The sequence below is a fragment of the Juglans microcarpa x Juglans regia genome, chromosome 4D (assembly GCF_004785595.1).
Source record: "Juglans microcarpa x Juglans regia isolate MS1-56 chromosome 4D, Jm3101_v1.0, whole genome shotgun sequence".
NCBI lineage: Eukaryota > Viridiplantae > Streptophyta > Magnoliopsida > Fagales > Juglandaceae > Juglans > Juglans microcarpa x Juglans regia.
Genome location: NC_054600.1, coordinates 28,646,855 through 28,784,649, shown reverse-complemented (window position 1 = coordinate 28,784,649; position 137,795 = coordinate 28,646,855). Strand labels below are relative to the sequence as shown.

The following is a 137,795-nucleotide window of genomic DNA, read 5'->3' as shown; positions in this document are numbered from 1 at the left end:
CATCGCCACCCCCCTCCACACACGGCCCTACTGCTACCTCAAAGTGTAAACTTTCCGTCCTGTTCATGACGAGTGCATGTATCTGGAAAAAATGGCCAATATACATCTGCATGCTCACGACAACTCAACGTAGTGTTTGTTTCTGTTTGATACAAAAGAGTATCATTAGGTGCTCTCTTAAGTAATTTCATCCAATCACAAAATTATCATGTTATTGAAACTATTTATTTAAACACTAATTTTTAGTGATAGTGATAAACCAAGTCCACCACAAGTTTCCGAATGAAATTATAATAGGCTATTTAGTTTTTGCCGCTCTTGGGCAATGTTGCTGCATCTATGGTACTAGAAAATAAACAGCGCGGATGGAAGTATTGAAGTCAGTCGCCTTGCTTGCTCTGGAACACAAGGCAGCCTCCTCCTTAGACAACGTTGGATCTTCTTTCGTCCATATGTATCTTTCTTGACTGCGTTGCCGCCCATTATACAGTGGAAACTGTCAGGGTACGAGATAGATGCTTCTGTTATATATAATTATTGGTCTTGACTTTTATTGTCGCATTTGCTCTCTCCTTGCCCTCCTAATTATTACTTACCACCTTCCTGCGCTTTCTCTTCTCTATTTGATCCGATATTTTTTGTTCCTGCTTCTCATTTTAATAATAATAATTTCTCTAATTAAATCAAATTTTTTTAAAGAAAATCATAAAAAAGAAAAGCCTTCTCACGTGACATAAAAAGCTGGGCGACAGATTTGGTCGGCTGGTGTCCAAATCTGTCCAAAAAAATCCGGTGCAAACACCACCAACCTAAGCGCTGACAAATACTTTGACCTATCAATTTCTACTGTATATCAGTAGTCAGTCAGTCAGTCAGGAAAGAATGAATGAATACTTTCAACTTTTTGGGAAAAATGAATATTTAATTTAAAAGGCACTCTCGTCTTTCCATCGATATTTGATTTTATTTTTGAAAAAAAAAAAAAAAAACAAAGTCAATGAACATATTCACGACAATACGTTGGAATAAAAATAATTAAATAATATCCGAACGGTTGAAAAATTCTATTCAACACATATTACAATTTTATTTTTATCTTATTAAATAATATATAATATATTTATTATTATTAAATAATTACATATTTTTTTATTATTTAATAGTAATGAATGTATAATATATTATTTAATATAAATAAAATAAGATGAAAGTGTGATATATAAATATTATTTATAAATTTTTCAATTATCTAATATCAAGATAATAAAATAATAATTTCTGACAAATTCTTATATGTACGTACACACGAGCAACACACAAGAATACCCTTTAGACATATATAAGAAAAACACAGTCAAATTCTCTTTCGTTCAAACTAAAAAGAAAAGAAAAGCGAAAATTACCCAATTGAGCCTCTTCGAGGAAACACAGGGGCACACCTTGCGAATCTTAGCTATTTCGGGGTAGTTTTTTTTCCCCCGTCCTCTTCGATTCCGGACTTTCTTCGAGCTCCGAATCCAATCTTTGTGCATAGTTAGGGTGAGGGTTTCCTTTTTAGACCGTGACGAAAAACCATGTTTCTTCTTCGATGGAACAGGTCCCGTACTTAGGGTTTGGGGTTGTGCTTCGGTTCCGATACGGTTCGTGCTGGCAGAGTTTTGATTCCGGTGGATGGCGGCTGCCAACCCACAGCCCTTGCAGGCGCGTCCTTTAGAGGACCACGTGCGGTGCCCCATACGGATCGAGGACGAGGAGGGGGACTACGAGGATGGTGGTGACGATGCTATGGATGACGTGGAAGATGCTCACATGAATTCTGTGAGCGTTGCGGAGCATGGTGGAGTAAGAGTTGGAGGAGGAGGAGGAGGAGCGGTGGTTATGGCGTCTCGGACCAGTGAGCTTACTCTCTCTTTCGAAGGCGAGGTCTACGTGTTCCCTGCGGTGACGCCTGAAAAGGTAACTTTTTTTTTTCGGTCGAGCAACTCAATGGCTTTTTTTAATCTTGTTTTCATTTTTGTTGGCATAGATGAATAAGACCATTTTTTAAGGTACAATGAATAAGAACAACGTTTTTTCCTTGTAATTCTTCTTGTGCGGTTAGTGGGTTTAGGGAGAATTTTTAATTTTTAATGGGGGAATTAATTTTCGTTCACCTAGTGGTTTTAGGATCGGTACTTCTATTTCTGTTTTTTGAGTTCATTTGGGGTTGTCAAGAATGAAACTTTATAGGAACGCGGTCCCAGCAAAAAAAAAAAGAAAAAAAAAAAAAAAAAAGGGAAAGAAAGAAAAGAAAATGGGGAAATTTCGGGTGTTTAACGATTACTTGTGCTTTTTATTTTTATTTTTTAAACTTTATATGACTTTTTGGTATATTCGCACGTTTCTTTACTAGCAGTTCTAAAAAATATATTCGTTACTGTGCATATTGTTATCGAGTCCATCGCACTCTGTCTTCTGGTCATGGATTCCCGTTTCAACTCAATGGTTTTAGAGTTATTTGTTGGAATGAAGAAAACTCTGTTGTAACTTTCAAATATTTGAAGTGTTAATAGTAGCATTTCAGCATAACAATTTGAAACATACCTTCCCTGAGCTTCCCATTACATTTTTCTGGAAGTTGGGTATTTTTTTCTGTGCATGAATTTATTCATTTCTACTGAATATAGCTGCAGTTTCATTCAAATCTTACTATATGTTCTTTTTTTCATGTTTGCTCCTGTCATTGAAAGTGATGTTATCAACTGTTCAATTTTTTAGTTGACTATTTGAAGACTCTTTGAAGGATGCTTCAGTTTGTTGGATTTTACATAACAGGTACAAGCAGTACTCTTGCTTTTAGGAGGACCAGATGTACCAACCGGTGTGCCCACCTTTGAAGTACCTTTTAATCAAAATGACAGGGTATCACAGAATTTGAAACTAATGAAAGCAATAATCTAGATTTTGCATTTTCTGTGCTAATATTCATGCTTTATCCACCTCTTCATAGGGTGTGGGTGAGACTGCAAAGCGCTCGAATATTTCACGAAGAATAGCATCACTGGTCAGGTTCCGTGAAAAAAGGAAAGAGAGATGTTTTGACAAGAAAATTCGGTACACTGTGCGAAAAGAAGTTGCTCAAAGGTATGATAAATTCATTAAAATATGTTTATTTGTCATTAATTCCTACAATTTTAGTAATTTGGAATTTTCACTGATAATAATGTATTTGGTTTTAAGAATGTTTCTCTAGTATTTAATTATCAAAAATATTTCTCTAGTATTTGAATTTTTTTTTTTTTATAAGTAATCGATAATATTATAAATAGAGATAGGCAAAAACCCAAGTACACAAGATGGATACAGGAGATAAAACCTATCTAGGTCAACGAAAGGGAAGCTAAGAAGTCATGTACATTCAGGCCATTAAAATCTATAGCAATGGTCCATAACATTAAAGTACGGAAAAGTAAAGCTCTAAGTTCCCCGGCGACTGCTCCTTGTTTTCAAAAGTCCGATCATTGCGCTCTTGCCAAATACACCACATGATACAGATCGGAATCATTTTCCACACCTCTTTAATTTGTTGAATGCCTCTCGGGAGTGTCCAACTGGCCAACAGATCAACCACAGTTTCTGGCATCACGAAGGGTAACTCTACTCGACTGAAAACTTCCACCCACAAGGCTCTCGTTATCTCGCAATGTAACAATAGATGATCCACTGTCTCACCTGATCTCTTACACAAGCAACACCAGTCTAGTATAACTAACCGTCGCTTCCTCAGGTTGTCAATGGTCAGAATCTTCCCCCATGCTGCTGTCCATGTAAAGGAAACTGCTTTCGGAGGCGCCTTATTTCTCCAAAGTCTCTTCCATGGGAACTGAATGGTTGTGGTGTGGGAAAGGGACTTATAGAAGGATCTAACAGAGAAGATGCCCTTACCCGTCGGGTTCCACCATAAGCTGTCAGCTTGCTGTCTATTCGGCTTCACAAAATATATGAGGCTGAAAAAGGCTTCAAAAATGTCTACTTCCCAATCTTGTGCCGCTCTACTAAATGTCACGTTCCACTGCACATGATCCCCTGATATAATCATGAGGTCCTCAATGGATGCTTCCTGGTTGCGAGCCACACGGAAAACAGCTGGAAATGCCTCCTTTAGGGCCTCACTCCCACACCAAATGTCCTCCCAAAACTTAATACGGGATCCCCTCCCCAACACCATTTTAGAATGAGTAATAAAGTCCCCCCACCCGCACCTAATGTGTTTCCATATCCCTACTCCACTTGCCCCAATTACCTCTTTTGTGCACCAGCCCCCCCCCCCCTCCCCCCATAAGCTTCCATGTTTATAATCAATCACCAGTTTCCATAGAGCTCCGGTTTCCAAATTATACCGCCATAACCACTTCCCAAGCAAAGCCCGATTTAATGTTCTCAAATTCTTTATGCCCAACCCACCTGACGAGATTGGTCTACACACGTTGTCCCTGCTAACTAAATGAAATTTGAATTCATCCCCTATCCCACTCCATAGGAAATCACGATACAGTTTCTCAGTCTGAGCCGCTACACTGACAGACAATTGAAACAAAGATAGAAAGTACGTAGGTAAGTTAGAAAGGGTACTCTTAATGAGAGTAACCCGGCCACCTTTCGACAAATACAATCTCTTCCATCCTGCCAATTTTTTTCCTATCTTTTCAATAACAGAATCCCAAATGGATGAGGCCCTAGCAACAGCCCCCAAAGGTAATCCCAAATAGGTAATGGGAAGAGAAGCTATCTTACACCCAAGAATGCTAGCTAACTGCCTAGTATTGCTCACATTCCCCACTGGTACTAATTCTGACTTGTCAAAATTAATTTTCAGGCCTGACGCTGCTTCAAAGCATAATAACAGAGCCTTCAATGTCCTCAACTGGTTGTGATCAGCCTCACAAAATAAAAGGGTGTCATCTGCAAATAGTAAGTGAGACAAAATAATAGTACCCCTATTGGGGTCACCAATAGGAAAACCAGCCACCAACCCATGCGTGACCACTGCCGATATCATCCTACTCAATGCCTCCATAACGATAACAAAAAGGAGTGGGGACAGAGGATCTCCTTGTCTGAGACCTCGAGAGCTGCTAAAGAAGCCAGTCGGACAGCCATTTATCAAGACTGAAAATCTGGCCGTAGAGATACACCACCTGATCCAAGTACACCATCTCACCCCAAAGCCACATCTACCCAGCACATACAAGAGGAAATCCCAGTTTACATGGTCATATGCCTTCTTCATATCTAATTTGCACAGAATCCCTGTAGATCCAACCTTCAATCTGCTATCTAGTCCTTCATTAGCAATAAGAACTGAATCCAAGATTTGTCGCCCCTTAACAAAAGCATTTTGTGTTTTCGTGATAATCTTCCCCAGAACCACCCCCAATCTGTTAGCCAGAACCTTTGAAATAATTTTATACACTCCATTCACCAGGCTGATGGGTCGAAAATCCTTAATCTCCACCGCCCCCATCTTCTTAGGGATCAACGCAATAAAAGTGGCATTTATGCTTTTCTCAAACTTCCCAACCAATGAAACTTCCTGAAACACATTCATTAAATCTACTTTCACTACTTCCCAACAAGAGTGGGAAAAGCCCATCGAGAAACCATCTGGACCGGGAGCTTTATCTTTGACCATACGTCTCACTACCTCATACACTTCCCCTGTTGTAATTCATCCACCATGCGTTTCTTACGCTCCCTCAATCTCCAAAGGAGTGTATGTTCCAAAGCTTAAGGTCATTTTCAAAGCTTTCAGTTTACTGGCTAAAATGAAAGAGGGGTTACCATAAAACTGTTGTAATTGGGTCAAATGGTTTCAAAGGATTTATTACTCAATGTTTTACATCTTTCTTACTTTTAGTTGAAACTCAGCATTTGGGTTTCAATCTATTTCGTCTTAAAAGGAAAAAAGAGAAAAGAAAGGAAAAAGACAAGGGAAGGAAATCGCGTTGCATCTTCTTTACTGATTAATAGAAAGTAATAAACTTTAGGTTTTGTTCTTGGGCAAGGCTGAATTTTTAGATGGAAGGAAAGATACATCTCAGTGTTTAGGATGAGCTTTTACTCTATATGCTCACTGCTAGGTTTATCCGAAATTTATGATCTTACATGGGTGATTATTTTGATGGAAAGAAATGCCAGGAAATCAAAACATGTTAAATAATGAACGCATGCAAAAATTGTGTGTTTGTAAGTGAACTCTAGTATTTTACAGAGGCAATCAATTTATTGGATGCTGGATCGTATTTTTCATGCATGTTGCTTTTCGTGTTTTCCAACCACCCCTTGCACTCTTAAATTAAGAAATAAAAAATAGCACACCATGTAAACTTTTACACAATCTGAACCTCTCTCGATGTAGAAATATGTAGCATTGTTTTCTGTATGCCTTGGTATTTGCCACACCATTTGGATCCTTTTGGCTAAATATGGGTGCATGAACATCCAAATGCAAAATATAGGAGAATGTGCAAAATTCTAGGAGTGGAAAAAGTTGGTTTACTTTGCCCTGGTGCATTTGAGATCTGTGATTTCAGATTTTATGGGAAGCTATAGCATTCTTATTCCACATCATTACAACTTTACTGATGTATGATTCTCTCTCTACTATTATTCTGCTAGGATGCACCGTAAGAATGGACAATTTGCATCCTTGAAAGAAAGTCCCACTACTTCAAATTGGGATTCTGCTCAGAGTTGCCTTCAAGATGGTACTCCTACTGCAGAAACTGTGTGAGTACAAAGTCTATTCTGGTTGTTGCGTACTTCCAAGTTTTGTAACCTCTTTGATTCGATAGCAATACTAAATTCTATGTTTTTCTTGTTTGTGGAATTTTCATTTCCAGTTTACGTAGATGTCAACATTGTGGAGTTGGTGAAAATAATACTCCTGCAATGCGTCGTGGGCCAGCTGGACCAAGGACTTTATGTAATGCATGCGGTCTAATGTGGGCAAATAAGGTTTTATTTTGAAGTTGCATTCTTTCGGCATGGAATTGTATGGTTTGGCACTTTGTATGCATATGTTTTGTTTTATTTGCTGTTGGTAGCATGAGTTGATGTCATGTGAAGAATAGTTGGACGTTATTTTCTCATCTTGGCTCTGTGTATGTGTGTCCTTTACTAGCTTTCTCACCTGATGCTATGATAGGTGGTACCTGTGAGAGTTTAAGAGCAGTGGATGGTTATTTTAGGGAGTGTGATATAAACAACTCTCAATCTCTGTACCCTAAAACTACTATGACTCTTTCAAAGTTGTGTGCATTACTGATTCTTAAGAGATTCAGATTTTTTGTTTTTTGGGTATTAATGATAATGTTGGCTTATGCTGATTTTACGCTTTATGGTACTTAGTGCAAGGACTGTTCTATCATCTGTTTGATAGGTTAATTCACATCTGGACAGTACATATTGTATTCAGTTATATGACACGTAGTTGCAATATTTTTCTACTTTTTTTTTTTTTGGTTATTGGTTGACTCTTCTACATGATTTGTTTGGTAATAAATGCTTTATAGTTTGTCATCTATTTTCTGTACTTTCCTACTTGTGCAAAGAGTGCTGTTGTGACCGAGTGTCATAGCATGCCTCAGCTTTAGTAGATAATTAGAACGGATTGAGGAAACGTTGTATTATAGTTATGGACTGGTGCTATATGTTCAAGAAGAGCGGAAAGTCCGTTGACCACCTACTACTACATTGTGAGATTGCCATGACCTTGTGGAATGAAGTCTTTGCTCGATTGGGGTTAGCTTCGGTGATGCCGAAAAGGGTATGTGACCTTCTAGCTTCTTGGAGAGGTATTCGGGGCAATTCTCAAATTGCATCCATATGAAAGATGATACCTATATGTCTATGGTAGTGCATTTGGAGGGAGCAGAATGCAAGAAGTTTTGAAGACCAAGAGCAATCAATGGATGAGCTTAGAAATTTGTTTTTCAATACTTTACTCCATTGGTCGATTGTAATTGATTTCCATGGCATGACATTTCATGAATTCCTTGTATCTCTAAATTAGCACGCCTAGGCGTTGCTCTTGTATATGTCCCGTTTACCTGGGCTTATGCCTACTTTTTTTATCAATAAAAATTTGCTTACTGATAAAAAAAGAAATTAGAACGGATTGTTATTATCTGTGTATGGCTTCAGCTTGAGTTTTGTTGTTGCTATTGTTATGGATGTGTCCTTTAGTGTATTTTATTATTCTCTTAATCAGTCTCTTGAATGTGCAGGGAACATTGAGGGATCTCAGTAAGGGGGGAGGAATGTTTCCACGGACCATATTGAACCTGTACGTACCACTAGAAAGAGCTGCAACACTTTTTCTACAGAATGCATATTTTCTTTGGAAGTCTAGCTCACAATAATATGGTGGATAATTGTTTTCATGATTTTCCTGTTCATTTTGAGCTCGAAATTGGCTACATTTATCATACAATTCCTTTTCCCTTTTTCGTTTTTGGGGAAAACCCAGCAAATGGGGCAGGGAGGGGGGAGTGTGGTTGTAAAATTCGAGGCATATGCACCAAGATAACCTAATATTTCTGATATTGGTCTGCATTTTTTGGATGGTCCTAAATTTTTTATTGCAATTCTTGGAATTGCTGAAAAAAAATATTTGGTCAACGCATCTATCTAGTTGGTACACAATGTTAAATTGTTCCCATTAGTTTTTTTGTGGTCATGTTGTGATTTTTGTGAAGATTGATTTACCCTAGGCTTGTGATGGGACCTGCAGGTAACCCCAGTCGACATCAAGCCATCAATTACAGACACAGACTTATGTGACAACCAGGATGATCATGTATTATATCTTCTCATCTGTTCAAATACCTTGAAAGTGAATCAGGAAAGCTTGTTTCTACCTTCTAAACTAATTTATGGGGCATGCAGGAAACTCCTAAAGACCCTTGCAAAAAGGCAGTAACTGAAGGATCCAATAAGTCTTCTGTCAACCCTGATGAGGAAGTACGTATGTTTTTTATTCTGTTGATAGTGGAATAGAAAGTAGTGAAGTCATTTTGCATTTGCTGTAATTATATATATGGTAATCCATTTCCTATATAAGATTCTTGACTACTTTTTTTTATGGCCTCGATGAAACATTTAATTAATTGCACTAAATTAGTGGACAATAAGTATGATAGAAATTTTTAGGACAAATAACACAGATGTAATTGAATATATTTATCTTGTTAGAATATCAATATTTTTTAGAAATTATTTAGCTTACGACACAACTAACCTCTGGCTTTGACTTCCCTTTCATCTCTTAGAAATTATTTTTTAGACCCTAATATTTATTTGACTTGTTTCCATGGTAATTTTAAATTCTATGCGGTGCAGGATTTGCATGAAACTGCTGCAGATCTTGCAGGTACTCTTCCCATGGGCATTGTCCATTCCTCAGCCACTGATGAGGAGCAGGTACAATAGCCGTAATGCTCTGTATTAGTTAATTACGAAGGGTAGTTTACAAAATGCTAGTAAATTATCTATAAAAATATAGTACTGATTATTTTTTTAGTTTAATCATTACTTTGTAATAATAAGATGTTTGGTTTTTGAGTTAGGTAGGAGTTGGGAATGGAAGGGTTGGGAAGAGAATTGGTTTGGTTCTTCCCAATGGAAGTTGAGCTTTAAAAAAAAATGGAAGTTGGAAACCCTGTACATAAACTATATCAAATGTAAAATGCTATTTCTAAACCCATGTATACGTTTGACTTAATAGTTTGTCACATTTTATAAGGAAGATGAAACGGAACTCACTTCCCATCAATTTGAGTGGCAAGAAATAAAAAGTGGGTCCAGTGGGAAGTTCTTCTCTCCTAGTTTTCACTTCCACCAGGATGTACTTCCATGTAGTTTATGGCACTTATCTTCCTTCTACTTCTCACCACTTCCCTCAAACCAAACACATTTAAAGTGACGCCCTATTTCTTCTGCCCTTTGGTTCCATACTTGTCCAAGTGCCAAAAATTCCGGAGATATTAAAAAGTTAACGAATTTTCTTGGCTATCATTTCTATAGCAGTGTGCATATCTTTGCTACATGCATCATATTAATTTGCTACTGTAGATATAAAATCTCAGATTTTTTTACCTTATTTTTATGGGCCTCCACCATTGTCTTTAATGGGGCTAGTTTTCATGACTTTCTTGTATCCATTTCTAGCTCCTAATCTGTTATTAAGTGTTCTCCTTTGTTTACTTGTGTATTTGGGCTTCGCCTATTCACTTGATTCAATAAAATTTTAGTTTACTTACAAAAAAAAATCTCAGATTTTTTAAACAAAGTCGGGGTTATAATTCTTTCAAAGAAAGAATTTTTCATGTTGAAGTTGTTGTGCTCGCAGGAACCTTTGGTTGAGCTCGGTAATCCTTCAGATAATGATATAGACATACCTGCTAATTTTGATTAGAAGGTACTAGTCTGCTTAACCAATTCAAGTAATAGATTTGGTTGCTTGATATCGACTTCATCTTACTCATGAGCTACCAGTTTGTCTCATTTCGATTTGACTTCTCATGTGCTTCTGCTATGCACAGGTCAAAGTTTATGATCCTTGTAAAGGAGGGGCATTTAGGATTATACGGTTGCTATAATTTACAAACAACCATGATGTGAAGTCCAAGTGCAGTGATCATCTTGTGACTGGAGGAATTGAGCTGCTGCTTTCGACTGACATTAGATTCATGGCAATGGTTGATGTTGATATAAGCGCTGGGATCTTGCTCGTGTACAAGTTGTTAGGAGAGACGTTTGAGTGCTTTTACCTGTATGTGATTTGTTTATAGCGCTGTTCTGATTGCTTTAATAGTAATTACCACTTTTCATTTTTAGTTTTATGTCAAAAGTATCAAGTAAGTATTTGCCTGATCTCGATAAACCTCAGTTCTGTAGTTAATAAGTGGGCTAGCCAAGTAATTTAGAAACATGGTGATTTTCATAAATTGACAGTTAGTTTTAATATTTCCTTTGTGGGAGGTGGATTGGAGTTTGGGAAGCTGAATACGAAATGATAGGAAATTACTTAGCCTCACTTGATAGGGACTGAGCCACTTGTGCTCTTGGGAGGATCAGATCAATAAAAGGATGATTGGCTAAGTTTCAAATCCTCTTGGGTGCAAACAATCTCTAGGGGCTATCGGATTGAGAGATTTTTTTCTTGAATTACCCAATGTGCACTTGCGGATAATTTCTTACTGAGAGACTTTGCACCCCAGGATTAGTAGGGATGCTGTTCTCAGACATCCGGTGCCAAAAAAAAAAAAAAATGAAGGATGATTGGTTGTACATTTGAATGAGCGGAGATAGTTTATCTTCTCTCTTTTTTTCTTGCACAGAGCCCGAGTTGCAAAGGGTTGACAATGAAATTATGATACCAAAAGTAAATCAGAACTGAAGACTGAAGTGATTTTTCAGGAATGAAAAGTAGAGTTTGGAAACACATTTTCCGCGTTGTTTTTCTTTCAAACCGCAGACTGAGGCCAAATCGAGAGATCATAATTTGAAATTCTTTGAAGATAGCTAATTTTTAGGAGTAATTATCAGAAACTTATCTACTAATGCCTTATATCTTGTTAACTAGTTCTAACAATAGGCAAAATGACGCTTTGATGCGGTGTTTTTGTAACGTTATTCGAAGCAGGTTGTGGGTTCTAGCATGCGGAATTGGGTCATTTTGATTTTTGAGAGGTCCAAATATAAGTAATGTCAAAGATAATCAATCTGGTCTAACAGTAATTATTGTAATTTCTATGGTACTCTGGTTTTGTAACTCAATGCTTTGCCATTAGAAATTAGTATTTGGATAAGTGATTTTAATGACGTGGCATTGCGAGATAGAATTGAAGTTCCAATCATACTTTAATTTTTCCAAACTAATATTGCAGAGTAAGTTCTGAATCCAATATACTATGTATTTTAGTAATGTGTGTAGTATATTTTGCTAAATAATAACTACTTCGAATTGGAATTACTAGAGTCAACTTTCCTGCGGTAGGGATCAGAACTGGGCCTGAACAATCCTTTTTCAACCAGCTAAGAGCATTGGCAAAGCCAAGCGCAAAATTTGGCTAGAATCTTAATTTTTAGCTATAGTATTAACTTTTAACTAGGTGAGTCTATATTGGACTAGCTATCTTAAAATCAAAATAATAATATAATATTATATATTTTAATAATATTTGACAAAAAAAAATTTTAGAGATAATTTAAAGAATTAGATCATCAACTTAATTAGCATGTTCCAAAACCTGTGAAAAAAGAGTATTTCATGTTTAAATTTTTTTGAAAAAAAATCTACGTTCTTTTAGTCCAAATTCACTTCATGTTTAATGTTCATACTTTGAATTTATATAAAGGAATTCACAAGATTCCAGCACATTCAAGTCCACATTCACAAGATTTCAAATTCAAGTCCAAATTCACAAGACACAGTCCACACAATCCATAAAGCACTCAGTAAACAAAGACAACTATTACATTCTTACCTGCTTTTAAGAAATACAATCATTGTATTCAAGTATTCAATAAATTTGTATAAAATGCATAGCAAAACAGATTTTCCATACTTAAACCCGGACATGGGGATCGGTTGGTTTCACGAGCGTGCCACACGGTCTAGTGATGAAAATCGCCTCCAACTATGGTATTCTAAAACCCAAAAATTTCCTCATGTGAAAGCAAAGAAATGAGGAAGAGAAATCTGAGTGTGTGCGTGTTTAAAAAATCGGGGATGTGAGACCCTCACAGTGTGCGTGAGTGACAGAGAAAACTTACCACCAGCCGACACTTCCAGTGGAGAGAAGGCGGAGAAGACCTGCTATGTTTCTGAACAAGAGAAGAGAGTTTCAGGAGAAAGAAAGAAACAAGCGAAGAAGAGAATGCAGTTTCGGGAGAAAGAAAGAAAATGGCGAAAAAGAGAAGAAAAGAAGGGAGAAGTTTTGGGAGAATGAAAGAAAATGGCGAAGAAGAAAAGAAATCAAACCTGTTTCGGGAGAAAGAAAGAAAAGAAATATGAAATGGAGGGTTTTGGGATCAATACACAGAAAATCCGAGGGAAAGAGTGAGCGGGAGCAACGAAATGATAAAATAAGAATTTGATCCGTATACAGTACCTCACTAAGTCTGGCGATGAGCTAAGAATTACTGTAGCATAAATCTCAAACTTGGCGAGTTTAGCTAGGCCAATGTAGATATTTTTTCTTACATTTGCTTTTAATTTGGACTTGCATTGGCAAATGGCTAGTCCATTGTCAATGCTCTAATAACACAACTCAAAAACTAGAAAAGCCCAACTGAAGCCCTAGTTCTAAGCCCAAAACTTTCTCTTCTAGTCAGCCCGTCAGGTAGAGCCTGCCTAACTTTCAACTCAATACCAAATAAGCTACTAGGCCCAACTTTCCAACCAAACACTTTTGTTCATCCATCTGAACCCATTACCAGTGGCTACGCTCGTGATACTAGTAGTCCACCCCGTGAACAATACCAGCCTGAACTAGGGCAAATAAAAAAGAGAGAGAATTTTCATCCGTAGAGAGGAGTCGATCCCATAGCTATGAAGAAGTGTTTCCTAAGTGAAGTGATCCATGTGGAACCAAATGTTGACCTCGCAAAGAATGCAACTGCAGAGTCTTCTATGGAAAGCCAAGAAGATCCATCGGAGGTGCCGATCATCCAGCTTGTCAAAATGGAGAATAAAGGAAAGTGGAAATTCATGTTGAGTACCAGGAGAAGCTGTTTCAAGCCATATCAAAAATCGGGGCTCTCAACAGCTGGTAACAAGTCTCATACCCCCATCATGACACTATTTCCTCTTAATCCAACGACTGCAATGGCAGGGTCCAAACTGCCACCCCACTCTCCATGAAGCTTTTGTCCTGGAATTGTAGGGGTTTAGCCCGAACTCGTGCAATTTGATCCCTTAGGGCTAATATTAGACTCTATAATCCTGATGCTATTTTCCTTTCAGAAACTTTAGTTCCTAATGTTGATACTACTACTATTGTGCAAAGGCTAGGCTACTTTCATTTTGTGCATTTCCCTCCCATTACAAAATGGGGAGGTCTTTTGTTTATGTATAGGTCTGGCATGAATGTTAAAATTGTGTATAACTCTAGTAATATTATTACTCTCTTACTCTACTCAGATCCCTCCATATGCCATGGACGCTGCACTTAATCTATTACCCAGCTAGCCATGTAAATAAATTACAGTTCTGGACAGACCTTCAATCAATCACCACCTCATTCTTAGGTCCTATGCTTGCCATTGGGGATTTCAATACTGTATTGAATCAAGCTGAAAAAATAGGTGGTAAAGCTATTGCAAGTTCCTCCAACCCGAAAGGTCTGCATATGTATATGGAAACAAATGGTCTCCTTGATTTAGGTTACTTTGGACCCAAGTTCACTTGGTCAAATAATAGACAAGGGTTAGGAAATATAAGAGAAAGATTGGATACAAGTGTGGTAAACTTAAACTGGAATAATTTCTTTCCTGAGGCGAAGATTATAAACCTTCCAAGATCTACCTCTGACCACTCCCCAATACTCTTAGATATTTATGGTTCCAAAAATGGACCAAAACCTTTCAAATTTAAAGAGTTTTGGACAAGATATCCCTCCAATACTTTGGTTATTGAAAAAGCCTGGCAGACCCAAATTCGAGGCACTGCCTCTTTTATCATAAATCAAAAAGCTCAAAGCCACAAAAGCTGCCCTCAAAATCTGGAATAAAGAAACTTTTGGAAATATTCTAAGGGCCATAAAAGAAGTGACTGCTAATCTCAATTCTATCCAATAAAAAACTTCTGATCTTTTCCTTCTGGAACTAGAGAAAAACCTTAAAGAAAACCTTAATGAGCTGCTAAAGAAAGAAGAATCTCTATGGAGGCAAAACTCTAGGAATACTTGGCTCACCACCACTGATCTCAATTCCAAGTATTTTCACACCTCAATTGTCATTAGGAGAAGGAGAAACTGCATTAAGAGTTTAAAAGTTGGGGGAAATCAATGGCTTTCTGATACATCCATCATCAAAGAAAAATTCATAGATCATTTCAAACATGTTTTCACCTTCACTCATCCTAACATCCCTAAGGAACTAGGTGACCTTTTCCCTACAAAAATAACTGAAATTGATAACTCCATCTTGTGTGCCATACCAACAAACCAGGAAATTCAAGATATTGTAAACAAAACTGCCTCAATTAAAGCCCCTGGTCCTGACGGCTTCACAGGGCTGCTTTATAAATCTTATTGGGACATAATTAACCAAAGCCTTGTAGCAGCCATTAAGATTTTTTTCATTCATGGAAAACTCTTAAAAGAGCAACCACACAAATATTGCTCCTCCCAAAAATTGATTCCCCAAATGTTCATCATTTTCGACCAATTAGTCTTTCTAATGTCTGTTACAAAATCATTGCAAAAACACTTGCTAACAGACTCAAAGCCCTGCTGTCAAGCATCATCTCCCCCTTTCAAACTGCATTTGTACCAGGAAGGTTGATTCAAGAAAATATCATACTGGCCCAGGAGATTTTCCACCACTTGAAAAAAGAAAAAAAAAAGGAAGGACTGGTCTTATGGCAGCAAAAATAGATATGGAAAAAGTCATTGACTTTATGGAGTGGACTTTTCTCTATCAAATCTTCAAAGTTTTAGGTTTTGATCAAATCTAGATTAATTGGATAAAAGAGTGTCTTTCATCAACTTCCTACTCCATTCTATTCAATGGAACTCCTAATGGTTTCATTCAACCATCAAGAGGGATTAGGCAAGGAGATCCCCTCTCACCCTTCCCTTTCATTCTAGGTAGTGAAGTACTCTCAAGACTACTTCAAATGGAGGAAGACCTTGGGAACATTAAAGGTATAAAAATTTGTAGAAGCAGCCCAGAAATTTCACATCTCTTGTTTGCAGATGACCTGATTTTATTTGGATCAGCCACCACACAAACAGCTCAAGCTTTCTCTTCATGTCTTGGAAAGTACTGCAATTGGTCTGGTCAAAAGATCAACCTCAAAAAGTTCTCATTGCATTTTAGTAGCAACACCCTCCCTGCAAAAAAAATTGAGATAAAAGACCTCCTGAATCTCAAAAATTCACCTTCAAAATTTCGATACTTGGATCTTCCTCTTTTTATAGGATTAAGGAAAAAAGAACTATTCTCACGCATCCTAACAAAAATCCATAATAGACTTCAAGGTTGGAAGTCAAAAATTATTTCTCAAGTAGGGAGGACTACTCTCATTAGATCAATTGCTAGCTCCATCCCTTCATATGTTATGTCCACTATTATGATACCAAAAGCAATCTCAAAATCCATAGACTCTAGTTTTAGAAGATTTTGGTGGGGAATAGACTCTCAGAGATCATAATATTTCACACCTAAATCTTGGAACTCTATCTGTAGTCCAAAAACCATGGGAGGTTTAGGACTCAAACAAATGAGTATTTTCAGTAAAGCTCTGCTGTCAAAATTTGCCTGGTCAATCCTAAACAACACAAGTAGTATGTGGAAAACCCTATTGACTAAAAAGTATTTGAGCAGGATGAATTTTATGGAAGCCATTGGAAAACCTACTGATTCATTGTTTTGGAAAAGCTGTCTTCAAACAAAAGATTTTGTCAAATCTGGTTGTTGCTTTAGGTTTAACAATGGTAACTCAATAAAGGTTTTGTCTGACCCTTGGATCCCCACATTAGAAAATTTCATTCCAATACAAAGACCTGATACTGTTTGGAGAGACCAAGATATGACAATGTCTGAACTCACCTTGGAAGAACCAAGAAGATGGAACATCATCCTTTTCCAAGCTCTCTTCACTACAAAAATTGTTCAAGAAATCCTAAAAGTCCCTCTGTCAGATAATAATTTCCATCTTCTCAATGATAATCTTCACTGGGCTTACCACACATCAAGAAAATTCTCAGTCAAATCAACCTACGCTGCACTAAAGAATTCACGAGCCCATCCAATTCAGCACAATCCCACCAACTGGAAAAAACTAAGGAAGCTCACCATTCAAGATAGGCTCAAATTATTCCTTTGGAAAGTTAGTCACAACATTCTCCCCACCAGATCAAATCTACAAGGGGTTATCCAAGTGGACATAGAGCAAGCTCAGTGCCCTCTTTGCAATGAAGAAGAAGAAGAAGAAGAAGAAGAAGAAGACTTGCCCTATCTCTTCTTAAGATGCGCCTTCTCAAGAATCTTGTGGAGAAATTCAAATTGGCCCATCAATGCCTTGTAGCTTGCCCCTCAAACCATTGACAACTAGATTGATATCATTAAGCATGTTTAGCAATCCCTGAGGAAGAAGAACAACAATTTCAATTGTTTGCTGTCTTAGCTATGGATAGTATTTGGTTCCTGAGAAATCAAGTGATCCACAATTCTCCATGTCCATCCCCAATGACATTTGTAGCTACTGTCCTAAGAAGATATGCAGAACATAGAAATGCTTGGACACATAAAAAGAGGCTAGAGGAGGAACTCCACCATCAGACTCCACCGGATTTTCATCAGATTCATTTTGATGTAGCAGTTAGAAAAGAAGGCAATATAATTGCAGCAGTTGGGAGAACATATGCCGGAGATATCATATTTGTCATGATTGATTTGATCCCTCATACTAATTCCAATATAGGCGAAACAGCAGTAGCCTTGATGGGTATAAAGGAAGCAAAACAGAGAGAATGGAGGAAAATTGCAATCAAAGGTGACTCATAACAAGTGGTAAAGCCAGTGACCTCTTCTAATCCAAACACAGAGTGGACTATGCAAGCCATTATCAATGACATCAAGTACAATCTAGAGAGCTTTGACAACTGGTCTATGGAAAAAATTCATCGAACTCGAAACCGATGTACGCACAATGTGGCGCAATGGGCAACTTCTATGCAAACCCTGGGAAATATACCTTTAATCCTAATACCATCAAGCCTTCTGGATTTCCCCTGTGGAAAAGACCCTCATTTGTAATATAATTAGTTATTTGCTGAATATTTGTAATGTGGTGTAAGTTAAGCTTGCTTGCAAAAAAAAAAAACTACTTGTTTGTTTAAGCGATTATCATACACTAAAAAAATTCTAAAATGTTAAAACGTGGAGACATGTCAAGGGAAATAGTCTTCCTCATTGGAAGCCTACATGAAAAAGAGCGAGGTGTTGGACAGAATATACCCCATGCCCATAGCTAGTTTTACGCTATAAGGTAGAGAATCAAACTTCTGCCATACATATATATTCTTACAGAGAGTTGAAAGCTATTTACATTTCACGTAGGAAATTAAATTCTTCCGTAAATATAATTTTCAGAGCATATGGGGACTAAAGAGTCAGAGGCAATATAACCTTATTTCTATTGGCAAATATATATATATATTAATGTATGTACAGAATAACAAAATTCTGGCAACTCAAAATTTCGAGACTATATTCCAATACTCGAGCTACAACAATATACAAAAAGACAACCCTTTTGAGGCAAAGGGATTAGTTTCCTCCCATGAGCCAAAAGGGTTTTTACTTTTTAAGGCCAGAGCTAGCAGGTGAGTTCAACTCAGGTCCTTGTAGTCAAGCACCACTGAAGGTATGCTCCACTCATATACTCATAGCCCCTTTAGGCATATATCGATCTCCTCCATTCGAGGTATCCCCCAGATTGCGTTTTATTCAAAGATGATGCGAGAAAATGAATCTCTCAAGCTCTTCATCGAGAGGGTGCTCACTAAGTAAAGCAGGTTACCACCCTGTTCCTTTACCCCTTAACAAACAAGGGACTGAGGGACCTTCTGATGTGTGCTCCATAAAGGAATATGGAATATCCCGACTGGATAAAAAGAGATAATTCTATTCATGAAAATCCTCGTAAGGGGAGGATCCACTGGAATAATCACTCTCAAACGGAGTGGTCTCCCTTGGTGACGACGGAAGTGATTCTCTCTGTTGGGAGGATGAACCTGATTCAGAAACAAGTCAGTCTGAAAGTTTTCAAGTGAGTTAAAATCATCCAAGTCGGTATGCTGGAAAAAAAGAAGTTCCAATACTTTATCAGTTATCACTTCCAAACAGATACTCAAACTGTTGCTCTGAATACAGATAACCAACCATGTTTGCTTTGGTTGAATTTACTGGGATGCAGAGATCCAGAATCTAAGGAATAATCAAAATATCCCTGACAACTATAACTGAATACTCTGAGAGTAAATGGAATTTCACAAACCTTTTTGTCCCCTTGAGCGGAACTTCTTTGTATGCCGCCTAATAAGCCTCTTAGCTTTTGTTATAGTGAGCTGCCGAGCAAAAGGGGAAAATTCTACATCACTTTCACTCCAATCACCTTGAAAATCATTCTCTGCTTCACCCCTCATAGTCCGCAGCACAAATGCCTTGGCCTTGCGACGCTGAGTATTGAAAAGGCCCCTGATGGAAGTAACAAATCCGTCACCTGCTCCATCACTTGGACGCTTAAGCCAGGAAATTGGATACTGATCAGATTTCCCTGCCTGGCCTCCTTCATTGTCACTGAAATTCAGGTCACTATCAGGAACACCATTTCCGCTAGTGTCCCTTTGACTGTGTGCTTTGTCTTTGAACTTTTTACCCTACAAGATTAATGGAAAGACTCTGACAATTGGTTCCAATGGAAAGAATCAATGTGATTGTAATTTTCCCCCAGAAAGAAAAAGAAAATATATTAGAAACTTTAGCTTTCAAGAGAAATTCCTAAGGTCTTATATAAAGGCATATTAGAGATCTGACGATAAATTAGAAACTTTAGCTTTCCCCCAACAATACTGACAATAAAAACAATAATGTTTTCCTTATGTTCCATAGAGGAAGGTAAAGCTTTCTAAATGTGTCATGACCCAGCTAAAGATGGCAAATACTGGTTGATTAGCAGTGGTTGGGAGAACTTGAATGTTTGTCAATGAAGATTCTTTACCTGCATTCCTGTGACAGACTTCAGGACTCCCCAGATTATATGCTTCTTAACTCGTGAGAACAGTCTCCGCCAAGTTCCAGTGAATTCAACACGGTGAAATGTATCCATCAGCAACTTCAGATCATTCACGACAAACCTTGATCCTTCGTAAGTAACCAACAGCTCAACCTGCACAAAAAGATATACAGCGTTTGGTTACAACAGCCAAATTACTGCAACACAAATGTTTGATTATGACTACACGCAAACTGGACCAACCTGGCTTATCTTGATATTATGAAACTCCATCATTTTTCGAGGTCTGGATCTTTTTTCTTCATGAGACTTTGCTACCTTTTTTTCTTCGTGAGAGGCCCGACCAGATTTGATAGCTTTAGACTCTTTTAACTTATTTTTTGAGGATTCATCAGCTTGGTCAATAGAACCAAGCGGCTCACTTTTTGAGGAAGAGATGCTCTGTAAGACAAGTTCATTAGCAACAGATTCTGCAACATTCTCCTCCCATGTTCTATCAAAAGATGATGTTCTTCTTAGCTCCGGGGTTGAACCACTAGCAGTGTTTGCTTTTGACTTTGAAGCCTGCATGGTGCACACAGGTTTCAAACTCTTTTTAAGACTAACATATAAAACTTATGTGATAGAATGAAAAAGAACAATATCATATTTTCCCCCTATTAGAAGATATAAAGTTACTGGGTATCCTGTCTAAGAGAGGTCTAAAGGAGCGTATAAAAATTACATTTTAAACATTTTCTCAGGACAAATAACATTTTATGTACACATTGTTTTAAGAATCATATGGCCAAATAGACATGGAAACGTACTTGAGCAGAATCAGCATGGACAGAATGTTGATTTGTAACAGAGGCAGCAGCAGTTGTTTTAGAAGTGGTCTCAGACTCTTTTGTTGAATGACTGCTTGACGCTGAAGCTTCATGGATTAATAAGCCTTTCTTTACACGTTTTGAACCAGCAGTCGTTGAAACCTTCCACACTTCCTGCACATCTCAATGTAAACCACCAATTGCCATAGCTTATATAACCAAGTAATCATTCTTTTAAATTGTCTACTAATAATGTATCAACAAATTGCCCCCGACTAACCTGCCGTCGCTGCGAATCTTGTTCTTCTTCAGGGAAGAAATACTCCCACATCATTCTATACATTGTCTCTGTTAAATGGATCTTAAGGGGATATATCTCCACCTACAACAATAATAAATAGCCGGCATTAAACAATAAACACTAACCGCATCCAAATTAATCTGATAGACAAAAGCTGCTCTTTCAACAGAAACTATTCACTAACAGGGGGTGGCTAAAATGAGGTGTGGTTTGGATAGTGAGATGAGATGAGATGGTTTTAGATAAAAGTTGAAAGTTTAATAAAATATTGTTAGAATTTTATTTTTTAATATTATTATTGTTTTGAGATTTGAAAAAGTTGAATTGTTTATTATATTTTGTGTGGAAATTTGAAAAAATTGTAATGATGAGATGTATCCAAACGGGGCCTTAATCTCCAATAACTAAAATCTTCTCACGTTGCAGATACATGATATAATACAGGCATCACTGCTCAAACAATGGCATGTACAGTAGGCTGTCATACCGCATCTATCAATAGCAATCATGAAGCTTTTTTATTCTTGTTTTACAGATCACGTTCAGCTACAGAAACTTGCAATGTCTGTATCATACATATGGCATAATCATTAGAGTTTTTTTCCAAAATATTCCATATTCGACCTCCTCACTCTCCAAGAAGGATTGCTTATAGCACTTGTATTCAAACCGGGAGGCAATGCCAGATAGGTGTGGCATGTTAAGAACAAAGAAGTTTCCAAAGATCACAAGCCTTCACCACATAAAATCTATTGGCTTTCAGGTATTTTTGACAGGAATCTGTTGGGTTATTGTACTACCCTGATTTGAAAATCAGGGATGCTAGAATTTAAGCTCAAATTTACATCAGAAATCGCCAACTTTAATGCAAACAAAATCGATGACAAAGGACAAAAAAAAAAAAGCAATATTTTTTCTTCATATCCTCCCTCTTGTTTGGATTAGGGGTATGGTACAGCTGCGTTGAGTTGAAATATAACATTTGAAATAGATGCAAACACAGATGTTTTAAATTAAATGCTATTTAGCAACTCAAAATAATGTTTAATAACAATCTGCTCAGAAGGAAACCAAGAAAGCTTGTCACCTGGAAAAGTTCAAGTGGAGAGTTTCCTTCCCTTGGAGCTCCCTGCTTTGCATCTACGCGAAGCATGACCTTTCTACAGACAGAAAGTTAGAAGATTGTAAGCAGTTACCTACTCTCTACTACTCGAAAGAATAAAGGGAAGAAAAGCAAACAGATAAAACTTCGGAGCCTAGAATAGCAGTTTCGAGAATATTAGAAAAACAATCTTAGACAGTCTATCCTTCTTAGACTTACAACATTTGAATGATTTCTAGGATATGTTTATGCATACCATAGCATCATCATTTGTTTATTGTCACAACACACTTCAGAACATAAATAATATGGACAAATTGGCAAATACATTGAACCGGTAATGCCAGATTGTACTGTAACAGTAGCATACACGAGATAAATATTGATAAAAACAAGTAACAATGAACAGAAAAACATTATTCCATAGAACTCAAAGTTGTGTACATAACTACAGAGACTGAATTTAGCTTAGAAAGGATTTATGACTTCAATCAAGATCATAAGGTATAATCAATAACCTATATAATTTTCAAAGCAAGGGCTTGGCTCCTGTTAAGCCATGTCATACATTTCTAAATTAAATAACCATGAATTAGGTCATTTAAAATTAAAAGAATGTGAAAGTCAACATCACTAAATATTAGATAATTTGAAATTTTAAGAGTCTAAAACACTTTGTAAGCTTTCTTACATTTCTTCTTCTTTCCTCTATATCAAATTTTTTACAATTAGTAATCAAAGGATGCCACATTTAGAAAACTCCACAATCAATTTACTAAAAAAGCACAAGGAGCGCTACCCAAGTACATTGGGAGTATATACAAGAAAAATGGCTAGCTAAGAGGGGGAAAGAGAATACGAATTTGAAAAATCTACAAGAGGAAAATCTAGTATTGTTGTGGACGGTTGATCATTCATATAAAGATTTGAGTACTTTTAGCTCTAGTAGCATTCTCTCAGTCTTCAAAATTGCAGCTGTTGTATTTGTTCTAAATGTACCATATTAAGCACAACGGAGCCATCGTTTCATTTCTCTCCAACTAAAACGGTTCATTGAGATGAAGTGGGACATGGCAAAATGTTTTATTAGAATGGAATAGCAATCATTTCTCTCCAATTAAAACAGCTCATTGTGATAAAGTGAGACATGGCAAAATGTTTTATTAGAATGGAATAGCAACCACTGGCACTTAGGTTGAAAATTCCACTAAAAATTTAAGAGCAAGATTCGGGCCACGAAAGGATTGGATGCCAAGATTATAACCCATGCAACTGAACCATAAAAACGAAAGCCATTAAAGGGCATGGACACTAAGGTAAAATTTGTTAAGAACTAGAGAGAGAGTCACAATCAAGGGCATAATGCCAGATTTCACATTTTCCAGACAGGAGATCGGCTTCTTTTAACCAGGAATATTTTGACTGTAACACAGACACTACGGTAGAGCAAACACATACAGGAGTTCAAAAGAGCCACAACAAATGTGAATGGAAAGAACGGATATTGAGATTTTCCATGAACTGAATGACTAATAACCTAATAGTACAACCAAATGCAGCAAACAGCAAGGAAAAAGGTTCATACTTTCCCCACTCAGGCGGAGGATTCCATGCAGATAAAAGCATATCAGATTTGGCATTAAGCAAGCAGTTTCTGACAACAAAATTTTTTGTTGTGAACTGAGCAACACCGACATCTTTGTAATCCCGATCAAAGTCATAAATCTGTTCACAGGAAAAATTATAGAATTATATCAGCTGCCAGTCTATGAAAAGCAAATTCTACCAATACCATAAGAATAATACAACCTAGAGCACTCATGAAGGATACTGGCATTTGTTGAATTAATATCCAACAATGTGAAATCATGTCCATCAAAACAAAATATACACCAACATCAAACTCAGGCAAAACATAGATAGCCAAATGAACTGCCTGATATTAGTAATCAAGCCCTCCATTACTCCTGCTCTAATAATCATTGGAACATTTCACATCAACTCCCTCTAAAGCCAAGTTTTATTAACACCCATGAAACCACTAAGATAACCATAGTCGTCCAAATGACACAAGTGAACCAAAACTCGGCTCTTACGTTTCATGGAACGGGTTTGAGTAGACATATTAAATAGGGCTGTAACGAGTTGAGCTCGAGCGAGCATGGGATGTGTGAGCTCAGTTTGTTCACAAGACGAGTGAGCTTGGGCTCAGCTCATCTATAAGCCAGGCCTAAGGTTTAGATCGAACTCGGCTCGTTTACTTGTAAAGTAAACTCACGCTTGGCTCAAAGCTCGGTTTGTTAACGAGCCGAGCTCGAGTTCAGCCGAGTTCGGCTCGAGATTGGAACCATTTTTTTTCCTAAAATAAATAATAAAAAATTAAATACAAATTTACATCATGAAGCCTTCAAGAGTCTATTATGGCTATGGTACATTAAATGACATCGACATCCTAATGGAACAAGTGAATCAAAAAATACTTTACAAAAAAAATTATGGAACTTAGTACATTAAAATTCAAAACAAAAAATGTGGAGTAAACTTAGTAAAGTCCTCAGTCTTCATGAATGGAGCCAAAAATCTTGAACATACTCATCAGCATATAACTCATGAATGGAGCCTCAAGAGTAGAATTGTATTCCTAAACATACTCATCATATAACTCATGCAACACTTGAGAGACATGCTAAATATTCTTGGAAGCTTCCGGCTCTTGACAAATTAAAGGAAAACAACTGGATCAGCACCATCTTGAATCTAGGGTCTACCACCACAACAATTGCCATCAATAGATTACACTCCCCCCGATAATTTTCAAACTTAGCACTCATTTTTCTTACCATTGATTTCAAGTATTCAATCTCATCTCTACTCTTCTTACCCAAGATGTCCTTCATTCTCCATACTTCAGGAAGAAATAAGTTTGTTGTTGGGTAATCACTTCCGGATATAATATTGGTTACTTAATTGAAAATAGCAAGTAGTTGACAAACATTTTCAACTTGCCCCCCCACTCTTCAACCCCATCCAAAACTAATATCTCTATCACTATATTTGGGAAAAAATTCTTTGGGCTAAATTGCAGCATCCAACATTAAATGCGTTGTTCCATCTTGTAGGCACATCTAAAATCAGTTTCTTTTAGGGCAATTGAAACTGCTTTGCAATTTCACTAAATTGTTTTAGCCTACTCTCTGATGCTACCAGATATTTTATACCATCTATCACACAATCAACGATCTCCCTAATCTCCCCAAGTTCATATTGCACAAGTAAATTAGTTATATGCGCACAACAGCATACATGAAACAATTTCCCTCCAACAGACAATGTTTTCTTTAATCTAAAATCATCTTTCAAGATCCTAATGACAACATCATTAGAACTTGCGTTGTCATTAGTAATTGAACTAATTTTATTCTCAATTCCCCAATCTTGGAAACACTTTTCTAAAACATCAGCAATAAGAATGTCAGTATGTGGAGGTGACACATTACAAAAGTTCAACACACGCCTCTGAAGATGCCAATCAGTATCTATAAAATGACATGTCACTACCATATAAGAAAGTTTTTGACAAGTCCACATGTTAGTTGTGATATGAACTTTGTTAACAGGTTTAAGCAAAGCTTTTAACTTTGTCTTTTCAATCTCATAAGTTTTCATGCATTCCTTGTTTGCAGCAACCCGAAACATTTTTTCCCAATAAGGAGTATTTGCACTCATGAACTTATTAAATATCACATGCTCCAATAAAGAAAATGGATATTCATGGTAAAGTATCATATGAGAGGCAAGCTCTCGGACCCTACTACGATCATAGGTAAAGTTTGAGACGGTGAAGCCACCATCTGCCTCCTTAGATTCAACTGCTAAGACTTTCTGTTTTTTCTTAAGACTCCCAAGTATGACAAACAAGTTAGCAAGTACTAGTATAGTTGTAAAACTTGATTGAGATGCTTTAAACAAAGTTTTACACCACTTAAATTGAGGTTGTTTAGCCCATCTCTTTCAATTTCGATAAAATCATTCCCTAGAAAAGAAGTCCTCTCTCTTCTTTCTTTCATTAGCTATCGTTTGCACTTCTGTTGGGCCCTCATTAGAGTCAGTATTAGGGGCTTCAGTATTTGCAGTGTCTCCATCATCATCAGATACAGGCTCTACTACGTTAATCCCAATGGAGTTTTCATTTTCATACTCCTCCACCGGATCAAGTTCATTCATACAATCATCCATTTGCTAAAATAAATATTTTTTAAACACAAAACCAAAAACATAAAATAAACATATAAACATTGACCATATAGGTTATATTAATCAACTAAAATAAAACAACCTTGTCTTGATGCCTCAAGGTGCCTCCATAAGCAAGGGTACTATAAGATGTTAAAAGTCAAACAAATTTGACTCCAACAGTTTTGTTATGCAGTCTTGCCTTGATGGTTCAATGTGCCTCCAGAAGGCAAGGTTGATACAGTTGATACTAATCAACTAAAAGATGTTAAAGTCAAACAATTTTGACTCAAACAGTTTCAGTATACAGCTCTGCCTTGGTGGCTCGATGTGCCTTCAGAAGCAAGGCACCTCAACAACATAAACATAAAATAGATTGGATAAAATTTATAAACCAAAACATGTTAAACACACCACCATTTCATACTTGAAGCAAGAACATAAACATAAAACAGATTGAATAAGATTTCTGAACCAAAACATATTAAACACAACATCATTTCATACTTGAAGCAACAACATAAACATAGAACAGAAAACATAAGGTTTATCAACCAAAACATGTTAACCAAAGCACAATTTCATACTTGAAGCAAGAACATAAACATAGAACAGATTGGATAAGATTTATCAACCAAAACATGTTAAAGAAAGCACCATTTTATACTTTCAGCAAGAACATAAACATTTAACAGAAAGGATAATTTATAATGAACCAAGACATGTTAAATAGAGCACTGTTAAATACTTAAAGCAAGAACCAAATAGGATCAAATTAATCAACCGAAACATGTTAAAGGAAGCATAATTTTTTTTTTTGTAAGTAAGAAAGTTATATTACTCAAAGAATAGGCCTAGCCCAGCATGTAGAATAGTAAGCCCTGACTAAGAGGGCGCCAGAGAGACAAGAAAATCATGAAGGGCCATGCCATTGAAATCAACAGCAATAGCCCAATTACAAAGAGTGCTATAAAATGATGCTTATAGTTCCTCTAGCGATCTCTCCTTGTCTTCAAACGTCCGCGCATTACGTTCCTGCCATAGGCACCACATGATACACATTGGAATCATATTCCAAACCCCTTTAATCTGATGTATACCTCCAATGTTTGGCCAACTGGCTAGCACTGCCACCACTTTCTCCGGCGTGAACCACGCCTACTCTACCCTACTAAGTACCTCATACCATAAAGCCTGTGCAATCTCACAATGCAATAGAAGATGATCTACCGACTCACCCCCACCCCTACACATACAACACCAATCTACTATAATAACCATCTGCTTCCTCAAATTATCAGTCGTGAGTATTTTACCCAAAGATGTTGTCCACACGAAGAAAGCAGCTTTAGGGGGCGCCTTATTCCTCCAAACCCTTCTCCACGGAAATTGAGTGTTGGGCTCTTGGGAAAGAGCTTTATAAAATGAACGAACCGAGAATGCACCTTCTCCAGCGGGTAGCCACCACTAAAGCTAATATTCCATTGAATTTGCCCACCCAACATCTCCATAACCTCCACCACTGAAGCCTCTTTGACATCAGCAATTTGAAATAGAGGAAAGCGATCTTGTAGAGCACTATCGCCACACCATATATCTTTCCAGAATTTAATCCTTGAGCCGTCACCCAACTGAATACGGGTGTGTCGAAGAAAAACCTCCCAGCCTCTTCTGTTTCCACACGCCCACTCCATAAGATCCTCTAACTTCTTTGGTGCTCCAACCCCCCCATGAATCACCATATTTGCACCCAATCACCTCTCTCCACAACGCATCCGGTTCTTTACTACATCTCCACAGGCATTTGCCGAGTAACGCTCTATTGAAGGTCCTCACATTTCTAATACCCAAACCACCGTGAGATATAGGGCGACATACTGTTTCCCACTTAACCAGGTGAAATTTGAACTCCTCCCCCAAACCTCCCCATAAAAAATTGCATTGGAGTGTCTCAATTATGTACGCCACATTTGCAGGTATAGGAAATAGTGAAAGGAAATAGGTTGGTAAGTTTGAGAGTGTACTCTTTATCAGTGTGAGCCTACCACCTTTCGACAAATACATTCTCTTCCAACTTGCTAATCTCTTCTCGATCTTCTCAATCACTGACTCCCATAAAGAGAGTGTCCATGCTCTTGCCCCCAACGGAAGCCCCAAATACGTCAATGGAAGAGAGGCTAGCTTACAACCCAACGTTCTCGCCAGTTGTCGTACATTTGGCACCACACCAATTGGCACCAATTTGGATTTATCAAAATTCACTTTTAACCCGAAAACTGCTTCGAAGCACAACAGCACCGCCTTCAACCTACGCACCTGACTTTGATCTGGCTTGCAAAACACTAGAGTATCATCTGCAAACAATAAGTGAGATATGTTAATGATCCCCCTATCAAGGGTTCCCACCGAGAAACCTTCTACAAAGCCATTATTCGTCAAGGCCGAAATCATCCTGCCTAACCCTTCCATCACAACAACAAACAACAAAGGCGACAACGGGTCGCCTTGTCTCAGACCTCGCGAACTATGGAAAAAACCAACTGGACAGCCATTTATTAATACAGAGAATTTTGCCGTTGATATACACCAACGGATCCATGTTTTCCACCTCTCTCCAAACCCACATCTCCCGAGAAGGTAGAGAAGAAAATCACAATTGACGTGATCGTACGCCTTCTCCATATCTAACTTGCAAATGATCCCTGTTGAGCCTGCCCTCATTTTGCTATCTAAGCATTCATTAGCAATAAGTACCCAATCTAGGATTTGTCTACCTTTTACAAAAGCGTTTTGGGGCTTGGTAATAATCTTCCCCACCACCTCACTTAGCCGGTTTGCTAACACTTTGAAAATGATCTTGTAAACTCCACTCACCAGGCTAATGGGCGGAATTCCTTTACCTCGTTTGCCCCCACCTTCTTTGGGATCAATGCGATGAATGTGGTATTTAGGCTTTTCTCAAATTTACCAACTACGAAGAGTTCTTGAAACATCTTCATAATATCTTCCTTAATAATGTCCCAACAGTCTTGGAAGAAACCCATAGAGAACCCATCCAACCCTAGAGCTTTATCCTTAGCCATTCTCCTCACTACTTCAACAACCTCCTCTTCCTCGAAAGCCCTCTCTAATCGAGACACATCATTCAGACCAATGGAATCAAATGCCAGGCCATCAAGAGACAGCCGCCAACTGACGGGTTCAATTAGGAGTTGCTCATAGAAGCCAACTACATGGTCACAATAACATGTTCTTCTCTGCACTCCACACCTTCAATTCTCAGCATCTTTATGTTGTTGTTTCTCCTGTGGGAATTTGCTAATTCCCACATAAAGAAAGCATAATTATATAGTTAAAGCAAGAACATGAAGCAAGAACCAGATAGGATAATTTATAATCAACCAAAACAAGTTCAAGAAAACATATTTAAATACTTGAAGTTAAACATAGAACAAATTGGATAAGATTAATCAACCAAGATATGTAAAATAAAGCATCTTTAAATACTTAAGGCAAGAACCAAATAGGATTAGATTAATCAACAAAATCATGAACAAGAAAGCATCATTAAATAGTTCAAGCAAGAACATAAAGCATTAAGCAAGAACCAGATAGGATCAGATTAATCAACCAAAACATTTAAAAGAAAATATCTTTAAATACTTGGAGCAAGAACATAAAGCCAGAACCAAATTTCCACACTCCCGACTCCAGTCAACAATATACACAAATAACTCAAGAGAACTCAGAGAAGCAAATGAAAAATTGAAAATCTATAGTATATAAATATAACATAGCACTAGATAGGTGGGGGAATAAGTTAAACTCACAGCATATTGGAAATTTTGCTTCAAACATCGATTTGTAGGCAAGCTCTTCAGAAGGTTTTTTCCACAATTTTCAGATATGATATATAAAGCTCGAAACAGATATTTGTAAACAATAACAAAATCAATATAGGAAAAGAGTTAACAGCTTAACAGGGCATATTCTGCCATTACAAAATAAAAAAATAAATAAAACATAAACTTATCAATCAAAGTGATAGACAATCACAGAAGCATGCACAGACGATTGGTGATGTATGGCAGAACAGTGTCACACCACTGACCACTTAGGAGTTCGGCATACTTTGATGATTAGATCTAGATCAACAATGTAACAATACTACTATTTACAAAATTAGGAGAGAAACAGAATGAATCCTTGAAAATACTCAGATAAGTTGATAACTAGATAAGTGGCTCCAAATTTGCCAAGTTCCCAACCGAATGTTTAGAAACAAGAAAAGTACCTAGGTAATCGGCTCATTGAGGGACAAATCGACGAACCAAAGAACCACAAACCACAGAATCAGGGATTCGATTGGTTGGGAGTCATAAATGCACGCATTTAATGACCGTTTGTCGAGGCCCAATTGCTATCTCAGAGACTGAGATTACAACCACGACTCCCCGAAAATACGGCCACCAGCTGCATCTGCTAGGGTTTCTCGAAGTTGCAGCCGGTATCTCTCTCGGCCCCTCAAGAATCGCTGACTACAAGCCTTCAAGAATTAAGGCTTCAAGCCTTGATTCAACCCTTGATTCCATGCAAATCAAATAGGAGCTAACTAGCGTAAGCATAGGAGGCTAGGGTTTCTCGATAGCTTTGAGAGAAGGTCTGAAGGAGTGAGTCGAAGTGTGAGACAGTGAGACTTGAGAGTGAAACGACGTAAGACTAAGCAGGAGTGTAAGTTTGTAACCCTAGCTTTAGGGTATGGAATCGACGGCTCACAATATAGATTGTTTGATCCAACGGCCTCAGGCCCGTAATATCTCCATAGAACCATAGTAAGTTAAGTAACTACAAAATTAAATGCTATATTAATACTACTATATTCTGTTTAAAAAAATACTGTAGTCTATAAATTATAATACATGTTAATCTTTATATACCATCATTTATAAAACTAGCAAGTAGTGTTGTAAAAAATATATATATATTTATCTATAGTATTTAATTATATAAAATTGTCTAACATTATATTTTATCAAACATTATAATTTAGTACTCATAATATAATATTATAGTTATATTAGTTAATACAATATAATAATACTATTATACTAATACCGTATATTAACTACAAAATGAGTATATTGATACCCTACGGTCTTATATTTGCATAAAATAATAATATTATTTATGCTTGTAGTTATAATGCATCTGTATTATGTAACAATTAATACTAGACTACTACTACTAGTCACTAGACTCACTACACAATAGACACTAGTCTAGTAGTCTACTAGTATGAGCTTATTAATTAATAATAACAGATATTAACACTAAATATGCATATTACTATAGTTTATATAATCTTATCAATACAATATTACTAGAGTCTAGTGATTAATCATATACAAAGTAATAAGATTAATAACTAGTGATAAGTTATTAATAGTACTTTATAGAATGACAGAATCATAAATACGATGTAACTTCATAGAATAAATAATGATAGAATCATAAGTGATAAGTCTTTAATAATGATATTAGATTAATAACAATATTATAAAGTGTTCAATAGTACTTCATAGAATGATAGATTCATAAGTGATAAGTTAATATGTTATGACTATCGTCTATAGCCTATAGCCTGTAAGCATAAAGTTTTATATGACAATTCAATATTTGATAAGAATAAGATAAATATATCAATATGATATATTAATATTATAAATTAAATTTATAGTATATGTACTGGACTATAACTATAAGTCAATATAATTCTATATATGTAATTAATAATACATATATAACTTTTGGCTATTATATATATATATATATATATTGTATTATATATGTATGAATATATTCGAGTCAAACTTCATACGAGTTTGTTCACGAACATTATTCGAGCCGGTCGAGCTTTATACGAGTTTGTATCGTTTAATGGGCGAGCAGCCAAGTAGCTGTCAGAAGAACTACCAAGGGAGCTAACTGGAGACAAGCAAAACCCATCAATTCTTTTCCCACTGAGATTGCTTAATCATGAAAGAGTTATCTGTAAAATTTGATCCTAACAAGCACCATTTTCAACCTTACCATCAAAACAAAACGATGTTATAAGGAATAAAATGTGTTTTACTCACTTCGAAAGTTGAGAGCAGATCTTTATAAGTATCTATATTTTTCCAGAAACTTCGGCCTCGTTTGGGAACCTATCTCTACTCATTTCCTTTCCAAATATCACTCAAACACAAACACTTTTCGATTTCAAATCTTCAACTTTTTCATCTAATCATTACCTATTCATTACAACTTTTCCAAACTTCCAAATAAAACACAAAACACAAAACAAAAAAAAAAAAATCAACTTTTTCAAGTTCCAAAACAAAAAAAATATTAAAAATAATATTCTAACAATACTTTTAACTTTATAATATTTTTATTCAACTTTTTCTTCCTCCTTTCCCAAAACCTAATAAAACATCTTAACTCAAAACCATTTCACTACTATTCACAAACCATTCACTACTATTCACAGATTTCCCATCTCATCTCATTCCCCATCATTAATACCATTTCCACCCACTTATCAATCCCCAAGATAAAATAATTAATGTCTTGGGAAAATAAGAAGAATTCAACTGTTGTGTACACTGAAAGATCATACACACTCACCATATCATTTAGCTCAGCTTCAGCAAAAGATTTACCATCTACAAGCATGCTCCAAACCACTTTGTTAATTTGCAAAGAAATACGCATGGCATAAGAGGGGCCTTTGTTCTTTTCCTTCTCCATCAGTCGTAGCTGAGCAGCTTTCTGCATGGCCATCCTCAATGATGCAGATGCGGCCTTCCTGAGTTTTTGAGCATTTACAAGATCTCTCTTTAGTCCTTGGACCTGAAAAGGTCAAGCTCATACTTTAAAATCTATAACAGACTCAAAAAGAACATTGATATGTGGATGTGTGGATATAAACATACATGAGAATAAACACTACGCACTAGAGGGAGGGGGAGGGAGAGCGCAGGATTACATGAAAATCACAGAAACAAACTTTAGATAACAGCAACAACACAATGCATATTCTGGTGTTTGCAGATATACTATTCCATCTACACACTTGAGAAACAAACCAAGAGATGCTAAATAGAGTTTAGTTTCATAAATAATAAAACGAAAAAGATTCTAATTTAGAACAACAATATGTAGAAGGATAACTAATTTTTTTAGGCCCATAAGTCTTTATATAACCGTTGGAACAAAATTCTGGAGATCCATCACTAAATCCTGGAGAGTTGATAGGTAAAGATCCATTATTTTACCAGCACACAGGTATTAAAAGGTACATTTATCCAAATCTTACACAAGGTGATGGACTCAGCCATGGATGCAAGTTCAAAGTTCAAGTATGTGCCAGAGTAGCAGATTTTCCTGATTTACGAAAATTTCCACCACGTTTAAGTGTGCAGTGATAATCACCATGCTCATATCATGATTTGTGCTAAGAGTAATGAAAAGTCAAGGTAACACATAATGGAACTCTCTAGCTGAATTATAAATCACAAGATTATATGACACAAAGGGGTTGGCAGAATATAGGCAGCACTCAAGTGGAGCAAAATAAATATTTAAGACTGTAATTGGAGATTTGGCCACACATCACATGGTGCTTACCATTTAATCAACAAAACCCGGTACAATTGCTGTGGTTTGTCAATGCAATGAAGATCCAAAATTTGAATATTCTAATTCAGTAACTCGAATATGCAAGGACTTGAAACAAGGAAGATCCCTTTGATATTGGGACTAGAAAATGCATAACACACTTGGCCCTCACCAATAAGGTAAATAATAAACGAAGTAATCTTATATTCCCTTGGAGTTAATGGCTAAGGGGAAAATATTTTAAAACTAGAAAAAGATTTTGTTTCTTATTTTTTTCCAAAATAAAAGAGACAAAAATATGGTTCCCATTGCAAACCAAATTCAAAGGAAAATTTTAGTTTTTCCCAAAAATATAAAATTTCAAAAATGTTAATAATTCAGTTGATAAGAGACCACATGAGGTGTACAGAAACATGTGTACTAGCCATGTTATTTTGCAAGTCTTGATGCACTAGCATTAATTTGAAAAGGAACTATCATTTTCTCGGTGCCAGAAAGTTTATCATTGAATTTGTGAAGAAACAGTACTAGGCATTAAAAACTTTTTAACTGTCATTAAACTACATATCTAGAGGTTTTTCAAAAGGTTTGTTTCTTACTAAGGTGGATCTTCCTCCAGTTATCATCCACAAGTCAGCTTCGTTTTCTGGATATGGGTCACTGGATGTATCACACCTAAGGGACAATTTCCTAACGTCATCAAGAAGTAACTTTTGCTCCCGTTCCCTCTGTTCAAGATTGATTTTGGCGAGTTCCACCTCTTCAACACCATCAGGAACCATCTCATCTGCCTCCTCTTCAACATCTTCATCATCTTCAGCAGGAAACGATAGACTACTTTTTCGAGGCCTGAATCACATACGTTAACCAAATAAACTTGAAGAGTTTAGAAAGTGGAACACACTTGTTTTAAAACCCAAATCACACATTTAATTTTGAGTGTCTGTATAGTAAAACATCCAACTTATAATTATACAAGTTTAAGCACCAGAACCGAGTTTCCAATATACCTTGTAGATTGATTTTTGACATCCACATAAGATAAACCAACCATCTTTGGCTCGCTAACAGCAATCATTGAATAGAAAACATATGCAAGTATTTGATCAAAATTCCAGTTATCAAAGTGTTAGATATCCAATATTGTTAAGCCAACATTTGATGCAAAGTCATGACGGCTTAAAATGATCCCTGGCTAGGATCAGACTAAACTGAACTGAAGCTAATGCTCGGTCTTTACCTCTTGCGATGATCAACCAAATAAGGCAATATGGAATAAAATAAAAGGCCTGAAAGGTTATACAGCTGAAAGGGCATTTCCACAACAATATGCAATACCAACATTATAGATACAGATATTCCCAAAGCATTATGAACGTATAGATTGTTCAGGGAAGGGAGGATAGTTTGCTGGGGGTTCATGCAGAAAATTCCAGATTTTCGGTTAGTTCCTTTTATAAGGCGCTAACCTGTCATTGTGTCTATGATTACCCCTGGAAATGCATTTGGAGAGTTAAGGTGCCTAGTAAGGTGGCATTTTTCTGTTGGTTGGTGTCTCTTGGAAAAATTCTCACCATGGATAACTTAAGAAAGCGTGTAGTAGATTGGTGCTTCATGTGTAAGAAAGATGGTGAATCTGTTAACCATATTTTTCTTCATCGTGAGGAGGCTAAGACATTGTGGAATGAGATTTTTGGTAGGATGGGTATTGCTTGGGTGATGCCTAAGCATGTGGTGGATCTTCTTGCATGTTGGAAATGTTTTGAGGGGAGACAACGTATTGCTGCCATTTGGAAGATGATTCCTTCGTGCTTGATGTGGTGCTTATGGTTAGAGAGGAATGGGAGGTGCTTTGAAGATAGAGAACGCTTGATAGGAGAACTTAGGGAGTTTTTCTTTAATACCTTGAGTTTTTGGGATAAGGCTCTTGAATTGAATAGAGATAATCTTTTTTATTTGCTTTAGTCATTTTCAGTTTCTAGAGTTTATGTAGGTTTTTCCTCTTCTATACTTCCTGTGTACTTGGACTAAGCCTATTCTTAGTAATAAAATCTCTTACTAATTATCAAAAAAAAAATATGAGCATATAGATATTGACTTTAATGGCATGGATTTTCATGACTTCTTAGTTTCTAATGCTCCTACATAAATAGGGCATATTCTGACTTTGTAATTGACAGTTGAATGGGTGAATAATACTTATTTTACTTATAAAAAAAAAAAAAAGATATCGATTCAATGAGCCACCACATGTAATTAAGAATTTCAAATAGGATTAACAGACCTCATGTGATTCAAAAATGAAGACAGATATAAAGGAAGAAGAAAAAAGATAAATAAAAAAAAAAAATCATGCTCTCACTTGGGCAGCCGTGCAAAAAGAAGATTGGTCAACACATCCAGCATAACTTGAAACTGCCGAGATGTCATTGTCGCAGTTATATTATGAGAATTGAAAGTGAGCTCCTTTAAGGGCTTCACCTGCAACAAAAAGATGAAAAACGAGAGTTAAAATAAGCATCTTGTTTGCTATAACTAAGCAACATTCATGTGATAGAACGAAAACATGAAGACCATATTACCTTTAGTTCAGGAGTCCCACCTTTATGCCTTGTGTACCGAAAGTACATATCACAAGGCATAAAAACTCTCTCGAGTAGAGCACCAGTACGCTTTACTTTTGGAGAGCTTCTAAGAATTTTTGGAAGCCACTGCAATCCAGCCCCTGGATCAACATCAGTTGGTGCAACATGAGCTTGCACATGCTCCAACATGACAGAGAACTCCATGCGTTTCCACGTCATTTCAGGTTGACATTCAGGAATCTGTACATTGCCAGTACCAAGTGCTTGCTCAATCACCTCATATCCAACATGGAGGACCGAATGAAACGATCGGGCCAAAACACGACCACTGACAGCAGCAAGAAGAAATCTACCCTGTTTGGGAAAAAACCATGGAGACCCTAAGCATCAGTGCAGTTTGTCTGCCATGCCACTGCAGATGAACAAGTATAAAGCATAGGAGGACAACCACCATCATAAAATGAAAACCCCTCGTAATGAGGTTTCTTTAGATAGACTCAGATTCATACAAGGCATTAGAAATATTCCAAGAAAGATAAGTACTCCAAGAACTGTCTGGGTTGCATAAACAGAAAAGTTTAGCAGCAAAAATTTCTTATAAACATACCTATAAAGGACGATGACAGCTGAAAATATGTCAGAATTTTATGACATCATTTTATAAATAATATTTATCAATATTATTTGCATAACTTGACAACATCAAAAACTTTTGACACTACAAGTCTCCATTGTGCTCTTAATAATAGCATAGAGAGGGTGCAACCATTGCACATAGAAGTATACAAAAGAATACTCTTCGCTATCGGGAAAAAGAAAAATAGCAAATCTTTTCTTTTAATTCTAGGAAGTTAGGGAAACAGAAGCTGCTGTGAGCAATTAACCAAAAATAGAGAGTACTCAATACAAAGGCTCTTAACTCCGATACCATCCTCTCATGATCTTCAAAAGTCTGGGCATTGCACACTTTCCAAATGCACCACATTATGCACAAGGGGACCATTCTCAAACTTTTGAATTTCTATGACTTCTACACAGGATCAACCAACATGACAGCAACTCCACCACTCACAGGAGCATGACCTCTTCATTTACTCAAATGCTAAACATCGCTACCAATAATTCTCTAGCGAACTCACAATGTACCAGAAGATTATCAATGCCCCCATTTTTCTTGCACATTGTACACCAATCTATTGTATCAGCATGCCTCTTTCTCAAATTATTTGTCGTTAAGATCTTTCCTAAGGCGGCCTTAAAAAAGGGCAGAAAAAAAAAGCTACCCTTGAGGGCGGCTTATTTCTGTTTATACATTTCCAAGGAATAAATAAGCCAACTGGAGGGATGAGCACAATGAAAAGGACTTATCTCGAAGATCCATCTTTTAGATGAGACCGAACACATTTGAATTTTGATCACTGTTGCTCCTCCATCTAACGGAATACAACTTGCTATAGAACAAAGGACAGCTCCCAATCATGGGCTGGTCTACTAAAAGCAACATTCCATTGGAGAAAATTATCATACTCCAGCAAATGTTCTGCAACCGAAGTCTCCTTAAAGTAGGATAAACAAACAATTCTTGAAAGATAATCTAAAAGGTTCATCCCTGCACCACACATCATAAAAAACCTAATTTTAGATTTTTCACCCACCTCAATTCTAATAAAACAAGAGAAACCCCCCATCTTTTCCTGATGTTCTTCCACATTGCAACCCCATAAAGCCCACTGACAACACTTGAATACCAACTACCCACATGCTTCCACAAACCCTCTCTCTCGGTATCATGATGCCATAACCATTTTCCCAATAAGGCTTTGTTCAATGAAAACAAATTTCTAATCCCCAAACTGCCTGGTGAAATCGGTGTGCATACCTTGGCCACTTGACTAGGTGGAATTTGAGCTCAACACCAGCCCCCCTCACATGAAATTCCTCTAAAAACTTCTCAAGTTGTTGGGCTATGCCAACGGGAACAGATAAATGGAGACAAGAAATAATTAGGAAGGTTAGAAAGGGTACTCTTGATCCGAGTAAGCCTCCCACCTTTGGATAAGCATAACCACTTCCACCCAAATACGCGACATTCCATCTCTTTTATAACACCATCCCAAAAGAACTTCGCCTTAAACGAGGCTTCCAACAGGATACCCAGATACTTGGTGGGTAGAGATGGCACCCGACACCCAAGGATACATGCCAAACTGCCAACATTGTTTATTTCCTCTATCGGCACAAATTTGTTTTATATCAGTAAATAGCAATTTTATTAAATATAGGCGAAGCCAAGTACACTGGACATATACAAGAACCACACCTATGCATGACTGTCTAAAGATACAAGAAAATCATGTACGTTCATGCCATTAAAGTCAAACTTCCCAAGTTGATTTTCAGCTCAGACATGGCTTCAAAGAAGAAAATAAATTATGCAAGTGATGAAAATGCTCTTGTACATCCTAAATCAATAAGATCCAAAAGATCCTCGCCTAACACAAAGGGCATAACCTCCATCGAGAAAACACACAGAAGTGCTTCCAAACTCAAAATTTCATCTCCAATTGATCCATCGGCATAGTCTGTGCACAGATATGGATCTCTGACCAGCCCAGTTGACATCGTCACTCAAACAAACATTTCAAGATTTGCAAATAAGGTTTACTAAAGGATAATATCACCAACCTAGCTAATATTAAATTTCACCTAAAATAAAAAATTTCAACGTTTAGTTTCATCTCCACTTTCCCAACTCAATTATCCATCACTGGAAATTTTCAAATAATATGAATATCCATGGAAATTAAGTTGAACTTGCTGCACCAGAGAGCATAAATAAATAGGAATGCAAATTTATACATAGCAAAGAAAAGGCCAAGATAAGCAATAGTAAATAATAGTATTTTTCAACCTAAAATGAGAAGATTATTTTGATGCTGAAGTTTTCTTCACAACTTACATTGGCGTCTTCTGAGTGCAGATTGAACTGTGGCTCAATAACATTCACCATGAAATGACGAGTGCCGTCCTCCTCAGGATCAGTAATGTTTACACTTTTCACTGGAAATTATGCAAAAACAAAGTGCCTCTTAGCTGAATATTTTGGCAATAAAAAATCATGCTGATGAGAACTTCAACTAACTGATGGTAAAATATAGCTAGATATGTCTTCAATGCTGCTGACAATCATTTGCACCTTGAGCAAAACTACACAAATTGAATGTCACTATTTCTATCAATGTATTTGCACTGCTAAACTAAACCCTTCAAACCAAAACGTCAAAGGTTGCTTGAGATATACCAGCAGCTGCAGCTGACAAATTCTCCATTTTAAGTGAATGCGAAGGTAATGATGATGATGTTTCTGCGTTTTGAGGAGGGGGAGAACTAGCACCATGGCTGCTAGAAAGGGGCTTAGCCATATCATCTTGATGTGCTTCAGCTCCACCACCTTGCTGGTTTTCCTCAAGTAACTTCCTCTGGGCATACTGCCGAGAAGGAGAAGGCTTTGGAGGTTCAAATGCTTTGGATATACCACCAACCCAGGACCATACGGCATCTCTGTTCTCAATAGTCCACAAAAGCTTAAGGCCATAAACAAAAACACGCTGACAATTATCAGCTATTACGACATTGTACCCATCATCATCACTTGGGTCAGATCGTGTATGCTCATCACTCTCACTCCCATTTTCAAACTCAGATTTCCAATAAGTCATCTCAAGATTTCTTCTTCCAGCCTCTTGCCAGGCTAATAACCTAGCAGGGTCAGCCTTTGGGGCCTGCTTTCTAATTGTGAAATAATCAGATGATAAAAGAAATCCATCATCACGATGCTTCTCGGTGCAACCATTCACATAATTACTTTTCCCACTGGAAACTCTATCCATGGATGCAAATTGGGTACTTTTTCTTGTCATTTGAACTACTTTTGCAATACTAGTGCTATCATCTTTATTCAAAAATGCCTTAGGTGTGTGGAGGTCAAGACCTTGGTAAACGAGATCAAGAGAATCACGCTTGCTTTCAAAAGTGTATTTTTGCTTACCTCGACTATAACATAGTTCATACCTCAGCTTTGACATATTGAATGTCAGTCCTTTGGCTGGATCATCATCATCTAATGGCATATGTTTTATACAGGTAGGAGTAGCATCTATTCGGAGCATAAATTCTGTCATCACTTTGTCCAATGATAAATTCCCAGATCTAGCAGCTCTTGGAATTCCAAAACGGGGCCAGCGAGCAAAGCTACGCAATTTGTGAGGAGGAGCATAATTCATGTTCCAAAATTTTATTATCCATGCTAGATCATGAGCACCGATATTCAATGTTGGAGAAACAATCGAAACATTCTCAAGCTTGTGCGGAGGACCGTAGACAGTTCCGTCTACACCAGCACTATCTTCCAAGGTTGAAGATGGGGATTGCTTCTCAGACGTTTGAAGAAGGGGTCTAAGAGAGAAGTTCCACCGAAGGGACAGAGAAGTTGATCTGAAGGGATCAAAAACTTTTTCCCGAGGCTTGCCTTCAGAGGGAAATGCATGTAGATAATGATTTAGAGGATTGCCAGATTCACATTCCCAGTACATCATAACTTCAAGAGTGAAGGTCGGGGCTTCTAGTAATGGACAAGATATGCCAGTAGGAAGTTTTAAACCACGACGGCTAGCCAAACTCTCCAAACTGCTCACTAAAATCTTAAAATCTTTTGCTGAAACATAAACTTTACCATCTGACTGTTGAATCTCCATTGAACTTGAGATAATTTGAAGTTTATCAAGCTTTTCGTAGGGATCAGTAGTTGCAAGGACATTCCATCTGGTTTCAGAAAACATTAAAGTGATATTCCCATGAATGTAATATCTCATATCATCCCACCACGGTAAGCTCCGTTCCTTTTTTGGTGGCTGAGTTTGTGAAACAGAAGAATCAACATTCCGAACACTAAGATTAGCCCTGCGAAGTGCCACAGCAAAAGCATAGCTCACATCAGCAAAAGCTGGTTCATAGCCCACTCCAAAGGACACTTCCCCTTTCTGAAAATGTATGGGCAAATCTGAGTATGTTTTCACTGGTGGAGTAGTACCACTGGCTGAACGAAGCATGCGCACCTTTCTCCATCTTCCAACAAAGACATCTTGATAAATTTGAGGCTGAAAACATGTTGCCTAATTCAAAGAGGAAACAGTCACAGCCACAGAGCATAACTTGGATGTCAAGATATTTCATGAAAACAAAAAGAACATCAGTGAAACCAGAGATACAAACAAAGAAAATCTGGTGTAGATGCAAGTCAATATTATGTCTTCAGTGGAATGTCACCTTCCTCAAAGCTGCACAAGATTGGGACTCATTTATAGATTTCTACACAGCTTCCTTTAGGGAAGATTTTCACCCTAGACAATCTAAGGATGCGCCGAATCATTGTGATGGACTGGTGTTGTATGTGCAAAAAAAGTGGGGAGTCCGTTGACCACTTATTATTGCATTGTAAAGTGGCCATGAGCTTACAGAATGATATATCTGCTAGAGAGGCATGAAGGATGGTCGATCTGCTAGCAAGTTGGAGAGGCATCCAAGCTAATCCTCACATTGTAGCTATGTGGAAGATGGTTCCGACTTGCCTTTGGTGGTGCATATGGAAGGAGAGAAATGAAAGGAGTTTCAATGATCTCGAATGGACAATGGACGAGCTTAGAATATTTTTCTTCACACTTTATTCCATTGGTTGATTGTAATAGACTTTGATGGCATGAGCATTCATGATTTCCTTGTATCTTTAGACAATGACACATGAGTGTTGCTCTTGTATATGTCCCGTGTACTTGAGCTATGCCTATTCTCATTAAAAAGTATATTATATCTTCAAACCATTATTCTATACTAATTTGATTGAGAACAATCAGGAATGTAGAATCATATTAGTCAAAGAGAAGCAGGGAGTTCATAGAAAGTGAGACTGTTTAAAGGTACACATACTTCGTAGAAGGTCCATGATAGCATGCCCTCCCATATAACAGAACAATCTATCAGTCCATAGGTTGTTCATTCTATAAAGGATACATACAGAAGTAAAACCCTTAAGTTTCAAGATATGATTATCTTTTTGGTGGGCTTCAGTAATAAAAAAGTGCTTATTCGATCTATGAATTTTCACATATCCAGGATGCCAGATTTTCACAACCAAAAAGCATCTACAATGCAAGTATACACTAAAAATGAAACCATAAAAGTAAAGAGAGGCAGCTCTGAACCTCACCTGCTGTGCTAGAACAACATGACCTTCACATTTACCCGAAGTAGCATAGAAAAGAGGAAATGTGTAATCGCGTAGCTGAACAACAAGAGAGCCTGTATGCAAGAGAATTTTTCTCCCATACAGCTTAGAAAATGGTATATTTGTTTCAAGGCAGACAGGATCCAGCTTCTTTAAAACCTCTATCATCCCAGCATCTCCACCATCAATTCTAGTCAAGCTTACATCTAAATCTGTGGCAGAAATGGAAAGAAGCGAAGTTCTGGCAGTGCTAGGCTTAAAACCAGCCTGAAACCCTTCCCTACAGGCACCTGAACCTTCAGACGGTGCTAAACTCTGACATGTCTGATAATATGATCGAAATGACTGTTTATAAATTTCTTCTTCCATTTTGCGAATAGCTGAAGGATCTTGCACATCAACCTCTAATCCATTAGCATCATTTGTTTCAGCTGTTTTAGGACATTGATTGGCTTTGGAAATAAATTCGTCGAGAAATTTTAACCTGACAGCTAACTCACAAGCCTCATTCTTCATCAGCTGATAGTGTTCATCAAGCCAGCCCTGCAATGGCTCTTCCTCGATATCAGCAGTTAGTTTTCGTATGCAAAACTTTACACTACCGAATTTTGTTGCACCAGGCTTTTTAGCTTTTGAGCTTTCTTTCTTTGCGGGAAAAATTAGATTAGTTTTAGCAGCAGTTATAAGCTTCAAACCACGCAACATATCCTCAATGGCATCATCGATGGCACGCAATTGCAACCTGTATGGCATGCAAATATGAACATCAAGGCCTTGTACTACCCAATCCCATGAAGTGGCAACTGGTACGTCTGCATCTATAGAGGCACTGGGAATACGTGAAATTTGCATTCGGCTACTTCTGCATACTCTTGACCCGTTGAAACAAAGCATAAGCCCTTCAAGAAGCACTCCTATACGGGCATTCTCAGAGAAGATAGACTGAACCTGAACCATTGCGTCAACCCCATCTCCAACCTCTGCAGATATACGCAACATTTCTACATCGATAGCAAATATAGATTCCCTTTTCTTGTGCCTATCACCATTTCCTGATACTGAAGTGGCTTCTTTCTTCTGTTCAATGTCCCTGACACCAGGGACGTCTTCCACAGATTCATTGCCATGTCTGTGAAGCTTCTGATTGTGTACCAGCAACTTCAATTGCAAAACAAGTTCAATTAATGATAGGTGTACATCAGGCTCCCACCTGACCATAATATCAGTAGCACTGAAAAGAGAGCATACAGCAATCTCTTTCAGGCCACCAGATCGCCGTACAAATTTGGCATTCTGAATGTCAAACAACGTCACTTTTGTGGCAGGCTTATGTTCCAATAAATACTCCTGATAGGCAGATCGTGCTCTCTCAAGTTCCATCTGTGTGGACTGTTTCTCCTTGTTCACACACAAACTCAAATGGAAAATATCAAGAGAAAAAGAGTACTTCAACTTCTTGTATTCTTCTGATAGTGTGGGCATTACCTTTGCACAGCGTGGTGTGCCATCGGCAGACACACTGATAACAACCTGACCACCCTGTGTTCCATAATTCACACGCTTGGGATCTACAACAACTGTGTTTTCCAAACCCACGTCACCACAGAAGTTTACAGAACAGCGCTCAAGATTAAATTTTAAGAGCCGCGTCCCTTTCCCTGAAGATTTGGAGGAACGCCCCACCCGGTTCTGTGCTGTTCTTTTTCCGGATGCAGAAAGTTTTTTTAAGAGAGTTTGAAAGGATACGGCAGTTAATATAAGTGATTCAACATGCTTAAAAGTTAAACATACACCCATACCAGTTACATCAACAGATAGAACCAATTTAGACCTAGGATCCTCTTCCTCAGATGATTCCATGTCCTTCTTACCCCAATCCAAGTTAACCTTTGCTATGTTCATTAAAGAACCTGAATTTGATTCCACCCCAAAAAGGCTCTCTTTTAAGCATTCTTGATATTCATCTGCCATGTGCAAATTTATTTCACCAAGTTCCATGTGCACTGCAGTTCCCATATTCGATATATTATTTGCAAACACATGTGATGATTGTGAGCAACCCTATTAGGAAGTCAGAAGTTAAAAATACAGTAGATATATAATCAGTATTTCATCGAATAGTGGAAGTTAAAGAGTAAGAAATAGAAAGATATAATGAGTACTATACAATGGGGGAACCTTAGAAATTCCATCCACAAAAGCATAATCATGTCACCTATTATATATATTCCAACATAAAAAGAATTAGGTGTGTGAATCCATGTATGCAGTTGCACAACTTCATATTGAAAGCAAGGATCAGAAAAGTGAATATGAAAATTGTAGAAATATAAAACTTCATTAGGCATAAATCTTCAATAATTTGAGTGCATGTTTGGGATTGCAGTAGGAAATAGAGTTTTTCATGGTAGTGCTTTTAATTGTCGAGCTTTACTATAAAGTTCTATACTTAAAAGCCGTTTACTGTTTGATAAACATGTATCTAAAGTGCTTTTAAAGTTAGTTATGGTAGTTTTTTAAAAATATACAATTATCTGCAGGAGCTTTTCAATAAAAGCTTCAATTTGGTGTTTTTTAAAAAAGTAGACTTTCAGCTATTTTAAGTGATTAAAGCTCTTTTTTAATTTACCAAACATACCATTTTTTCTTTAAAAGAGCTTTTAAGCTGTTAAAAGCACTTTTTAAGCTTCCAAACTCAAACCCAAACAGGACCTAAATTTATAAAAAGTGCTTCCAAACTCTTGTAGATAATGCTACATTTTTAAAAAAACCAACATAGTTACTTTAAAAGCACTTTAAGTGCATTTTTACCAAATAATAAACAACTTCTTAATAGTAAAGCTTTTTAGTAAAACTCTACACGATACTATGAAAAGCTCTATTTCCTACCACAATCCTAAACAGGCACTGAGGTGGTCAAATTTGTAGAAACAAAAACACAACTCTCGAATGAAAGGTGGCACTGCAACTTAAGTCACTATCGTACACCACAGATTGGCCATCAAAACTCTAAACTGCTCACTCAAAGCCCTAATACTAAATAAGTCTATCATTAAGACTGACTGATCAAAAAAAAAAGTCTATCATTAAGACCAACAAATTTAAGACCCCAAAATACACAAGTACCTTTATAGGCAAAAGGGGGGGTGTTGGGAGGAAAGTTTTTTTTTTTTTATAAGTAGGTGTTCGGAGGAAAATGGGGAAGTGAAATAGAATTACCTCCTGTCAGGCGTCCAATGAATCTATATATATATATATATATATATAATTATACTTATCATCCTCACACACCACACACCATACATAATTTTTTATTTTTTATTTTTTTCTCTTACCAAATGTGCAGTGTATGTATGATGATTAGAAGAACTCAACTGGTTTAGGAAGTTAAAAATTAAAAGAAAAAAAGTGTTGTGTGTGGTGCGTGGAGATGATGTGTAGCAGAGCTCATATATATATATATATATACACACACACACACACATATTTTAAAGTCAAATATCCACTGATTTAAGACGCTCAAATAAAATGAATAGGTGATCATTATCATACACCCCCCCCCCCCCCCAAAACCCTAGTTTATATGTTCTCAAAGTCAAACATTGTTTTATGGTACACCAAAATGCCCCACTAGAATAACAGATTTTCATCACGGGCCTCCACATGAACTTTTCACGTTCTTTAACAGTGGTAGACAAATCCAAGTAGTCACCCCCTCACTAAATCCGATGGCCATTAATAATGCAAGGCTTAAAATGTTGTTCCATTTTATGGAAAATGGGGAGAAGTATGTTTATGTCTACAATTCATATAAAGCAGAATTCTCATTGTTCCACTATTATGCTGAAGATTAGCCACTATATTGTCTGATCATGGCATCTTAATCCAGCCATGGTATTGATTTGCAGAACCTTGAATCAAATGCTTCCTTGCTTCAGGAAATTGGACTGGTAAGAATTTTATGAATCTCTGCGTTTATTGCGATGCCATTTTCTTATAAGAAAATCTTCGTGGGCACTAGTTACCAATATTAACAAGGTAGTTTAGTAATGATAGAATCAATTAGATGAATACTACAAAACTCATGTTCCATTCCTCATATGTACTCAATATATTTATTTGTTTGCCTCAATTGGAAAATAGGTCCAAATGATACCCCAAGGACATAACAATCTTACAGCTGATGAGCACTAACACAACACTTTTTCAAAATCAAGGCTTCAAGCATTTCCCCTAACCTAACACCATGTGATAGCAATAAATATAGCACTTACATGATATACTGGCAAACCGTTGACACTATAGAGCACAATGGTCATCTCAGGGGCTGAGACAGTACATGTCCACATGATGGCTTTGGATTCAATTGATTGAGACTTTTCAAGAGCAAGAGTCTCCTCCTGAAGCACCATTTTTTTCTTTTTCGAGTAGTGGAGGCGCAACCACGGCTTTAGTCTACTCGTTATGATGTTGCACTGAGTACCTCCGAGTTTAAAATCAATTTCAGCTCTAATAGGCGAGGTCAGCTGTATAGTAAGAACATTAAAAAAAGATCTAGTAAATAAATGATATTGCGCACTGTCAATGCAAAGTTAAACATATCCGATGCATCTAAAAAGAAAGACACCATAATTATTTGGAAGTAAAATCCAAGTAAAATATAGTCTGTGATGTATAAATGCAATACCACTGATGTCAGCATGCTCTAGTAGTCAATGCATTGATATCTGCATGCTAAAAGCTCAAACGACAATAAACTAAACCTATCGTCTCCACCATTGCAGAGAAAGGTCTCCAATTCCTCTCTAACTAACTGTGATCATGAGAGAGGAGACCAAATAGGATAACTGGATAGATGTATTTAATAAAGGTGATTACCTAGCTGACATGCATCAACAGGAGGACCAAATACATGGACAAAAAGAGTGAGGGTATGTGTAATAAGCAACCCACCAACACCAAGACAGAACTTTCTCAAGAAAAAAAAAAAAAAAAAACCTGCTGTTCATTTTGTTCTCAGGAAGCATTGTCGAGCACCTGTATTGCATCAGATGCCAACATCCATAGTACTGTCCAATAATCCTCTCTAACCTGTCATCCACTCTAGCTGTGACCATGAGAGAGGGGACCAACTAGGATAACTGGATAGCTGTATTTGATAAAGGTGATTACCTAGCGGCTAGCTGACATGCATCAACAGGAGGACCAAATACATGGGCAAAGAGAGTGAGGGTATGTGTACTAATTAACCCACCAACACCAAGACAGAACTTTCTCAAGATAAAAAAACAAACTGCAGTTCATTTTGTTCTCAGGCAGCATTGTCGAGTACCTGTTCCACGTCAGATGCCAACATCCATAGTACTGTCCATTTGCCTAACTCAAGTCAGACTCACTCATTTGCCACTTGTGATAATGAGTAAGCTTTAACTTTTAAGAGTAACAAAAACCGCATTGTTCAAGACAATCGTATAAAGTGATCATCCAAAGAGGGTGAATGTCCTAACAAAAAAATAGTACTACATATATAGTTCACAACTGTTCTGTATTTACCTAAACTTAAAACACACAATGAAAAGGTAGCAGCTAGAAAAAGATAATAAACTACCTACTTACCTGTATTGGCACATACAAAAATGAGACAACATCAACTTTAAGTATCTCCAAAACAGAGGTGCCAGCTTCTCTAAGAAGCTGAAATGTAGTGAAAAATCATTGTCAACAAGAAGTGAAGCTTAACATGATTGTAAAATTCTGGCACAAAAGAACTGTAAGAAGATCGACAGTTAAATCCCTACATGAATCTCGCTGAAATCCATTTGAACATCAAGGCGTGTGCTGTCCCCCACATCTTCACTAAATCGAGATTTGATTATCTTTAACTGAATTCCCATGATGTTATTCTCAACATCAATATCATGCTCATGATGCACAAACCTCACATCCAGTTTTGGCAAGTTGAAGCAAACCTATATGTTAAGAACATGTTTTTTGCTAGTTAAATTTACTCCATTTAGCAAATTTTCCAAGCTTATTTATCATGCATTCCAATCAAATGCAACCAAGACATCTTCTATGTGCCCTGAAATGGCATAAAGCATGTAAACATATTGCTGCTACCACAGTCAACCAGTGTGTGTGTGTGTGTGTGTGTGTATATCTATATGTATATATATATATATATATATATATATATATAGACACGCGCACACTCAATAATATGCTATAAGCAGAGAATTAATCACTGCTAATACAGCATATGTAGTTGGCTTAATAAGCGAACTTACTCCACAAATTAACTAAAATGATAGCATTACTAGCAAAGGAGATGAAGAGGAACTCTGTCAGAGAAAATATCATACAAGGCAGAAGATGGCTCTGCTGGTAGCCAGTGGTGAAGAAAACCCCACATTAACAAAAAAAAATAAAAATAAAAAATGAAACCCAGGTTTTACATAAGCAACCTAAGTTCTCTTCCAATTTGCTACCCGGGTGTAAGAGGTAGTGGCGGATAGTAGAGTGACATACTAACCCAATCAATTGAAGCTGTATGAATAAAATAAAATAAAAAAGGATCAAAGTTACTGAAGAGATATAAACTTTTTTTATGTCACACCTCTTCAAAATTACAGAAGGCATGACTATTAAAAAAACATACCTCTTCTAGAACTTGAAACTTTTTTTTTTTGGCTAAGGAATGAATTTCATTTAAGAAGTGCAGTTTGAACTATTTAATTCAAATGAACTTATATTTTCCAGTCATGAACTTAGACGCATTCAGATTGTTCATAACTCCCTTCTTCCAAAAATTATAACATGAAAAAAAACAACCAATACCATATTTTTCCAAGTTTGCTCTAGGTTCTATTACAGTAGATCTAATGTTCTGTAATGAAGTATTCTTCTAACCAGGCCTTATATATTATTATACATTTTTCAACACAAATGATATTATGACTGGGGGGGTTGGAACTTTGCAGAGTGATTTCAGTAAGGAGTTATAAACATTCACAGCAAGCATACAAGAGAAGGGGCAAGGGTAACTTAAGATTCATTTTTTTCACAGGTTCATCCAACCAATCGGAACTATTGAAACACTCTTTTTTTGGGCAGAATAGCAGGTTCAAACAACTATTTCCAGCACCCCTGCTGGAAATTCATTTCTGAAAATGTTATCCCCTATAGCTATAGTTTACTTGTACAAATACTTTTTTTTATAAGTAGTTTCCTCGTATACAGTAACCAGAAGACGTACAAACACAACTGTTACGTAAATATTTGTAGCAAAATAAGACTGTCAAGGTGGGAAAAAAACATTTATACCCTAGTCAGCTTTTTTTATATACCCTAGTCAACTTATATTGCTTTCTTCCTGAAATGGTTTTATTTTTCAATTGCAACCAAATAAAATTGAAAAAAGATATACAAAGCAAAAGCAAAAGGAACTGGGAAGCATGTAGAAAGCCATCTATAATGACAAACCTTTTCCGGAAACATAGTAGTGTACTTCGAAAGTGCTGCAAGAGTTTGTTTGCCCTGTGGCTTTTTAGCAGCCATAGAATCAACAGTTGAATCTATGACTTTATCAGAATGAGAAGTGTTCGATGATCTCTTGTTTTTTGAAAGAAACTTCTCATTTAGGCTCACAGTGACCTCTCCACTGGTAATATCCAAATTCTTGATAATTACACCAACTTCCCTACATCCAAAGAAACAATTGTAAATCATTTGTTCGTAAACCAGCATTATCAAGATCAAAGTTAAAACATTAACAAGTTAACAAGTGGATACCACCCATTTGACATGGAAAGTCGCAAAAAAACCACTAAAATTTGTAAATTAGCCAACTAATCGTATGTGATGTTGCCCATTAATAGAAAGATTCCACTTTTTGCCAGAAAACGATTTTAAGACTTGCATCTAAAAAAGGCTAAGAAAGGAGCCTATACAGGGAAAATACCTGTCATGACCAAATTCACAAGATAGAGAGAACTCTTCACAGCTAAAAGGGGCAGAAGACTTATCAATCATGGCAAAGGATGACTGGCCTGCAGAAATGCATCCTCCACTGTTAAAAGTGGAAGACTGCTCACAACTAGCCCGTGGTTCACCTATGTAAACGAAAATAGGTAATATACGCAGCTTAACGAACAGATTTGGCTTGGATCCACCATCTTTAGATATATCCACTGTCAATTCCTTAACTTCAATAGTAGCTTTGGGTGTCTGCAGCATCAAAAGAGTTACCATGACCAAAAGAATTTCTTGCCACAAAAAGAAACCAGAGACTATTTTAACGGACAAACAAGAAACCATATTGTAGTAAAGTTGAAGCTTTTCAACCCTAGTTCAGAAATTATCATTGGAACCTTTTTGGGGGCAAATACATTAAATTTCTGCACTACGCCAATGGAAAGGTAAAATAGCCCACCCCCAAAAAGACATGAAAGGTGAAAAAGTAGAAAGGAAAAAAGAATCCCACAATTCCATATCCACTCTACTCATGCCAAGATTGATTGGCATTATGGTGATCCAATGAGTCCAGGATGGCCATAAATATGTTTATAAGACTATCTGTAGGAGCAATTAAAACAATAATGAAACCCAAAGTAAAAAAGACTAGATGAGTCATACAAAAAATATTATGAAATAATAACCAAAAGAAAAACTTCACCCCAAAAAAAAAAAAAATAAGCGCAAATACCTTTACAATGAAATCGGTGACAGATACTGACAAATATCTGGCAATGTTAGCTACAACCATCCACTTTCCCCGGCCTGAGGTGCGGGGTCTTCGAATTTTAGCCTTTTGTGTGCTTTTAGTTGAATGCCTCACCACAACTTCTAAGTCACATATTAACACTTGCAGCTTTGGATCCCGAGAAATAAAACCAGCACCAAGTTTGACCAAGGACTGACGTAGGCTGAGTCTAATTTCACCAACAGATACAGATTCAACAGCACCCTGCCAATAAAAAATCCATAAAGACAGTGATAAAAGTGTCCAGATGTGTTTCTTTTGGGGGTGGGGAGGTTTTGGGAGGAGGGGAGGGGGGGAGAACAATAATAACGTATTAATTACTGAAGGAGTTCCAGTTAGATTTAACAACTTCGCTTGAATTCCAGTTAGATTTAACAACTTCGCTTGAATTCCAGTTAGATTTAACAACTTCGCTTGCAGTCAATGACCAAAGCTTCCATAAAGATTAGCCTGCCAGTCAGTACACTACAAAATTATTCTATGAAACCTAATATCAAATGGAATGGTTGCCTCTCTCCCCCCAATTCGTGGAAATCGGACTGGCTTTATTTTATATGACCACCAAAAATAGGTAAAGCAAGAGAAACCTCCTCATTGGCACCGAGGCCTTGATACAATGAATTGGTAAAAAGAACTCAAAATTGGATTGTTGGGGAGGCGGGGTGTACCCTAGCCAGGATCAAAGATGTATGTTCAAAAATCTAAGTCGCAATACATGAAGCAGACCCTCATTTATTATAAGAGTAACAAATGGCAAGCCCATTAATGAGCACCATCCATGATTCAGGTGATTAAGACCCACATTTTGCATGAATTGACACAGCATAGAAAAAACCATTCAATAAGCTTCATAAAACCCACACCATTCCCAAAGTCAACTTAGTTCACAGTCTCTTGTCAATGAAAATCTATTTTAAAGTGGAAATTTACATATATTTTACAAAGTACTTTTTTAACCATTAAATCAATCTCTTATAGTGAATATAAGTGAACTCTACCTAGTAATGGGCATATGATGCTATGATGAGCTATTGACCTAGCACAATAAGGAGAGAACTAAGACCAACTCACACATAAGAACAAGTAAATGCAGTTACTCAAGTAAAAGAAAACCTTTTCAAACTTCACCACAACATCCCTTAAACATTTCCATCCGCCAATCCGAAATCTGACAGATGCTCCCACAATCCGACTCAAAACCCAAGCCAACAACTTGGAAGCAGATCTGGATAAAAGAAGGAAAAAAAAGTCCAATAAAGAATTGGCAATAAAAATAAAAAACAAAATGGCCAGAAATCCAATTGGCCTATAAGATATAAACAAGAAAATGACAAAATAACGTAATTCACAACAGTAACGGTGACAAAACGCTTAATCTTAGAACATACAATGGCAATAGTGCAAACAAAGTGCACACCAAGAAAGATGATAATGATGGCATACCAGCTAAGAGAGATGAAACATAATATCCCGAATTAAGTATAGGAAGAAAATGACGGTCATAGAATCTCACATTGCCAATGAGAGAAATTGCTTAGGGTTTATAGTGATTTCAGAAAGCTCCAATTCTAATATTGAATAGTTCTTTTGTAGTCCTTTTAGAGATGTTAAGTTATAAACGTCATGTGTGCTAAGTCCCACATCTGCTACTTACTAGATAAAATTCGGCTTTAAAAAGCTTATGGGGAAACTTCGACTTGACTAAGGTTTTTGAAATTAGAGTGTGGATGTGGCAAAGTGAGGTAAAAAAAAATTTAAAAATGGAAACATCTACCCTAACGTGAGGCTGGTAAGTTCTTGGTAAGGAATGGGCACAGGAATAACACCAATAGTATTTGGAGTGTACGAACAGGATTCTAGATGATGTTGCCATTATGATTCTCAAAATAATTTACTCATTTGCAATGGTTGAGGGGTACAGATAGAATTTGCTGCTGGAGCGGCTCATCACGTCCATATTGAGCCTCATCCAATCTCGCCTTTGTCAGTAGTATACGGCCAATCCCTATAAATTTATTAGCGTTGAACACCACGTACAAGGCTACTGAATGGTGTCAACGCACTAAATTCAGATACCATAAACGCTCGGCGACAGTAATAAACCCCCAAAAAAATATTCCTCGACCGTAAGATCAAGCCACCTATTTTTTTTTACCTATCAAACAAAAAAAGATCAAACCACCTAGTCTTGCATCTCAAACCAAATGCGAGCTCAATTTGATCATACAAGTAAAACGTTGCATTAAAAACGAAAAGGCCAATACAAGTGCATCAAACCGCACGATAAAATTGTTCCTACACACTGATCAACCCAAATTTGATACCGAAAAATATAGATTCCAATAACGTATACAAAGTAAAACGTACAAGTTATGCACTTGGCAGCGGAATTCAGGAACTTACATGAAGATTAACCACAATGTGATGGAAACAAGCAAGAACCCGAAGAGGAACTTGACGGGCGAAGCTGCCATTTCCGCCGGAGAATCCGTATGTCTCCCAAAATGCGGTTTCTGATCAAATTATCGTATTCCAAAGAGTGAAATAGAGAGCATTCTGGGCGCGTAATTTCATTTCAGAATGCAGGAGAAAAAACCCTAATAATTGAATCCCAAAGATTTTCTCTAAAATCGGTGGGGCTAAGAAGGCCAATCTGACTGGGTCTTCGACGCGCAGTGATCGGAGTGTGTGTGTTTTAAAGACGAGTGAGATCCGATCCGATAGGTACTCGCTGATGATAGAGAGAGAGAGGGGGGGGGGGGGGGGGAAGTCAAGATCGTGGAATGGAGAGAGAGAGAGCGAGAGAGAAGGGGGATCAATGAAGGTGGGGGGCTCGGATCTGGTGCGGTACAGGATACGGGGTGAGGTCAGTGTTCTATTCCTCAACGTGGGGGGTTCTCGGGGAAACGTGGGTGAGACGTCAATGTTTTGATGGCGAGCGTGTCCTCGAGAATGGCTTTGGTCAACGGTGCGTTTGGACAGCTTTTGTTTGTCTTGTTTCCTTCTCTCATTATCCTGTATTTTCTCTTCAGAAACAGTTAACACGATCTTTGGATGTTTGACGGTCCGGGTGGCCGTTTTGCTACGCGCCGTGGGAGAAACAGTGAAACGTTCAGTTTCGTTATTCGATAGATGACAGACTCGATCCTCTGAGCAATTTATATATTAAGAACTTTTTTTTTTTTTTGATAAAATATATTAAGAACTTAAAAGTGCTGTTTTGATGATATTATTTAATTTAAAAAAAAAACAAATAAAATTAGTTTTTAATCCCTTTTGTAAATTGATAATAAAAAAATAATATTCTTATTTTTTATTTTATGATCTTCAATCACACCAACTTATATATTTCTTATTTGAGATTGATCTATTAATTGATACCATTAAATATAAGATTGTAAAAGTTGGACGAATGGAAATAAAAAAAAAAATTGCTCTATTATCATATATTTTGATCTAAAATAAGTAAGGTGGATTGTTAATGCCAAAAATCGCACAACAGTCTGGAAGGGAAGAAATAGTCATTCCCAACCCCTACGACGATCTAGGCCTCGATCGGTGTGGTCTGGAGTTTCGACATGGTCCGATACGACTATGTGTTCGTCCATGACTGTGAATAAAAAATAAATATTAAGAATGTAAAAAAGAAAGAGACATACAGATCTATATGGTTCGGCATAAAACCTACGTCCACAAGATTTTTTGGGAGGGAATATCCACTATACTAAGTTTATTTACAATCTTTAATCGCTTCTCATTTCTCGTTGTACAATAAAAATGTCGAATATATTTGCTGGAGAATATCTTCTCGCTATAACTTCTTTCGAGAAGTTAAAGAAGTTGAAGCTGAAGTCGAAGTTGAAGAAGTCCAAAAATCTCTTGAAATCGTCTGATTGTTTCCTTTTATCTGTCCCGACTTTTTACATGCCCCTCTTTTCACATGTCCCTATGGAGTGGTGAGAATTGGTCGTCTTTTTTTATGTATCTGACATCCTCTATTCTCTCTACTTTCTCATTTTTTTTCTTCATGTCCATATCTCCTGACACCCTTATTTTCCTTGTCCCCTATTTGTCTCTCATTCATCTCTCTTTCTTTGTCTTCTAGTGATAAGATCTCGCCCCTTGGGCTGAGCTCTTATAGGCTTAGTATATTTTACCCATTCCAATTACCCGCGATTCTTAAGGGCCATTTATTTCAAAAAAGACCTTAAGAATCTTTAAATGAAATATGTAGTTGAAATGATTTGCTGAAGCTCATAGAAAAATAAATTCCAGGAGTGGGTTCCTAGTTATCCATTTCATTTGCGTTAAGCGATGAAGATTTCAGGGCATGGAGTTAGGCGGGAAGTGTACTCGATCGCGTAAATAGTGAGTGCAGAGTTCTGTGTGGCAGGAGGTATACTTGACTGCGTAAAATGTGAACGCGGAGCTCTGTGTGGCAAGAGGTATACTCGACCATGTAAATGGTGAGACGAAACTTAGATGTGGCGAGAGATGAACTCAACTGCATAAATGGCGAGCACAGAACTCGGTGTGGCGGGAGGCATACTCGATTGCGTAAATGGCGAGCGCAGAGCTTGATGTGGTAGTAAGTATACTCAACAACGTAAGATGCGCGCGAGGGTGGTCGGGCAATCAAGTGACTTGCCCGCCTACTTGAGCTCCTGGGAGGTCAGGCGATCCCTGACCTTTTCCGCCTATTAACTTGTTATGAAAATAGGGGTAAGGCAGGCAACTGAAAGACTAGACCCGTCTCTTTGGTGTAATGGTGATCGAGCAGTTCGTAAGACTGGACTCGCCTATCGTTGGAGTTTGTATGTGGTAACCCATGCATAGTGGTCAGGAAGCCCGTCGACCTCCGAATCCACCTTAGGTGGCTACTGAACCCGTCGACTCGTTCCTGAAGGTATCTTGCGCAAGACAGTTGTGGAGCTTGGAGACTCATGATGTTAACTCCAAAGGCTCGTTCCCGAAGGAGTCCCGCTAGCAGCGAATATGGCACAAGTGCTTACACCTAGTGTTCGCTGATGGAGACGTCATCTCGTGGTTCTTCTCATCCGCCCTCGTAGACTGAGGGAATGGATGAGGCAACCTCTGGAGACACAGTGCTTGACTATCCTAGTCTTCTCGTCGACCTCGTAGATTGAGGGAAGGCATGAGGTAAGCCCGTGTAGACACAGTACTTAGCTCCCCTAATCTTCTCGATCTCATAGACTAAGGGAATGGATAAGGCAAGCCCGTGTAGACACAGTGCTTGGTTCCCCTGGTATTCTAGTCATTGGGGGTGCGGGAGTCAATGCATACAGTTAGGGTGCATATCTAAGCTACAGAAGCCAAACCTATTATCATAAATAATTTTTAGCCACAAGCGTGAGATTTGCATACCTAAATTGTCTTGTTGGATCGTAGAGAAAGTTTTAAGGCGTTGCAAGCCGCTATGTTTTGGCGATGACAGAGATCCGAGATGCCCACGTGCATGTTAATTCTGAGAATCAATTATGATAGAGACAAACTTGGACGTATGAGCGGTGCAGAGTGGGAATGTGTAGCCGGTGTTTCAAGCTACGAGAATCAATTTTATTAGTAAAAATATAATTCACATATATTTAAAAATAGACAAACTGGTACCTTTCAGTCGTTGCATGCAAATTTTGTTCCACTAAAATTGTCTGTTGATTGCTACTTCTCTTACTCCTTAATATCCTTTTCCTTTTCCATCTTTCTATTTTTTTTTTTTAAGGACTATGTTTAAGGAGATGGCGAGCATCGTGATGCACGAGTCCACTCAATGGGGATACTGTGTTGGGTTGGCCGAGCATGGCCACTGGTATCTGGTGTCAGTTACCCGCTTGCACCTGGCCAAGACGGTGGTTGTCCAAGGTGTGCATGTGACATGCAAGGTGGCCAAGGTGCGTGCATGTGACGAGCAAGTTGACTGGGGTCGTGCAAGTGGCAGCTGAGCAAGTGAGGCCGGTGGAGCACGTTGCATGGGCCATGCAACATACCTTGGAGGTGGCTCACGTCAAGTCAAGCAACTCGGCCCGGTGGTTGGTGCAACATGTTACATGAGGTCCATTATGCTCATGCAGAGGTCGAGATGAGTGCATTGCTAAGAAAAGCTCAGTTGGCCGAGGATTCTGTCCTAGGAGCGGTAGTCCACGACACGAGCTGTGTTTGCCAATGAGTTATGGCGAGGGCGTGGATGAATGGCGGAGATTATTGGACTGGGGCGAGAAGCTAGAGGCCGTGAAGCTGATCAGTGGTTGTGATAGTGTATTGGCCTTGGAGTGGCATGATTGATGAGTCCATGGTCGTGGAGTGGCTAGCAGAGGAGACCATGGCTATGGAAGTTACAGGTTGAGGGGAGACCTCGGCCATGGAGCAGGGCCGAGGAGTGTAGGTCCTCCATTGGATGAAGGGAGACCTTGGTCATGAGCTAACGTAGGAGTCCAGTGCACGTTAAACTGGGTACGTGGCCAATGGGCCATCGAGGTCAGCCGTGGTAGTCGGAACCACCCCTTAGCCAACAGAGGACGCCGGTAGTCCAAGTGGTGATGAACGGCAGAATCAAGAGGCGACCATGGCTCACAGCAGTTTGTCGTGAGCTTGTTGCGTGCATGGGGTGCGTGACCGAGGGCCACTAGTGCCAGTGGAGTTCAAGCGGGGACAAAACATGGTGGACGTCGTCACCCTTGCTATGCCATAATGCGACTGGGCCGAAGTAAGGCTGAAAACCGACGTGGTCGGTGAGGTTTCAGTGCAAAATCGAGTTTGGGAAAGGCTTAGAACCGGTAGCCTCGATCTCAGCATGACTCAATGCAGTTCGTCACTCTGTCGTCGATGTCTCTATGAAGGAGGAGGGGAGCAATAGACTGTGCTATTGGTGGGAAGAATCGAACCTACAAAGAAGAACACTAGAGGGATAAAGAAGAAGTGAGGGTTATTAATTCCAGGATGAAATGGCGCTGTTTCATCTATTTTCTTTTTTATAAAACTCATAACTAAAACGATACCATTTCACTTACTTAAATCGTTTTATATACGTATAGTATAATATATATATATATATATATATAATTGGTCGGTTCAGTAGTTTGGGTTTGGTTAAGATAGAAACTGAACAGGCCCGATTTTCTTATTTTTATACTTTAGGCCAACCGATTCTTTGCCGATTTCGGCCGGTTTCGAATTCTGGCAGCCAATTCATGTCGGCGATGACCGGTCCTGTTAGTTTTTGTATAGCCTTAAGCTGAGGAGATATCGGCCACATGCAGTCTCATGCACGTGGTCATGCAGCGAGGCCCCCATGGTGGGGAGGTGGTTATGGACCATCTCCGATGAGATAGATGGCGCTGGCGGTTTGCACTCAAGTGCAAAGTGCCCACCCGTGTTTTTGTGTACATACTTATTTACTATATATATTGCTACCCTTACTGCTGCCATAAGTTCCTCCACCATCACCAGCACCTTTTGGACCTCTGTCGAGGGTTCCTATGGCAGGAGCATAACGATTGGATATTTGAAGATAAGGAGCGGACAATAGAAGAACTTAGATCTTTATTTTTTAGAACTCTATTTTTGTGGGCCATAATTGTAGACTTTAATGGCCTAGATTTTCATGCCTTTCTTGTTTTCATTATTGCAACTTAGATAGGTCTTATCTGTTGTATATCATCTTGTGTACTTGGGTTATGTCTATCATCATTAATAAAATCGTTTACTTTAAAAAAAAAATTATTTTTCAGATGAGTTTGAGATTTCAACTGGGGATCAGGAATAGGAAGCACGTACGAGATTAGTTAAGCGTAAAGGAATAAGTACCAAAGAGTACAAGAGAATAGTGGAGAGACTTATTCAAAAAATTTGTTCTTTTTCTTTCGAGTAATATTCTTTTTGTTTTTGGAATATTGATGATGTTATTGAGACTTGGGGGTGGTTCTAGTTAACTATATTGGAGTATTTTTTTGAATAAAATGGATTTTATATGTCTTTAGATTTTGGAGCTTATATTTGTACAGTGAGATGTGATTGTGAAGTGAGAGGAAGTAACTCTCCGACATCATCTGGGTGCGGGACATTACATTTACAAGAGTCTGCACGAGATTTATCTATTTAAAATTTGTATAGACCATTTCTTAAAAAAAAAAAAAAAAAAAAAAAAAAACTAGCCCATTTAAACGAAGGCAAACCCACTAGTGGAGTCCAGTAGATAGGGCGGATTGATTGGCTGCCTGCTTTTCCTAATTCAGCCTTCCTAAACTAGGGCTACTTTTGCATCTTGTCACGCAATACGAAGCCCCAGATAACTCACCCTGCGTCAGAAATTGGCTAGACAACCATAGAATCGAAGGCACAATCGGGGAGTCCGACGCAGGCTTGCTGTAATTCACACTTATACTAGTTATTTTTCTTCTTCGAGTTATTCTCCGTTGTTCAAAGTTCAGTTTTTCAATCTAACGGCCACGTTCGGATACGATTTTTCTCCCCGTCGTGGTCATGCTCGGGAAAGGTTACATCGGATGAAATTGGCTAATTACCAGTTGTATATATATATATATTTTTAATGCTCAAACGATTTTTTTTTTTTTTTTTGAAATTTGCTCGATCGTCAAGCTCTTAAAAAATTGTTTTGGCCTAGCCTGGCCTACTTGGAATGATAATATTTTCGTGTTGGCTGTTTAAACTTTGAATTTTCTTTCAATGGGCATCTGGCAGATTGATTGGAGAGCTGGATTTGAAGTATGGCGAGGACTACCAACTCAGGTCACGATGATCTAATTACAAAGTAAGCTTGAATATATATGTGTTGCTGGTTTTCTTGTTCTTTCACATATATTTTATGTACTTTATTGGGAGATTATAATCTGTGAATGCACAATCTGAAGCTTGCATTGGAACTTGGAAGTTGGCACTCAAATTCGTGAATTTGAGATTTTCATTTCCCGCCTTTTCGGTTTTGTTAATCTGATACCACGTTGCCGTTATTTTGTCTTCATTGCAGAGAAGCTCCTCAGTTAACTGCAGTCCTGAAAGAAATGAAGGAAGGGTTAGATTCTGTAAGGAGTAAAGTTGAAGCTTTAACCACTAAGGTAGGATCATTTGCGAGTCCAATTTTAAGTCCGGGATACAATCTTTACAAATACTGAATTATTGTTGAGGTAATATCTTCGCGCACGACTTTGTTTAGTAGCTTAGCCTACATGCCCTCGTCGATGTTGGCTCTGCAGCATAAAGTACGGTTATTACAAGTATTAACAAAATCAGCTTGTTTTAGTTACTGACGAATGCCTCGTTTCATTTTACAAGTAACCAATTGTATCGTATTCATTATCCAATATGACAAGTGATTACTTAACTTTTTTTTTGTCTCACATACTAGGTGAAATCAAATCAGTTTCCAACAGCAGATGGGATTAGCTATCTTGAAGCCAAAAATTTGCTTCTCCTAAACTATTGCCAGTCATTGGTCTATTATCTGCTTCGCAAAGCAAAAGGATTCTCGATTGAGGGCCATCCTGTTGTTCGGAGCCTAGTAGAGACAAGGTTGTTTTTGGAAAAGGTAGGGGATTTGTTTCTATTCTCCTTATCCATCAATAACTTCTGTATTACATAATTCACGTCTTTCTTTTTATGCCAGATTCGACCAATTGACAAAAAGCTCCAGTACCAAGTCCAGAAGCTAACAAGGGTTGCCGCAGGTACAGCAGAAGCTGTAGGTCCGAGGGAAGAGTCGGATGCTCCTCAGAAGGCAGAGGATCTTTTGAAATATCGTCCGAACCCTGACATGCTTGTTCCCAAATCAGATATGACTTCCGAGGTGAGCCAAGATATTAAAGTATCAAGTTCAGCAATTGAGTTTTTCCATCCCTCTTTTAAAAAACTTTATTTACAAAAATGAAACATATTTGAGGTTTTTGTTTTCTAAGTTGCGTTTATAATTTGTAGGAAGCTGGCGGTGTGTATCGACCCCCCAAGTTTGCCCCAACTTCTATGGAAGAAGGTAAGATCTCAAGGCATGAAAGGAACGCCTCGAGAATGGAGAAACAGATCCTACGGCAATCTAGGCAGAGTGATTTCGTGCGTGGGCTGATGAATGACTTGGAGGGGAGACCTGAAGAGGTTAGTTGTGGACCTCTTTTTCAGTGTCACTAGACTTTAAGGACTTAATGTATAATAGCTGGCAATCTATTTTTGTGGCTGGTTGAATACAGGTCAGAGAAATTGTTGGACATGAAAGTAGAGAGCTTGCTAGTCATATGGCAAAAATGGAGAGGCGTGCGCAGGAAGAAGAAGAGCTTTTCACTCGTGCTCCTATGACAAAGATGGAGAAAAAGAAGGAGAAGCATCTAAAGAAATCAAGAAATGGGTATGCAGAACAGAATTAATACTGGTTTTACTGATCTTCATATCTCATTTGTAGACTTGTAAAGTTGGGCTTTTGCCTATTCTTATGATCAATAAAATTTTATTTACCGGTAAAAAAAAAAATTATACTCATTCATAAAAAATAAAAAATAAAAAAAATTATAGACTTGTAAAGTTTCATAGGATATTTGGTGGTTTGTCCTATTTTCTATTTTGCTTGACTGGTTTTCATTTATTTATACCAGGTTGCTTGGACTGACAGACGGTTTCTATGATGAAATCAAAACCTTACCACTAGAGGATGATGGCAGTGAGCAAGTGACAAGCTTTGATAATGGTAGCAATAGAATGCAAAAATTTAAGAAGCACAAGGTATGCCATAGCTAGCTTTTGGAATGGTTATATGGTATTCCCATTCTATAGGGCCAATCATGCCAACTAATGAAGAGCCAACAAGAGACTAGAAGACTAAAGCCTTATACATAGAGTTAAGGCAAAAAATCAATGATGCTGACTCTCTGAGAATGTCATCATACTTTTTTTAATGATATAAATTAGTTTTATTGATGACAAAAATAGGCATAGCCCAAGTACACGAGAGAATCATTTTTTTTATTGGTCACTAGAGATAATCATTTAATAGGTTATCATACTTCAACGGCACTAAAGCCTAAACAAGAAAGAGGGTATCATTTAAATAGGCATACCAACTTTCAAGGGAAATTGTAACTTCATAGATAACTGACACCTGAAGAAAGAGGGTCGATCTTTTAGGAACATAAACTCAAGAAACTCAACTCAATTAATTCCAATTAAATGGGGGTTGGTTATGTATTCTCATCGACTAATTGGGAACAGCCTTATGTCTTCTTTTTCTATATTTATCCTATTTGAAAATTTAGTCTATTGCCTCCATGATTAACATAGCTTTCTTCACTACTGCTACCAATGTAATTTTAAGCGTCCCTTTCTCTCTTTTCACTTCCATGCCTTGGAATCAAGTTACTTTTTATCATTGGTGCATTGATTGGTTTTGTTGTGCCTCCATCTCAAATAACCCTTTTTCATCTTACCCTCAATAGGAGCCATTTCTACCTTTGAATTTACGTCCTCATATTTTTATCTATCCTAATATTCCCAGTTGTGCATGCTAACACTCATTTTGCTAACCTCAGTATGAACATGTTATCTTTTAATCAATTTGACACTATGTAACATTGAGCATGATTGGTCTACGACCCATCCTATGAATTATGGATCCAAGATTTCTTAAATACTCTGCCTCTTTGTTATTCATAGGCTTTCATATACCATTTACTTCAACAATTTGTTATTGCTTTGATTTGTTTCACAACTATTTTGTGCATAAAGCTGTGAAGTAGGTGCTGACTTTTGCTCGTTTGCAGAGGCGGCACTGAGCAACAACAAAATTGGATCTTTGGATCTGCCGAGCAGCTGGGATTTAAAGCCGCATAGCAGTTCTGTACCGTTTAGGTGGTAATTTAATATTTAAATGGATGCGGGTGGGGCAATTTTGTTTACCATGTGATGTAATATTCCTGTCAAGGCAACTACCAAAGAATATTGTAGAGAAAAGAAACCTCCCTAATTTTCCAGATGGGTTTAATTTGTTTGACTTGATCACGTACAGATCACGTGTTGTAATCTGGTCTGTACGTCTAATGTGAGTTTAATGTGATTTAAATTAGTGTTTGACTTGATCACGTACAGTTCAGTATCTAAATCTTTTGACTTATAAAAAATTAAAATGTTCCATTTAAATCTTAGTATTTCTGAAAAGAAAAATGCTACTTTGTCTACTTAACTTATCCTCTCATTTTGATATTTATGTATTTTATTTTTTTATTTAATAGTTAAGTAACTATTAGTGTATTAATTTTTTTTTAGATCATTTAGTGACCGAGCGATCATTTAGAGCGGTACTACTCAGTCGGCACCGGCTTTCTTCTGGAAAATGGGCTGTTAGAGTCCCAGATATTTTATAGGCTGAAGAGACGGAAGCAATGAATAGACTAAAAAATCTTAGCATTGTTCGAATTATTCGTTGCTGGCTAATCGTTCCACGTACTCAAAGAAGAGTTGCTGGCACTGTTTTCCTTTTAGTTTTATTTGGATCATAAGATTAATTTACCGTCATTTCGGAAACTGTCATGTTAATAAGATGGAATTATTTTAGGCTGCATGGGATTTACAAAAGCAGCCCCTAGTACTAAGACAACGAAGACATTCGAAATTCAAACACCTTCTGTAGTAGCAGTCAGAAAAAACCCAAAGCCTTGAAATTACCCTGCAATCAACCCAGGAAAGACCACAACATCGTAGTTCTTTCTGCGGATGGTTGCTTAATTAAAAATTAAAATTTGGGGTGAGTGGCCCACTGAGATTTCTGAACACAGAGATAGTGTGTAGCACGATGCTGTGGAAAATATTGAAACTAAGAATGGCAGGAGCGATATGTATTATGTACAGCAGGATGGATAAAGAAATTGACTCAACAGAGTGCCACTTCGAAGAATCGAGAAGTAAGTCAAACATCTTCAGAGCCCTGTTTGGCACGCTGCGGTATGTTGTAAAGAATTAGACCTGATACCAGAATGGCACTGCCGAAGAGAAAATAGGGGCTCAAGCTTGTGGCCTCTGGAAGATACGGCAACGGAAGAGAGAGTATATAAATTGAAACCGGCACTGCAAATTAAACAAAAGCACCCATTAGCAAAATGCTTTTAGAAACCCAATAATTGTACACACATGAACATGTATTTACAGGAACGTGTGCATATGTACACACTAAAAACAAATACAAGCACGAGAGAGAGAGAGAGAGCACCTGACAACATTACAGTAAGAGACGAAACAACTGCAGAAGAAATTTTTACTACATTGAGCACTGATATGTTGAAAGCCAAATTCACAACTATATAAAGCAGTGGAAGCAACGGAGCCCCATCACAACCTGAAAGAAGTTGCATACATAAAAAAAAAAAAAAGAAACAACAAAATGAGATCACAAACTTTGAAGAAGAATCAAATCTAAGGGAAAAGACTAAAGAGAACAAATCAAACAACGAAGAAATAAGATAACAATGGGACCACTCTCTGAATTGATGCCTAAACTTCAAAGTAACTACACACTTATCAATCTTGTCTCTTCAATGCCTAAACTTCGGTTGAATGGCAGTATTCCAACCTTTTCTTCCCCATTAGCATTGATGTGTTGGTCTCATGGTAGTATTACAATCTTCCAATATCTACCATGCAAGTTTCGTTGCACTTAAACATCTTTTGTTTTGTAGACTATAACTATTTTATGCTATTTGGGAGGGGGAGGGAGATTTTGGAAAGTTTAATTTGTCTGCCACTTCTGTAACTTTTAGCCATGATGTCAGAACCAGATTTCTCAAATGAAATTTGACAGTAGACAAAGAAATGAATACAGAAATTAATTTAGTAAAGCTCGAGTGTAAATAAATATTAATAAAACCTTGTATGTGTCAAAAGGAGACCTAATGATTTCAACTAATACTCATATGCAACGGCAAGTCAAATTAATTGTGGGGGAGAAACAAAGCACCCATAAGTAAAGCACCTGGTTGATTGGCTCCGAAGTTAAGAAAGCAACCAGCACCACTTTCAAGATAAGAAGGAAGTTGACCAAATGGTATGCCCTTCATCTTGGAGAGGAAAGGTAAAAAGAGAAGCACAAAAAGAGCCTACAAGTTTAAGGAACTATTAGAATCAACAAGATATAATATTTGACATATGACTCATCTTTATATATAATTGACGGTTGGCATTGATGATCCTGAACATCAAATGGATACACATTGTCTAAGATAAGCTAGAAAAACTGAGGAAAAAATATTCCATCTACAATAGTTTTTACTAAGACAATATAAGCTCTTCCATTTCAAAACAATCAGTGGGGTTTATCACAAACATCAAGTCAAAATGAACTTAGTACGTGGCTCTAAGTCCAAATATGTTAAGAGCTAAAACAGACTTTGTTGCACAGCAGCTTTGTGGCCCTGTTACAGCCGCATGTACAATAGTTTAATGCAAGGTGTGACTTCCCATAAGGCTATGAGAAGTTGAATCCTATTGATAGGTTAACAGAAGGATGCTTTAGAATATGGACAACTCTGCCTGTGGCTGGTATTGACAACTATATCCTGTTTGAATCAGTTTTCACTTTTGGCAAGGGCAACATTATATCCATTGTCCCTGGCGGCAAAGCACGTTGTGGGCTTTTAAACTAGACATTTCATGGGCATCTTCGGACTTTTGTTTGTTCTCCATATCGGATGCTGCATACAGGTACCAGCATGTGCTATGTCTCAGATGTAGAAATTCATTTAAAAAGATTTGCACAAACAACTTCACTATTGGGAAAAAAATCCTCTTATGGAAGGCCATTCCTAAATCAAAATTTCTCATGCACGTTCTCTTTGTTTTTTGGTTGGTTTTTTTTTTTTTTTTTTGGTGTGGGGGGGGGGGGGGGGGGGTTGTTTCCATTCCCTTTTGAGAGAGGACAAGAGGAGAGACAAAGCTTACATAAAAAGAAACTGAATATCAAACTGCGAAGTAAATAAAGAGAATGAATTAGGTCAGAAAAGCAAGAATCTAGGGAACTTGGTCTCACACAATCATGCATCTCTAAATGCAACCCCTCGCTGCCATGATACACTTCCAAATCTAAACATTAACAGAACCTTCTGTATCCATCCTACCCAACATAATAAAAGAATAGTTTATACTAAACTAAGAATAGAAATTCTAAAAGTAGCATGCAAAAGAAATATTTCTTCCAAAAATCCCTTTTTGAGTCCAAAAGAATTTCTATTTGAAGCGATAAGTGCGAATTTCAGATAAGCTATTTTTGTTTTGTTTTGATAGGGCCTACTCAATTAAGAGGATAAACAGGAGACCATGAGCAGTGGCTCATGGGATACTTACTGATGAACATCAATAAAGTATTTATGGCAAACGACATGACAATTACCTGGAATCCAGACCCCAAAGAATTGACCACAAATAGGTCAAGAGACTTTCCCTGCACGAAAATAGTTTCAATCAGTGAGAATTTCCAATAACAAGACATACACCTATGTTATCTTCACAATGATTTAAAAAGGCCAAATAAAAGATTAAATAATGATTACAAAAACAAGAGGAAAAATTGTCATACATTAAGGCGGGTCAGAGCATCAGTGAAAATAAATTCCTGTTACATAATAAGAATTCAAGATTGATTAATTTGTCTATGCAAAGTGCAATTGGAAGTATGATACTAGTTCATCACTGAAAGTCTGTAACCTTGATAATAGATGCAACAGCCTGAAAAGCACTTGAGGCTAGCATTAGTGCTGGCCATTTAAACTCAACTCCAGATAACATTTGGCCAGCATCAGACCCACTGAAATTTTTGGAGAACACAAATAATTATCAGAGAACTGCATGTAGAAATCAAGTCCACAAGAATAATGAAGATAGGCAGGTTCAGATTATGATAATCGGGTTAAATGGTACAGATTTCACCATGCTCCTCTATAGCAGACCGGAAAAAATCTACAATAAAGCAAGAAAGTGAAGTTCCCAATGTGTTGAAATAAAAATTCTCAGCAGTTCAGAACCATTTGAAACAATTCATGGGTTGTTCCGCACCACAAAGTTCATGTTTCAAAATAAAGTATCAGAAAAATTCTCTATGGAAAATGTTTCATTGGCCCATTTTGGGCAGTAGTCGTAGGTTTCTCAATGATGAAATGAACACAAACCAGAAGATGCTGGTGGAAACTCAATGCAGGGAGGCAAGAATGCAGAAAAAGGTAATAGACATAAACAAGGAACTGAATACTTTATGCTTTTCTCCTTAGAAACTCCAAAGAATTTGGGTCTGAAATAAGAGGTAGCAAAATTCATTATTTTGGCAGATAAGACGCAAACCATCTTTGTTACTTTGGTTTCCCAAAGATAGAATACAGATACTTTCATCTACATTCTGCACCAGCAATTCATCAAAATCAGAAAAAGTAAAAGGAACACAGTTTCAACGTCTGCTGTCCCCATGAGTACCATACCTTCTCTAGAGAACAGTACTATTACTTTATAAGTGATAAACTTTAGCTTAAATTCATGCAATTTCTGATCTTTGCTAGGAAACACATGCATACCATCACACATTTATAGATAATACATCATGCATATCATAGTAACTGTTGGCAGAACCTCTTATAAAATATATTTGCCAAGGCTCTCAACATATTTTAAGCACAATGGTGAATCTTTGAACTGTGGAAGAACAAATACCTGGCAACAGCCACCACCACACCAGTAGCTACAAGTAAGCAGCCAGCAATTTGATTAAACGAGTAACTTCTCCCCAATAGAAAAGTTGAAAAGGCCAGCTGCCACACCAAAAATGTCTGCAAGACAAAGGTCACAAAAAGCAATATGGAAGAGACGGACAAGGTGCTCAGATGACTAACACAAAATTATTTTTCCCAAAAAGAAAAAGGAATATCATGTAGTTTTAGGAAAAAATTATAAGAATTAACTTCATCCTGCATCTCTTCTGGGCTACAATTACATTTCTCATTCGTCTTATATAAAAAAAGACAAACATTTTTCATTTGTAGCTTTTGACAAACTTTTTTAGCTAGAAATTATATTTTCTTAAAATTGTTGTAATTTCTGTCAATGACACAGACACTCGATGCGGTCTGCAACAACCAGACAGGCCAGTGTCTGGGGGGTTGCTCTGTGAAGCACTAGAGAAAGCCAAAGGCGTTTTTCACCAGCAACATATATCAAAATTACGATGTACAATCAAGGAGTTCTTTTTATTTATAAGTGCAACAAAAATACCTGACTCAGTATCGGTATGGTTGGTCCAGGAAGCATGGCTGTGGAAGATGCATAACATTCAGTGCTAAGCTCATCATCAAACACAAAAAACATACGACTCAAAATCTTCCTTTGAAACCACCTAAAACCGGCTATTCCTTTCTCATACTCCATATCCGAACAAAACCAAGTAATCCAATTGAAAACGCAACTCAAGTACGAAAGAGATTTAACATAACCCTTGTAAACAATGTACAACCAGAAGAGAAAAAAAATTGAAAAAAAAAATTAAATCCCAAGCATTAAAATTGGCCTTCAATCGTAAAATCCAGATAAAACCCATATTTCAATACCTCCAGCAGCCATCCCGGTAGCGACGCCGAGAGCTTCTAAAATACCAATAGCCATAAAACGCCATTTGGGGACAGCAAGCATTTCATTGGTCACAATCCCCGCCCGGTACCGTATATACAATATCGAAAAATATATAGCCACGTACCTAATAATTAAAACAGATAAAACCCAATAGCGTAACACTTCGATTACATTGAATGTTAAAAAATTTTGCAAATAATAAATTACCCAAAAGTTGTGAGCTGAGCTAGAAAGAAGGGGTATTCCTTCATGGGAACGAGAGCCAGCTTGTAGAGCACGCGATTGGCGATGGCTAACGTTGCGGTGAACGCGGAAGCGGTGACAATTAACTTGGTGTCGGAGGAGTACGCGGGTGAGTTTGATCCGTTTGAAGCGTGGACTCTGAGAGAAAGGCAGCCAAGTTTGCGATTGCAAGTAAACAGTGGGTTCGGACGGAGAAAACGACGGAGCTTCGGGCTTCGGAGGGAATTTGGCATTGCGACGAGGCAGAAGCGTAAGGTTGTCTGGCCATGGAAGTTGGTGCGGCCTTGAGGTCGACGAGATGGGAATTGCAGGGAACAGAAGCTAGACAACGACGTGTAAGAGAATCCCATAAGATAGGTACAGTAAACGTGGTCTATCTTCTCCGTCCTTTTCAATACATATGACTCCGCACTGTTTTTTTCAGACTTTTTGCGTCTATTCTGGAGTGTACATATCTAGAGTAATGGTACTTATAGTTTTTGACTGTGACAACGCAGTGAAATCATTTAAAAAAAAAAAATCAATTATTAAAAAATAATTTTTTTTTATGTATATTTTCTATTTATTTTTTAAATACTATACAATATTTATACACTTATAACGATAACCGTCACTTCTTTAATTCTTTTGTAAAAGTAAAAATATCATTAAAATAAAAGTTTTTTATATTTCTTATGGTAGAGCTTACTTTTTAATATTTTATAAATAATTTATGTAAAATTTATACATTTAAAATTTATATATATCACTTCTCATTTCTTATATATATCTCTAGAACAATGTATCATATTTCGTCAAAAAGGGAAATAATGATATGAAAAAAAGCATCCCATAAATATTAGATAAATTATTTACAGTTTTAGGATATATATATATATTATATATATATATATATATATATATATATATATATATATATACCTCGTACTCATTTTTTAATAAATAAATAAATTTAATATACATATAAAAAAATTATTTTTTTAATAATAAATTCTATTATATATATATATGATATTTTCATATCTAGCATTATTTGAATATAGAAAAATGATAAACACATAATACTTTATACAATACTTTACACAACAATATTTTAAATGATGGATATTTTTATAAAATAACTTATAAAACTAACGTCATTTTACAAAAATATTCTTATTTTATAATATGTATTGTGAAATATATTATAAAATGTATTGTAAATATATCACTACTCTTGAATATAATGCAGCTTATAAAAAGTCCTAAAAATCAATTAGAATAAAGAAGTCAAAAAGGATGGGAAGGAAATATTAGATTTTAAAAATTTAGGATAATATTATTTTAAAATTTGTAGTATTTCAATAATTTCATACTATTTTGTTTAACTTCTTATTTTATGTTTTTTTTCTTTCTATAAGAACTTCTTATATTATGTTAAATATATGTTTTAATATTTAAAAAAATGTATACGCTGAAAAGTACTCTTCTGTTTTCTTCTCTTCGAATTTTTTTAATAAATACCATTCGAAATTAAGGAGAGGATAAATAAGCATTTGTAAAATGGAATATTCCACTCGGGAAAAAGAATACTCGAGAAGAAGGTGACCCAGTCACCCAACGCAAGAATCATCGAGAAGAAGTGGCCCAACGCCCAAGCAACCCTGCAAAACACGTTCCCACTTGTATATAAAGTCCAGCCTTTCAAACATTCTCATTTTATGATTTTGTTGTTTTTTACGACTCCTACGTCGTATTCCGTCTTTTCAACAATGCCTCGCAAAAGTTCTGGAGGTATGTTTCAAGCGTTCTATATTCCATATTTGATTTATATTTATGCTTGTGTTCAATGATTTCCTTTTACAGTTTTTGGATTGAGTTCCTCTGATTTGATATCAATTTTGAACTACAAAATATTTAATCTTGATTTGTGGGTCGTCAAATTATCGATCATTTGGCCCGTAGTTTATTAGAAAAATTGAAGATTTGGCTCGGTTGACTACATCGTTCGGTCATGTTGGAAACAACCGGTGCAAGATTCCAAGTCATATTTGTTTCCTTAAGTTTTTTTTTTTTTTTTTCAAAAGACTGTAGTAATATCTAGATCGTTTCCCACGTGGAATGGTTTTACGATTGGTAGGCGGTCGTTTGCAAGGAGAAAGAACTCTTTGATTCCTATAGGAGAAAGAAGAACTCTTTAATTCCTATAAAGTAACCAATTCATGTTATATTGTGTATATATAAATAAAGTTCCATCTTGTTTAATTAACTATGGTTGTATTCATGATTTTACCTGGTGATGTCAAGAGAAATATGCCCCCAAATAGAAAAGGGGTGGAAGATATAAAAACGGAAATTAGTTTATTGGGAGTCAGTGGTAGATTTGTGTTGGCGCTTGTGAGATAATTAACCGATGGTTTATTTTGAATATTGACCAAGGAATTATCTTGTGGTTACTTGTAAGACATTTCTTTGTTATTTTGTCATTGCCTTTTGCTTGCATCACTGTTTTTCCTCTTACCTTTTTGCAGTGTAGTCTTGCTGTCCATAACTTGAATGGAAATTCCAAAACTTACCTTGTCATTTTTTACAGGAAGGTCAGCTCCCCGTCCTGTTGCACGTGTACCACTGCGTAATCCTCCTGCGCCAGGTAACTTTTTGTATGGATTATAAAAAATCTCATATTGTATACAGCGCATTCATGACCATTTTGTAGAGGTATTTGGTGTTTGTTTTTTAAACCTTTCCTCGCTAAGTGTCTGTTTGCTATTATAATAAATACAAAGAGAAGTTCTTGGCATATATACCGCTTTTGTTTTATTATGAATTTCTAATGTCATCAATTTGCACTTAAGATTATTCCATTAAATTGGTTGAATTGTAACTATTGAGCTCTTGACTGTTCGGTGGATGTGCTAGTACTGTTGTCTTCAGTAGGGAAATATGAACATGTAGTCAACACAATTGCATACTGCATTTTTCAAATGACAAAATAGTTATTTGATATTGTTTATACAAGACCATGAAGTTTCTACTCTTTTGTTGCTATACTATTATAGTGACGTTGTCTCCACTATTTAAACTGAGCTCTAGTATTTAAATCGTATTTGTTTTTTCTGCAGCTTCTCCTGCTCCGCCTCCAATGCCTGCACAAGGTGGAAATGGATCCCTAATGGGAGGACTTGGTGCCACCATTGCAGATGGTGAGTATGAAGTGTTTAATGATGCCACAGGGGTCTCTCTGTCCTTATAAATAAAGCATATGGTATGAATTAATGGGATCTGACAGCAGTTTATTAATTTGTGATATACAGGCATGGCCTGGGGTACTGGAACTGCCATTGCTCACAGGGCTGTGGATGCTGTGATGGGTCCCCGTGTGATCCAACATGAGAGCATTGCTTCATCAGCTCCTGCTGCTACACCACCACCAACTATGAACAGTCCTGGAGGTTCCGATGCTTGTGTTGGTCAATCCAAGGCCTTAAGTGATGTATGGTTCTCCTCTCATGCCTTTATCTATTCTATTCTTTAAGTCACTAATTCTGTAGTTGAACTATTTGGTTTACGTCCACTATGAACTAATTCTTGTTCATCTTACATCATCACTCTTCAACCATTCCATGACCGTTATTTGATTTTGAACTTAGTTTAAAAAATAGTTCTCTCAAGTGGTTCCCAAGTTCTCCTTCTCATTTCCTTTGCTTCATAGCTATTTAAGTATAAGCATGCCATTCAAACTGTCTGAAAAGTCGGAATCTTGGTGGTGGTGGTGGTGAGTGTTCATTGCTTCTAAAGAAGAGTAATGATAGGGGTTGTAGTACTACAAATTTAACCCATTACATGAAGATTGTAAGATCTTGGTAACAAATTTGTAGCGAGTTTAGAATTTTTGGGTACAAAACTAATCTTATATTCTTAATTTGCAGTGCCTGGCCAATTATGGAGGCGACATAAGCAAGTGTCAGTTCTACATGGACATGCTGCAAGAATGTCGCCGACACTCGGCAACTGCGTTGAATGCTTGAAGTATCGTTGGGAAATCTGGTTGATGATAGTCATACATGTTTTAGTTCCTAGAGGATGGATACAAGTAGGTTTCAATTTATTTTGTGTTCCTCTGATTGGGGTTGGGCACTCGGGCCTATATGTTTTTAGATGGAACTTATAATCTTGTGATGTTTTGAGAAAAAGAAAAGAAAAAACAGCATGAATGTTCTTATATGATGTTCTGAGCATTTCAAATGATATCAAATGACATTCTTGTATCATGTTGTTTTGCGAGTTCCTGATGATGATCTTGAAATGTCAAAGAAAAAAGTGATATGTACACAGTTAACATACCTTAACCATTAGCACTTTTAACAAAATGTCAAAGTCGGCACATCATCTCTATAAAATATTGATTAAGTGCATTCGTTCTTCCATTTTAATATGTTGTTTCGAATAAAGTCAAATGATGTATGTTTATAGATTTATTTTTATGATATCGTTTTGAATTCTAATAGTTCTCTTTTTATTAATATAGTGTACTAATGTTGTATTTTAAATTCTTAGAGCATTGGCATTGGTTTCATAAAATTTATCTTCAAAATTTGATGAAAAGTACATGTTTTACATAAATTCAAAACTTTCTTATCCATAACCCCACATTGGATTAGTCATTAGATTTATCAAAATAATAATATAATATTATTTTTTAATAATAATATTTTTAATTCTTTTTTTATATTTTACAATTACACTAACCATATATACATTAATAATTTAATTTGATACTTAAATTATTTATACTAACCATAAGGTCATTGCATGAATTATAGGAAATGTAGAAATACATTTAATAATAAAATAATAGGAATAGAGAATGAATAGTGGGTCTTCAAATATAGAGATGTGAATGAATATACTGTAGTTCAAAACTTGAGCTTTGATGGTATACTGAATCCAATGCAAGCATTTTAACTCCTAAATCATCAAATTTTGATGAAACCTTCCTTTTGATTAGACCGATGCTGGTGCTCTTATAAAACTCAATAATTGAAGAATATAATTATTAAAACATGTGCAAAACAAAAGGTAAATGTTCATGGGCGAGAGAGGTGCGTGCTGTTGGGAAATTTATCTGTGGACGGCTTGAGGTTTTGGCGATGAAGACGTTAGTGAAGCGGGAAGTAATGGTTTGAGTTGAAAAAATGATTTTACAATATAGTTTAGTCTTACGCCTAGTTTGTTTTTGCAGAAAAGATGAATTGAGATAAAAATTAAAAGTTGAATAAAATATTGTTAGAATATATATTTTTAATATTATTTTTATTTTAAAATTTGAAAAAGTTGAATTATTTATTTTATTTTATATGTAAATTTAAGAAAGTTGTAATAATTAGATAAGATGATATGAGATTAGAAGTTTTGTAAAAGGAACCGAGTCTTTAATCTTATTTTATTTTATTCAACAATCATTTATTATTATTTTTTCTAAAAAAGGATAACATAAATATTTATTAAATGGCAAATCAATATATAACTCATTTAAGTAAATGTAATTAAAAATAGATTTCCTCTCTCTGATAAGTTTTCTCTTGTTCCTGCAAAATTCATCATCGCTTCCAGGACTTCGATCCGTTCGTTGGAAAGGGGGGTTGGAGCTTTGGCTCCACCTACCTCCCTTTCTCGCCAATCTCAGTCTCAATCTGCTCATTTTCGACAAGCAAATTCTGACATGTGCCTAACCATCAGTCTCCTTAGGTGCCGATCTTTAAGATTGCAGAAGAAATCTGTCCATACGAGTGGTGCATAATCCTCACGTGCAACTTATGCCGTGCGTGAATTTTACTGTTGTCGCGTCTGGGGAAGCTTCCTGCCACCACGCGTGGAACCATCGTGATCAGCAGCGTCGCAAACAACCCTTTACTGCGACTTCTAGTTGCAACTTTATAGTTTGTTCATCAGACTATTAAAAAACCGTCACCAAACAGTCTCTTCTTATGAGAATTGGGTGGGAGCTATTCATTTGGCTCCAGAACTCGCATTTTCTTTTTCTTTTTTGTATTGCAATATGTTGGTTTTGAAAAGACTGTAGGGAACTCCCACCCTAAACTTATATCTTGTATCCATTAATTTATCTATAAATATTTTATATGTTGGTAAAAAAAAAAGTAAATGTAATTAAAACCTTAAAAAAAAAAGAAAAAATAAATGTAATTAAAACTGTGAATTCTACGGTTGGAGAGTCGAGATACTGTCATGGTCAGATCACAATACTCGTGAGCTAAATGCAATAAATATCGTTTTGTTTTAATTCAATATTATTTTGTACTATACTCACTTTTTTTGACACTTTTATTTGACTGTTGATCAAAAAAAAATTTTTTTTATACTTAATAATTAATGAAATAATTTTAAATATATTGATGTATTTTATTTATTTTTTAAATGTATTTAAATATATTAAAAAATGTAAAAAAAAAAAAAAAAATTTACGTTGAGCGGTATGCTAGCGGTTAAGATGGGGCGGCATCTTTTGGGAAAGCTCTGTAATTTTCCCGTTCCTTGCGAATAGGAGTACTTTGTGACACAAAACCCAACGGTCTTATAAATTCGAATTTGAAAGTTATAACGAAAAGCAATAATGGCTCTGACACCGTACGAGCAAGAAAAAGGACGAGACGGAAGAGAAAGTTGTCCTTACCTTTGACCCCCAGCTTGCCAAACACCTACCAGCTCTGTGCAAAAAACCTCTTCTCGAACCAAGACCCACGAATCCTGAGCCCATATTCTTGGTTCCGCGGCGTTCTTAACGACCCCAGAACGTTTGAAATGGACGGCAAGGTTGACGGTTTGGATTCGATCGACTCGGTGCTGTGTGTTGCGGGTTCTAGGTTGCTTCGAACAGGGCTTAAACGAAGCAGTTGCACAGGTATGTGTTTTATCGAAGTACATGTTTATATCATTTCATTTTATCTTTTTCCGAGTTTTGAATTTCTTGGAAATTAAAATAAATGAATAAGATTCGAAATGTTTGAAAATTTGAATTCTTTTCCTTTTCTCGGTAACCAATCTATTTTCTTGTGAGTTCTTTTGGTCCAAATGGAATTTTCTTTGACCTTTTTTTCTTCTTAAAAATCCGTGTCTTAATTATGAGTTTTATTAACTTTTATATGGGGTAATTCAAGATTATTTGATTTCATTCCACTAACAATCGAGGCTTAGGGTCTGTGCTGCATAAATTCTTGCCCAAGAAAAAAGAAGAAGACGAAGAAAAAAGTTAATCTTCCTTCTAAAAAAATTAAATTAACGTAAGCCCTCTGAATTTTCATGTTATCATTTGAGAGAGAGTAATGTTTTCATGTTAATTTCACTGATGTCTCCTCGGAAATTTAAATGACATTAGGCTTAGTATAATGGTTTGACATTAGGCTTATCATTCGATGCATTCTAGAAGCAAGGCTCATTTCTATTAACTGTAAGTAGCAATTTTTACTGTTAGAATTAGATTTTGATTACGTTGGTGATTGATGGTTATGTTTAGCATAAGCATAGTATATTAGAACCCATCAGTTCTATTGAAGTTGATGGCTCGGGAATCAAATTGTTAGTAAGCTCACATTATTTCATTGTGTTAACCAGATAATCTAGTAATGTTTGTAAATGCTGGTGGTGGGGCTCTAAAGGAAGAACGAAATCTTGGTATTCAGTTTCAACACGACTGCTTTTTTCAAGGGGGGGATGTTTTAAGAACTGATGAAACTATAATCGAGAGTGGCGATATACCATCACTTTATCAATCAGCTCGAGTTGGAAATTTTTGTTACATCTTCAACAACCTGAGCCCTGGGGACTATTTTGTTGATCTTCAGTTTGCTGAAATTATAAATACAAATGGTCCTAGAGGAATGAGAGTATTTGATGTGTTCATGCAGGAAGAAAAGGCAAGTAAACCGAAATAAAAAATTTTTGAGTATGTTGAATTTGTCCATTCTTTCTATCAGCTGTTTCTGTTTTGACTTTTGTACACATTCTGAGAGATTTGTTTTGGTGAAAATTGTAGGTTCTATCTGAACTTGATATCTATTCCCTTGTTGGAGCCAACAGGGCATTGCAGACTGTAGATGTTAGAGTCTTTGTGGGGGAGGATGGGACAATTGTAATAAGGTTCGAGGGAGTTAATGGAAACCCAATAGTAAGTGGGATTTGCATAAAGAGGGCAGCAAAATTACCTGGTATCTTCTCTTCAAGTTTAACTTGCTATATCAAACCTATATTATTGAGACTCATGTCTTATTGTATGACTTGACTAAAGCATCCCAGGTTAAACATGGATCTGTCATATGTAACAATTGTGCTGCTGAGATAGAAATTTCATCAGCTCAGGTTAATTATTGCTTTAAATAACTATTTGGATATTGAAGCTTCAAAATTTATATTACTATGACTTGGACTTTAATGTGGTTGGCAGAATAAGTCCTTGAGGATGATATCTACTGCCAAGTACGAAAAAAAGATAGCGGAGCTGAAGACAATGTGCCAGCTTAAGACAGATGAATGTCATGAGGCATGGATGTCACTGACAGGTGCAAGCGAGCAGCTTGAGAAGGTTCAGATGGAACTTGACGACAAGTTCCTTCAGTATCATTATTTAGGTGAGATACAATCCCATAAATTCTTCAGGGTGTGCTAATACTTGCAACCAAAGTATTTTACCATATCATATTTTATTTTGGCTGCGGACATAATCTTTTTAGGTCTTATTGAGCAGTGTACTGCTTGTTTAGTCCACTCACGATTTCAGTTCATAGCAGTTTCAAAGATTAAAATATGTGCTTATGGATAATGATTTTCAGATCAAGCTATGGAAGAGCAAACAGAAAATTTGAGAGATATCTGTAATAGATATGAACGTGATAAAAGTCTGTGGGCTGCAGTTGTCGATGATTTAGAGAAGAAAGTCAAGGTAAATATCTGATTTCCATGGTTATACTTGTTCATTTATGTTTCATACTTGAATATATATTGTTCACCATTCCATTTCAGAACATGAAACAAGAGCATTGTCAGTTATCTCGTGAAGCATATGAGTGTTTTGATTCTATTCCTGAATTGAGCAAGATGGTATTTGCAGTTCAAGCACTGGGTAAGTTTGCATTACGACCCAGGTGAAATTGGTGTTGAATTTCATGCTTTCTAACATTCTGTATTAATTGCAGTTGCACAGTGTGACGCTCTTAAATTGAAGTTTAGTGAGGAGCAGGCAAAAAGAAAGATGCTTTATAACCAGATCCAGGAAGCAAAAGGCATAATCTTTTCTTATGATGCGCACAATAACAATGTTCTCCTCACACCCTTGGCTTGTGAATTGACCGACTGATGCTCTTCTTAACCGTGTCATTACAGGGAACATCAGAGTCTTTTGTAGATGCCGACCTTTGAGAAACGAGGAGATGCAATCTGGGTTTGCAACAGTTGCAGACTTTAATGCAGCTAATGATGGAGAACTTGGGATACTTTCGGGTGGCTTGACAAAGAAGATCTTCAGGTTCGACCGAGTTTATACCCCACAGGATGGTCAAGGTATGCGTGGAATGTAGTCAACCTGGGTATATGGTGTACATACATATGATTATATTGACCTGTCATTATCCTTTACTGGAAATACCAGCCTTGGAGTATTTTTTAGTTTAAATGTGATTCACCAAAGTCTTCCTGGACAGTAAATGTATTTGCGGATGCTTCACCAATGGTAGTTTCAGTGTTGGATGGCTACAATGTTTGTATATTTGCATTCGGGCAAACAGGGACAGGCAAAACTTTCACAATGGAAGGCTCGGAGCAGAACCGAGGAGTCAATTATAGGATACTGGAGCAGTTGTTCAAAATTTCTGAGGAAAGAAAAGAAACTGTCACTTACAACATATCTATTAGCGTGCTTGAAGTCTACAATGAACAAATCAGGGACTTGCTTGCCACTTCTCCAACATCCAAGAAGTAAATTTTTTGTCTCATTCATTGAATTAAATTACTTGGAAGAGATCAAGTGACTTGCCCTACATCTTTCGCTCTCCCAAAAATTTGTCCAACTTACCTATTCTTTTAGTCTGACCATATGACATGTAGAAACCTTTGATTTAAGTGCATTCATATTGACCAGATCTTGCAATTTTCATTCGCTCTATATATATTAGGTTGGAGATAAGGCAAGCTCCTGAAGGGGCTCATCATGTACCAGGAATTGTTGAAGCCAAAGTTGGGAACATTAAGGAGGTATGGAGTGTTCTGCAGGCTGGAAGCAATGCCAGAGCTGTGGGATCAAACAATGTGAATGAATACAGTAGTCGATCTCATTGGTAAGTATTATCCTAAATGTTGTTTGCATTAATCTAGGATGTTCTTTGCATGAGGGTGTGCGGATAAGTAGTCTTTACTTTTTAATATCATTTTCTATATATTACTATTCTTTTCCCTTTTTTCTAGCATGCTGTGCATAATGGTAAAAGCAAAGAATTTGATGACTGAAGAGTGCACCAAGAGCAAGCTATGGCTTGTGGACTTGGCTGGCAGCGAGAGGCTAGCCAAAACCGAGGTGCAAGGAGAACGTCTTAAGGAAGCTCAAAACATAAATAGATCTCTTTCAGCTCTTGGGGATGTAATTTCTGCATTGGCATCCAAAAGCAGCCACATTCCATACAGGTTTGGTTTTATCTTTCCTATATACAGACATTTCTTGCCTTTTTTATTCTCTGATTTATACATTGGGATTTTTCAGGAACTCTAAACTCACACACCTACTTCAAGACTCCTTAGGTAAGCATTCAGACACCATTGCTACATCAGCAAAAGGAAGCATTTAGATACCACACAGTAACAAATTCTTTTTGTTTTAATTACCACCTAAGTGGGTGTGAGAGTATCCTTTCTTTGAAATATTGTTTTTGCAAGAAGATGGAGTTGGTTCACATAATAAGTCAGATACAAGTTTTCTTAATGGCTATGTTTCATGATCTCTTGAATTAGAAGAGAGGGTCAAGAAGTAAAAGATGCTCTTCTGTTCTTTGATGTTCAGGCGGCGATTCCAAGACTTTGATGTTTGTGCAAATCAGCCCTTTGGAACAGGACCTAGGTGAGACTCTAAGCTCATTAAATTTTGCAACTCGTGTTCGAGGTGTGGAGTTGGGTCCTGCAAGGAAGCAGATTGAAGTGGGTGAGCTTCAAAAACTGAAAATCATGGTACGCTCTGGGATCATCGATTGGAATGCTCCTTTCATTGACAGTTATGATTCATGCTTGCACACATATGTCAAACTTCTTATATCAATTAATAGAAAAAACCAGTATTTAAAGTACTAAGTTCCCTCTGATTATTTTGAAGCTTGATAAAGCAAAGCAAGAATTGAGATCCAAAGACAATGCTTTTTGGAAGTTAGAAGAGAACTTGCGTAATTTCGAGGGCAAGGCCAAAGGCAAGGATCAGATTTGCAGAATCCAACAAGAAAAGTTGAGTGAACTTGAAGAAAAGATTGCGTTGAAGACACAGCTATGCAGTCAGCTGGAGAAGCAGTTGTTACAACTTTCAGAGGGAGTAAATGGGAAGGAAGAAACTTGCTTGAGTCTTCAGCAGAAGGTTGCTGGGCAGATGAATTATGTTGAATTCATTTACTTCTATTTTGTTATAGACGACCTAAAATATGTCATCTAACATCTGGCTTCTATTTTGCCAAAGGTGAAGGAGCTTGAGAACAAGCTGAGAGCACATGAGCATGCAGAGTCTACAACTCTTCAGCACAAGGTGCGTTTAATAAAAGCTATCTCATTCAATTTCAGTTATGATGACCTTCATGTAGGCAATGATATCTTGGGTTCATTCGGATCCTCACGAGATATCCTTGATTATTGAAATTCTTCATACAATAGTATGCTACTATGCTCAAAGGAAGTGGTGTGTGTCAAGGCAAGTGCAACTCCTGCCATCATATTCTCCAGGAAAAAAATATCACTCTTAGTCGATTAGTGGAATCATTTTTCTGATGAGATGACAGCTAATGCTGTACACAATGTGGCAAACTGTTTTGGAGCAGCAATCAGAATCATGCTTGAGAATCAAATATCACTCTTAGTCGATTAGTGGAATCATTTTTCTGATGAGATGACAACAAATGCTGTACACAATGTGGCAAACTGTTTGTTGGAGCAGCAATCATAATCATGCTTAAGAATCAAGGTGTAAAGCTTGTTTTTCTCCTTATTCTTCACAGGTCTGTCAGGTCAAGGAGCTTGAGAACAAGTTGAAGGAGAGAACACAAGAATTTGAGCGTCATTCTGCAATGCTAAATCAAAAGGTTGTCTTCTTTATTCAAATCAACAAGTTATTCTCATAGTGTCTACAATATCACTATCAACTGTCCAGAATAACAGCAAGACCCCCTTCTCTCTCTCACCTACCAAATGGACCAACTAATAAGATACTGGTGGAAACATGCCCAACTAAGCTGATTGAGAAGGGGGAAGAAGGGGTCATTCATTTCAATCATTTTGTAGGAGCTCACTGAGTAATGATACACATACAACCCTTTTTACAACCTTTTTTACACCCATGTATTAAATTGAGGGTATTTATGTAAAGTGATGTTACTTTTGTAAGTTATTTTACAAAAATGTCTCTCATTTAAAACTTAGTTGTATAAATGATTGTAAAAGGGTTGTATGTCTATTATTTTCCATTTTGAAAACAGGTTCACATGCTACTGAAATTAGCAAATTATAGGCAGAGGATAAACAGAAAAAAGAATGAGTTGCTTTTTTTTTTTTTTCTCTCTCTTTTTGGTTACAGGCCATTGAACTTGAAAACAAGTTGCAAATGGAAGGAGGCAACCAAGGATTTCAAATGCTTCAACGGAAGGTTCTTATACCATTTTATGTTGTGCATGGACAAAATGCACTCATTAGTTGTAACCCTCAATGGTAGCTGCAATTGCTCATATATTCTCTTCCTACATGTTAATGACAGATTGAAGAGCTTGAATTAAAGTTGAGACAGCAAGAACAACAAGAGTACATGCTACCAGCATGTTCGGCAGATAAGTCAGGAACCACCTCTAATGAAAGGAAAGCCTGGTCAAGAGTGCAAACTCCAGGACAAATGGATCCCCCAAGTCTGAGGAACTCTACAAACCGAGCAATTAACCAAGAGTCTGTCTTGCTCAAAGGAACTGACACTCTCCACCAGATAAGGAGAAGGAGAGGTCTCCAAAGCATAGGGACTGAGAACACTTTCTTGGCGTCGAGTCCTTTGCTTGATAAGAGGATATTGTCAAGTGAATCAACTAAAGGAAGGCATATTGATCAATCCAAAGCATTGTCAAGGCTTACAAGAAGCACAAAACCAGCAGCCACTGTTCATAGAGCATTTTCTGGCAGCAATCTTTATAAAGATCAGTTGCCAGGGAACAAGGACAAAAACAATAAGTCAAAGTTTTGGCTGAGATAGAAGCAAGTGCATTTTCATTATATTAAGCTCCAATGTTTGTCAAGTTCATTCTTTTTTGTGTTCCACATTTTTGTGTTGTCAATGTATGAAAATATGGGATGAGTCACGAATTATCGGTGCAAGGATCAGTGAAAACATTTGATTTCACCTTTTTTTTTGCGTTCACCGCGCGTAAGCCGCATTGATGCTGAGGTCATTGGGTAAAGCAAAAATGGCCGGGTCAGCAGCATGAATACTCTTGGAGAAGAAAAAAAAAAAAACTAGGTAAAAAAAACTTAATCACTATGTTTAAAAAAAAAAACTAGAAAAAAAAAATGAAGCAGGAGCTCCAGCGGGATTGCTATCATTTTTCATTTTAAATTTAACATTTTCATCTAAAATTATTACAATTTTTTCAAATTTACAAACAAAATAGAAAAAACAATTCAACTTTATAGAATATCAAAATAAAAATTATATCTTAACTTTATAATATTTTTATTTAATTTTTTTTCTCTAATTTTCTAAAATTTAATAAAATATCTTTACTCAAATTATTTCATTATTATTTACAGATTTTTCATTTCATTTCATTCTCTAAACATCTTTTGAGTGTCCATTATCCATATTTCTAAAATCTCGCCATAATTTAAACAAAAAAAACAAAAAGGAGAAAAGGAATGGGATTGAAAATACACAGAGACATGTTGAGGCCTCTCAATCGGGTCTGGTTGAGTCTTGCCCGAAACACCAAACCCTGATCCAAAGCTTTAGCTCAGAAGATGAAAACTTCTTCAGGCTCAGCCTAGAACAAATTTTGGGCCAACATTTCAGGCCCAAGGCAGGCCAAGTTTGCGCTAGCTCGAAATTGCTGCCCCTCAAGGAAGGACCACGTTTTTTAAAAGAAAAATTATCTTCTAATTAGGCAACCTGGCCTGCTATCAACAACTAGAAACTGTACAGATTATATGGTACAAAATAAAGTGGTAGCCTACTGTGAAAACTAGGCCTAAGATCAATGTCCAAGAATGCAGAAAAAAGATATTTTCCATTATTTGTTTCATTTATATGTTGTTGTTTTAACAGCCATAGTCTTCTTGGATTTGGATTGCTCAGTTTTAGAAATAGTAATCTTATATGCGCAATGTATGATAAGAGAAGCTTCCACACGGACTAAACGACTCTGAATTGCATCTTGCGAGTTACCGCAAGCAAGAGGGGCTTGATAAGCTTAGGCCTCGGTCTAAGCAGACCAAAAAAAGAACAGCTCATTTTAATTTTAATTTTAATTTTTAATAATTTATATTTCTCGTGACGGTTAAAAGAGTAGGAAGTAAACTTCAAAAGAATAAAATGCTGGCAAAATAAAAAAAACTGCCAGAGGCATTTCCCATAACACATGTACGACTATACAATATATCAACTTGCATTATCCCAACGTCCCACAATTAACACCCAATTCTATTTGATGATAGCATTTGATACAATCTGTATTATCTACAAGGATACTTTGATGCCTCCCATTATTATTCTTAACCAAATCCAAACCCTTCATTGCCTTCATGAATCGCAAGCAGCAGCCTCTCCTCCAAGTGTTGTCTAGAAGGATATTCCGGTAGGTCCAGCTGGTTGAAACTACATGAATCAAGAATTTTGAATCAGGATATTTTTTTCATTAAAAGCAATGCTACTCGCAACGGAAGTAACACGAATGGATAACATCAACTTATCATAATTTTTCTTTTTTTTCAGTCAACAAAAACTACCAAGTATGAGCAGAAGGCAAGTGATCAGGGCTGCCATAAGCCTTGTGAATCTGAAACTTTTGTGAGCCTGAAATTCCTTGAAGTGCACTGAACCCTTCTAAAGGCACCTGGAGATTGGAAAGAGCAGAGTTCAAACCACTTACATTAACTTAAAAGTCAAAGACAATGTGTACCAAACAAGTTCATTCAACAGTGCACATTTCCCAAATATATCCATGCATTTTTTTTTATAGGTCCAAATATATTCACGCATGGAATGAGGAGCATACAAAAACACGTCATTCAGTACAAAGAAGGTACAGCAGGTGAAGTCAGCCCCTTTTGTGCATCGATAAGGTGTTGCATTGTATACACACGTGTGATTGTCCTTCAGAATGAAGTTCAACTGATGTGTGAGAATTAGAGATTAAAAAAACCAGAGAAAGGCAAAAGAATGAGAGATCTAAAAGACTGGGCCATGGGAATAAAGTAGGGGAAGAAAGATAATTAAGAGGGGCTGAGTACAAAGTTACACGATAATTATTAAGGACGTACAGATCAAATCCCACTCACCAGGGGTGGGAGATTTAAGGGAGACAGTCCCCTCCACCAGGTTGTGTAGCTCAGTCATCAGACACAAAAAGGGGAGGGGCTTTCTTTTTTTTTCTTTTTTTTGATTAGTAGGGGAGGGGCTTTCTTTTACTACCGGGTTATGCACTGAAGCCACTAGGGCTTCATTATGATAATTCTCAATAGAACAATCAAATTACACTGCAATCATTCCGACCTGATACATTAGGTGAAAAAGCTGACACTTTTTTCAACCCAACATTCAAAATTCACAAATAAGATCAATTGATACGTTAAACATGTATACGAAGTAACTTGTAGGTTTAGGTAATTCCAACCAAGATAACGTCTATGGGATCAACTGCCGAGTAAAAGCCAACAATACAAACAAGCATGCGTCCATATTCAGACCATGGTGCTTTCTTAAAAATCTTACAAAAACCATCACATGTATGAGTTTCACATAAATTGTCCTATAGGAAGTCTATACATAATCATATATAAAGGGAAAATACCTTAGAGGTGCCAGTCACAAACTGCAAGAGACGAGCCTTATCCTCCTTGCTGAAACCCTGAACAACTTCCCAAAACCACTGAATAACAGGAGATGCAGGACTGTACCCAGAATACTCAGTGTTTGCCCTCATATCATCCACTGAAAGACAGGAACAAAAATCTTCTGTTACTGCTGAATCATTTTGTACTTCAGATTCTTTGAAGGGGGGGGAATGAAGGAAACTTCAAGGGGACAAAAGTATACATATTAATGAAGGAAACTCACAATCAATATCAGGAAGCCCACTAATAAGTAATTCAAGTTCCTTGTCATTGAAGATCGAAATTAAGTCCTTAGGAATTAATTCATTAAATCCTTCCAAAAAGGCATTTATTTGAGGACGAATGGCAGTTGTTAACCGATGTTCAGCAACTAGATCAACATATTGGTGCTTATTCTCCTCGGTAACTTTAATATTTCTTCCACCAGGAATCAGTTCATAGTCGGTCACCTGCATTAGAAGCACCACATGTAAATATAACAATATTATCTCTTGCCAGAGAAACCAAAGTACATAAAGGAGTTTGGAAAAATCATTACTTCTGTCCTCTCATACAATATCAGCTTCTCCTCATCAGCATCAATGCTAAATGTAAATTCCGGAACATCACTTATGTCATTCTGTAAAGGCAAGAAAGAAACCAAATAAAACAAATTGGCTCATGCCAAAAAAGGAGGGAAGCTGCAAACAGAGAGAGAGGGAGAGAAAGAAGAAAAGTTGGATGTGGCTACCTCGAGCATCCACTTCAGGTTTTTGAAGTAAGCTGGATCAATGGCTTCAATGTCATGATAGGTAACTTTTACCTCCAATATATGCTTGTAGAAAGATCGGGTGAAATGGACATCCAAAAGTTGTCCATCAAGAAGTGCTTTCCCAACCTGAAAAGACAACAAGGAATAAGCGAGAAGCACACAAATAATTTCTCAATGGACTGAAAGCAACAATAAAATGTACTCACCACTCGCCCAACAAATTTGAAATATGAAAGATGTTCCGTTTGATAAACAGAGTTAGGATTTGGCTGAAATGTTGATTCATTACCCACAGTCGTAAAAAGTAGTGCTCCCTTGTCAAAAATAACCCTAGACAGCAATTGATACCACTCCCTTGTAAGTCCACCTGCATCAATGCCTTCCTCTCCTTGAAAGTGAACTGTCAACCTCCCTTTCAAATCTGGAGTGGATCTCATTCGCAACTGATTATAAGAATCCTCCAGAATGTAAGCTCTTCTTACAGAAATTCTTAAAGGACTGTGATGATGGTCATGTTGATGCTTTATTTTTGATCTGAAGTGAGCACGCTTATTATCGAAGTCAATAAATCTAGGCACCTTCAGCATGAGTGAGAAGGATTTCTCAAGCAATCCAGGGTTTTGTCGGATGAAAGCATTAAGCAGCTTCCTATGCTTCTCTGAGAACTTCACAAATGCAATATGTTTTTCATCAACTTTCAAAGCATGCCCTGAGGTTTTCTGCTGACCAGCATAAGTGCCTGCATCTTCAACCTCTGAAACTGCAGCAACACTAAATTCATTACTAGACCCTGGCTGCATGGGATGTAACTTCTCACACACCACAAAGAAAGATTCTATATATGGTAAGATGTTCTGAGAGCCTGCAGGGAGTGGAGTCACTGCACCAGAGGGTTTAGAGGTGGATGCTTTAGATGAAGTCGTCAAATCGGGTGCTGAGTCAGAATAAGTCTCTATTTTGCTAATGCAAGTGCTCAGATCCAGCCACAAAGGCTCCAAAGCTACATTTATGTCCCGCACCCGAGAAAGAGCAGCTGTATTATCCTTTTCGGGAAGAATTTGTGGGTCATTCTCTTTCTCACTCAGCAAAGCAACAAGGGAGCTTAATGCCTGCAGAACCCTCAAGATTGCAGCTCCGTCAGAAGATGTTGTACTGAGGAGGGCTTCCACAGCTTCACCAAACATCCGCAACTCATCTACAGCAGATGTTGTCAAATTTTGAATGGCCCCAGCTAGCTCAGCAACAAACAGATGACAATGAGTGGGAGCATTTGCCACCAATTTCTTCATTACCTCTGCCACAAGAGTATATGCATTGTCTGAGAGTCTGGGAACAACATGAAATTTGTCAGACCACATTTATATGCTAATGTACAAGCTTAAAATCACATCCACTCCCAACAAAAAAAATTAAAACCAATGTCTAAGACAGACCCTCACAATGAACTTAATGATAAAGCTACAATGCAGATGTCAGAGGGTCAGTTGTGCGTTTATCACATGTGGATCGTTAGATGCAAAAGCATGGCCCTGACCACCATAAAGCTTGGACACAGAAATGTGGACCCATGAGTGATGAGTGGCCCAATCAAACTGTGATAGAAGCTTTCCAGCAAAAATGCAACTGCACGTGTATGAATGATCGTGTGGAGCAAAAAACACAATAGAGAATACAAAAAAATGAACATAAAATGCAATTAAATAGGTCAAAAGCACATCATACCCCTCTCGTGCAAGCAATGAGCATAGAAGCCGAAGTTCTGCTTGTGGCAGGTTAAGCAGTACGGTTTGAGTATCAAATTCCTTGTGCGAACCAGAGGTGGTGGGTTTGGAGGAATCGACATCCTTGGATGATGTAGCAACACCTAAAGAAATTGGACCAGATTCTCTATTTACCCCAACATCTGACGTTGCACTTTCTGGAACAGATGGTTGCTCTGACGCAGATGCCCCAGATTTTTCAGATACTGACTTGCTTTCAGCATTATTAATAATGACCTCCAATAAGTTAAGAAGCTGAAAAAAACACAGAAGGTAAATACATCCCGTACACATCAACAATCCTAAATGAATTAAGATAAGAAAAAAAAAAACTCCCTGGCAAGGATCACCTGTTCAAGATGGGCTATACTCCTTAGATAAAGGGGTTGATTCAAGAGGCTCAAAAGCAACGAAATGGATATATATCCTTCCCAATGCTCACTCCTATCCATTTCATCCTTTTCAACAACCATCACGGCTTTACCCCGTGCCTGATCAGTATTCTCTGGCTCTGCTATAGCAGGCTGAGGAAACCTAATCTGAAGTAAAATCTTCGCCACAGAGGGGTGATTTCGAGCCAAATAAGTAAGAGTCTCAAGAATACGCCGAGACACCAAAGGAGGAACACCTTTAAGAACAAAACAGTACATATGAAGATTATGGCAAGTTGCATATGACTGCCACATGTCAAAAGCTCTGACTACAACAAAGGAGTATTTTTTTTTTTTTAAGTTTAATTTTTTGGACACCACAACAAAAGAAAATTTTGGATGTCAAGACAAACTTTAGGAAGCATACAAAGTAAAAAAATGAGTAATGAAAACCTTTGAAGCACCAAGAGCTCAAACTACAAATATATGTATATGTTTTTTTTTATAAGTAATAATTTTATTCAAAGAAATAGGCATAAGCCCAAGTACACAGGACGTACACAAAGGAAACACCTACAACTTCCAAAAACAAAAACAAATGTGTTTTTTTAAGTAACAATTTTGGGGACACAATACTTTTGACATTCTATCTCCCCGTACATCCAAGAAAACCCAAAGGAGACTGTTGCCATCCACAATAGCCGGCGAGTGACCACTCATCGCTATCACAGACAAAGCCGACAGGCCCCAGTGACTTAGCTTAGGGTCGTCCAGCATTGGTCCTGAGAGAGAAATCTCTATGAAGTGAGAAAACCCTAGATTTGCCGCCACCCACCCTTGCTAGCGAGAGATACCGTGCCATTCGTCTCTGATAAAGTCGACGGACCCTGGCGACTTCGCTGAGGGTGTCCGGCGTTGGTCCACCCTCTGGCGACCTAGATTTCTCTGTGTCATCTCTCAGAGTACTCTGGCGACCCCCACGACAGCTCTGTTGGTCTTGCCGTCGACACAGAACGAGTCGATGTTTTTTGCCAAGTCTTTTGGGAGTACTCCGGCATCAAGCAGTGGTCTTCAGCCGTAGTCTACATCCGTGTCCCTGTGTCGCAGATATAGATTCTCTGAGATGACGAATGGTTGTTGAAGGGGGGGGAGTTGGTCGATATGGGTTCTTCTATGGAGTTGGTCAGAGAATCTAAATCCTTTACATTGATGAACGAGGGGAACATGTTGGTCATCACTGAATGCCGTCGACACAGAACGAGTCGATGTTTTTTGCCAAGTCTTTTGGGAGTACTCCGGCATCAAGCAGTGGTCTTCAGCCGTAGTCTACATCCGTGTCCCTGTGTCGCAGATATAGATTCTCTGAGATGACGAATGGTTGTTGAGGGGGGGGGAGTTGGTCGATATGGGTTCTTCTATGGAGTTGGTCAGAGAATCTAAATCCTTTACATTGATGAAGGAGGGGAACATGTTGGTCATCACTGAAAGGAGTCGAAGGGTGATATCTAAGTTGGTTCTGGGTTTAACAACAGTACAGCTGCTGGCCAAGGCCATGGAAGCGTGCACAAAAGATGAGAAACAAGACTTTTTCTCTACTGTCCAGGAAGGTAGACAGTTTCACGGCGCATCGCTGCTCGAATGCTCGAGAACGTTATATGTTGGTGGAGGAGTATGGAGGTGAAGGGAGGAGGAATTTTATTTTCATTCCTGAGGAAGGGAGCAGTGGCTGGAGAAGGGTGGGGGAGGTGCTGCGTGATTTTTCCTTCGGCAAGAAAGGGAGTGACGGTTTGGAAAGACAAGGTGTTGCAGGACATGGCTCTGTTAGGGAGCCGCATAGCAGACATGTGACGAGGCAATCCAATGCAGCGGCTCTAAAGACGGTTCAGGCTTCGGGGGATCAGAGTGAGGGGGGTCTGCAAATCATGCCTCAGGACCAGCTAGTCGAAATGCACAATTCTTTAAAGGAGATGGAAACCCAACTTGGCGAGTTGAAGGCAACGATAACTATATTGTCTACGAAAATAGACCGGCTTTCAGGTGGAGGAAACAAGGTTGTAAGTAACAAGATAGGCCCGAATCCTTTAAACTCAGAAAAAGGAAAACGGAAGATCGGATTTGGCCCTATCCCTATAACCAGATCCAGAAGAGTGTGGCAGGTCAAAATAAAATCTGGGGAAGCGGGGTCTACATCGGGTATCGACGTAGAGACATCAGTGGAATGTCATTCGCCTCGTGTAACACAAGATAGACCGATGGTCGGTATTACAACCTTGGTCCCTGAAGAAGCTATGGCTCCCTCGTCAGAGTTGAAGGAAAATGGTGTACTACCAAGGTCTGAAGGAAATGTAGGATCCGCTATCACCCCAGAGGTGAAGGGACTTGCTGTCACCCCAGAATCTCCAATGGAGAGAACCAATGGAGTTGCTGGAGAACCTATGGGCTTGGCGTTGGTGCCTTGTAGAGTCAGGAGTGCAGTTGGATACTGTGTCTAGGGATAACGTTGCTCCCTTGGTCTCTCTTCCTCCAATAGCGGATTGGATTATGCCTAAAGTTAACGAGATTCAACAGTTTGTGGAAATCTCATATGGAGGATGTGAAAATCAATTTAAAGAACTAATTACTACGATTGAGACAAGCCACATGCTTAAAACCAAATCAAATTTCAAGAAAAGCAAGGAGATACAGTGTCTTTTTGGGGCAATCAACTATGACGCTAAGGGTGGTAGCTCAACTAGAGGGAAGTCTAAAGGGAGGGCATTGTGAAGATGGGAATCAAGGGGTTGGGGTTTGTAACATACTAGTTTTGGTTTTAGGGTACATCAGTAAATTTCCTAGTAAAAGTTTTTCTATTATTATTATTATGATTATAGTTTTATCAGAATTGATATTTACTTTATATTTTTTATATAATTACTTTTATGATGTTATTTAAAATTGCTAGAGTTTGTTTTTAATAATGATTTTCTATATTACATCAGATTTACGTTCACTAGGTTTGGTTTGAAATTTAAAGTTCATTTTCTCTATCTCCACCGAACCTTATCTATTGGTTTTAGCCTCTTAGTTAAACACTTTAAACCACCAACTCGTAGGTTTCATCCCACTTTCTGTCGAATTTGAAATCCTAACCTTATTTTCAGCCTTATCCCTAGCTTAGTAAATTTAAATTCTAGTGGAAACCGACTCTGTTAGTGAGTAACGATTTCCACTCCGCACGTCTACACTCTCAGTCACATGCACATCTCTACTCCTCTAAGATTTCCTTTTATTTCTCTATCTTCTACACTTATAAATATTCACTTACCTCGTACGAGAGGAGTAACTCGTGAGCCACTCCTAATCATCTGCTTCTGAAATACTCAAGAGTACCAAAACACTGCCGTTTAAGCCTTAGGTTCTTCCCAACCGCCGCCGACCACCATAGGACGTTGGAGAAACACCCGTGGAACCAGAAACTGCCGACCAGCTCAGCCCCAACACACCCACTCCCTTCCAGTAAGACCTCGACCGTCGCCAGCCTTTGTTTTGGTTTCGATAGTTCTCGGTTAGCACAGTTTCTCTCTCTAAACTCTTTTTCTCTCTCCCTCACTCAGTGCCGCACCACCTTAGGAACTCCCAGTCGCGTCGCCGGTCACTCCCAGCCACCCGGAGCCGCCGTCGCACTGAGCCCTCTCTCGGTGAGTCTTCCTTCGCAGAACCCCTCTCTCTCAAACTCTCTGTTTCCCTCTTAAGCCCGTGTGTTTCGGGTTTTGGCAGAAACCCGTGAGCCTTTTTGATGGGCCCTTGGGCCTTAGGCCCTTGTATGCGTGTAATAGCTTTTGTTGTAGGGCCAGGTTGTTTTTACAGAAACTATCCTAATTACTTTAAATGAACTTGTATTTTAATCTATATTTGATTTTATTTTATTAGCAGTTTATTAATTTTATTGGGCTTTACATTTTTTTTAAAGTCAGTTTTTCTTAAATAAATATAGTAGTCAAATGTTATTTTATAGGGATGTTTTGCGAGTATTTAGTTAATATTTCCTTTGTTGATTTAGTAGGATTTAATAAAATTATTATGTTAAGAATTTAATAAAATTATTATATTAAGAATTTAATAAAATTGTGATGTTAAGAATATTTAATAGAATTTATTAGGTTTCTTATAAGATTTAATAATTATGTTAAGAAATAAAACTTAGTTTAAGAATTTAAGTTTATGAATTTCTTAAAAATAGTTCGATTATTCATCTAAGTTATAAATTAGTATTTTTAGTAATTTAGATACTAGGATTTATTGAATTTTTTAATACTATCTTTTAGATTGTAGATTTAATTAAGTAAGATATTAGTACGTGTTTCCAAACCAATTTAGTGATAGTTATTATTTCGTATAGGTCTCAAGTTACGAAATGTTATTCAAGAAGAAGCGCAGCAAGGTAAGTAATTTGATCACAAGTTTAGGACATCACAGTTCAGTTTATAGATAATTAGTATTCAAGCCAGTTCTTTCCAGCCAATTATTTTATGCACCACTCATGTCATATGCAAACATGTCATCCAGCATAGCATACTATTTTGTCATTCCGCATCATGTTTAAATTCAGAAATTATGATTACGTATATAGTATGTCATGCATCTCATGTGTATAAGACACGTAAGCCATCTTAAATTCAAGTGAAAGATAAGATCAGATCAGTTAATAAGATGGTCATTCAGATGCATAGTACCAATGCAGTTCAGTTTCAGGGTGGATGTGCAAGCCACGAACTCAGTCGTGGTCCACCATAGTATGCCAGAATACTATCAGCGGCTCCCCTTGCGGCCGCGGGATGTGGGGCCGGTGCACAACCTCGCACACAGGGTTAAGTGTGTTGGCCAATCAGATAAATCAGATCAGTCAGATTAATCAGTCAAATCAGTCAGTTAAACAGTCATGCATAGCACAAGCATCAGCATGAATAGTCAGGATTTTTAAACTCTCAGCATGAAAGTTTTTATGAAAACCTTATATTTAGTATGTTTACGTTGTGATAGATTTCTTGTTGAGTCTTCGACTCATTTTTGTTTATTTTCATGCTTTAAACCACCCAGGTGATGATGATGAATACGAGCAGACAGGCCAGGAGTAGAAGGAGCATTAATTTATTTTTGTTCAGACTTTTTAAAATAAAACATGTTTTTATGACATGAGTTTCGTTCTGTTTATTTCATTTAATGTTTTTGGAAGACTTTTATTAGACATTTTCTACAAAATAAGTTGCTGATTTTATTTATGAAATTTGAGCTCTTGCCGGATTTTATTTTTATGAAAAGTACGTGACACTCATAGCCTACGGGAAGGGGTGTTACAGGGTTGGGGTTGGGGTTGGGTGTTCCGGTAGAGTTCTAGTTCTACGGGAAACAAGGGGTTGGGGTTGAGGTTGGGGTCGGTCTAGTGTATTTTGGGTTGTTTTTCCACGGGCTTTTTGGGTCATTTTGGGCAAGGTGTTTTCTTGTATACATTCAGTGTACTTGGTTTCTCCTTTTGATATATATAATTTTTTTACTTATAAAAAAAAAACTTCCAAAAACAAAAAGAAACTAACACCAGAAAACTAAAACAGATGCAGAAAATTATCCTTAGCAGAAAATATATGTATATGTCCTTGACAGAAAATCTAATACCATGTTCCACCTATTCTTGAACACAGCTCAACTTTAATTATTATAGGCAGGGCAATCAACACTTCCCATCGAAGGAGTATTTAAATAGGGGGTCTTACCATCAAAAGACTGGGGACGTGAATACATCACATTACTCTGGCAAGCATAAAGCCTATAAGAAGGTTCAGAGGCACTCAAGTTGTTGATACGCTTTCTTGTATCAAGCATTAGCATGTCCATGAGAATCTCCACCATAGAAGTTCGGGTTTCATGATGAGCACATAAATTCAGAAAAAGCCTCTGCAGCTGACCTTTGTACAGTGGCTGCAATATTATTTGCATTAATACATAGATAATGAAGAATAAGACATATAAAGTACATATCTAAATAATAAAGTTTATACCTGAACCACACGAAGCAACCTAATCATGGCATGCAGGGCATCTGTGTCAACTAAAGGAGCTCCATCAGCTTCAACTAGCTTCGCTCCAATCGACCTACGGGCAATGCTTCCCCCAGCTCTCTCCAGGCTGGACCCTATACCTTCACCTCTTCTTGAAGTTTCACCTCTGCGATTCCTAGAGTACATACCAAAGAGGGTACGACTGTATCGGTGTGCAAATCTTTCACGCAACATGTTTGCCTCCGCAACAAGAGCAGGTGTGAGATTCGCAAGGATGGCATCAGATGAAGTTAAGAGAACCTGAAGAGGAAACATGAAGAAAAAATTATAGAGGCTCATTTCAATTCTTTAACACACTCCAACAACCTATGTACCTCTTCTCGCAAATCTGAAGGAAACGTTGCAATTATTGAGACTGTATCCATCTCAACAGGTTGACCTTCCAGTTCCTGAGATTGATGTAGCCTTTGTGCTTGCTGCTGTGCTAGAACTTCTGCTCGGATGTCAGGGGGAAGGGCTGCAAGGAATTCTGGATCAATATCTCCAGCATTTTGTGGTTCAGTATTCGAGGGGGGAGCGACTTGACCCTGTTGAGCTGAAAGAACTTCAGCACGCAGCTCCTCCGGAAGAGCATCCAGGAAAGCAGGATCAATTGCTCCAGGACCAGCATCACTATTGATTTGCTGCTCTGCTGCTGGACCATCCTGATCTGCTTCTCGGCTAGAACCTTCTGAAACTTCAGTTACACTATGAAGTGACGCATCTCTTCCACCAACAGGTGCAGAATTCCCAAAAGACACATTTGTCCTCCTTGTGCGAGCTGCCTGTGGATCACCCAACGGCATTCTATCTGCAGAAGCTTGCCTTTCTCCACCATCATCATGCCCATCAGCACTTCCAATTTCAACATCTAGGCTTCGAAGGCTTTCACCCAAGGTTGCCCCACTTCCACTGCTTGCTTGGCTCACAGCTTCAACATCCCGTACAGTTGCATCATTGTGTTCAAACTGCATTTCAACAGATTGCAATTGTGTACTGGATGCATCTGTTCCATGTAGAGATTCACTCGCATCAGGCCTCGCATCAGCAGCATTCACAGAGGTATCAACTACTACAGTTGAAGGTGGCACATTACTACTTTCACTGTTCTCAACAGCAATGTCAGGCCTTGCACCTGCTTCTGATTCCTGAAACTGACTAACTTCACCTTTACTTTGAGGTTCCTGTGCCGTTGTGTTCTGATCAGAAGGCTGATCAGTGGCTGGTTGTCTCAATTGGGAAACAAGCAGCTCTTCAAGGCCATGTGGCACTAAACCTGCATTTGATCCACCACTTTGATGATTATCATCTACCCACAAGTTCAAACGGTGTCCATGACGCCCATTCCTCAGGGATCGAAAAATGGAGTCCAACCGTGATGAAGTGCTCTCCAAGTTCCTGTCTGAAAAGACCATGTCACGTGCATTCTCTGCAACAGCAAGTTCCAGCATCATAGGCAAAGAATTCAAATATCAAACAAGTGGAAAGAATTAAGTCCAAGTACAGGTAAGAACTAAAATAGCTGTAAGAATACAAGCTCTAAAAACCATCCCTCAAAGGAGCTTACCAGATTGCCGAGGAGAAGCTGAGTGCACTGACGAGGGTGCCAGTAGAAGAGGATGCCTTGATGGGGTAACATTGTCTCCACTCCTACCCAAAAGACTGTAGATGGATGTAGTGCGCCCTTCACGTCTAGAACCAAATACTTCAACAGGCATCACATGGAGAGTTTCATTTGAAAAACTATTGTCTCTACCAAAAACCTCAATGTGGTCTAAAACGTTTATTCCATTTATGCCCTCCTCTAGTCTCAGTATTACACCATCCTCATCATCCTCGTCATCCTCTTCTTCTTCCTCCATTATTTCTTCATCAAAATCATCATCATCAATCTCATGATCATCTTGATCCGTGTCATGGTGGGGCAAATGGTGGACTTCGTCTTCTTCCAGATCATTATGCTCCTCATCATCCTCGTCTTCATCTTCATCAACTTCATCACCATCATCTCCAGACATCTCCTCATCATCATCTTCATCAAGGTTTTCTTGCCCATGATGCTGTATTTCAAACTGTATTCCCACAGTATCGATGCCATTTTCAAGACCCCTTGCATCATCAGAAGTTTCATGCATATAGTCATCACCATTAGCAGGACCAAAACCTCCATCCAGATCTTGATCGTGTTCCATGTCATCTGTAACAGCCTCAGAGCCACCATAAGTTTGAACAGCATTATAGGACTCAATGTTATCAGCTGGTACAGAATTATGATTAGACTGAGATGCTGTTTCCATGGACTGAGATACATCACCAGTATTATCCATACTTGGAGGTTGGGTAAGATCAGGGGGTTTTGTTGGATTATCATCCTTCCCTATGTTAGAATCAGCAGAATAGATATATTCCTTGGTTACCAACTCCAGAGCTTTAATTAGACCCGTAACAACTTTAGGCGAGTCGGAATGGTCCAGATCCAAAACTTGGAGAGTTCGAGTCAATGACCTAACCAGACCAACATCTATAAAAGTGGCAGAAGCTTCTGCTAAAATGTACGAGCCAGTAGGTGTACGAGCACCTAGTACATCATTAAGCAGATCTACAAAAGCTGGTATATTGTCTCCTGGTGGGCTAAAACCATTACATGAATTCGCAAAGTCATTAAATATGCAATTGATCTCTGTTAAAACCCTCCTCCTTGCCTCAGTGGAACGGACACAAGATGCCACCAAAAACTGGCTAGCCCTGGTTGCTAATTTATGCCTCCAGTCACCATCTATTTTCTTGTCCTTTTTTAAACTCCGAGAAAATAGAAGAAACTTATGAAGAATGTGATGAAATATTCCACCAGTGTATACACCAGCAGGACCCCTTTGTTGAGCACCCCTGCAACTACTAACTTCAGCATCCTTCCGAAGAAGAATATGAACAGATGAAGCATACATCAGTAGAATCTCCGTCAAAAGCTTCAACATGAATACAATCTTTGCAAGTGATGCAGAAGCTTCATCACCATTGGCTACATTCTCTTCAGACATGGTAGCAACGGCTTTTCCTTTCCCCTTAATTGCTGCGACATCAATCTCCATATCAGTTGACGATGGAGTATGAAGGACATCTGTAACCAAATCATCTTTTAAGGGAGGAACAAAAGTACAGACAGAATCTATAAGAAGCTCAATCACATTTACAAAGCTTTGAGGAGATTTTCGATGAGCTTTGACACTCTTTAAATTCATATCATTAAGTTTCCCATGCCCATTCCCAGAAGCAACTGAATTTGCATTACCCAAAGCAACTTTCCCATCAGTAGGTTGTGCTTTATCTTTCTCCAATACTTTCTCCTTCTCTTTGTACTTATCTTTGTCACGATCTTTCAGCAAAACAATATAGAGCCTTTCTCCAACCATCTCAACTTGGCAAACAGACTGAGCAGCCTGCATAAAGACCACTGGATCCCGTGAAATAACAGAATTTAAATTTGAAAGGAAAGTACGGGGAGTGACCCTTCCATTTGAATGTCTATTGGTGGCAGCCACAAAACTGTGCCTTATCTCAGATTCCATTGCTTGCTGGAGAGTTTGGGGATCTTCAAGAACATGACGGATGATAGCAGCAGCCACATTATCAAACCCAGGAAAGAGGCTACTAGTTGGCAAAGAAAGCAGTAAACTCAGTCCCCCAGCATCAAGGAAGCTAATAGCAACGGAATGAATTCTAGTGAGAGTTGAGCACAGTTGGAGAACAGCATGCATCGTCTCAGCAGGAAGCTGGTTCCTGATACAACTACAAGCAATCTCAATAAGTCTTTTCTGCTCATTTATGTCAGAATGCTTCGGAACTAATCCCAATGCAGACTGCAACCTGGTTTGCTTAACCTCGTCAATGCTGATAGATGTCTGCTGGTTGTTAACATTGTCCCGCTTCAACTGCTCTACAATTTCAGTGTTCAATTTTCGATCTACCTGCAAAAGCCGGTCCACAGCGAGAAACGCAGTTGTTACCCACATAGGAACCGGGTCTTTCTCCCTTCCAACCAATCCAGAACACCATTGGAAAAGTAAATCCGAGGCAACAGCAACCAGACCATTTGTTGTGGCAACTTCACGTGACACTTCATCTTCATGAAGAAGTAGGGCAAGGACATGAAAAAGAGCAGATAGAATAGTACCATTTCCACTTTCAGAAATTGAGCTACAATCCTTCAGCCGATCAACAAGAAAGGAGATGACATTAGACCTGTATTGTCCATCATTTTGAGAGCATATCATCACAAGCAGGTCTCGAACTGGAAAAGCAAGAGATTCCTTCATCTGCAGAAGCTTTGTACATGTAGATAACAACTCTTCAACAGGAGGTAGTTGGACAATCTCTTCTTCAAGCTGTTGAGCATTTTCATTTGTGATCACTTCCTTTCCATCTGATTCAGCATTCCCAAGGGACATGGCAAGTGCACGAGCAAGTTCATCGTCTTCTTGAGTCTCCTCTGGATGGGTGAATAACCAGTCCATTGCCAACTCCACACTATTTGATCCAACTTGCCTGAGAGCTTCCTCAGCACGAGACCTGGAAAACCCCATCTCTACAATTGTTGATATAGTAGTTTCATTAGGAGGGGGTCCAGTCATACGAGCACCAGTATTGCTGTTGACATTTTTCACTTCAATCCCTGAATATACATGCCTAATTATAGAAATAACTGAAGTAATGAAATCATAACTGCAATCAACAAACTGGGGGTGAGTCCAAACAGGAAGCACTGCCTTCAGAACCATGGACTGAAGAACCTTTACAAAAGTCTCAGCATCCCGGGGAAAGGGAACATTACTATTAGTCAGAGGTTGGGCAAGCAAGTGTTTTGTAAGAGGGGTTAATATAAAGGATGAGGTCACTAGGTGGTCCATAAGTTTCCCATAGCTAGATAGAGGACCATAAATCCATGAATGATCAGTGTCACCATTTTCATCCTGCTTTGAGATCCCTTCATCAGTTTCCATGGGTGATGCAGGAGTCCGATTGACAGCAAACAGCAACTGACTGGTGGCTTCAAATGTTGTCAAAACTGATTGGATCACACCATGTCCATACAAGCAATTCAATAGAACGGCATTACAGGAATCTGGCCTGTCCAGTAGAAAGCCATCAACGAAATCAATGACCTTACCAAAGTACCGACACTTCGTCGATATGGATGCCTCACTTCCAGAAGAATTCACATGACCCCCAAAATTCATGTGATCCAGAGCAATGGATGCAAAAGTAGAAGCCACTGATTTTGAAGGAGGAGAAACATTCAAAATATCATCCCGGCGACGAGAAGGAAGCAACATTACCTTCCCCAACTCTTGGAACAAATGGGTAATGTGAAAAGAAAGTGACCTTATCATGTCACAGCAAGAAGTATAATAGGATCTCTGCTTATCAAATTCCTTTCTACTAACATCTCCAGCTGCATCTGAAGAAACAGAATGAAGGAATTGATTACTGCCTCCAAATCGCAAGCTTGAAGTATTATCAGCACGCCTTTGTTGGGAACTGGTGGCACGACCAAGATCACGGTATATGTTTAAAAGGTCAAAAAATTGGGATTCAATACTCCATCCCGATGGCCTCCTCCTCAGTAATGGATCAAGGAATTGCCTGAAAGAGTTGAATCTTTGCTCTTCAGTTTCATTTGCACTCAATTCCGACTGCTGTGACTCAGATGTAGAAACAGCACCATCATCCTCCACCTCAGGCTTGGCATCTTCAAGAAGAGAAATCTGCCACAGAACTTCTCGATGGACACGCCCAATATCTTCCAGAACATCCTTACTACCATTTCCAAATTCGGCAAGCAACGCACTTGCCCAACGATTGTCTTTTGAGGCAGCAAGAAACAGAAGGAACTCAACAAGGAAAAGTGAAGAAAAGATTCTACCATCCTGGGCCATCTTTGGATCTAGCAAAAAGGTCCCTGAAACCACTCCAAATCCGGTCAAGGCTTTTTTCAGATGGTCTCTGAGAGAGGAACAGAAAGCTCGTGCCAGTGGAGCAGAGTGATTTTGAGTAAAACCCTTGAAAACCATGGTGCTATGCAAAGCAATAGACATTCCATCAGATGACTGTGCAATACTTGGCCGTAAAAGAAGCTTCAGTAAAGCTTCAATTCCTGACTTCTCCACAAACAACCGACATGTTTCGGAGTTTTCCATTGTCCTATGAACCAGTACCATCAAATGAAAGATGCACAGTTGAATAAACTGCTCGTCATTTATCCCTTCTGAAGCTGAATCAACTACACCAACCAAACAGCAATGGCCTTCGTTGCCTTTGTCTTCAGGATCCATTTCCATTGCAGTGCTCTCATTTAATTTCCCTGATGATCCTGAGCAGCAACTGTCCCCAAAGGAAGCAATTTTGTTAACAATTTCTATGATTATATCAACGCCAGTGCTTCTCAAAGAAGATACATGGCGCAAAAGCTCTTCCACAGCATTTGCCAAAGGAACAATAGCATCATTCATTGGGGTAACATATTTCTTGCTGGTGAAAATGTCAACAAGGAACTGTAATGCTGAAGTTTCTTTCACTGCCTCCAAGCCTTTGGCATTGAGACAAATGGCACCGAGACCATTAGGAACACATGTAAGAGCCTTTGATGAAGGAAGTATACCAGCAGCTACTGATGATAAAAATGCAGCTGGAAGACCCATTTCATGCAAAGCAGGAAAACAAGTTGGGTCTTTGTGGATTATCTCACTCATAACGGTCACTGCTGAGAAATAAATGTCACCTCCAAATTTATCTACATTGCCAAATATCATCGTAAGAGTTGCAGGTAAAGAACTTTCATGAGATTGTGGGGATCTAGTAGGGTTAATAGGAGCATATGTTGCAGATCCAAGTGCCTTCAATGAAACTTTAATAAGCCTCTTCTGGGAGTACAACTGATCGTCACCATGTCTTGAGCTCTCACCAATGATCATCGACTCATCAAGAGCCCCGGCCAAACCGATAACCCTATTTACTTCTATCTGCAGTCTCTGAGCCAAAAGTTCCACTCCCCCCAACTCTTTAAACAGGGAAACAGCTGAACTACTGTAATCCATGAGCTTTTGTAGAGTTTTAACAGCATAACAGACAAGATGCATGTGGGTAGGGTCAGAATCCTCCAAAAGCGGTAAGAATGTAGGAACCATGCCTGACCCCCTAATATTACTCCCGGAACTCGAGGTTGAAACAACATGGAGCAAATAGAATTGAAGAAGTGCTTCAACAAAGGCAAGAGATGATGGATCATTGGAGGTCTTCAGTGACAAGACAGCCTTTTGGAGCACATTCAGGAGTATCATGCGGTTTGCCCCAGCAAAACTGATACTAGATCCACTCAAAATCCGCGCACGCTCATGAGATGAAGTATATGCAGCTAATTGAGCCCCCAAGGCAAGCATTGCAAGCGTCCTAATGGTCCCAGAAACAACTTCCTCGGACCGCACAATCCTGATTAACTCATTTGTATACTCTGGCTCATTGGCAAAAAAGGATACAAGTTCATCATGAGCATCACTAGACTGAACAAGCACAATGAAGGCAAGAAGGCAAATCTTGCTGTAAAGCCTGCATATTCTGGGAGAACGGAAGGCATGAGCATATCTAATCCTCGTAAGCAATGAAAACCGAAGCTCGGGAGGTACATTATACTGCTCAATGCACTGTTGCAACAGTAAGAGATCATCCACCTTCTGTAAATGAAGGTCCGGTATATGTATAACTCTCAAATTAGATGTATTTTGATTGCCATTCTCCTCGGTGCTTTGTGCATTAACCCCATGCATTTCAAAATAGAGGGTAGAACCTATCCGGCAGTGAGACTTGTCACGGTCATTTTCAACATCAGATGGGAACAAACAAAGCCCTTCTTCTTGGGTTCTCTCATTCGCCATTACACATGAATACAAACCCAAACCCTCCTCCTTGCTTCCCCACCCTTGGGCTAGAGACAGGAGATAGCTGTTTACTGAGCCACAACCAATCAACTTCCCACCTCCATGTAACTTGGAGGGGTTTATTTTCACAAGTGCAGAAAGAGTTTCAAGTGTAGCTATAAGAATCTCTGGATCTGTTGATGCAAGCAGGAGCTTGAAATTCTGAAGAGGAGATAAAAAGCATAACATATTAGGCAAGATACCATGGAAATTAGTTTCATACCCAACTCTAGACAGAAACACGACTTTGACACTAAAATCAACATACCTCTAAGCCATCAAATGAACCCTTGTTATGGCAATTCTCTAAAATTGTTTGCATTACTCGTAAAATTTGTAGAACTGCCTGCTTTGGCAACAGACTATCATCTTCTAAAAGTTTATCTGATAACAGGAGGTCATTCCTAGAAGAAAGATATGTCTTGAAATATGTATCAAAATGCAGAAAGAGCGGCCTCCAATGGTGAAAGTTCCCCTGTATAGCAACAAATAAATGAGCAAATGAGAAAACAAGAAACTACACAGCAGAAGTAGCATGCTATTACCTTATTGTACTCCCATCGAAAACCTGAAAGAGGTATTGCTATATCTTGTAACGGACACTGGATCACCTTATCGATAAATGACTTGATTTTTGGAGGCTGCAAGTGACGATAAAGAGTCAAATTTTTTAACAAATTACTTAAAATAAAAATAAATTGCATGGAAGGGAGCAGTTCATGCAGATTCCATTCCCCAGCAAGGAATTGGTTCATTTATATAACATTTCCTAAGATAAGCTAGCACTAGTCACTAATCTGGAGGAAACAAATCTTCTCCACATTCCTGACACCATGCAAGGGATGACAGTCCAGGCTGACACCAAAAAGGTAAATTCAACACATGCAGTAATTCCATTTTCCCTTTTTTTGGGTCATATCTCGAAATATGTGCTACAATTTGTAATTTCCTTATATAAAAATGCAACTCAGACCCCGTACCAATTTAACTTACAATCTCTCACTTGATGAGGAACAACTGAACAAGACACCATTTGCCTGACAACCGTTGGCGCAAAAACTCAAAAGGCAAAAATTACTGTCAACATGATTTGTTTCACACAAAGTATATGCCAGGGATAAGAGTTTTGTCATGAAAAATGACATATCATTGATTAAAATGATGTCAGTCATCTGAATCCTACCGCATGCCAATAGCAGTAGAATAAAGGAATGATTCAGAAAATAAACTTCAACAGGACAACCAAAAATAAAAATAATAAGTAACCGCGCATAGTAATTGTAGCACTATTCAACTAAAAAGCCAAATCGCTAGCCCAACAAAAAAAAAAATCCAATATTTCTGAAATTAGGAGCCCGAATCTGAAAAGCGATGATAAAATCTCAAGAATAAGTACCCACTTTGTCCCAAAATAAATGGTGCGCATCGAAAGAGTGATCCTAAAATATTATTTACTTACAGAACTCCTGTCTCAAAATACAAGTGGCGCAAGTTTTGAAAAGAATCTTGTTTGCTTTTTGGGAAAATGTGAGGATAATCTAACATAGAATGAGAAATTTAAGTATGAACTTCCATGTCTACCCATCAAAAAATAAAAATTAGCAAGCATCATACATTCCAAAATGTAGTAGCATAATAAGAATTTAGCATACTTTCCATTTTCAGATCGATATGAACATATTTTAGAAAAATCACAATCTAATCTAGGGTCAATTTTGACATATGGAAAGACACCTTTAGTGATTAGATATGCCATGTCCAACACGGGTACATTGGTCCTATAAATGATCTCAGTAGGGCAGAGCAATGCTTAGAGAATGCCCAGGTAAGAAAGTGACTACAGCCTAGGTTATCGCTGAGATTCTAAGCTTCTTACCTCATTGTTTGCATGGCACGTGAGAAGTAGCATGAACACACAACTATGGTGGAGTACACCAAGTATAAGCACCATTAGATGATTACCAACCATCTAGCATTAGAATACTTTTGAAGCAATAAATTGAACAAACTTGATCAATAACAATTAATTAAACAGTCTAAATGCCACCATGTCATCAGAATTCCCACCTCCAATAAGCACATCGTTCTTCTACATCTCAATGAGTACATTTTTCATTCAATGCTAACATGACCCACATAGTCAAGAAAAATAAGAGAAATTCCATTAACCGGTTCAACTCATAAGTAAATAAATACAAACTATCATATCCTTACAACTAATTAGGCATGTTAAATTTTTAATATTGGTATTTCTGTTACCAATCAACAAATTATTAGTATTGCTGTTGCACTTTTTAAATTACTTTTGCGAACATAGCTCAGGAAGCACAAAAAAGAATTACTTTTGTTAACACTTATAAATAAATTTCAATTTCCAAATATTTTTCTCAAATTCTGTTGCCTGCTCACTGTTCACTTCTCCAATCAGTGGAGGACCGAATGTACAACATCCAAAAATTAGGCCAGAAGCTGAAGAGATATCCCACAGGCAATACATAAGAGCTACAATGATGATCATGCAGTGCACTTATCCAATCTAATATCACTGATCGACTGAACCAAGCAGAACAAAACTAAAAAAAATGTGCACAACTTGCATACAAGGGAGGAGGGTCACGTGGTGCAAAATAATGCTGAGTATAAAAATAAATAAAAGACCTGTCATAAATTATATTAATGGAAAAAACAAGGCCCGTCAATCAGATATAATTGCATCATAGACTCCTAGTAAGGGTAAAAACCGCAAATGGCAGTAATATATTATGCATATTTGAAACTGCATAGAACAAAATAGCCCGAATGAATAAATACTCGCCAGAACCACCAGCTAAATACTCCAATTACTTTTTTTTCGATAAGTAAAACGTTCCAGTATTTTGTTTTTTATAAGTAAACAAGTAAAACGTTCCAATTACTGGATAAAATGTATTAAGAAAATTCAGCGCACGAAAAAAAGTTCCATACAGAAGTTACATCACCCTATATGACCACTTTCTATCAAACCTGAACGACTTGAAATGCATAGGTTAAAAAAGGTAAGGGGAAAGGGCTTTTTTTTATTGAGAGAGAGAGAGCATTCGAAAAAAAACCGTAACAATTCTGATAAAACCCTAATAAAAAAACCACAGGCCGATATATACATATGTGTGTATATACACGCAAACACAGTTGTAAGCATAGGAGGGTTGAAAACTCACGGTCTCGGAGTCCAGTTTGACAGAGGGAACGAGGGAACCCTCGCCGGACAAAAGTTGCCGTAGCCGCGACGGCAAGCTCGGTCTCATGGTCGTCATCTCACCCCGGCCTTGTCTACTTTCTAACTGCTGCTTTTCTGAAAAAAAAAATACAAAGACAAGATCGGAAAACATCAGAGAGAGCAGCAAAATCTAGGATTGAACTAAACCCTAAAAAAATAAAACTAAAAAAAATGAGAAACCCAGTTTTCTGATCCTCAAAATCACATATAGATCAGAAATACAAATGGATGTATATGGCATACACGTATATTCAAACAGATGGGTATATAGAGAGTAAAATGGTACCTTAGAGAGTAGCGAGGGGGCGATTGATGAATACACATCCGAGAAGAAGAGAGAGAGAGAGAGAGAGAGAGAGGCGAAACCCCGAAGCGAAGAGAAAAAATAGGGGGGAGGAGTGGAGATGGTGTTGGGGTTAGAGAGTCGCTGCGTTTTGTATATAAAATGTGTTTTCTTTCTTTGTTTGGTATAAACGTAATTTGAAGCCCTTTGGAAAACAGGAAAAGCCGAGTATAAAGAGTGAGAGCTGACACACGACCACGGGGTCTATGAGAAAGGTAGTTTTGCATTCAAAGACCCTCTACTTTTAACTATTTACGTGTTTGTTTGCTTTGTTCCAAATTTATATATTAAAAAAAAAAAGTGGAGAGTCTATAATTTACTTTTTAAAACAAAAATATTTTAAAGTTATAAAAATGTACTATTTTTTATAATGTAGTGGTAACCTTATAATTGATCAGTGTACGTTTCATTTTTGTTAGTGCATAGTTGTTTTGTTTGGATAAAATATTTTAAATTGTAAAAGAATAATGTTATATACAGTCGTAGAATACGCAAATGTCATGTTATCATTTTAAAAAAAAATGAGATCTACTATTAAAAAATTAATCATTTTTTTATATGAATCTAGTATATATTCATTTTTTTTAAAATAATTGTGCAGGCACTTACACTCACGACTACAACTATCATTTCTTATTATTAAAAATTACTTTAATGACACTCAATATCTAATTATCTCGAAATTGATTATAGTCAATCAACAACCATTTTTTCAATCAACAAATCCTCAAAGAATGACTTTTAAACAAGAACATTACAAATATATATACATGGATGAGATCCCGAATATAGTTCACAATCAAATATAGACCATAATATCTAAATTGCTATAATCTAGAGGTTCAATAATGAGCTGAAAGCTCAAAGTAAAATGATTATCCAAAACGATTAAGTATTCTAATTATTGACATTATAAGTCATCAATTTATAGAAATGATGGTGTAAGAGTAATGTTATTTTAAGACATTTACACTATACATTACCCATATTATATAATTTGATTTTGAAGATAAATTATAAAATTTGAATCTTATAAATCAAATATTACCATTTAAGTTATGTGGATAATACGTGATGTGTAGACTTTAGAATAGCATTACTCGACGCATGGTGTAGCATAGATAGGTTACCTACACCCATAAAAGCACGGGAGCTCTCGTGCTTGGCAATTTGATCGAAAATTGGTGAAGACGTGGGAGACGGTGGTTGGAGGGCATCAAGTAAGTTGATTTATATCATAGCCACGCAAATTTAAGAAAAATAAAAGATAGCATTTTAAGAGGATGATGTTTTTTAGTAATTATTCAAGTGTAATTCTCTATTTAAATTGAATGATTTTGTTTAAAGAAAATAGACACAAGATATGTGTCTTTCTAACATTGAACACTTCACTTAGTTAGTCAATGTTTTTATGTCTCCCTTTAATCTTGATCATCGAATTTGGATAATAAATTGAAGAGAATCTCAAATTGATGTTGCCAATGGACATTATTTTCAAACGGGCCCTTAATTTATAAAAATCTAGCGAAACAGCCCTGGACGAGAGAGGGGAAGATAGTATTTCGGTGTGTTTTGTAGCACTGTTGAGAGGGGTAAATCACAATGCCATTGCCTAAAACCAACGTTTATGTAGTAAGCCCACAATAGTCGCTGCAACAACCATTCCACCATTAAGGTTGAGTTGGTCTCTCGGTTTCAATCCCAATCCCTTAATGCCACTATGAGAGCATAAAGTGGCTCATATAATAATTAACAAGTTGGGATAAAAACTCCAACAGATTTTAATTCGTTGCAATAATAGTTAAAAGACTCTAATATCTCTGTCGTCAAGATAGGGTTTCAGGTCACTATTTTAACTTAGATTGTGCTGCGTTTAGATGTTGAACTGAGTTGAGATAAAAGTTGAAAGTTGAATAAAATATTGTTAGAATTGTATTTTTTAATATTATTATTATTTTGAGATTTGAAAAAATTGAATTGTTTATTATATTTTGTGCTGAAATTTGAAAATGTTGTAATGATTAGATAAGATAAATTGAGATGGATTTGGAAGCCAAACTAGCCGCGTGGCCTTTTAGGTTACGTTTAAATGTTGAGATGAGTTAGTTGAGTTGTGAATAATAGTATATTGCGAATCTCATTGAATTGAGTTTAACTTTTTAGGTTGAAATGTATAAAATAGGTTGATATGAGTTTAATTTTTTTATGAGAAGTTGAAAAAGTAGTAGGTTTCATCGATAATAGGTTTGAGATGAGTTGAGTTTGGTTCAACAACCAAACACAACCTAAATATTAGTGAGTAATACTAGATACAATCATAAATTGCGCAAGTGTCGTCACTCATTTTGAAAAAGAGAAGATCCACCATTATAAAATAATTTTTCTATGTGAGTTCATATTTACTCACTTTTTTTAAAATGAGTACACAATAATTGTATATTCTATGACTACAAATATAATTTATCTTTGAAAACCCATCAGAACAAGTTGGCAAAAAAAAAAAAAAAAAAACTTCAATTCTCTTGCTGTGGATTGATTTGCAATCTCCAAAGGTTGTCACTTTTATTTGTTTATTACTCTAAATCAATCATTTTCTTGTTTTTCCTGGTTCGAATTTGAAAATTTGTTCTTCATTTTTTCCCCAGTAAGATAGTAGTCATGGTTGCTGGGAAATATTCTCGATGTTCATTTCTGAATTTTGGAGTTTGAAGCTATCAAATAACACTATGACTGAGGGAGGTTTTCAAACTTTAAATACAATGTTGTCCGTCACTACGAGTGAGGAATTAAGATTATACGTTTTAAAAAAAAGGATGGAAACTTATAATTCGGACCCAACCAAGGTTGGATTACGTTTATTATTTTATTTGTTTGTTTGTGGGCAAGATTTTCACAACAAATAACTTAAGGAAACAAAGAATTATTATAGCAGATTGATGTTGCATGTGTAGGGGAGGGGGCGAGTCGGTAGATCACCTCTTGTTACACCGTGAGATAGCACAGATTTTATGAGATAGGGTGTTGGGTAAAGTAGAGTTGGGTTGGGTTATGCCAAAAACTGTAGTAGCAGCTTTGGCCAGCTGGCCAATCATTAGAGTGGTACACCAGATCTCAACAGCTTGGAAGATGATTCTGATGTTCATCATGTGATGTCTTTAGCAGGAACGTAATGCACGAATGTTTGAGGACAATGAGAGATCGATAGAGGAATTTATAGCTTTCTTTTATAGCACATTATGTACATGGTCCAAGGCTGTTAACTTCAATGGCATGACCCTTCATGATTTTCTTATATCTCTTGCGACCTCTTAGTTAGGGTTATCTCCGTATATACTGGGCTAAGCCTATTCTTTGAGTAATACAATTTGTTTACTTATAAAAAAAAAATTAAAATCGAGTGCACAAAAGAAACGGTGGATATACTCAACAAAAACTTCATCCAAGCCAATAGAAAGCGCAAAAAAAAAAAAAAAAAAAGGAAAAAGGAAAAAAGAAGAAGAAAGACTATTGATCTTAACCCAAAGATTAAGTACATTGACAAAATAAAAAATAAAAGAATACCTTTAAGTCGGTCGGGCTGTCCAATCCCAAATAGCAGCCCCTAATAATAGCCCTCCATATAAGTCCTTCAATTTACATATTATGCAAACATCATAGAGAAGATCAAAAACTCCATAGAAAGCTTTCGTATCCTCATCATCTTCTACCCTGACCATACCCAAAGACGAATCTAGATAAAACAAGCTTACAAGATTCGTGCCCATTTCGTCTTCCACCTTAACCAAACCTAGAGAATACCTTGTCGAGCCGCGACGGGCTCTTTCTTGCCGAGCCATGACGGACAGAGATCAACCCCCAGAGCCGCAACGGATGGAGATCAACCCCCCGAACCATGATAGACGAAGATTGCGACCCCTAAGCATCCATCCCAAACCCAAGGTCATGAAGTCTTGAACAACAGACTGCTTTTGAGAATATTACCCCATTCACTAGCTGAGTTCTTTGTTTTTTCTTTTCTTTTTAGTTCGTTTGGCCTTTGACAGCGACAGGGCCTGAAAAGTGATTTGCGATGGAGTCGACGACGACGAGAAAATGGCAACGAGCTGAGCATTGCAGATCTAAGAAAATGGCGGTGTGGTTTTTCATAGGGTGATCACCACTCTTTTTTTTTTTTTTTTTTTCGTATAAAAAAATGAGATTTGTGTGTTACGGTGGTGCTAGGTGCTATCAATGGTGGTGTTAGGAAGAAATTGTGCTATGTTTTTGCTCCTAAAAAACAGAGGTTTGTTGGGCAGTTGGGACACGGTGTTTGGGCTATTTTTATGGTGGTCCAAGGCCGGCTACGCAAGTTAGACATGGGGCTTCGTGGTACACTTTTATTGCGGTGCCATGCAATGCTCAGTTGTCTCATGGTGCATTGAATTTTTTTTTTTTTTTTGTGGCAAGTAGGGGTGCAAATGGTCCGGTCCGGCGATGGATCGAATATTTTTAGTCTATCATTTTTTCAGACCGGACCAGACTGAATACTCATAGGGACCGGACCGGACCGGTAGTTATTAGTCAGGTCCGGTCTGTAGGTCCATTCGGTCCGGCCTAATTTTTTTATTTTTTTAAATCAATTAATAAAATTTTTTTATTTAAAATACTAAATTAAATTAAGTGACTTATTAATGTGGATTATATAACAAACTCAATAAAAAAATATTTTATATGGTCAATGATAATAAATTAGATGAAAATTATATTATTAATTTATATAATTACTATATAATTAACTAATTGATATTATATATTAGTTAATTCATAGAATTTTAACAAGTGTTAATAATATATTTAAAATTTTATATTATTAATAGTGATATGTTAGATGAAGATATATATAAAATATTGTTAATTTATAGAATATTAACAAGTATTACTAACATATTTAAAATTTTTAATTGTTAATTGTATAATTATTATATAAATAATATATATAAAATATTTTTTTCTTTTTCTTTTTTATTCGGTCGGTCCGGTCCGGTCCAAGAAATCTTAATCCCGGGACCGGACCGAATACCGAAATTCTCCTACTTATTGGACCGAAACTGACCATGCATTTTTTCGGTCTGGTCCGGTCCGATCCGGTCGGTTTCTCCAGTCCGGACCGATTGTTTTATACTCCTAGTGGCAAAGGGTGGTGGTGCACAGTGGGGCTTTGGGGGTGGGTTAACGGAGGCTAAACGTAGTGCACTTTCTCTCTATGTATGTGTGTGTAGTGGCTTCCAAATTCGGGATTGATGTGGAGGGGCTATTGTGGGTTCTATCATGCGGCAGTGGAATTGAGATGGCGTCGAATTGGTGGTGGTGAAACTCTTCTTTTCTATCGTGCGGTGGTGAAACTGGAAGCATATGATCGATTTTCCTATCGTAAATGAGTGTCTCATTTTCTTTCTCATGTTAACGAGTATATTTTAAATTTGGTGTAATTTATGAGGTGGTATCATGTGTGGAAGGCTGTTAAATAAAGAAAAATAACTTAACTGGTTAGAAGCATAACTGAAAAAAACTTGACAATTTTTTTTCATAGGGTGTGGAGTGTAGGGTAGTGAATATTAACTGACGAGAAAAATTATTTAATTATGAATAATTACTGTTAAAAGCCACAATAGAAAATATACAAATATTGATAATTAGGAAGGTTCAAACGGCCAATAAGTAGCAAGTATGATGTATATTTATTTAAATTTTCTTTTTTCATTAAAACAATATAAAGCTCCTTACAGATTCGAATATACCTGATTCAGAGGGGACTATCAACAAAAATCATTCTTCAAAGGAAAAGTAGTAAATATTTTTAAAGCCCAACTACTACTTTCCACCGCAACATAACCTTGTTTTGTGTAGTGCTAAGATTTAATTACACTACACTCCCTAAAAAAGCTTGGTTTCTGAATTGTTGCAACTAGTAGATCATGGCCATGCGGAGTTTTATTTACTTATCACAAGCAAATTACAATTACAGATTATTTTTTCAAAAAGTAGATAAATTTAAGATGAGTAATACTAGATTCAGTTATAGATTGTGTAAATACCGCGCATTACTTTTGAAAAAGGACAGAGTCCATCATTATAAAATTAATTTTTTCATGTAAACTTCATATTTATTTAATTTTTTCAAAATGAGTGCACTTAAGTTATAATCAAAATGCACAAATGATCTAAAACCGATAAAATTTTAAAATCTGAAGTAACTTTTTCCCTTTCTGTTCTTCAACATTTTGAGAAAATTTATAGAGACCGGAGTGTGCCTTCGAATTAAGATAATAGAATTTTAACTTAGAAAAAACTTTCGGTACAAGAAAACGCAGAGTCAATGTCATGGGCCTATGATGCGGACGCTTAAAAAGAAAAGAAAGGTAAACCAACGAATATTCTGTAATGCTCCAGCCCATTGTGCTCTTCAACAGGTTTCTATTCCATGTCCAGTTTTTCATTTGAAAAAGGTCCCGCAAAATGAAAAGTTGTGCATCTAAAAAGTCCAATCGACTTATAAAAATATAAAAAGTTGAGTCGTTAAGTTCCGTATTTGAGGCGTCAAAGTTATCCGAAGAGACATGTCTATTAAGGCATATGGGGTTATAATCCATGTCATGTGTAAGAATAGTCACGATATGTTCTGAAATTGTTACTTCAAAAAGATAATTTAAGCTGATTTAGATAAAGAAATTATCTCAACTCATCTAATTTTATTCTATATAATCATTATAATTTTTCCAAACTTTCAAACAAAATAAAATAAAGATTTCAAAATTTTTAAATATCAAAACAAAAGTAATATTATAATAATATTTTATTCAACTTTCATCTCAACTCACTATTCAAACCAGACCTTAAATTTATGGGAAAGATAAATTAATGAGAAATGCTGATTAATGGCCACTTAAATTATTAGCATAGCTATTGATGTAACAAAATATGAAAAATGAAAAATTCGTTAGCGAAACCTTTAGGGCCAGTTTAGATTTAGAAATGAGATAAGATGATTTTAGATAAAAGATAAAAGTTAAAAAAATATATTGTTAGAATATTATTTTTTAATATTATTATTATTTTAGAATTTGAAAATTTTGAATTAAGATTTGAAAAAGTTGAATTGTTTATTATATTTTGTTTGAAAATTTTAAAAAATTATGATAATGAAATGAGATGAAATACTTTCTAAATCTAAATGGACATTAAAATTTGTGAAGCATTGTTTGTTCCTGTCTGGTTGACTATTGACCCATTCATTCTACACGACAATCTGCAACCGGCACAAAGAGAAAGGTCCAAAATTCTAACAGAAGTGCTTTCATGGATGAGTCTCCCTAGGGCCTAGCCTATTGGTCAACATAATCAGAGTTGAGAAGTAGCAAAAAAAAAAAAAAAAAGAGAAATCCAAGTATTAATAAGTAATACCATGATTTTCTTCAGACGCTTAACATGCTACTGCTCGTGGCTCAGTCAATCCCTGTTCAATAAGATTTGAGAGGGCTGGCGATCGGTCAGAAAACTAAAAGACAATAGTTGTTCAATAAAAGACTGTACCGCACGGCAAGTTTTTATCTTTAACAAGTCCACACGGCAAAATTGTTAAGAATTGGATTAGCCATAAACCGGCTTAAGACTCCCAACCAGCTTCAGCTGCATGGATTGCATCTTCGCCTTCGGCCTGCCTTTGAAGAAGCAGCTATATCCCAGCCACTGATAACCGCTTGGCTCTTTGTTCGACCAGAAACGGAGAAAGAACTTTTTTCCTCTCTTGGTTATAGATAATCTTGACAAAATGAATTTTAATTGGATGCACACATTCATATACTTCATCAACTAAAAGAGCTAATAAGAGTTTATTCTATGCCATGTTGCAGTTAATGATAAAAGATAATTTGTGCTCATCCAAAGAAGCTACAACTTGAGAACAATGAAGTCCATATGAAAGAAATAGTAGAAAGAGAGAGAAAAAAAAAACATTGAACATTGAGTTCATTTTACTAATCCTAGATCTGTGGCCTTGACTGAACTACATGTAAGACCCCATCTTTTACTACCCCTTCAATGTCCTGGGGACAACCATACAGACCTTCTATGATTTTTCCAGCCTCTGCAATTTTCGAGAATAGTGAGTTTTGAAAAGCTTTATCCATTATCAACCGATCGTTGGAGTAGTCTAACACGACTTTCTCCACTTTATCCATGACTACACTGCAATAAGTTCATAGACGCATTAGATGGCGGCACTATTCCAGGAAGAATATGAGAAGAAAGAATAGTTTCAACACCCAAAATAAGCAAGTCTATTTATGTGTTTAGCAAGTGGTTACATTCTAATGCTAAATACAGCCAATCCAAGACTAAAGGATATTAAAAAGTTCTCATCTCGTTGCTAATGTACTTTGAAATTAAAATGCACCTCTGACCTGTCATAAAGCCCAGCACCTGCATATCCTTCCAGGTCCTCACCATTTGAGTCTGATCTGAATATTATAGACTGCTTACAATATAACCCTATTAACTTGCTTGGGTATCCGATTACCTGAAAGTCAGATTTAAATCAGATACATCATATATTCTCCCTTTTCTCTCTCTCTCTCTCTCACTCTCTCTCTCTCTCTATATATATATATTTGGTGGCTTGCAGTGATTGAAATGAAAGTTAACTGATCTGAAATGTTTCACAGGGCAAATGGAGCATATATTAAGATAAATTAAGGGGAAGTTGGCCTTACAACATGAGACATTAGACTAGTCTTTTTGGTAATGAAGCTCATGGCACGTCCAGGATACGCACCCACCAAAGTCTCTCCCAAGCCCTTCACAAGCTGTTCATGTCACAAGTTAAAATGCATGGCATTTGACTGGTTTAAGATCCAAAAACAAGGGTTACCTCAGTATATATCTCTGAGGTGTCCCCTGATAAGGGATTCTTCGTGTGAGTCACAAAAGCATATTGGCCACATATAACTTCTTGAACCAACACAGCCATGCAAAGATTGTCATGGTTCAAGTTTGCTTTCTTGCAACTAATAAAAGCTCTTTCGTTCCATCTGGAAGCCCAAACCTACAAAGATGAGGAGAAAAAAAAGCTGTTCATATGAAATATGTTTCATGTCAATACTTCTAGTGCAACTGAAAAATGCTAATCTTGCATAAGGTCAACTTATCTAAAAAGTATTTTGCATATTAGTATTTGCTCATTTTATGCAAGAATCTTGCAATTTCTGCTTTAACAGAGGTAGCAGTCCATTGCTAGCAACTGCAAAAGTCAAATTTCTCCTGTTTGGTGCTTTAAAAAATTAGATTGTACTCGTGCTGTTAAAAAATATCATCACTTGTGGGCTGTGCTGTACTCACTAATATAGCAACTACATAAATTTATTCAAGATGACGAGAAGCTCCTTTAGTAACATAATGAATCTATAACTTTTATATTAAGTAATGGATCTATTAATTTTCGGGCTTGAATACCTGCCATCTTTCTGACTGCACCAACCTTATTCACCTCATTTGATGCAAGTCCTTAAAAGGTTACTTCACCAAAATACAATCCCATTGAATGCAGCTTCCCAAAAGCAAAAATATATTTCTAATTAAAGACAACTAGGTTATGTGCATTGGCTGCCTTCAACATTCACAAATGAGAGGATTGAACCTATGCTATTCACTAGAGCTTCCCATGTCTTTACACATCAATGAGGATTCAGTCATTGACAGAAAACTCTCAAGAAAATCTCGGCCTCAATTGTTTGGCAGGACTAAGGCATTATTGTTAATACATCATTTTTTTTTTCAAACCTATGATTCAAACACAAAGTACAAACAAATTAACTTTGAGCATCTAATTGGTCCTGCTGGTTCTTTGAGAATTTCTGTGAATAACTCTGAATGCTTCCATTGGATTTGCCAAAACACTCTCACAGACACTCACCAGCACACACATAGGTGGGCCCAGTTTCATACATAAAGTTTCAAACCCACAATATACCAAGACCAAGTTCTTATTTGGTACATACTCCTGTGCATGTCTTGAAAACCATTTTTTTTTTTTTAAGATCTCAATGGTTAGCTGATCCATGAATCTTATATTCTTTCTAAAAGATGCTAGAAATGACCTCTAATTTGGATTTATACTCTCAATCGTTGCTCAATGCGAAAGCATTGGAATAAATGGAATCCAACAGTAGGGTGGAATATATGGATCCACCTTAAAGGCATTTCAAGAGATTGAAATTTATGATTTTAAGATACAGAAATCTAGGAGTCATACACTCAATTTTCCTTTTCAAAGGAACAAATTTCTGTACTTTAGATACCACTAAATGAAAATCAAAGAATCATATACTTCACTTTTCTTTAGTTGTGCTTGGAGTGAGTGTTGTTCCACTAGGGCATGCGGGTAGCATGGGTAGAGTTGGTGGGAAATTATCAGAAAAGGATCTAGGTGTTTTCCATTTGTACTACGCTTGAGCTGGGTCATGACTCATGGCTCTATAATTAGATTCTGGCATAACTTATCTTTAAAATTGAAAAAAATAAAGATAAAGGAAAATATTTTGGCATAACTTATGGTATGGAGACAGGACCCTCAATAAAACTTTCTTATAGGTGTACAGTTTTGCTAGGGCTGTGCAAAACTTTCAAACTTCGACTCTGCTCCAATCAGAGACAAAATCTGTTGGAATCGGAGTGGGAAATTAAAAGAATTTTGGAGTCTGAGTACAAATTGGACTTCGCCTAAACTCTGACCCCAATTCTGATTGTCATTGAAAAATTATTTAATCACAACTTATTAAAAAAACTTATTTAACTACATAATTTGACTAAAAGGCACCGTTGTTGTAATCAAAAGCTTAAACAGTGCAACTGCTTAGTGTGCTTTTCTGAACGCTTTTATGATATCCTGAGGTCGCGAGTTCGAGCCTATATACTTCAATTTTTTAGTCGTTTAAACCAACATTAAACAACACTGTTTTGTGACGTGATAGATATTTATCTCTCTCTCTCAAACGGCAACATTTTGCAATCCTTTTTGGCAATCGCTCGGTGCATTCCCTCACTTGACTTCTCTCTCTCTTAGTCTCAGCCTCTCTCTCTCTCTCTCTCTCACACACACACACACACACACACACCCCACACAACATTTTTGGGTTCCTGATTAAGAGCCACAGATGTTTGGGTTTCTGATTTAGATTTCTCTATTTTTGGCCACTGTAGTATACTGAATATTTTTTTGGCTAGTAATCAAAAATTTTATTTAAATGCAAAAGGCACAGCCCAGTATTCAGCAAGTATGCAAACTGATTTTTTTTTTTTTTGTTGTTGCATGAAACATAAGAGTGAACAAGCCAGAAACCTCCGAGAGTGGAAAATAGAATATAGGAGAATAAAATTGTCAAATGTGTGATTGCTTATCATTTGTATCTAATAATTTGATACATAATACTAAAAGTAAATAAGCCAATAGATCAGTAAAAATTGCACGAATGGTTTTGACTACGGACAACTTGAGAAAGAGAGGACTCATCGTGATGGAGTGGTGCTATTTGTGTAAAAAGCATGGAGAATCCGTGGATCACTTACTTTTGCATTGCAAGGTGACAAGGGGGTTGTGGAATGCGATCTTTAGAAGAGTGGATGTTGCTTGGGTGATGCCACTGAGAGTAGTGGATTTATTGGCCTGTTGGAAGGAAATTCAAGGCTAGTGGCAGTAGTGTGGAAGATGATCCCGTTGTGTATCATGTAGTGTATATGGTAGGAAAGAAATGAGCGATGCTTTGAAGATAGGGAGCGCACAATGGCAGAGCTTCAAAATTTTTTTATGCACACTTTAATGCTTGGGTCTTCAGCCATTGTCCTTGATGGAAACAATACTCATGACTTTTTGTCTTTAATTTAGAATGTATTTAGGTGTTCTTTTGTATACTTCCTGTGTACATGGGCTATACCTATTTTATTCATATCAATATAATTTACTTCTTACGTATAAAAAAAAAATAAAAATTGCACGAATGGTAAATTGTGATCCAAATATGATGAGAACAATCTAAAGCACTCTGATTGCGCCTTTTAATAAAAATCTGATTACTTATAGAAAAAGAATTTCCTGAACACATACCTTCTTTATTGCTTGCCAGGCATGATTCCACCTCTCCTCACCTTCATCACCGGGCCAAGGCATTCTTGAACTTCTCATCTTACTCTTAAGTTCATGAATCTACCAAAATTTTGTTTGGGGGGGGGGGGGGGGGGGGGGGGGACATAGAGAAGGTTAGAACTAGAGTGAATCTGCTTTCTCTATACAAACACTGATATGCATTTTCTTTTTAAAGGAAGCAAGCCTAAAATAGTCGTAAATTCCACACATTTATATAGAGGTTGAAATGGATGCCTTTGCCCGGGAGACAGCTATAATTTTTGTTTGAGGGTAATCAAGAAGTTTTATTCATACGAAAAAAGGAATAGCCTAAATACACAGGACGCATACACGAGGAATAAATAGCTAAATATTACAATCATGCACATTTAACCCATTAAAACCAATGACCCCTGCCCATAAGAACAAAGTTTAAAATAGAAAACTTTCAGCTCATCCAGTGTCCTCTCACTATCCTCGAAGCTTCTATAGTTTCTCTCCCTCTAGAGTCCATATGCACCAACACATAGGGAACAATGCTACATTTTGTTTCAAATATATCATAGCCCCTATGATGAAGTTTCGTTATCTTTTATCTAATCAATAATGGTATCCAAAAATGTGCATCCATTAGAATTTGCAAGAAGACATCAAAGAGTACGAAAGCCAACAAGTTATAATAACAGTTGTTAAGCATCTGTAGTACTGTCAACGCTATATTTGATTTACAATATAATTACCAAAGCCATAGGAGCATTCATTTGTAGAACAGATTCCTGTATGCCTTGAAGTTTTGAAAGGTCACCACCTCTTACAGACTTCATGAAATGAGAAATCTTGTTTGCTATGTCCTGCAAGTATACAAGCAAACAATAATTTTTAATGGATACCAAATACAAAAATGCATCTCAATGAAAGGATTTATTTTTAAGACAATCAAATCTATAACCAGAATCCAAACAGCAGTAGGATTTTTGGAAAAGTAAATGATACCTTATTGACATATTCGGACAGAACAGTCTCGAAGGCACCAAATGGTAGGGCAACTGACATTGGAATCTTAACCCATGATGGCACCCTTTCTCCTAAAAACTTAATATTGCAAGATTTTGAACCAACCTATGCAATAGAATATTATCAAAACCGCATAATTATTTGATATTCTTTTACTTCTTTACCTTTCCAATAGAACCAACAAAATTAATGCACCACAATTTACTTCTTAGTTCACTAATCTGAGTAAGATTAGAGAGATATTAGTGAAATGCTTCACTTTCAATTAGAAATATTAACAACATTAGTCAACTGTTGCAAGAAAAGTAACAAACAAAGTGATGGAAGTATATAAAAGTTCAAAAAGCACTTCTTTCCTATGCTCCTGCAATATCAGTCACGAAAACTTGAAGTGAAGCCTACTTATCTGAAAAATATCAACTAACAACATAATTACTCGTTTAATTTATCCAGTAGGCCATGCAAATATACAACGGGCCTACAGAGAAAGAGATGACAGATGGACAAAACAATTCTCAAAATATAAAGCAGATATTTCACATGCTTACCATCTCACTACTGAACTCCTCGACTGAAACAGCATATTTACCATAGAAGGTCTTTTTTTTAAGGGCAACTCCTCGAGGGATGGAAGAAGAAACAAAGGAATTTTGAGATACGTTGAAGCTACTGATGTCACTGCAAGTATACAAGAAACAGTGCATTTGGAAGGTCAAGAGGCACACGAAAATGTATTAATCCAGCAAATACATGAGCAGCTCACCTGGTAACTAAATTCGTCGACTTCAGATGTATTGATATTGCTTTGCCTTCCTTCAACTTGAGATCCCTATAAATATTCTGATCGAAGCATGAAGCAAAACATACCTGTTGCATGCAATTCTAATTAGCTTCCACAACAGGGCTTCCTGCAGGAATGCACTTAACCTTTGCACCTCATAACAAATGAAAGCATTTACAGTTTCATTATTTGGGAATCTACTTTTTCTACATGTGATTATTTGGGAATTTACAAAAAGAAATGTGGCAAGTGATGAAAAAGTTGCGTGCCTTTGCATTTCTTGCTCTGATAGCGACATGGGACAAAACATCTGGCATGTCAAGTGTTAGCACAGCTACAATCCCATCTGCAATCTCCTCATCTCCAGTTACTCTGTTTGCAAGTATAATGCTTGGTTTTCTATAAATTCTTCTCTGAGTAGCAACCAACTCATCAACCGAAACTATAAAACCACATACTTCCACAGGGCTGATGACCTGCCAACTGTAAACACAAACTTTAGCACGTTATTTAAGCTCAAGCCCTATGTAAATATAATTAACACAGATGGAACCTATACCAAAATTTGAAGATAAACATTTTGCAGCCAAGACTGAAAACCAGGTTTTATTCAGCATAAAATGGGTGATTTTAAGTTGTATTATTACCAGTCCAAATTTGCAACTTTTCTAAGAATAGGACCGAAACGGTTAATGAGAGAAGACAGAATAGAAGCTGATCCTGCCCTTATTAACTCCTCCGTAAATATATCAATCTGTTGACAGAACAATAATTAAAGTGAACGGAAAATGTCTAATAGAAGGCATGAAACAGAAACCTCAAGTGGGATAGCATACCGCCCATTTTTCAACGCCAAGCAAATTACCGAGATAATCTGCACTAGGCTGGATCTTTTTCTGGTAATGCTGAGACCTTTCAGAAAGTACTAGCTGTACTCTATCAAGGACAGCCTTCGCTTGTAACGCCCACTGACTATTATTAGTGTATAATTCAGAAACACGGTACCAGTCCTTTAAACACAGCATAACACCAAACAACTTCAGAGAAGAGTTCCATTAATCATTGAAACTTTAAAAAATATACAACTGCAGCAAATGATTTCCAGTAGTCGAATATTTAGAGAAGCAAAACCATAAGCTACATCTAATCTATAAAGATTTCATATAGAAAAGCTTAATGGACCGGTGACATGTAAAATAAAGATATATATTTTTGTTGTAAAATAAAGATCTTTTTATATGCATAAAGATATACCTTAGTGCAGTATATAAAGTCTTGATTGTTGACCATTGACAGACATAAATCTTCAAGTACCAAGGAAATGAAGAACATCATCTCCTGTTCATCATCACAAAAAGAAGCATATATTTTTATTCAGGGAAAAAAGGTTATTAACATTAATGTGCACAATAAACATAGATGATGTTGAAATCTGATTACTGGTGGATTTGCAAAGCTTAGATTCTTCAGTCCCCTTTCCATAGTGGTTCTAACAGATGAACTCAAAGCAAGATCAAGGAAAAGTAAATCTTTTGATCTTCCATGAGTGCTGAGCAGAACAGGGCGAAGCTCAATGCGAGATTCCAATAACTTCTGAAAAAAATTCAAACCTTAGATATTCCTTATAACTCAGTCACCATCAAGTTTAAATTTTGTGAGGAAAAAACTGACCTGCATTAGTTGACCAATATTTTCATCACGAATATGTGCTTTGACAAAGTCCAGGCATTCCTAAGATTTGACAACAAAGACGTGAAAGTTATGGAATAGATGTGAATACACATGCAGGCATTCAAATACGAAACGTAGACATGTACACATGAGAACAGTATCTGTCCAAGAAAAATATTATACGCAGAAGTTTGATTTAAAATTTAAAGAGGCAATCACCTGCAACCTTTGTGACAAACCACCAATAGAATCAACTCTGGTAAAATCATGACCCTGAAAGACCAAAATGAACAAAGTGATTCCAATTGATGAGTAACTTAAAATAATTAGAAATAATGGAGCAAATGGAGGACATACTGTCCAAAAACCCATCAAAAAGAACTTACAGCAATTACCTTGACAGAGGTACCCATACAAGTTTCTATAGCAGATTCAAGGTCAACACCTGAGTGAACTGCCTGTGGCATTGGGGATAAAAGTACCCAGAAGTTTACAAACGTGGATAGAAAAAATTCTAGCATAAAAGATAATTAGAAAATTTCCAGCAATATTATTGGCTCAACAAATATCATAAAAGTCATGACCCACATTTAACCATGGAATCTAGTATCTACAACTCACAGTCATTAGCTAGTTCAGCTTGAAAGTTGATTAAGACAAATCATTATTTTCTTATGATAAGTAAAAAGTTAAGACAAATCATTATGTAAGATAAAAAAATGAAGATAAAATGAAATGAAAACAATATCTCTCAACTCAAAATTATTTATAAAGTTGCCCTGCAATATAACTGATGACCATGGGCAAGCTTGCTAGTTGCAATTTACTAAGTACTTATCCTTCTGTGAACATACACCCTAAATAACTATGATTCTACTATTTCTATAATATGATCTTGATCTTCCACTGAAATCAAACCCAGCAACTGACAATTGAAACTCATATAGACAATAACATGAAAATATTAGTTCCCCATCCAAATATTGTTGCGTACCTTTAATGTCCTCAAGTACGCTGTAAGGTCACGGATGAGACCCTCCTTGGCTTCAGTCCTGAAGCGAGGCTCCGACACAATTGGACGATCATAACTTGCAAGCTTCTCTTTGGTGAGACCATTTACATTCAATGTTTGCCAATACATATCAATTCTAAAACCACATTTTATGTAGTTTAAGAGTGCCTATTATGAAAAACAAAAAGAAAATTGACAGTTGGAATCAAGGATCACACTGTGATTAACTATCAGACCAAGGCCAACAAGTTTGGTTCTTAGCTAGTGTTGCCCGTGACGAACTTATGCCAACCACTTTTTGGTAGCTTAGTAATGTACTAATCTTCATCTATTATCAGTTTTGTACAGAATATGGACAAACCAATATGTTTACCTAATTATTCTATAATTTAAAATATCTCTGAAGAACATTCCTTTTTTATTATTATTGGTGGAATATACCTGAAGAATATTCAATCACTTGTCAACTAAATAAAGAAGACTCGCTGGTTGAACCAATGACTCATTGACGTCGTCTACAGACAGTAACGCTGTCTGATCATGTATGAGCTATATAACATATATGTTTTATGAACTATACCTCACAAATTATTACATCATCTGGGCTACTGTTATTGTGCAACTTTTGGTGCCATTCCTCCATCATTCCAGCCTTGCAGTCATTATTTCTCTGATGATGGAAATGCAAAAATTCAATCTCTTTGCAATGCTGATGCAACATAAGCAATTTATGCGGAAAGCACAATGAAACATACCTGAAGCACAAGTATATCATCACGGATCCTCTGCCCAACATCGCCTTGACCTCCACGACCAACACATGCCATTATAAGCCTCACAATTTCCCGATCATTTGGCTGGTTCAAATATATTCTTAGTAGTAAATTGGTAAACTTATCTTGAGCTTCACTGATCTCACTGTGGATACGGAGTATAAATATGATGCAGAAACGAGTTAGTTGCCAAAGAAGTACATATCTTTGGTCAAACATGTTTTCACAACACACTCAAAAGCTGTGTAAAAAACAAACAAGAAGCAAAACTTTGATAATTTGATACAACGTAGTAAATGAGGGAAGGGGCATAAACAGATTGAACATACAACAGCAATAAGTCAACTATGCCATGTCAGGGGCATAATTTGAACTTCATCTACATGCAGTATAAATTTCAAGTCTACCAATTACAGCTTATAATGGATATTGTCATATTACCTTCTAACATTAAGAAGTTAGAGATTAGAGTTCTATTATTAGGAGTAAAATTTAGTTGGGGACAAGAAAAGAAATGAACAAATCTAAACCAAAACAAGTCATCCTTTTTTTCTACATGAAAATAATTCAATCTCTCCTTTTTTTTTTAATAACCGTAAGTGTCCGGGCCAGCTTGTGCGCACCTCGACTAATTCCATGGGGCCCTGAAGTTAACGACCAGATAAAGCTCCAGTGGCCCTAAGGGGACTCGAACTGGTGACCACTGGGGAGCAAACCCAAGGCCGGACCAGCTAAGCTGCCCCTCAGGGTTGAAAATAATTCAATCTTTACTTCAAGAAGGAAACATCTCCTTTCTGGAAATCAACTTGCTTATATTCTTTACTAATCAAGGAGCATAACGGTGGTCCCTAAGTTGTTAGTGCCCCTGGCTTGCTGGGGCCTCTTGATTAAAAGATGTGGAGACCAATAACATGTGGTATCCTTAATCATTAACAAAAAATTAGTTCCATAATAAAATTAGTTTCTTCTTGGTAATTAGAAGAAATGGAACCCAAGGGAAGCCAAAAGCCAATTAGAAAAAAAATATAATGGTACATCATCCTAGAAATAATGACTAGTTCTAATGCAAAGCCTGGTACTTGCAATCCAGACTATAAATTCTGCCCAATTTTTTTTTTTTTTTTTTTTTTATAGGTAATAAATTTTTATTGATAGGCACAACTGCAGTACATGGGAGTATACGGGAGACACACTTCCCAGAGATGAAACAGATACTAAAAATTCATACAAGTTGAGTCCATTAAAGTCTATAAATCCAGTCCAATTCTGCCCAACTAAAATTTCAAAATGTTTAATAAAATGATAGATAGCTCAAGTGCAGGAAAAAATGTCTCTTTTTTTAAAAGAAGACAAGGGAGTCAAGAATAATGCACAAGAATGCTCTCCCTAATAGAATTTAGGGAAGCATGTAACTTTTACCGAGGCTTCACATTGTAATTCTTGTTCCACGTTAGATGCCTGCAAGCCATGAATCTGAACCAGACTAAAATACCAATAAGCCCCAGTTCCTCAGTTTTACAACGCTCGGTCAATTCTGTCGCAATGTTGAACCTGTGTCAGGTAAATTTATGAGCAAGCATAAATTTTGCAAAGAAACCAATGTAAGTGAGATAAGAAAAGTTTTGTTTGCTTTGTCAAAGTGACCTAACCATTGAATTATTATACGTTCCATGCAAAATATGTGCAAGTATGAAGAGAAAGCTAAGAAACAGTACAATAAAAATAACCATCATTTGACATTACTTTATGAAGTCCAAGATTCCTTCATGGAACATTAGGGGGCTAAATAACCGCAATAAGCGCCTCTATGTTAAAAACTTATTTCGCCAATGGAAGGTTGACATTATTTGCTTATAGAAAACAAAATTACAGTTGGTTGACAGGAGAATTATCATAAGCTTATGGAGTTTCCCTTATGAGGGTTGGATTTTCCTTGTGTCGAGTGGGGTTTCCGAAGGTATCATTGTGATGTGGGATGTGATGTGGGACAAGAGGATTGTGGAACTCCTTGAGGAGTGTAATGGGGATTCTTCGGTGGCTTGTCTTTTTAAGAATGTGGATGATGGGTTTCAATGGGCTTTTGCTAGTGTTTACGGGCCTAACTCGGTTGGTAGTAGAAGGCTTTTGTGGGTGAGATTGCTGGAGTGTATACTTGGTGGGATGTGCCATGGTGTATTGAAGGGGATTTCAATGTTACTTGGTTCCCAAGCAAGAGGTCTGGTGAGCATTGACGAAGTCCAGCTATCGAAGAATTTTCTGATTTTATTTTTGAGCTGGAATTATTGGATTTGCCTTTGGCAGGGGCTGCTTTCACTTGGTTCAACAACTGGGTTCAGTCGAGGTTGGACAGATTTCTTGTTTCCCCTTCTTGGGAGGCTCATTATCCGGAGTGCTTCCAAAAGAGAATGCTTAAGGTTTGTTCGGATCACTTTCCTATCATTTTGGATTGTGGTGGTATCCATGCGGGTATTAGGTATTTCAAGTTTGAAAATATGTGGTCAAAAGCTTAAGGTTTTGTGGATATGGTGAGACAATTGTGGTCCTCTTATCATTTTGTTGGTACCCCAAGTTTTATTTTGGCCAATAAGCTTAAAGCTCTAAAGAATGATCTGAAGAAGTGGAATGTGGAAGTTTTTGGGAATATGGGTGTACAAAAACCGCCGTAACCGAGTCAAACTGTAACGCCCCAATGAAAGGCCAAAACCACATGACCTATACTGCAAAATGACTGGTCAATGATACAATTAGAGCTCTATTGGAACCTTATAAAAAGCAAGAACTTTTCCTTCTCAAGTAATGTGAGATTACATTCATCACCTACCCTTATCCTTATCATATGAGGTATCACAATCTTCTCTCCTTAAATTCTCGATGTCTTCGACGGGCCTACACGTTGTAGGCGGTACAGCTTAAGTCCCACATTTCTGGTTGAGGTAGGCTCTGATACCATTTGTAACGTCTCAATGGAAGGCCCAAGCCATATGGCCTATACTTCAAAATGATACAATTGGAGCCCCATTAGAACCTTATAAAGAGTAAGAACTTTTTCTTCCTAAACAATGTGGGATCTCATTCACCACTTACCCTTATCCTTATCATATGGGGTATCACACAAACTGACCACCGGAGTACGAAACCGGCCGAAACCGACAAGGAACCGATTGGCACCGGTGGCATAAATATATCAGAACCAACGTTGGCTAGTTCGGTTCTGGTTTGAACCTGGTTCAACCCGCTGAACTGGCCGATTATATATATATTTTAAATTATACCTATATAAAATGACGACTCGCCGTTTCGACCTAGGGTTTAAACACCCCCTCCCCTCCTTCTTCTCAACTTCGACTTCCCTCAGACTCTATCCCTCTCCAATCTCTCCTTCCAAACTTCCAGCGATGTCCGTCCACCTGAGCCCGTCAGCTGTTCCCCTACCTCTGTCCCTCGCTTGTTAAAAAAAAACCTCACCGTGTGTTAAAAAACCCCCCCACTGTCACCGCCGCACGCCGGTGATTTTCTTTAGGTGGGATTTTGTTCTCACTTGACTCACTGCAATTCTCACGCCAGTCTTGAGGCAGAGTCATTTTATTTTTAATGTATTATGTTTTCATGTGTTTAATTTATCATCATGTCAATTATCAATTTATGTTACATATTATTTTTTGTTTAAATTGTTTTTTGTGTATGTACAAGGATTGAAAAATTTTGAATCAAATTATTGGACTGTGAACAGTAATCTGAGACCTAATTCCCACTGTGAGTGTTCTTGTTAGATCAAATTATTAACTTGTGCGCTGATTTAATATTGTGTTGACAATTGTGTTGTAAAATTGTTTTGATTCTTGAAATAAATTGTTTAAAAAGTTGTTTAAAGATGAGGGAATGAGGATTTCATTGACTACCGATACATGGACATCAGTACAAAGTCTTAATTATGTGCCTAATTGCACATTTTGTTGATAGTGATTGAAAATTGCAAAAAAAAAAAAAATCATTAATTTTTGTTTAATCCCTAATCATCGAGGGGATACTATTGAGAGATATATTGAATTGTGTCTCTTTGATTGGGGCATTAATAAGATATTTACTGTTACTGTTGATAATGTTAGCTCAAATGATACTATAATTTCATATTTAAAGCATTTTTTGACGGAGAATGTGTTAGGGGGAAAGTATATGCACATGAGATGTTGTGCTCATATTTTGAACCATGTTGTGAATGAGAGTCTAAAGGAAAGTAATGACGCCATCACAATGGTTAGAAATGAGGTTAGATATGTGCGTTATTCCCTAGCAAGATTAGACAAGTTTAAGAAATGTGCAGAGAAAGAAAAAATTGATTGTAAAAATGTTGTCTCTTGATGTGCAAATCCGATGGAATTCAACTTATATGATGTTGGAGGCAGCTGAAAATTTTGAGAAGACTTTTAGGCAGATGGAGAGTGAGGATTTCAATTTTCTCTCTTACTTTAATGATGGACACATGGGGCCTCCTAGAGCTGAAGAGTGGGAGACAGTACAAGTTTTTGATAAATTTTTTAAGATATTTTATGATGCCACTTGTTGATTTTCTGAGTCTTTATATATCACGACAAACACCAGTTTTTTGGAGATTTGTATGCTCCAAAAAAAGTTGGTTCGGGTTGTTTGATGAACATGGTCATAAGTATGAGAATGAAATATGATAAGTATTGAGGTTCATTAGATAGGATGAACTTGTTGATTGCAGTTGTGCTTGATCCATATAGTAAGTTAGGGCTTCTTACTTTCCACTTGAAAAAATTCATGATGAGACTCAGGCTAAAGAGTTGGTTTCGAGTGTGAGATAGTTATTTGCAGACTTGTACGCGAAGTATAATGCCACGTTCAGTTCTACCTCGACTAGCCAAGATCATCCACTCCCTCCGACATCTACAACCACAAAAGATGGTGAAGACAATCATCAGTCACAATTGTTTTATGAGTGGTTGCCAGCATCTTCCGCCACTAGATCTATAGTTGCCAAAACAGAGGTGGACCAGAATTTATCAGATGGTTGTGAGGCACTTGGCCCATCTTTTGACTTGTTGATTTGGTGGAGAATTAATGAGCCTAACTATCCAATACTTGCGATGATTGCACGAGACTTGTTAGTCATGCATGTTTCCACGGTTGCATCAGAATCAGCATTTAGTACGGGAGTTCGTGTACTTGATCATTTTCAGAGTTCGTTAGTTCCGAGAACCGTTGCTGCACTTATTTGTACTCAAAATTGATTGCGACATCTGTCAACGACAACTGATATTCAAGAGTCCATAGATAATGTGGAGAGCTTTGTGGTAGAATCTAGTAATTTTTTCTCATTCAATATTCATTTACTTTTATAAATTAATTTAATTTATTTTTCATTATCCAGATTTATTAATATTTGATGTTTTAATCTTATTAATGTTTCTATATAGAGTTGGGGCACAATCATGCATCACAACTACTAAAGATTGCTTGGGAATCTATTTGGATGTTGAAGATTTAGCACAATTTTATTCAAGAATAATTGTTACTTACTTGCTTAAGATAATTTGTTTTGGTTTGTAATGTATATTAAACATCTAGTGGAGTTTATTTATTTATTTTTAGTTATCTAGTAATTAGTATATACTTAGTAGTTACTAGTTAGTAATGGTATAAATGACATTAAAATTAAAATGAAATTGAATACTTAAAATGAATTTTAAAAATTCAGCAAAAAAAAGGCCCAAAATGTTAATGATATTGAATAATGAATTGAGCAAAAAAAAAGTCCCAAAAAGATGTTGAATTAGGTAAAAACAAAGGCACAAAAAGACTGGCCCAAATCAACCTGAACCGACAAACCAATCATGAACCGGTCCGGCCAGTTCCACCCCCTTCATCGGTCGGTTTCGGCCGGTTTTTCTCCCCTAAAAACAATGGTCGGTTGGTTTCGGTTTCAGATCAAAACCGAACCGACCGTGTCGGTTTTCACCCCTACCCCAAATGTCGATTGTTGAAGGAAGTGTCTCTCTGAGGAGTTGCTTCGGTTGGAGGGGAGGGGAGGGTCAAGATTGGGGTTTTATCGAAAAGGTGATTTTGTTGGGAGGAGATTTTGTGGAGGTAGAAATCTCGAGCTTTGTGGCTAAATGAAGGTGATCAATGTATAAAGTACTTTCATCGGGTTGCCAATTCTCATCATAGGTACAATGCAATTAAGTTACTTCATTCTGATGATCGTGTTATTGAAGATCAAGTTGATATTAAGAACCATGTGGTTCATTATTATGAAACACTTCTATCATAACAGCACTCATGGAGGCCAAAACTTGGTGGGCTGGCTTTTGACTCGATTGATATTCCGAGTGCAAATTGGTTGGAGAGTCAGTTTGAGAAGGATGAGGTGCATCTTGTGGTCAAAGGGATGACAAGGGACAAAGCCCCAGAGCTAGATGGATTCTCTATGGCATTCTTTCAATAGTGTTGGGATGTTGTAAAGGGAGATATTATGAGTGTTTTCATGAGTTCTTTGCCTATAAAAAGGTTGAGAAATGTCTTAATACAACTTTTCTTGCTTTTATTCCTAAAAAGGTGGGGGCAACGGATGTTAAGGATTTTTGTCTTATTAGCCTTATTAATGGGGTGTACAAGATTATCTTTAGAGTTCTTGCTAACCATAAAAGTAGGGTCATGGAGAAGATTATCTCGAAACCCCAAAATGCTTTTGTTAAGGGGTGTTAAGTCCTTGATTCAATTCTTATTGCAAATGAATGTTTGGAGAAAAGATTGAGCATGGGAGTGCCAGGCATTTTATGTAAACTGGATATGGAAAAAGCTTTTGATCACGTGAATTGGGATTTTATCTTCTATTTACTTGAGAGATGTAGTTTTGGGGAGAGATGACATTTGTGGACAAAAAATTGTTTAACTACGGTTTAGTTCTCTGTTTTGGTTAATGGTACCCCTGCTTGTTTTTTTAACAGTTCACAAGCCTTGAGACAAGAGACCCAGTCTCTCCTTTTCTTTTCGTGATTGTTATAGATGCACTTAGTCGTATGTTGGAAGCTACGGTTGGTGCTGGTTTTCTATTGGGCTTCTCGGTGGGAAGCATTAACAATGGCTTCATTAATGTGTCCCATTTTCTTTTTGCAAGATGACACTTCATTATTGTGACATGGACCCGGGTCACATTTAGACGATGAAGGCTCTATTGATATGCTTTGAAGTTGTTTCCGGTCTTAAAAGTGAACCTTGGGAAATTCGAGATGGTGCCAGTGGGTGATGTTAGGAATATTAACAGGTTGGCACGCATTCTGGGTTGTAAGGTTGCTTCATTGCCAATGAAATACTTGGGCCTTCCTCTTGGGCTAAGGCCATATGGGATGGGGTTGTGGAAAAAATTGAGAGTAGATTGGTTGGATGGAAAATGTTGTACCTGTCTAGAGGGGGAAGAACAACTCTTATTAAGAGCACACTTTCTAACTTTCCCTCATATTTTTTTTAACTTACTTCTCCACATGTCAGTTATTGATATGTTAAAAATTATGAAATTTGAATTTCAAAAGAAAACTAACAAAATGAGTCTTGTAAGTAAGAGTGTAAGTAAAATTGTAAGTACATGTAGCACCACTCTTTTTTTATCTCTTTTTCCTTTGCCAGCAAGTGTGGCTAATCATATTGAGTAGATTTTTTGGGCCTTCTTGAGGGGTGGAAGTGGTGAGGAGACTAGGTTCCATCTAGTCTAGAGGAGGGTTAGGAATTCATAATCTGAGAACCTTTAACAAGGCACTTTTTGAAAAATGGTTATGGAGGTATCATCCAAAAATGGGGTCTTTTTGGAAGACTATTATAGATTTGAAATATGGGAGTTTGCACGGGGATTGGTGTTCAAATGGAGTGAGAAATGTGCATGGTGTTGGTTTGTGGAAGCATATTAGAAATGGATGAGAGGATTTTACTCTGTTTATTAAATTTGAGGTTGGTTATGGTGTGAGGATAAACTTCTGGCATGACTTATGGTGTAGTGATTCAGCCCTAAAGACCACATTCCCTCTCTTTTTAGATTAACTCTTAATAAGGTAGCTTTGGTGTCTGAGTTGCTGGATTGTTCTTGTGGGTTCCTTTGTGGAATGTTTATTTCAATAGAGCTGCTCATGATTGGGAAATTGGATCTATCTCTGATTTTTACAGCTTATTGTATTCTTTGCAATTTGTTAATTATCAGGCGGACAAGATGCTGTGGATGAAGACTGGGAATCGGAAGTTTTCTGTACGATCATTGTATAAGGCTTTGTCAAGCCAAAATCATACTTTGTTCCCTTGGAAGCCTATTTGGAAAAGTAAGGTGCCGCCTAAGGTTGCCTTCTTTGGGTGGACGGCATCTCTTGGGAAAAATTTTGGCATTGGATGCTTGAGAAAAAGGAGTGTTGTTGTCATGAAATGGTGTTATATGTGAAGTGTGGTGAAACGGTAGACCATCTTTTGCTTCATTGTGAGGTGGCAAGAGTTATGAGAGGAAATCTTTTATAGAACGGGCATTGCTTGGTTAATTGCTTGGGTAATGCCCAAGAGGGTGGTTTATTAATTTGCTTGTTGGCAAAAATGTAGGACCATTGAGGATGTATGGAGGATGATTCCTCTATGTATCATATGGTACTTATGGATTAAAAGGAATTGTCAAAGTTTTGAAAACAAGGAGCATTTTTTGGACGAGCTAAGAAGTTTCTTCTTCCATACTTTATTTCTTTGGGCATCCTCTTGCGTACTTAATGGAGCTTGCTTCAATGCTTTATTGTATCTCTTTCTAGCTCTTTTTTATGTAACTAGGTGTATGCTATTTGTATACCTCCTGTTTACTTGGGCTATACCTATTTACAACTATTAATAAATTGTTGTCTCACTTATCGAAAAAAAAATAACCATAAAACTCAATGTGCAAATAAATATACTCAAATTCATTCTAAGACCTTAGTTTCACATTTTAACCTGTGCATCAATGACCTCTCAGCCTCTTTTTCTCTTCTACATATTTCATCAAGTAACCATTTGACAATTCCTTCCCCATCCCGATTGCCATAGACCTGCAATAAAGGTATTTCAGTTTCAAATACTTTTTTTTATCAGTAAATGGAATTTTATTAAAATTAGGCGATATTTCAGTTTCAAAGACTGTAATGCACAAATTAAAGTTCTATCACTATGTGTGGAAAAAATACAATATGACAGGAGTTCTGTGGTTGTAGATGTGATACAACGGGATATTGTTTTTAATATTTAAGCATTTATTAGATAAGACTTATAATCCAAATACCAGTAAAGAATGTTGAAAAAAAAAAAAGATAGCATACCAAAGAAGTTACTTATAGTAGCATCACTTGTCATTCAAACTTGAAGTTCTCAATGTTATATTTTATTTATTATATAAAACTCAAAGTTAAAAATACATGTAAAGAATAGGGAAAATGGATAAATAGATAGAGCAAATCTTACCAAAATAGTTCGGATCATCATAAAAGGAAGTTATAAAGGGTAGGCGGTTCATTCCACTGACTGGTTGCTTCTCACCAGTTTTATCAATATAATAGAAATAATAAAAACAAAAAATGAACTGGTTCACCTTTTTTTCTGGTGCAACCGCCAATGTGATATAATCGTGACATTTATGGTGTGATCTACTCTATAGAAATGCAGGAAATTCAACTATAACATCAATTCCAAATGAGACAAGCTTGGGCAAGCACCGGTACAGTGAAATCTGAACATATTATATTTATAGCCAGGCATGAATTAAAAAAAAATACGGTATTCTTAGCTACACAAGCTGATTTCATGGACAAGGATGAAGTATCTGTGCATAAATCAATGCAACTATGCCTCAGTGGTGGGGGGAACAAACTTTCTACAGCATAATAGGAAGACTGAAGAATAAGTAATCTCAAAAAGAATGAGAGAAAAATACCTTCCCAATAGGTTTCATTAGTTTCAGGCCCACAAAGAAATTTTCCCCATTATTTTTTATCCAAGACCCTCCATTCCATATTATAAATTGGACGCCCACAAAATTCCTTTGCTGAAAGTTAACGTCTACAACCTATTCTTGGTAAAAGCGCACACAGGGTTGAAAAGAGGAAAGAGTTGTTCAGTGCAATGCATATATAACTAAACAACTAAACAAAACTGACAGAAAGTAAGCACAGAAAAACCATGCAACAATTCTCTGGTATAAATGACCTGAAAGAATGCTTGTCCAGTTGACATCTCTGTAAAATAAGTTTGGCATGCTCCAACAACAAGCTTTGACTTTTCAGGCAGTATCTCTGCTGGAGGGGCCTGTATCAGTAAGAGAAATGAACAAACATGAAGAAATCTTTGTATATATTTGTCTGTCAATTCATCACAACTCATGATACATATATTTTTTTTTTATTGGCACCGGGTGTTCGGGAACAGCGTCCCGACTAATCCCTTACATATATTTTCAAATCAGAGACAAATAACTTACCAACCATTCCCCAGGGACGACTTTGATATGCCCCAATGAAGCACTGCATAACCTTTCATGTTCGTAGCAACCAAAATGTGACAGTCACCACTAACGACTTTTACAAGGACCTGTATAGGCTCAAAAATTCAACAAGTTAAGCAAAATTTCTCCTTTTCAAAGTCATAATAATTCTTGAACTGGCTTATATAAGTTATAATAAACAGTCGAGCAAATCAGGTAAAATTGTGATCTGGTCCATAATGAAATTAACCATTTCCTTCAAGCCTGAAGCCGCCAATTGGGAAGTGGCCACTTTCATGCTTAAAAATAAAATAAAAGAAAAATGAGTCATTTAAAAAAAATACAATAAAACCTCCTTCCTCTTATATAATATGGTAGAGATGGTAGCAATCTTACATTATGATGAACAATTAAGTATAAAAAAATCAGATCGATAGACATCTATGTCCAAATAATGATCATTGGACCAAAACAATAATCATCAATAACAAAATGAATTACATGAATCGGATTTGAATTACTAGCAATTCACATAGGTAGATGTGTATAGAAATCTGGTGTTGGGTATTATATAAACTTCCTCCCACAAGAAAACTAACCACAATTTCATAGTTGCCAACGTGATAACATTGCTGTGAGACCACATTGTCTCCTCCCATAGATTTTTCTACAAGATTCAACAAAGATGATGACAGCAACCTAGTGCTTTTGGCATGTCCCTCCGAGTGCTTTTGCAACCATTGGTCAACATTATGTCTCCTTTGGTAAGAGTGCGGCATATGACTCCTGATTTCTTCTCTATCAGTAGCCATTGATCTAGTATTTGCACTTAGATAACTACTCCGCAACTCATTCAGAGACAAACCCTTCGACAGCTGAATTTGGAGCTCTCCTAAAGCCTCGTCATAATCTTGCTGCATCAGAATTACCAAGTAATCACTCTCATCCAAAAGTACAATAGTTTGATAGAAGCTTTTGACTTCTTTACGATGCGCGGTTATAGAAAAATGGAAATGAGTATTTTCTTACAATTAGTAGTAAACCTAAAAAACACTGGAAACATTGACAATATTGCACCTCACATGTTCCCCAAACTAAGTCTCAAGCAGTATCATGGTTAAAAATAAACGCATAATCTGTCACATGGCCATCGGGAATGATGCATGTATGGAAGAAGGTGGTTAATTAAAGTTGGATAGGACAATAAAACTTTAAGCAAGAGAGTCTAATCAAAGGACATGACAGTGCACAGATAATGGAAAAGATATCGAGGTCTTAAACCATAATAAAGGAGAACAGAAGCACTTTGTGTCAAGATAAAGTTGTTGATGGAATGTACAATAGAATATAATGTTTATGCATGTCTCCGGTACAGGACCTTACTGCCAATTGCAGTGAATAGAACTACCTTTTGTTGTTGCGGTGAGCTTACTGGCCTACCCTTGCTTTCCCAGAGTAAATATGCCTTGCGTTCTATCAGATCCTTCGGTATAGTGGGGTGTGAAAGAGTAGCATCACTCTCAGGTATCTCTATTCGAAAATTCCCATGGTTTAATTTCAACCTATAAAGCATGAGAAAAATTAAAATTGAAGCATCCCTTTGGGGCCCAAATCAGCAAATATGAAACCCCAGAAAAAAAGGAACCAACCATCTATCACGATTGCCATCTTTCAAAACAAATTCAATGGCATGTATATTGGGGTCCCGCAATTCAATGACTAATAAATATATTTCTCCACTCTGCAACTCAAACACCGCAACTATCAAATAGAGGTTAACTATATGCTCCTAGATTGGTCAGACCAATTATAACCAAATTAATTAAAGAAAACAGAAAGCAAAAGAAGGATAAACCTTTGTAAATGGTGTCTGCAATGCGCCTTGCTTGTAAGCCTTTTTCCCAGAAGGATGATCAGCAGGAATGAACCAGTTCCTATGGAGAAAAAAAAATATAAATATTGATTCTAAATGCAATGTGTGAGTGTATTTGTATGTTAAAACAGTATCCAGTTCGCCTTTACATATTTCCACGGTAAATACAACCCCAGTGGAGTATCCAAGTTGTTGTACAGTTCCTAAGTTGAAGTTCAATTCTAACATTGCGTCCACTTGAAGATCCGATCACATCAATCTGCATAAACCAAGCAATAAGATTTAGTAAAAAAAATTCAAAATGTATCTAAATAATTCAAGAATTCATTTGCACAAATGGCAATTACAACCTGAAGTTGCGTTCCTTCTACGAGCTCAAAATGATGAACTCGAGGAACTTGGGTAGAGCTTGTAGGCTTTGAAGATGCCATAGCCGTTTTTCATGTGAGAAAATGAACTGAGTTTTGAAGACCGCACAGAACAGAGAAAAGCCTCCTGTTTATAGGCATCGAGGGTCCGGTCGAGGTAAGGTCGTTGAACGTTGGTAGACTCTTAAAAGGTAGAATCACACATCAAGGTTTCTTTTAATTTGTAAACGATAGGGATACAAACCAAGTCTAATCGTAGCAAAAGATCCAATTTTATAAAAGTGTGTGCCATAAGACTGCCTTCAATTTAGTATAGAATAACCACAGGGCAAAAGATCATTTTCCTTTTCACGATTAACTTAATCGAATGATTGTCCTTTGATCTTTACACAATTACGAAATTCTAAGCACAAAACCCATCAATAATCCTTGATTGATCAATGGGTAATTAAAAAAGGGACAAAATTTAGGGTTTCCAACAAAGGGAACTCGAATAACCAAAAAAAGGAATAACGAAGATTCAGAAAAAGATGGGAAAGAACCGGATGCTTTAGAACTTCGTAAAGAAAAAGGTTCCATATTCCGATTCACTAATTGAGAGAGAATGTCGCACTTGCGAGGACGACAAAAAAAATTGACGCTCCATGTGGATTCTGAAATCACATCGACAGCCAGCCTGCTGCCTGCCATAGGAATCTATGTGAGACAGAAACCAGGAGGATTGTGGAGCGAGCGGCAAAAGAAAACCCTAGATATGAGCAACGGTCGACTCTTCCAATTCTGCGCCTTTTGATAGTGGGAGAATGAATAGATTAAGACGGAACGGTGCGTTTTATGCACCCAATGGCTAACTGCTCGAGTACAAAAAACGCAAGTTCTGCCGTTAAAAACGGTCACGGAGCGTCCACTTGAGGCAAGGTCCTTTTTTAACCGTTTAATAAAGAGATTGAGTTTTGTTTGGACAGTGAGGTTTTAAATAAATTTTAAATAAAATATTATTTTATAATTTAAAATAATTATTTTAAATTATTTATTATATTTTATATAAAAATTTAAAAAAATTATAATAATGTGATGAGATAAAATCGTTTATAAATCTAAATATGGCCTTAGTGTTGTGTTCCACACGACTTGACAACTTTACTTAACATTGTATGTATCGAATGTCGCTAATATTTTATCATTTTTTTTTTGAAACTTCATTGATTCATAACTCATCGATAAACTGTGCTAAAGTAGAGG

General features: G+C 37.2%; 7 protein-coding genes and 1 pseudogene across 11 annotated transcripts; 4 read left to right on the top strand and 4 right to left on the bottom strand.

The window, feature by feature from the left end:
• The first annotated feature begins 1,359 nt into the window (after positions 1-1,359).
• On the top strand, positions 1,360-10,881 carry LOC121259900 (annotated as a pseudogene).
• Positions 10,882-18,403: 7,522 nt separating this feature from the next.
• On the bottom strand, positions 18,404-54,739 carry LOC121260679 (protein SABRE). 3 transcript variants are annotated; one of them, XM_041162631.1, is made up of 23 exons: positions 54,148-54,739; positions 52,858-52,969; positions 51,688-51,948; positions 50,944-51,209; positions 50,466-50,682; positions 48,782-48,952; positions 48,600-48,677; positions 47,258-47,509; positions 42,966-45,044; positions 40,005-41,874; positions 39,663-39,763; positions 36,701-37,057; positions 36,481-36,599; positions 34,718-34,967; positions 33,126-33,350; positions 23,809-23,948; positions 22,209-22,281; positions 21,101-21,202; positions 20,821-20,994; positions 20,255-20,575; positions 19,997-20,164; positions 19,274-19,655; positions 18,404-19,010 (listed from the first exon to the last, which is right to left on the bottom strand). In XM_041162631.1, the coding sequence occupies exons 1-23, from the start codon at positions 54,216-54,218 to the stop codon at positions 18,901-18,903; spliced, it is 7,899 nt and encodes a 2,632-aa protein (XP_041018565.1). In that variant the 5' UTR covers positions 54,219-54,739; the 3' UTR covers positions 18,404-18,900. The 3 variants fall into 3 exon arrangements, with proteins under 3 accessions (XP_041018565.1, XP_041018566.1, XP_041018567.1); XM_041162632.1 differs by lacking the exons at positions 48,600-48,677; positions 48,782-48,952; positions 50,466-50,682; ... (2 more) ...; positions 52,858-52,969; positions 54,148-54,739 and adding an exon at positions 48,021-48,576; XM_041162633.1 differs by lacking the exons at positions 48,600-48,677; positions 48,782-48,952; positions 50,466-50,682; ... (2 more) ...; positions 52,858-52,969; positions 54,148-54,739 and adding an exon at positions 47,671-48,002.
• A 5,626-nt stretch (positions 54,740-60,365) lies between these two features.
• LOC121261551 (neuroguidin) lies at positions 60,366-63,727 on the top strand. Its single transcript, XM_041163978.1, has 8 exons — positions 60,366-60,529; positions 60,746-60,833; positions 61,124-61,303; positions 61,382-61,561; positions 61,690-61,863; positions 61,956-62,110; positions 62,355-62,481; positions 63,516-63,727. The coding sequence occupies exons 1-8, from the start codon at positions 60,486-60,488 to the stop codon at positions 63,525-63,527; spliced, it is 960 nt and encodes a 319-aa protein (XP_041019912.1). The 5' UTR covers positions 60,366-60,485; the 3' UTR covers positions 63,528-63,727.
• Positions 63,728-64,283: 556 nt separating this feature from the next.
• Positions 64,284-70,035, bottom strand: LOC121260797 (protein CLT2, chloroplastic). Its single transcript, XM_041162826.1, has 11 exons — positions 69,556-70,035; positions 69,327-69,472; positions 68,995-69,032; positions 68,437-68,552; positions 67,444-67,543; positions 67,316-67,351; positions 67,130-67,180; positions 65,717-65,840; positions 64,958-65,083; positions 64,586-64,815; positions 64,284-64,531 (listed from the first exon to the last, which is right to left on the bottom strand). Exons 1-10 carry the CDS (start codon positions 69,939-69,941, stop codon positions 64,658-64,660), a joined length of 1,281 nt encoding a protein of 426 aa, XP_041018760.1. The 5' UTR covers positions 69,942-70,035; the 3' UTR covers positions 64,284-64,531; positions 64,586-64,657.
• A 1,142-nt stretch (positions 70,036-71,177) lies between these two features.
• Positions 71,178-73,841, top strand: LOC121261630 (uncharacterized protein C6C3.02c-like). The gene is made up of 5 exons (XM_041164093.1): positions 71,178-71,364; positions 72,164-72,220; positions 72,693-72,773; positions 72,885-73,063; positions 73,500-73,841. The coding sequence occupies exons 1-5, from the start codon at positions 71,292-71,294 to the stop codon at positions 73,596-73,598; spliced, it is 489 nt and encodes a 162-aa protein (XP_041020027.1). The 5' UTR covers positions 71,178-71,291; the 3' UTR covers positions 73,599-73,841.
• Positions 73,842-76,097: 2,256 nt separating this feature from the next.
• LOC121260727 (kinesin-like protein KIN-14R) lies at positions 76,098-83,200 on the top strand. Of its 2 annotated transcripts, XM_041162720.1 has the most exons (19): positions 76,098-76,489; positions 77,200-77,501; positions 77,621-77,792; positions 77,873-77,943; positions 78,029-78,212; positions 78,414-78,523; positions 78,604-78,703; positions 78,777-78,863; positions 78,964-79,140; positions 79,281-79,554; positions 79,752-79,913; positions 80,041-80,256; positions 80,333-80,370; positions 80,630-80,793; positions 80,936-81,187; positions 81,287-81,352; positions 81,819-81,902; positions 82,394-82,462; positions 82,571-83,200. In XM_041162720.1, the coding sequence occupies exons 1-19, from the start codon at positions 76,390-76,392 to the stop codon at positions 83,048-83,050; spliced, it is 3,108 nt and encodes a 1,035-aa protein (XP_041018654.1). In that variant the 5' UTR covers positions 76,098-76,389; the 3' UTR covers positions 83,051-83,200. The 2 variants fall into 2 exon arrangements, with proteins under 2 accessions (XP_041018654.1, XP_041018655.1); XM_041162721.1 differs by lacking the exon at positions 76,098-76,489 and having other exon boundaries at positions 77,332-77,505.
• A 1,191-nt stretch (positions 83,201-84,391) lies between these two features.
• LOC121259653 (E3 ubiquitin-protein ligase UPL2-like) lies at positions 84,392-106,529 on the bottom strand. Of its 2 annotated transcripts, XM_041161312.1 has the most exons (17): positions 106,365-106,529; positions 106,020-106,153; positions 103,368-103,463; positions 103,091-103,297; positions 96,423-102,984; positions 95,191-96,284; positions 94,817-95,116; positions 94,532-94,736; positions 88,764-89,041; positions 88,376-88,668; positions 86,860-87,979; positions 86,633-86,779; positions 86,441-86,521; positions 86,126-86,351; positions 85,860-85,999; positions 84,796-84,902; positions 84,392-84,664 (listed from the first exon to the last, which is right to left on the bottom strand). In XM_041161312.1, exons 2-17 carry the CDS (start codon positions 106,113-106,115, stop codon positions 84,562-84,564), a joined length of 11,055 nt encoding a protein of 3,684 aa, XP_041017246.1. In that variant the 5' UTR covers positions 106,116-106,153; positions 106,365-106,529; the 3' UTR covers positions 84,392-84,561. The 2 variants fall into 2 exon arrangements, with proteins under 2 accessions (XP_041017246.1, XP_041017248.1); XM_041161314.1 differs by lacking the exon at positions 106,365-106,529 and having other exon boundaries at positions 106,020-106,174.
• A 7,753-nt stretch (positions 106,530-114,282) lies between these two features.
• On the bottom strand, positions 114,283-137,374 carry LOC121259644 (alpha-glucan water dikinase 2). The gene is given in 31 exon segments (XM_041161298.1): positions 114,283-114,644; positions 114,860-114,975; positions 115,169-115,261; positions 115,327-115,500; positions 118,555-118,653; positions 119,313-119,423; positions 119,566-119,691; positions 120,135-120,264; positions 120,350-120,453; positions 120,637-120,850; positions 121,015-121,121; positions 121,204-121,377; positions 121,622-121,705; positions 121,808-121,960; positions 122,039-122,098; positions 122,258-122,311; positions 122,434-122,496; positions 123,033-123,218; positions 123,631-123,720; positions 123,806-123,968; positions 125,243-125,374; positions 132,794-132,888; positions 133,767-133,898; positions 134,039-134,137; positions 134,306-134,419; positions 134,912-135,226; positions 135,721-135,874; positions 135,962-136,053; positions 136,168-136,246; positions 136,335-136,444; positions 136,536-137,374. Coding segments are annotated over 31 exon segments (3,909 nt in total). The 5' UTR covers positions 136,617-137,374; the 3' UTR covers positions 114,283-114,439.
• Between the last annotated feature and the right edge of the window lie 421 nt (positions 137,375-137,795).

What these genes read in the sequence shown, in the direction of transcription:
- LOC121260679 (XM_041162631.1), bottom strand. Translation starts at nt 54,218, where the DNA reads ATGGCAGCTTCGCCCGTCAAGTTCCTCTTCGGGTTCTTGCTTGTTTCC. An exon ending in CCTCCGCCTGAGTGGGGAAA is followed by an intron (nt 22,282 to 23,808) that starts GTATGAACCTTT and finishes TTCTGTCTGTAG; the next exon opens with AAAGGTCATGCTTCGCGTAG. An exon ending in CTCCACTTGAACTTTTCCAG is followed by an intron (nt 21,203 to 22,208) that starts GTGACAAGCTTT and finishes TTATTGTTGTAG; the next exon opens with GTGGAGATATATCCCCTTAA.
- LOC121261551 (XM_041163978.1), top strand. Translation starts at nt 60,486, where the DNA reads ATGGCGAGGACTACCAACTCAGGTCACGATGATCTAATTACAAA. An exon ending in CAAGGTTGTTTTTGGAAAAG is followed by an intron (nt 61,304 to 61,381) that starts GTAGGGGATTTG and finishes TTTTTATGCCAG; the next exon opens with ATTCGACCAATTGACAAAAA. An exon ending in TGGAGGGGAGACCTGAAGAG is followed by an intron (nt 61,864 to 61,955) that starts GTTAGTTGTGGA and finishes GGTTGAATACAG; the next exon opens with GTCAGAGAAATTGTTGGACA.
- LOC121260797 (XM_041162826.1), bottom strand. Translation starts at nt 69,941, where the DNA reads ATGGGATTCTCTTACACGTCGTTGTCTAGCTTCTGTTCCCTGCAATTC. An exon ending in GCTCAGCTCACAACTTTTGG is followed by an intron (nt 69,473 to 69,555) that starts GTAATTTATTAT and finishes TTTAATTATTAG; the next exon opens with GTACGTGGCTATATATTTTT. An exon ending in CTTTGGGGTCTGGATTCCAG is followed by an intron (nt 65,841 to 67,129) that starts GTAATTGTCATG and finishes TTAAACTTGTAG; the next exon opens with GCTCTTTTTGTGCTTCTCTT.
- LOC121261630 (XM_041164093.1), top strand. Translation starts at nt 71,292, where the DNA reads ATGATTTTGTTGTTTTTTACGACTCCTACGTCGTATTCCGTCTTTTCA. An exon ending in GCCTCGCAAAAGTTCTGGAG is followed by an intron (nt 71,365 to 72,163) that starts GTATGTTTCAAG and finishes CATTTTTTACAG; the next exon opens with GAAGGTCAGCTCCCCGTCCT. An exon ending in AATCCAAGGCCTTAAGTGAT is followed by an intron (nt 73,064 to 73,499) that starts GTATGGTTCTCC and finishes CTTAATTTGCAG; the next exon opens with TGCCTGGCCAATTATGGAGG.
- LOC121260727 (XM_041162720.1), top strand. Translation starts at nt 76,390, where the DNA reads ATGGACGGCAAGGTTGACGGTTTGGATTCGATCGACTCGGTGCTGTGT. An exon ending in CCTACTTCAAGACTCCTTAG is followed by an intron (nt 80,371 to 80,629) that starts GTAAGCATTCAG and finishes TTTGATGTTCAG; the next exon opens with GCGGCGATTCCAAGACTTTG. An exon ending in CTGCAATGCTAAATCAAAAG is followed by an intron (nt 81,903 to 82,393) that starts GTTGTCTTCTTT and finishes TTTTGGTTACAG; the next exon opens with GCCATTGAACTTGAAAACAA.
- LOC121259653 (XM_041161312.1), bottom strand. Translation starts at nt 106,115, where the DNA reads ATGACGACCATGAGACCGAGCTTGCCGTCGCGGCTACGGCAACTTTTG. An exon ending in AGCTTCTCCTCGGCAATCTG is followed by an intron (nt 96,285 to 96,422) that starts GTAAGCTCCTTT and finishes TTGCTGTTGCAG; the next exon opens with AGAATGCACGTGACATGGTC. An exon ending in CTTCAGATTTGCGAGAAGAG is followed by an intron (nt 95,117 to 95,190) that starts GTACATAGGTTG and finishes TTTCCTCTTCAG; the next exon opens with GTTCTCTTAACTTCATCTGA.